This window comes from Abrus precatorius, unplaced genomic scaffold (genome assembly GCF_003935025.1).
Source record: "Abrus precatorius isolate BTA unplaced genomic scaffold, Abrus_2018 Scaffold9, whole genome shotgun sequence".
In the NCBI taxonomy this organism is placed as follows: domain Eukaryota; kingdom Viridiplantae; phylum Streptophyta; class Magnoliopsida; order Fabales; family Fabaceae; genus Abrus; species Abrus precatorius.
The window spans coordinates 23532529-23673085 of NW_020874439.1; the positions used below are offsets into that span (position 1 = coordinate 23532529).

Sequence of the window (140557 nt, forward strand, 5' to 3'; positions counted from 1 at the left end):
ACATTCATTGTATTAAAATGTAAAAGTATAATAAATATATTTTAATAAAATTCTACTATTATTTATTTGTTAAATGAGTTACAAAGTGAAGTTATATTTCTAAAATTTTATAGCTAAACTTCCTTGTTAATGGCATCGTTAATAGTTGAATGTGGGTACACCGACAGTTATTTGTGGAAGAAACATTTCTAATTATATATATTTTTTCTTAGTCAATTTGTTCTCCATTGTGATTTTTTATCTCTTATAACATAAAAGCAAACCAAAAAAAGTACCAGGCAAAATAAATAAAAGAAAGAAAAGCAACTTTATTATTCTTTAGGAACAACATTTTGTATCGAATTCTTTATATCTTTATTGCAAGTTGTAAAATTAAGATTTTGTAAATAGAAGTTAACTCATATGTCATTCTTTAATTTAATAACTTAATGACAAAACTATGAAAAATTAAATGTATTTTCTTTTCTTTTTCCTTTTGAGTACGTGGATAAATATGACAATATTTATAAAAACTTGACAACGAATATCTTAAAGGCTACCCTCTATATAAAAGAATTGAAAGTTCATCCTACTATTACAGAGCCTTGATAGATAATGAAAATAAATAGTGGTGATTTAGCAGCATACGTATAAAATAGTTGCACCATCCATTGAATCAAAATTGCAATTGCCATTACCATTTTCTCTGAAATTGGAATACTGCACTGGCACTTCAGAATCAGAATCACACTCTATTACGGGATCACAGTATTGGCTCAATGCCTCCCCCCTCCCCCAAGAAAAGCCGGGTTCAGTTTTCAAAGAATTTGCTAAAGTTTGGAATTTTTCTCTCTAAAGGTGCTTCTACCTCTGACATTGTTCGCATTTTGAAAGCGAACCCCATCATCCTTAAAAAAAGCTTGGAACATCATGTAGTTCCTTTATACCCATTGATGAATAGATTCTCGCAAACTGATAAGGACAAACATGGCTTGAATAAATCTATGCTTGATTCCCTTTTCTTATGTTATTCTGACCATACTAAATGTCAAATGGATGATTAATTATGGAGTTTTGGTTTATGCATTATTAAATTGCTTCTTAAGTGCCTTAGCTAAGTGTATGTCAAATCCATGTTATTTTCTAAAATAAATTTTGATGAAAGAATAGGTCTGAAGTTAAGTGATTTATATTTGGAAATGTTTATTTCTAAGTTTATGATAAAATTTAATATGATATTCTCAATACAAACTCACTTCTAATCTAAGACTCTCAATTTTCAATTTCAATTTATGGAATTCTAAGCCAACTGATTGACTCAAAAAGTCATCACCAAATTAATATTGTCATTAAGTACAACTCACTTGTTATTAAGTCAGGATAACTCATTTAAATAAATAAAACTTGACTATAAATCTGTAAATCTTACATAAACAACATGTAGTCTTATTATAAATATGATTTTATCTTGTTTTCTAGTAACATAAGAAGAAATGAGATATTCTAAACCTCGAAAAACCTGTTATCCAAACTCAAATGTGATGAAAAATTTATGCTTTCAAGTTTTTACAAGGAGGGGTAGCATGATGAAACGGTTGCATGTAGGGGCATAATTTGACATTGGTATCCAGTCATTTGGTGACGGCTCTTTAACTCAATCGGTTGGGATAGAATTCCATGAAATTGAAATTGAAGTTTGTTTTATAAAAACTATTTTCAAGTTTTGTTTTTGAAGGATTAAAATATTTAAACAAAAAAATTAAAGAAATAGTTTCACTAATCATGCAGGTATTATCTAAATGGAAAGTTAATCTTCTATCACATTAAAAACCGGTTAGTAAATTAATGGCAATATGACAAAATAATTTATTGGCGGAATAGTCATACTTTTGGAGCTAAATAAGAAAATTTTAAAGCTTTGGTGTCGATTTGTAGAACAGTCAAATTTAAACGTGATTATATACTTTTTTTTCCCCACAAATCTTAGTGTTTTATTATTCCAATCAACAATGCCAATCAGGTTGGACAGAAAATCATGTTATTCCCCCATTACCGATGTAGTACTAAACCACGTTTCGGCTTTGACGAAATGCAACGAAAAAGAAAAAATGACTGTTAAAAAAAAAAAAAAAAAAGGCAGTATAATTATAGTGCATATTAATCTTTCAATAGAGAGGAGTGTAATTAAAGAAAATACTGTAGTTTAAGCATTGATTAATGGAGGAAAGCATAATTAATTCTGAAAACGAAATCAAAATATTTCAAAGCTATAAAGTTCTAACCACAAATTTCTAACAAATGAAAATAACAGACACTGGCATCAATCGAAAGTTCAAAATGAGATGGTCAAGAAATTAGTGATAGAAAACTTCACAGCCCACTATCAAATTAACAGGTTAACAAAGATTTAAATCAATTGTTATAAACGGAAAGTTATATATCTGATTTAAGATTTAAATTAGCCGAAGAGAAGTTACTTCACAACTAATACAAGAACCGATTTTCAGATGTCAAATCAGTTAACAAATCTTCGGAAAATGAGAAGACATCAAGCACCTGATGAGAAGACATAAGCCAACAATTAACAATCTTCAGCCTCAGACACAATACGAACAGCTACATGGGTATTAGATTTAGATGTCTGCCTGGTCATAATGAGAACCAAAGGGAATACAGTTATATAGGTTGCACTTGCAGCCATTGCATTTCTTCGAAACCTTAAATACTACAAAAACTATCCCCAGTTATAATTATACTGATCTTGCTAATGCACGTACATGCTACAAAATTATTTCACAAGCACATAATCTTGAACTGAGACCAAATTCTAGAAGAATCAGAAGAACATTATACATGGATGACTACAAGTACAGCTGGATGAGCTCATCACTGACAACAGATGGAGTAAGAACACCTAAATCTGTGAAAAGCAGAGTCAGATATTGAGGAGGAGTATAATCCCGGGCAGAACATTCAACCTCAACCTTGGATGGAATAGGTACACCGAAATCAACTGGGCGCAATGCAGGGGCCAAATCCTTTTGGTCCAGAGGGTAAAGACGCGCAAACTGCAGAGTAGCACACACAAGACATGTAATCGCAGAAGTTCCATTCCTAACTAATATAACACTTGTACAAAAAGATGCATGCATTCTAAAGCAGCAACTGAAGCACTAGATTAATTTCTGAAAGCTGGAAATGTACCTTGTAGCTTTCAGCTGCCACATAAACTGGTTTATTCATACTCTTAGCAACCAAAGCAATTTGGTATGTCCCCATCATGTTGATTATACCACCACTTTCAACAACACCATCTGCTCCCACAAATACCATGTCAACCTCATCCATAGTATATGCCACTGCAGAGTCTATTACAAGTTTCACAGGAACATCAAGCTTGGCCAGCTCATTGGACAACCTTAACCCTGTTCTGTCAGGTCTCCCCTCTGCAAATTAAAGCTATGAAGTTTGAACCACAAACTGCTAACAATGAAAATAACAGACATAGCTTCACTCGAGATTTTAAATGATATGTGATCAAGAAATTTAAGTGAGGTAAATCTTCAAAGCCCACCATCAAATTAACAGGCCAACAGAAACAATAAACAGAATTCCCACTCTCCTGCAAAAAATCTTCATGAGAATGTTATAATATTACATTGAGAAAATAGGTCTATTAAGGTCTGTTTTTTGGCACATAAATTTTAGGAGAGGATAATGCTCCATTCCAAGGCAGGGAAAGCTCCCAGACTCGAAGAACACTTACAGAAGACTTACATTTACATCACTCCGAAGAGACGAGAGGGGGTTCAGAACTTGCGACCTGTCAGATGTGAGACTTTCTCTTGCTTCACTCGATCGACTTCTTAGTATTTTATTAAGGTCTACCAGATTTGAGATAACATTTTCCATTTTCATTGATAATTACAAATTTTTTTATCTTGTTTTCTGATTTTAAATAAAGACATGTACTTATGGCAAAAACAAGATTCTTATTATTTAAACTAATATAAACCTTTGGAAACACGAAACAAAAATAAAAAGTAATGTCATTGAATAACACATTGTGAAAACAATAAACGTTTTCTTAAATGAAGCAGGCTCTTATTGATTCAATTTCAATTTAAATGAAGTAAATCTGAACCTGACCATAAAATGACACATGCGAAAGTTGAAACACGAATCGAAAGAGAGAGAAATAGGAAAACCTGTGCAGAAGACTCGAAAAAGTTTGTTATTTTGTGCAGCGAGTTTGAGAACTTCAAAGACAACTCTGGAGAAACCATGAACCAAAATCGTACAACCATCAAAGATAAAATCCTGACTCAGCATTGCAATAATTTTACGAGCCTGCAACAAAAAAAATAAATCAATTGAGGAACCAACAATGAGAGTGAGTGTACTGAATCAAGTGATTGTCACCTTGTACGAGATTTCCCCAAACTTCTCGGCGCGTTCAATTAAGCGCGACTTCGCTGAATTGAAATCTTCGTATTCCAAAGCGGAAGTCCTCGTCACATATCGCATGAACAAATCGCACCCTGCCGTCAACGAAATCGAGGTTGTATCCCAATTCTGCATGTAGATGTAGTGGTGTTAATTAAAATTCAAAATAATAGGTTAATTTTGATTAAAAATGAGATTAAGAGAAGAGAGAGAGACTTTGAGAGAATCGGAGGCGTTTTTGAGTTGGATTTCGAGTTGCATCATGGTGGTGGCCTTGCTGGAGTGGATGACGGCGGCGAGGGCGCGAATGGCGGCGACGGCCTCGGCCAAATCGGGGTGTTTGCGCCATCTATTGAACTCATCGATGACGGAGAAGGGTTTGTTGTCGTTATGTATGTCATGGTCATCATGATGAGGGTCATGATGATGTGGATGTGGATGGGTGGCAGACTCCGCTTGCGCGAGCCACTCTCTGCTCACTACTCCAAAGTGCGCCAATCTGTTCTCATAGTATGCCGATGTCTTCCGATTCTCCATTCAATGCGTCGTCGTTTTCCTCCTTTCTCTCCTCACCGCATTTTCCTCTCGCCAGTTTGTACCATAGTTATGATAATATTTGTTTACATTTAACTCTTTTAAAATTAAAAAAAAAAAAATAAGAAAATTGAAATACATACAGCATTAATTTAAATTAAAATATCTCACTTCAAATTAAAGGTAAATAAAATCTTCATTTATCATTTCACATATTTATTTTATGTAAGAGGAGTCAAATTAATGCTCCATCATAAACACATGACAACGGTAAAATGCAAAATCAGTGCTGGAAAATACGAGTAATCCAATCACGAGAACAAAATTCAAGTTAAAATTTAATTACCCGTCTTTAAGCCTTGCATTGACAACTTGATTTTTTGATACAAATGATGATACAAAACGGGTCAAAAGAATGTTTAAGATAAATTGGCATTTCAAAAAAGGAAAAAAAATTGTAGAACTACTAGCTTCCATAAAATGCTACGACTTGTGGCAGACCACTGCGGTGCAGGATAAATCACTGTCTATGCTCCACAAATTCAACTCTTCAAGCCATTTCTGAATTGAATCCAGCTCCACCTCAGTTGACCAATACACCAACTTTTTATTTCCAAGAGAAGATCCACTAACATTACCAGAGCCAATTTTCGTGCCAAAAGAAGTCTCATCAACTCTTCTAATCCTCGCACCATTCTGTTCCAACAATTTTGTTACAATATTCACAAAGCTTAAGCTACTACCAAGGGTTGGTGAATCTTTTCCTGCCAAAGATTCTGCCTTGGCTACAACCTTGGACACAAAGTCATCAACCCAGATTTTCTCACTAGAAGATGAGCTTTTAACATAAAAGAGTTCCAAGTTGTTTGCAACAAAGAAGTCATCATTGGGATCTCTGGCCTCAGACAAGAGGTCTGAAGTGAGAAGCATGCTCCCATCCATAACCCAAGTGTTATACTTATTCTCGATACAAATTTTAATTACTTGTGTCTTTGTCAAAATACCCTTGATGGTCTCAATACTTGAACCTTGCGAAGTCAATTTATACAATCCAACGCTACTTATAAATTGGTCTACATCAATTACAGGATGTCCCCTCCTTGCCAGATCAAATAAGAAGTCAGATGGAGGGCCCATGAGTAAGTAATTCCTGATATTTAGCCTCTCAAAGTAGCACAGTATGTTTCTTGCTATAGCATTTGACACCCCGAAGAGATTTACGAAGAAGACACTATCTTGTTTCCAAAGAGAACGAAGAAAAGATCCTAGTTCTTCTAGGTTCCCAACAACCTTTTCAGGATGTACTTCTCTGAAACAAAAATCGAACCATTTTAAACTACTCAAAGGTTGCATTTCCAAAAGGTTGAAGTCCAGAGATCTTTCCTCTAGTAATTTAGAATCAGGTCCAGCAGTTTTCCCGTAGTTCACTCCCGCATCTCTGTGAGAGACACTTAATGCTCTCTCATGCAAAAAATTTGAATAGATATTAAAATAACCACGGGATTGAATAAACTTAATAAACCAAGGTGTCCAAATTCTCTCTCCCATCTTCTTATACCATCCTGTAGTCACCTGGACAAAATTTCAGAACTGAAATTAGGGATGAACTGAACTGCTAAAGGATAAAAGTCAGTTAAATGATAATTGGATGATATTAAAGAACAAGAGAGGTTTTCTTCTTTTAAAGCATTTTATTACCATCCCCTCAAGAAATGGTTTATTCCCTTTTGCTTTGTTTTTGTCGTACCACAACCTAAACTCTTTCCATGGCTTTGGAAAGAGAACTTGACCCCATGTGCCAACCAACTGATACAAGAAAAGTCGTGTCTGATCATCCAACTGTAATTTGTTTCCATGTTTACCTGAAGTCAGAAACCAATTATATCATCAATAAACTGTACGGAAGTAATGAAGAAGCAGATTACAATCACATAATAATACAGGAAAGTCACATAAACTTGTTTAACAAAAAGCTTCCCCAATTCTCTATTTTGTCATATCCATTTTCAAATCACAACACCACAAAAAGAAGGTTCAACTTGGCAGCATTTTGTTGCTCGTTCACACAGCCTAGCGTATCTATATAATGGATTGAACCAAAATCCTGAAAACACAGCAACAAGCTATAACACAGACAACCCCATGTTCCCCATTCCACTAAAACATCATCTTTTCATAATCCCAAGTTCTTATCCTACCAAAAAGAAAAAACTAGCAATTAGCTAAGCACTCATTACACATCCAATAGAATGCTCCCTAATAGAAGCTTCTTTGAAAGCCATTTCTGTTCTATCTCTCTTACAAATAACACAGGCAACGAACATGTAACAACACCACGAAGTAACCAGATTCGTCTAACATCAAAACTTCACCAGCTACCAACAATAAAGCGCCAAAATTTCAAACAAAAATAAATAACTAAAGAGAAAATGGTACCTGGAACAAACCTTGCTCGTTGCAACGAGACTCCATAGATGGATGGGCTATAATTGGAACCATTGTAATAGAAATTCAAAATCAATGTCTTAACGAACTCATAGTAAAGCGACGAAACCTCCAAATCATCCTCCACAATGAACGCAACCTCGTCATCGGAACTTGGCCACCACGCCTCCAACCACTGTGCCTGCAAACCCACGTTGCTGGTTCTGTAATGCACCACTTTTTCGCCGAATTTCCAATCGAACCCATCAACGTACTCCAAAATCCGATGCGATTCACGAAGCTTGTGATCCACGGAGGAGGCGTTGTCGAGGGAAAAATGGTCAATGTGAATATGAAGGTGAACGCGGTCGCCGAGGTAATCGGCGGCGGCGAGGGAACGGAGGCACCGGGAGAGAGAATCGAGGCGGTTAAAGGCGAGGACTTTGATGACGAAAGTGAAGTTGGGGAAAAGGGGGTTTCGGGTTCGAATTGGGGTAGAGAGAGTGAAATTGGGGTTGAATTCGGGGATTGAAGGAGGGAAAGTAGAATGGTGGAGAGTGTAGAAGATGAAAGCGGCGAGGGAGATGAAGATCAGTGGGAGGAATTGCCTTTTGGGTCCCACCATTGGATAGGGTTTTCAGAGTGTAAAGATTTATACATAACACTGCAAATTGGGGTTTTCAGGAGGAGGAGGAGGAAGAAGAGACAGATCTTCCTGCGAACACAGTGACGACGAGCTTGTGAAATCACGTCGAAACGATGTAAGGTATTGCAGTGGAGTAAAGTAAGACACTTTTCATAAATACCAGTGTTGTTTAATTAATCTTGTTTAAAATAAGTATTATCAGAATGACATTTTTATAATTAAAGGTAAAAGTAAAATATATTTTAATCCAAATGACTAGGACATATTGTGTTTTTTTTTTTTAATTAATTACAAAAGTATTGCTTTATTCTTATAGTTTTACGTTGGAAGCAAAAAAATAAAATAAAATGTAAAGTTACGTGTTATTTCAAATTTTTTTGAATAAGTATAAAAATAGTTTAAAGTGAAACTTTAATCTAAATAGAGTGTCTAAGATAAATAAAAATAGAGTTTGAATTGAAGAGTTTACTCTCTCTTTTTTTATTTTTGTATTTTTCTTGTTTCAGTTGTTTACATTTATAGGATATCTATGTATTGGAATATTGAGGTTGAATCCAACCATTTTGAACATTTTATGATAAGTTAGAGGATCATAAAATGTAAATATTAAAGATTAAGATTCAAATCATATCACATCCAATCCAAATATTACACGTGTCCCTCTCCTCTCCTCATAAAATTTGTTACTATCATTAATGTCCTCTCATACTTTATTTTTACAACAAATTCTTACATATATTTTGTAATTTTTTAAAAAAATTAATATTTAGAGGGATAAGAAACTTTATAATATTTAAATAAATTAAATAAGAAAAAAAGACAAACAATCATTTAATAATAGAAATATTTTATGAAAAGCTTATTTTTTTAAAAAAGAGATCAAATTTTAAAAGAATATATAATCTTTTTTAATAATATACGTGTATGTATGTATCTTTAGGTCAAGTGTGTATTTATATATCTGAATTACTAGATTGAACCAGATAGAGCTTGGTCCAATGATATCACTTTATACAAATTTTACCTAAAATGCATTCAATGGACAGTGTTTTTAAGTAAATAATTTAATTAAATATTTATTTTAGAATTTTTTATTATATAAAAAATTATAATATAAAATTGATTGTAGAATTTATTAAAATAAAAAATCATTTTGATAAATTGTATCACAAAATAATTATTAAAATAAATTAAAAAATTATAAAACTCGCAAACTAATTTATAGGTTATCAAAAAAAAAAATTATAATTTTTTTTATCAAACATTCTTTAAAATATCACGAATTCTTTTAAACACTCTTTTAGAACAAAAGATTCATTTATATTCCTTACACAAGAGTATAATTTAATTAATACTTAATTTTTTTAAATATAAATTATTAAAACAAACTTTAACTCTTTTAATAATTTTTTTATAAGCAGAATCAAAATCTAGATCGAACGGCTTGGTCAGTGATAAAACTGCAGTAAAATAGTATCATCACCGCGCAGGACTGAGTTTTTCATTTTAACGTAAAATAATGTATTCTTCATTAAAGATAATACTACACACTTTATTATTATTATTATTATTATTATTATTATTATTATTATTATTAACTAAAATTTATTAAAAATTAAAAAATGCAAATTTAAAAATAAAAATAATAAGATATATGTAATTTTTATAATTTTTTAGTAAATTTTAATAAAAAATATATCACAAAGAATATATTATTAACATTATTCCATTTTCTATAATTTACTGGAAAGGAAGGGAAGCACATATATTTACTCCCTAATTTGTCCTTGATTATGATTATAATACATTAAAATGATGTAATTTGCCTTACTTTTTTTCTCTTTTAATTTTATGCACACATCTCTCTGTTTGTTACAGAATGATTTACTCATTTTATTTTATCTCCTAATTTCAAAAAACTGTATAAATAATAGTGGAATAATACAAATTTATTATTTTTTAAAAAATCTTTAAAAATATATAATAAAATTAAGAAATAATATTTTTTTCAAATAAAAATACTTTTTTTAACTGAATGCTTCTGAGTTGTTGGGTGATGTCGCTGATGGATCCATTCAAAGTTCACTGCTTTTTTTCCTTTCTTTTATTTCAGTAAAATACGTGGTTATATTTGGACAATGCAGTCTTAACCGTGTGGCATCATCCTTGCTAAAATTATTAGCAAAGTAGCATTTTCTGGAATCATTTACAATAATACTTATCAATTGTTTATACCACATAAGTGGTTGTTGTTCTCTTTAATTAATACAGTGTATTGTATTAATTAGTAATTAACTCTTGCAAGTTGCAACCATGGGACCAAAATTTACTTCTGTGGCATCTGGCATGGCAGCTTGGTTTACTTGCAGTGTAATATACTCTAATTTAGATAAACTTTTTATTAAATATTTATAGAAGCTAAAAATGAAGTAAATAAGTTGAAATCAGTTTATGCTTTTTTTTAAAAAAAAATTCATCTAACTTTTCTAAAATTTAAATACATAAATTATTTTTAACTTATAAAAAAATTATTTATTTTTTATATTATTTGTTTTCCCTTACAACATTATTTTATTTATTCAAATTGGGTGTATATATCAGAGAGTACTCTTGCCTTCTGAACTGAATTATAGAATAAGGGAAAACTTCAATAATAATAAGAGGAAGCATAACATAGTATGGAATTGCACTTGGAATTTCAAGATTGGACGTGATTGTTAGACAGAACTCACCACAGACATCTCCAAAGCTTAATCTTGAAACTGAATTTAGCAACAGATTCCATAAAGCTAGAACACTTACCCAAGATGCAATTAATTACTACAGTGCACTATGCTGCTTCCAAAACACTCACATTTTACAGTTGATAAGGTTGTATGCTACAACAAGCCCCATAGTTAGAGAAATATCTATATTTGGCTCCACTACCATTGTAAAAACATCGTCTCCTAAGTCAACTCCACAACGTGACTTCTTTCTCCTTAGCTGCTCATAAAAAAAACACAAAATATGTGTAAAATACAAACACACATATGTATGATCTTTACCAAACTTTGCTAACAAGATGTTAAGAAATCTTACTTCTGCAACCAACCCTCCAAGCTCATCAGATATTTTGCAAGTTGACTTGCATGTGCTGCTTTCTATTTTATGAGTATATGGTTCGTTTTTGTCCAATCCAAGTTCAACTTCATAAGTTGAACCACCTCTAGTGATCCTATAACTTTTAGTAACTCGAAAACATGGTCCTTTGTTGTCATCCCTTTTGGCGGGGTATCTGTGACCCTCCCAAAACTTGGACAACTTATGTTGCTACATGCACATACACAACATTAAAAATCAGTTTAACTTGTGACAATTTTTTTAACTTGTATAGAATTATGACAGTAAACTAAATTGTAATTATAAAAATGAATAATTTTTAATTATATAAAAACTTATAATTGAAAGACATAAAAGAAAAATTTATCCTATAAATATAATATATTATGAATGAAGATTGAGCTATTTTACGTGAAAATATCCAAAACACACATTCAAGGATACGAAAGTTGTTTACCTTTTTCAGTATGGTAAACAAGATATCGCCCTTTTGATCCATTAGATGAACTTGATCTCTGTAGGAGCAGTTGTAGTTATCAACTCGAAATGCAATTTGGCCATTGGAATCAAAGACAGTACATCCTTTTCCGTTGAGTACCAGAGATTTCATCCACAGGGTAAAAGTCTCTTGCTTGGAAGTGAAATTGCAAGTAGGAGAGGAATGCAGTGCTTGGTGGGGATGAACTTTTCCCATGGTTGAAATTGTGTATGACACATATAACAAGTAAAAGAGCTTTTATATACTAATAATATGGGACAATCATAGCCACATGAAAGTATTTAATCAGATTAGTCGTTTAAAAGAAGAAGACCTCTACATTAATTATTATCTTTATACATATGGCAATTAGTGGTTTGAGATGCAGGCAAAACATAGAATAATTAAACTAAACACACATGATATAAAATACAATATCATGTCTACCACCCTTCTGTCCTTCTATAATTTGATTTATTGACTTCTTTAGAATTAAAGCAAAACTCCACAACTGCAACCGTAAGCTGTTTAATATTAATTCCATTAAACCTTATCAATACAGTAGTCACTCTTTGCTTCATGTCATCTCAAACTTTCAATCTATCTTTATATATAATTTTATGAATTTTAAATGAAAGTAATTTTAAGAATCATATTAGATAAATATTAGTTTTCTTCTTCGTTATATCATGTAGCTTTTAATACTTTAAATAATTATTTTTTTTATCAGTAATTAAAATATTTTTTAATTACCTATTAAATTTTAAAATAGTTATAAAATATATATTTTATTTTTATTTAAAATTTTAATTTAATTTAATAATGCATGTTACTAGTTGTTACAAAAAGAAAAACTCAAGTCTTTCCCACTTGGCTTATGATGAAATGCATATCAATTGGGTTGGCTAATATTTCATCCAACAATATATTTATATTACTAGTTGCAGAATACAAAACTTTCATTGTGCACCCCTTTAATTTTTTTAATATTAAAATATCTTTAAATATTTTTAAAATTGTACTTTTAACTAATGCTGTTGTTTTTTCCATTAAAGTCTTGCATTAAATAAGAATCTAGATAAAAAAATAATTAATAAAATATTCATATTTTTAATTTATTGAGGGGCCTTTTAAAAAATAAAACATTTTATATTAAAATGAGATGAACTTGAACAATTTTTTTTTTTTGAAATTTCATAATTAATTTAATTTAAAACTAACATCTCAATTAGTTTACTAGTTATTTTCTATGAAAAGGACAAACAATGGCAAGAGAATATGTCATTGAACTAAAACAAGGGCAATGGCTTTCAACCTAGTCTATATATCTAGGTACTCATTCTGAATGAACATTAAAATTTTGGTATTTGTCGCATAAGCATGAGCTCAAGTGTGTGTTTTTCTTAAACGATGATCTGGATAAATTTTTTTTAATATTTTACCAAGACCTAGCCTACCCTCCACTTTTAAAATAAAATATTTGTCACATATGCTTTTAATATTAAAAAAAATTGATATTACAAAATGTTAAATATTTTTTTTATCAGTTGAAAATCTTATAAACCCATAAAGTATTCAGTGTTTTTTATTTAATAAAGTTAAAAATAATGATAAATTCCAACACAAAATTATATGCAATTGTTATAAAAATATATATTAGTTAATGTTAAACCAAAATTTGTCAGATATAACGAAAACTAAACAAACAGCTGGAGACAATCACTCTCCTATCCATTTGCTGCATTTTATGACATTAACTAATCCTGCATGTTATGTGTTTCCAACTTCTTTGTTCTACCTACTTTTCTTGCTAAATCTACGGAGAAAGTAAAAGATGAAATATTAACGAAACATTTTTATAATTACTTAAAATTTATTAAAAATATAAATATAATAATTGAATCCATATATAGCTCTAGGAGTAAAAATCAACCTTATATTTTCAATCGTTGTAACTTATAATTTAGATTTTGATACATTAACTTAAACATCAAAGCTGAAAGCATTATTAAATCATGATTAATGTGAAATAAATGTATAAAGTAATAGGTTGCTTGTTGCTTAAATTATAGGCTGTATTATGAATCATTTATGTCCAAAGCCTTTTGGATTCAACCACGAAAACACGCGCTTTCGTTTTGTGGATAAAGTTGGCGAATGCGATGTGCATTGTGCTTCTCCTCAACCATTTCCTTTCCTCAATAATAACGATGTTTTTAATATATGTAAAAAGATACACAATAAAAATTTATACAAAATAATTTTTATAAAATATTATATAATATTATAAAATTTAATATATTAATAATATTTTAGAGTTTAATTTTAATACATTTTAATGTAAAAGTTCGTACACTGTCACCTAATTAACATATACCATAAATATTCATTTTATAAAAATTAACAATTTTTTATTGATGTAATAATTCATGATTAGTTGAAAGTGTAATAAAATTTAGACTGTTAGTGTACTCAACTTAAATTATATTTTAATAAAATTTATTATTTTTTAATTTTTATGTCTGTCCAAATCTCTTGTAATTAATTTTCTTTTCTTTTAAATGCAATATACAAAAGTGTAAGATGTATTATCATTCTTATCCCTCCTATTTTTTCTTTCCTTTTCCTTTCAAATGAAGTTGCACTAAAAAGATATATGGATTTTTATATAAAACAAAAAGGACATTCGTGTAATTGCATGTGCCTTCTTAATTATTTTCTGCTTTGACTTTCATTACCTTCGTTTCGTGAACTTTGACGAGTCATGCGGTGGCCTGTTACCTTGACTTTATAAAACACAGAGACACATGAATATAAAATTTTAATTTAAATATTTTTAAGTAACGGCCAATCATAACTAATTTTATACTATTACATTCACAATGTCTCTATTTTCTCTTGAGAAATAAAAAGTGGACGAACATTTTCAAGGGAAATTTATTAAGTTGATAGTTTTGATTTTGTCATGCACAGATGAGGTCTCTTTCTGGGGTCACAGGGAAAAAAATAAAAGGGTAACTAAAACGATGACTGGTTTCTAAAGAAAAAAAATGGAACAAAAAGCGAAATGGAAAAGTCATCACTCAATTGCCATAAACAAATCCGATTTTTCTAAGGATCCTTCCTTTCTCAAATTCGTGTAAACGGATAGAATTCCAGACAGTTGTTACAATTATTATTTTATCATTATTATCATTATTGTATTGTAATATTATTCTTCCCCTGAATTTCAGATATAATTTTGTGGATGACGATGATGTTTAATGGATAAACAAGATCCAAATTTGAAGTCGTAGATGATTCATTCTGCAACGGATCGTTTCTGGGTCCGTGTTGGTTTCCCTTGATATCTCTCTTCTTCGTCGCTCTCTCTCTCTTCCTTGCACGTATGAAGTTTCGGTGTAACAGGGTGTGTTAACTACGTGGGGGCAAATCTGGTTTGCAACGTTTTTTAAAGTTTACCTAAGGAGGATCTGATTGTGATCTTGTGTTGTTTCAAATGGGGGATTTTGATCAGCATTTGATGGAGCTCTATGCTTGAATTTCCTGTTTGATCACAAGGGTTGCTTTGTTTGATTGGTTGAAGAAATATGGTTTTTTGGGGTTGAAGTTTCCGTTCCTGCCCCTCTGGGCAATGGGTCTGTTTTGCAATGGGGAGAAGTGGGGTTAACCTCTTGAGTTGGCATGAAGCATGCTCTTTTCTTGTATGTGATGGTGCAGAAGGTTTTCATCCTGGTATGAGCTTCTTTTTGTCTCCTTTGAATTTGGTGAATTTTTTTTGGCTGTTCATTTAATTTCACTTGGCTTGTTTGAAATATACTTGAAGTTATACTGTAATCTTTGTTAAGTAGTATAGGGTGATTAATGGGAGTTGAATTGGTTGAAAGTTAGGACAAGTAGGTTCCCTGTATGAATTTTAAATTCAAGATTTAATAGGTTCAATAAAGTTGGCAATTGATCTTTTTTTCTAAGTGTGGATTTGTTCATGAAGTTGTTTCCTAGGGTGGATGGAGAACCACAAACCGCCTCGACAAGGTTGGGGATTGTTTGTGGATGTAGAAGAGTTGAATTTCAGATTCTGAGGGCTTGCGCCTGAGTTGTAACTTACGAGTGTAGTAGCTTAGGATCTTTGAGATAGATTATATTTCTGTTGGGGTTCTAGTACTTTGTTTTGGATTAGTTCCCTATTCTGAACATGGTCTGTTAGGAGTGGCAAATGGAAAAGTCATAATGAGCAGGCAAACTAGATTGTTTGTCAATGGATGTCGTGGACAAGACTTTTTCTGATCTTGTCGGCATTATCAAATCATGGATTCCCTGGCGATCTGAGCCAGCAAATGTGTCAAGGGATTTTTGGATGCCCGACCAGAGTTGTAGAGTATGCTACGAGTGTGATTCCCAGTTCACCTTATTTAATCGTAAACACCACTGTCGTCTTTGTGGACGAATTTTCTGTGCCAAGTGTACAACAAATTCAGTTCCTGCCCCATTTAGCAGCCAAAGGAATTCTTGGGATGAGTTGGAAAAGATTCGTGTGTGCAATTATTGTTACAAGCAATGGGAGCAGGGTGTAGTTGCTTTGGATAACAGTGTTCAGATTTCCAATCTGGATCATAGTACTTCGGAATCAACTTCGAGCTTGGCTAGCAGTAAAACTAGTGCCACTGCAATCAGTAGTAACATTACTCTTTGCTCCATGCCTTATTCAGTTGGGTCTTACAAACAAGTGCAACAGGGTTCCGTTCTGAACTTGCATCAATCACCTGTGAAGGGAAAAGACATTGATAGGGAAGGTTTATCAGCACTAGGAGGGAGGAATGATCTTGTAGCAGATCTAGGTGATCCATTACCAAAGCAATATGAATTCTCAATAAACAGGTATTGCACTATTTTTCTTAGTTTCATTGATAGAGAGAACTAATGTTTGATTGCTCATATTGCTATTTCTTTTCTAAGACATTCTTCATCTAGTTTTGTGTTTATACTGTTTTTAACAATCATTTTCTTCATTGTTCTTATGAGTCATGCCAAATTCAAAAGGAGTGTTATAACCATACATTATAACTTATTTTGATTGGAATTAAGCTGAGGAATCTGATAAGTCATAACATAAACATTTTTGTTCAAGTGGTATCAAGAGTCATCAGGAATCTCTGAATCTGAAAATGTGGATGTTATCAACTGCTTGACTTGTAACTTATTTAACTAGGGCTTGCATTCTCTATCAACCAACAATTTTTGCATTTCAACTGTGTCAAGTCCATGAATGCTGTTGCTATATCTTGCTTCAGGAGTGATGATGATGAGGATGAGTATGGTGTATATCAGTCAGATTCTGATATGAGGCATTATCCTCAAGTGAATAGCTACTATGGACAAGCTGAGGTTGATGGGATAAGCAACATTGATGGCTCGCAGAAAGTGCATCCTGATGGAGAAAACATTAATGCAAATCTCTCTTCAAACTACAGTTTTGACACACAGGGTTTAGAAGGAACCCCAGTTATTGCAAAAAATGAAGACGACCCTGATATCTGTGATGAAAATGAAGCACCTTCCTCATTATATGTTTCAGAGGATGTTGACACTGAACCCGTTGATTTTGAAAATAATGGACTTCTCTGGCTCCCTCCTGAACCAGAAGATGAAGAAGATGAACGTGAAGCTATTTTGTATGATGATGATGATGACAATGATGTGAATGCCAGTGGAGAGTGGGGATACCTGCGCAGTTCAAGCAGTTTTGGAAGTGGGGAGTATCGACACAGAGATAGATCAAGTGAGGAGCAGAAAAATGTAATGAAGAATGTAGTTGATGGGCATTTTAGGGCATTGGTAGCTCAGCTGTTACAGGTTGAAAACCTTACTGTTGAAGAAAATGACAAAAATAGTTGGTTGGAGATTGTCACATCCCTGTCATGGGATGCTGCTACTCTATTGAAACCAGATATGAGCAAAAGTGGAGGGATGGACCCTGCTGGTTATGTGAAAGTTAAATGCATAGCATGTGGGAACCGCTTTGAAAGGTAAGTACTATACACACACAAAACATCTATGCACTATCTACCATTGGTTTATGTTCTTGTAAATCACTTGATACAATTTATCAATCTGCATGGCATTTAGGAATGGATTTTAAGACCTCATAAACCTCTCTCTTATGTGCATATATGCACGATGTGGGTCTCTATATAAAAAAGTAACTGTCATAAATTTACTGACCAAAAATACTCTGGAGAAATGGTGTTGTAGTTTTGGATATTTTATGTCTGGTTTCAAAAGAGAGAAAATAGATTATAAAAATAAACTAAAGCAAATAACTGAAAAACCAATAGTTCCAAAGAGTCAGGAATGTTGTTTGAGTATTAGAAGAAAAACATCCAATTGCATTATTTTTATAGTCTGGGATTAGACATGCATGTAACATGATGAGAGAATGGCCTTCAATTATGCAGGGAATATGAGATCAGATAAAAACTGGCATATGAAATCTAAAAAGTACTAAGGCTTCCTTTGGTAAAACGAGCTGAAAGCTATAGCTTCTACCTGTGAAGTTAGTTGAAAATTGTGAAATTGTAACAATCACTTATATAACTGTATAAGTAGGTTATGGATTAAAGTTGTTTGACAACCTAGTTGTATGATTAGCTGATTTGTATTAAATAACTTAAAAAGATTTATAATATTATATTAATATACTATTAAAATTAAATATAAATTATTTATTTATTTACTATCAATCAATTAATTAAATAATTATATAGAAAAATAAAATTATTTATTTGTTAATCTCAATCTTGATATTTTTGGCAAAGTTCTTAGTCTCTCAACATATTAGAAGAAGATAGGAAAATTTTAAAAATTATATAGATATGTATTTATATGAAACATATAGAATGAGATGTATTCTTATTTTAAGAGTACAAAAATAATAATCTTAATCATATAATCATACATAAATTATCAAAATTAAGAGTTAATTATTAGCCACATGAATACTTAAAATTTAATGTATATTTATTTTTTTATGTTGACTATTCAAATAAAATTCAATTAATATTATTTTCTTTCTCATATTAAATAAATATCCTCACTCAGTTATTTCTTATATATATATATATATATATATATATATAAAAGTTTGGGTGAGCCATGGCTCAACCCTATCCATAAAAAGATTTTCCACCGATAGAATTAGGAAAATAGAAATAATAACTTCTACCCTAATAGCTTATTTTATTAATGTTCACAAAACCTGCATCATACTTGTAGGCTTAAAGTGAACTTAATTTTTATTCTCTTGATTTTATGTTGATCACTAGGTCATATCTCCTATTATACCTTGTAACATATTATTAAACTCTATAACGGGTCAAAGATAACATTTTATATGCATACCTTTCGTCTGACTTTTTGGATTCATATTCTTTTTAGTGTGGTGGTTAAAGGAGTTGTTTGCAAGAAAAATGTGGCTCATCGGCGAATGACGTCAAAAGTAGATAAACCTCGCTTGTTAATCCTTGGAGGGGCTCTAGAGTACCAACGTGTTACCAATCTCTTATCTAGTGTCGATACCTTATTGCAGCAGGTTGTACTTGTGTACCATTTTTAAAGTTTTAGTTTGGTACTTGCTTGATTGTTGGTGCCCATACTGGTATCACGAGTTCATGCTTATGTTTCTGTATCCTTTATCTAGGAAATGGACCATCTGAAGATGGCAGTGGCAAAGATAGCTGCACACCAGCCAAACATTTTGTTAGTAGAGAAATCAGTTTCGCGATATGCACAGGAATATCTTCTTGCTAAAGACATTTCTCTTGTTCTCAATGTCAAGAGACCACTTCTGGAGCGCATAGCTCGTTGCACAGGCACTCAAATAGTGCCTTCAATTGATCATCTTTCATCACAAAAGTTGGGTTACTGTGAAACATTTCATGTTGAAAAGTTTGTTGAAGACCTTAACAGTGCTGGTCAAGGTGGGAAAAAAGCAATGAAGACATTGATGTTTTTTGATGGCTGCCCAAAACCATTAGGTTTCACCGTAAGTCTTAGTTATTTTATTTATGAATTTTTATGTAATTTTAATATGATAAGAAAAAATCCTTAAGGCAACTCTAACTTTTAATTTACAGATAATCTGTAACTCTGTATGCACCATGCAACCACATTGATGATTGTCGTCTTGTCCTTCTCCCTAGCTTAAAATTTTAGGATAGTTGACTCCTCACTCCTAACATCGTAATGAAGCCTCGCTGACCAAATGGTCGAGTCTGCCATCTGCACTCTTCCAATTAATTATATTTCAACAATAGTAGTAAGCCTATTTTTTTTCCCATGCTTCAAGGCAAAAGGGTTATTGGGTGTGAGGACATATTAGAGATATTGATTAGGGATTGACTGAAGTTTTTGAAATAGTTCGTCCTTGACATATTTTATTAAAAAAATATCTGACATGTTTAGTGATCATTTAAATGTTATTTTATTGTAATTTAGTTGTTATTTGGAGACTATATGAAGAGTTCATTTATCTGGTTTTTCTAATTCAACAGATTTTACTTAGAGGTGCTGACAAGGATGAACTGAAGAAGGTAAAGCATGTGGTTCAGTATGGAGTTTTTGCAGCTTACCATTTGGCTCTGGAGACATCTTTTCTTGCTGATGAAGGAGTCTCCCTGCCAGAACTTCCATTAAACAGTCTGGCCCTTCCAGATAACCCATCATCCATTCAAAGGTCCATTTCAACAGTTCCTGGTTTCGGTGTTTCTGACAACGAAAAGCCTCAAGGGCATGAACTTGACACCGAAGTACAGAGAACCAAAAGTGTCATGATTTCTGATCTAGCCTCGTCAGCCTTCAGTACAGAACCTGATGTGTCTAATGGTGCTTCTCAATCTATGCCATTTGAATCAAGTCTCAATCTTTCAACTGCCTTTCTCTCCTCCATTGTTGCATCAGGAAATTCAATTCCAGAATCACACCATGATAAGCTTATTTCGTGCACTAGTAGAGACAGAAATGAAATGGAGTCCAAAGACCCTCTAGCAGAAGAAACTTCTGTAGTGGACAACACACTGGGTGTCGGGGATGATCCTACAGTAAATGACCCTGGAACTTTGGAGAAATTATATCAATGCATTTCAGCTGACACTCCTCAAAACGGTCACAGTGAAGTCCCTACAAACCAGTTACATGGGTCAGAATCTTTCTCCCCAAAAGATGGTCAAAACCAACCTGAGATGCTTGGAATCACAATTGAAGAGCAAATTCCCATGAAAGAGGAATTTCCTCCATCACCCTCTGACCATCAAAGCATATTGGTGTCTTTGTCCTCCCGATGCGTATGGAAGGGAACTGTGTGTGAGAGGTCCCATCTTTTTCGAATTAAATACTATGGAAGCTTTGATAAACCATTGGGGCGGTTTCTGCGGGACCATTTATTTGACCAGGTAATTGTCTGTTCTGGTAATAAATATTTCTTGATTATTGGAACTGTGGCTGTAGTTTTAACAAAAAATAAATGTCGTTACTTTTCAGAGTTATCGATGTGATTCTTGTGATATGCCCTCGGAAGCACATGTGCATTGCTATACACATCGACAGGGAACACTCACCATATCTGTCAAGAAGCTACCAGAAATTATCCTACCCGGTGAAAGGGATGGAAAGATTTGGATGTGGCACAGGTGCCTGCGATGTCCAAGAATCAATGGCTTTCCTCCTGCTACACAGAGAATAGTAATGTCTGATGCTGCTTGGGGTTTATCATTCGGGAAATTTTTGGAGCTCAGTTTCTCAAACCATGCTGCAGCCAGCAGGGTGGCAAGCTGTGGCCATTCTTTACACAGAGATTGTCTTCGCTTTTATGGGTAGTTATAGTCTTCCCTATTTTTTGTGTTTGAACCAAACAAGCACTGTTACAATTTTTATAAATGTTTCCCTTTTATAACAAAACTGTCATGTTTGTGGTCTTGATCTCATTATTTATAAAGAACTCCTTGATTTATGATACAAGTGATTGAATTATTTTAAGAAAAAAAGAGCATTATTTTTCTTATTTTTAGTCAACCCGATTATGTAAGAGAAGATTCTTATAAGTTCCTTTTGGAGGACATATAGGTTTGGGGTCTTGTTATGAAAACCATATAAACCTCCTTGTCTTATTATGCTGTTCAAAAGAACATGTTTTTAAAGCAAATATACTTTAGCAGTTTTTTTGTGGGATTCATTAATTCATTGTACTCATGTATGTTTCTCTTGCAGATTTGGGAGAATGGTTGCTTGTTTTCGATATGCATCAATTGATGTTCACTCTGTCTACCTTCCCCCACCCCAACTGATTTTTGATTATGGGAATCAGGATTGGATACAACAAGAATCAGATGAGGTTCAAAATTTGCAGCCTTGGATCTTAAAATTTGTTTGTGTTATTGTGCACCTAATTTTTGGTTGTTACAGGTGGTCAACCGAGCAGAGCTTTTATTCTCTGAGGTTCTCAATGGTCTTAGCCATATTGGAGAGAATAGATCTAGTGCAGTCCAAAGCAATAATGGCCTTAAAACAACTGAATTAAGACGCCAAGTTGCTGAATTGGAGGGGATGTTACAAAAGGAGAAACTAGAATTTGAGGTGGGGTATTCAGTAATTATAACTAAATTTTTAGCTTCTTTCAGTCAAGTTCTGTGTCCTGTAGTGGCCTCGTTTTAGTGATTACTTTTGCTTCTAGTAACTGTTGGAGATATAAATCATTCATGTGTTAGAATATTAGAAAACTTACTGTTTTAGGAGGCTTCTTTTTTATTAGTAGTCTTAATGGGCTGGATGTTTTGTTAATTACTGAATAAATCTGGTATTGAAGCATCATATAAATAGCCTGAAAAGTTTGTGCTTTAAATGTTAAATCATTCTCTCTTCTATTTACTTAGGAAACTCTTCAAAAAATTTTGAACCAAGAAAAGAGAAATGGCCAACCGGGGATTGACATTTTGGAAATTAATCGATTATGGAGGCAGCTACTTTTTCAATCATATATGTGGGATCACCGCCTTATTTATGTATCTAACTTAGTCAATTCCAACAATGAAAGTGATTTAGGCAGTCCAATTTCAGAGGATAAGGACTTGGAGAAACCAATCGATGAAAATCAGATGGGCATGGTCCCTATGGCAGGGAGAGAATTCAATAGTGTAAATTCTGTTAATGATGATCCAAAGCTTTATGAAAGCCCAAACCTTGAAGGAGATGGAGTAGTTGATGCAAAAATTACCCAAGAGGATGCATTGCATCAAGAAATTGACATGGCCAAAAGTAAAAATCATGAAAAAGAAGACAATCATATTCTTTCAAACGCCAAAAGCATTAGTGATCCATCTGACCTTTCAGAGCCTGAAGTGGGCGTCCGCAGAGCTCTCTCTGATGGACCATTTCCTATCATACCTAGTTTGTCTGAAACACTTGATGCTAAATGGACTGGTGAAAACCACTCAGGATTTGGAATTCAAAAGGACAACGCTTCTGTCAATCCTGATATGTTTTTGACAGATGCTTTGACGACCACTGTACATAAAGAAACATTCTATCAAGGGGATCGTGCAGATGATCAAAATGGTGCGAAGAGTTTCTATTATCCTTCTAAAGGTCATGATAACGTGGAAGACTCTTCAAGTTGGTTAGGAATGCCCTTCTTAAACTTCTATCGCCAATTTAACAAGAATCTTTTTGCTAGTACACAGAAGCTTGATACTCTAGTTGACTACAATCCTGTTTATATGTCATCCTTCCGGAACCAGGATCTCCAGGGTGAGGCAAGGTTACTTCTGCCAATTGGTGTCAATGACACTGTAATTCCAGTATATGATGATGAACCCTCAAGTATTATAGCTTATGCCTTAATGTCTCCAGAATATCATCTCCAATTGACTGATGAAGGAGAAAGACCAAAAGAAGGAATTGAGTTGAGTTCATCATATTTTTCTGACTCAGGCACCTTCCATTCATTCTTATCTGTTGACGAAACAGCTTTTGATTCTCAGAAAAGTTTTGGATCAATAGAGGAAATGATACTTTCCATGTCTGGGTCTCGTGCCTCATCAATGCTGGACCCAATGTTATATTCAAAGGCTTTGCATGCCAGAGTTTCCTTTGGAGAAGACGGTCCTCTTGGCAAAGTAAAATATTCAGTTACTTGTTACTATGCCAAGCGTTTTGAAGCCTTAAGAAGGGTCTGTTGTCCTTCCGAGCTTGACTATATAAGGTCTCTGAGTCGCTGTAAGAAATGGGGAGCTCAAGGTGGGAAGAGTAATGTGTTCTTTGCAAAAACCTTGGATGATCGATTTATCATCAAACAAGTTACCAAAACAGAGCTTGAATCATTCTTTAAATTTGGTTCTGAATACTTCAAATACCTTTCTGAATCCATAGGCACAGGAAGTCCAACATGCCTGGCAAAGATTCTTGGCATATACCAGGTACTTGTCTTTTGAGCCTTACCTTTTTTTTCCTTTTTAATTTTGTTCTAAGAGTCTCAAATGTTGAATATGCTAAATTACCATTCTTCATTAGTGAAAATAAAGACCTTCTGAGTCTAGTTGAGAGAAAAATTTACTAGGAATCAAATTCAACTATCAAAGAAGTTTAATCGGTCATTTATCTTTTGAAAGTGTTGCTGACAATTATGTGGTAACACAATACCAAAACAACCATTTTTATTTTGTTAAAGCATCTCATGTGAACATATTTGCCACATCTATATTTAAAAAAGAAGGACCAACAGAAGTGCTATATACAGACTACTGAAAATTGAGATAATATTTAACGTGTTAAATATATGACAACTAAAAGATAAGATGGAAGGACCAATCAGCCTTTTAAGTGTATTCTTAATGGACTTTTTTATATATGAATCTGTATTTTGCTTCACTTGATTGCATTTCATCTTAACCACTTGATTTTTGGATGGCATTCTATTGGAAAGGTTACATCAAAGCATCTTAAAGGAGGGAAAGAATCAAGGATGGATGTTTTGGTTATGGAGAATCTTTTGTTTCGGAGGACTGTGACACGACTGTACGATCTTAAAGGGTCTGCCAGATCTCGGTATAATGCAGACAGTAGCGGGAAAAACAAAGTTCTGCTGGACCAGAACTTGATTGAAGCAATGCCAACATCTCCTATTTTTGTAGGAAACAAAGCAAAGAGATTGCTAGAGCGAGCGGTGTGGAACGATACCGGTTTTCTGGCAGTAAGCCTCAAAACATTCCTTCTCTTTTAACAATCTCCTTTTATTGTCTCTTGCTTGCAAATTGCATATCATCTTATGTTCATCTCACATGGATGTGTTTTTCCTCTTCTGCAGTCAGTTGATGTAATGGACTATTCTTTACTAGTTGGGGTGGATGAAGAGAAGCATGAGTTAGTTATTGGAATCATTGATTTCATGAGGCAATATACTTGGGACAAACATCTTGAAACATGGGTGAAAGCTTCAGGCATCCTTGGAGGACCAAAAAACACATCTCCAACAGTGATATCACCAAAGCAATACAAGAAAAGGTTCAGAAAAGCAATGACCACTTATTTTCTAATGCTTCCAGATCAGTGGTCTCCTCCATCTATGAAACCTAGTAATTCTCAGTCTGATTTAGGTGAAGACAACACACAACCTAGGACTCCCGCTGAATGATTCTTTGATTTTGTGTTTATGTAAAGGTCACTGCAATTTGGGGAATTAACTCCCACCACATAATTTTATATTATTTTTTGCTTTTCCCTCTTAAATGGTATAGGAATTCTTTTGGTTCATTTGTAATTTGGTCTTCTAGACATTATCAATTATTTGTTAGAAGATACCAACAGAGGGGCTGCTAGCAGCCAAGGATGTTTGTCTGGGGTAAAAATATTTGATGGCCTCTGGATGAAATCTTTGTACAAAATCCTATAGTCAATTTATAGCTTGAAGTTATATATATATATATATATACACATATATATATCACTTAAATTTGTTAAACGTGTTATTGAATATCTCAAATTTCATTGCAACTACCATATTATGTTGTTAGTCTGTTGAGGCAGTGACAAGAGGAATAACATTGATTTTAAGTATAAATTAATAGTTTTATCTATGGTTTAATTTTTTATGCATTTGGATTTTTTACCAAGTGATTTTTAGCTTTGGATATCGGTTCCTCTAACTCATTTAAATTTTGGTATGTTAAGTGCTAATATTTGAACAAGTAAATATTATGTAAAACAATTTTTCATAAAAAAAGTATCAATGATTTTGTGGATAAAAATTGTAGGGATTAAACTCATTAATAATTTACTGAAAAAATTAAGTGAAATTATAAAGATTAATATAAAAAGGGAAGTGAAACATAAATTTGATAAAATTATATAAGTCAATTTCTTATTTAAAGCTTGATGATAAAGGAACTAATTAAGACTGAAGCAGATTAGCAGAACAAGTCAAGTAACATCCTCACAAACTGATCCTTTCATTGGAGTTAATTGTGAAAGTGATGTGGTACCAAATTCAAGCTACTATGCATACAACGAGTACAACGACCCGTGACATCACGTTAAAGTCACATCTTGCTAATTGACTATTATACTTTAGGAAAATTAAAATATTTAGTGAGTCATCAAATGTTGATGATTTATTAAAAAAAATTAAGTAAATAGTTAAAAAATTTAATTAAATGAATAATTAACTAAATTTTAAAAAATATTTAAAAATTTATAAATTTTCAGAGAGCCTCACCATGTATGGTCAGTTTTTATATCATTAGTAAATCATCTCGGATCATTTTTTTTAATTCTGCCTTCAACAAATCTAATACAAATAGACTTGACGAATAAAATTAGATAAAACTATTTTTAGGAAATTCCCAAAAAAAGGGGCATTCAAGGAGATGTTCACTTTGCTAATAAGATAGATTCATAAATGGATCAAAGGAATATTCCAAGGTGGGGTACATGATTCAAATGAGAGATTATAAAAATATACAATTTAATTTACAATCAAGAAAGAAAAAAAAAGTGAGATAAGATATTGATAAAATAAAGATAAATAATATAACATCATTCAAATCCTATCATTCTCGTTATCACATAAATTGTCTTCATACGGGTAATTACAAGAAAACTATTACATGTTTCCTAGTCATGAAAAAATTATTTCCCAGTATAGTAAGTTTATTAATCATCTCATCATTCAAAGCAGTTGTTTAAGGTTGTAAGTAACCTAATGCTTAAAATTTTAAAAATTATATTCTTAAAAAATCATCTATCATAAATTCAAATCATTTGGTGATATTTTATTTTTTTTGTAGTATGATAGATGATTTGTTATCAATTTTACTAGAAAAATTATACAATTTAAAACATTGCATATAAATATTGTAGTAGATCATTTAAAAAGTCATATTACTTGTAAAAAGTTAAAAAAAAAAAAAAGAAAAAGAAAATTATTTTTCATATGCTTTGGATCACTCTACTGAAGAGTAATAATTAAAATAGACAAATAATTTAAATTTAGTGATTCAAAAAAAGACGTTTAAGTTTTGATGAACATTCTAACATAGATGAAATTTAATTCTAGAATTAAATGTGTCGAAAGAAATTAAAAATAGTAAACTATATAAAAAAATTATATATTTTTACAATGATATGCATTATTTATAAAATATTATTCATAATACTTGTAATATTGTTATAACTAACTTAAATTTTCAAAAATAAATTTTACTTAAACTCTATTTAAGAGTTTAATTAAATGTATTGTTAATAAAAGAACTTTTATACTGATAATTAATTAAAACATATAATAAATATTGCTTTTAAATTAATTATTATAAAATTTAATTTTTTATTGATATGATAATCTATAATTGAATGACAATATATTTATTTTGCACGATCAATATATTTTAATTATTATTTTTGTTTAAAATTAATTATTTTACAAAGTAAATTAAATATAAACTATCATTTATTGAGAATAAAATGTAAAAACTATTTGATTGTAAAGCTTTGACTGATAATTTTATGGTTCAAAAAGTTAAAGGATTAAAAGAACTGATAAGTTGTTTTAGATTATATATCTCACACATAATTTTGCTTAAAACTTAAAAATTTGTAGATACAGTATTAAAAAATTTAAATAATAGAATTGATAAATTTATAAGATGACATAGTTTAGGTCTCAAAGTTCATGTGTTCACATCAGTGCATGAATTAAACGGTAAATAGACTTATAACATTTTTCTTAGATTTAAGGAATTGTTATATTATTTAATTAGAACCAAAAATACACTGTAAGTCGAATATGATATTTAAAAATCTCTTTTTTTTTGGGCCCACTTTTAAAAAACTCTTAAAAAAGGATATTCAAAATATGATTTTTTTTTGTCAGAAACTGGTTTTAAGAGAGCCATAGCGCTGTCACAGAAAAAGTAGTTCGGCCCACTTCATGGCCCCATTGATTTGTTGACAAAAAAATAAACAGATCCCCCCCCCCCTCCCCCTCCATCATAGACCTCTTGAACACGTCGACCAAGAAACAAAAAATATCATATTTAACAAAAATAAATAAAATTATTTTTTAGACAGAATTATTTTTACAAATATTAATTTTTTAAATAATTAAGAATTACATTTTTCACAATAATTGATTATAGTTATTATTTTTTAGTGATTAATCATTAATATATTATTTAAAAATTAAATAATAGGCAAACATATTTTATAAAATTTTCAAGAAACTTGTTTTTGAAAATATCATTTTTTAAATATGTATTTAACAAATGTGAGTTATGTTCTTGATTTTCATTTTCTTTTATTTATTTATATTTGTTGGGTGTTGTAAAAACACAAGCAAAATAATCTCTACAGCAGAAATTTAAATATATTTTTATTTATATATTTTTGTGACGCTTTAATTTAAATTAAAAAATATTTTATTTTATTTTGTTTAAATTTTTTACTTTTGATTTTTTTTAATGACATGGTCTTGCAAAATGTCATTTCAAATGTGACAATTTCGTAATTAATCATGTTATAATTTAAGAATTACTATGGATTAGAAATAATGAATTTTAAAAATATAGAGATTAGAATAAAATAAAATCTTACAAAAAATAGTATTAAAAAAAAAAGTAGGCCTTGATGAAATTTGAGAATAGACTTTTGCTCCTTGTTTCGTAGCAGGGGCTCTTCTTGAACGTATTTGCCTTCATAGCCTCTCTATAAAAACTGGAAAATCTTCGTAAATAAAAGTATGACATTAAAGTTCAAATAAAAAATGTTGGTTGCATAAAGCCTTAGTCTAAGATTCGAACTCCTAAGTCTAACATCATATGTGTAAAGTTTAATGTTTGTGTCACAGTTCATTACATCTTGACTAATCACTGTTGAGTCCTCACAACCTCTTCTAATTATAAGTAATTTAGTACCATAATGTTTTATTCAGACCACAGGCGATTCTTTTGCTTTGTGAATCAAAATTAATTCCCTTTCCTCTGTTAGATTATATAAAATTCCGATGTGCAACTGTATAAATAGATGAAAAAGGAAAAGCAGTTAAGTAAAGCATAATCACTATTAATGTGTACAAGTTGCATGAAAAATAATGTTTTGCAAGAAACGAAGTCACTGCACATGGCATATTTGATTCACCACTTACGCCTTGTTTTTGTGCTATTATTCTTTTATGATACATACTAGCACTGCATGTAACTGTTAAGAGCACGACCTTTGATAGTGATGAAGGCAAGACTTGTTTGGAATGAGTTAAAGCCATTTGTTGCAATTTAAATCCTCTTGTGGCTGAACACCTTCAACGTCACCTACATGATTGATTTCTTCCCCTTTAACAATCTGAAGCCAACTTTGTTGTTGTAGAAGATTCATGATCTCAACATCCCTGAACCCAACAAATTACCCTTAGTCATATAAGTATAAAAGTACAAATTTGTAGTTAAATATCCTTTTTTTTTTCCTTTTAATGGGTGAGAGAGTTAAGTACAAGGTTGGGTAAGGTTCTCTACCTTGGATGATGGGTTGGTCTTGAAATTCTTTGATAACGAGGCCCTTCATCATACCCTTCACAAATTAGTTCTCCACTCTCATCTTGATAGCAAACTATGCCCTGAGATTCGTCTTCATAATTCTGTTTAGAAGCAAAATACACATCAATTAGCAAAAAGTTTCTTCAGGCATAAACTCATCATGGTCTAATTTCTGTTTATCAGTTAAGCATATCAAAGAAAGCAGATCATAAGATATTGACCTTAATGTTCTTGATGGATGCTGTGATCCTCAGTGCTAGTGGACCAACTGGTACCCTTTTCTGTGGGACAGAGCTGCGTTTGGACATAAACTTTTTGTTTGTATATTTCAGAAATGAACCATATTTCTGAATTGAGATTTGAGCTGAAGAATTACAGTTAACAGCCATCAATTTTTAATTCTTCAAGAACATGTAGAAGGAAGATGATAAGAAGAAGAAAAAGAATGTAACTGTGTTGATGGGTGGGTTTATTAATATATAGTAATCATATAATGATCACATCAGAAGATTAGTTATTAAAAGTAAGCATAGGTTTGGTATGCTTTGGTCACGTAATAATTTCAATTATTGATAATTTATGTCTTGTCACGATGCATTAATTAATATATCAGTAGAGAGTCGTGTCTGCCCAAACTTGCTTTTTGGCCTTGCCTTCTTTTGCCGGTTAACTTGAAATCATGGGATTGGTTAGCCTTCATTGGAAAAAAATTTGTATGATCTTGTAAGGACGTTTTTTAGTTCTTATTTGTAATTTTTGCCTTTATTCTGTAGTTTCTGGATATGATTCTGGTTAATATAATTTCATTATTTATGTTCAATCTTTATAACTTTTAATTATTCAAAGTATTTTAAAAATTCATTTAATAACTACTGAACGAAATTTAAACAACTAAAATCATACATAAATTAAATATAGATACTTAAAGTGCAGTGGCACAGGGATGGATATATATAGTCACCAACTGACATTGATATAGTATATTAACATTTAATGTACGCATTGATAATATATAATTTTTTGTATTGAGAAAATCATTTATTAATAATCGTCAATATTATTGTCTATATTAATAGAGGCTAATATAACATAAAACTGCTAGTGTATGGCATCTTTTTAGTGATTCTATTTTATATTTTTGGAATTTTTGTAAGTATCAGTATCAATCATGTTGTGTCCATTATTCATTTTTATATTTATGCTTGTTAAGTAATCATTTATCAAGAAATAATCAACATGTAAAGCAAACCAATTGTTTTATTGAAATTAGTGTGACTTTATATTTTTATACTTTTATGTCTTTATTGAGTGTCTCGGACACGAAAGGAAACCAAATTTTGTAATCAAATACAGTACCAAAGGATATATGATTGGGCCTCTATTGTCCACTAATAAAGCATTGGAAGAATGGAAGAAAACAAGGCACTTAAAAATATTAGAGTTGTTAGTGATGTGTGAGATAGTGATTGCATATTTTACGTTCAAGAAATAAGGAATCAAGTTTGTGAGAAATTCAGATTCTCTATTCTTAGAAAAGGAAATAGAAAAGATTCCCTCCATGAGTTGAATGCAATTTTTCTTTCTTCACCTTTCATTGAATGTGAAACATTTAACCTTGGTGTTGCTTCCTACAAGTGACAAGTATATTTTCCTTATTTTTTGGAAATGGGCTTTTCCAGAGTTTTCAAATGACAATGTTTAGGTGTTTGTTTGTTTTCCATCCAAATTATCTATTTGCGGCTAGATTTTGTGGTCTGCGCACTGTAGACATTTGTTTGATAATTTTTTTACCCATTGGATGAATAGAATTAATTTTAGGTAGTGTTAGATACAAGAAATCTTCAAACATTCTTGAGAAAGTGATATAGACATAAAAGTGCAGTTTTTCGTATAACCCACTTTAAAAATATTATTCTTAAATATAATGGTTTTTTTAATATTAATTCTTTCGTATAAATTATTTTATAATCAATTCTACCAAAGTTTAGACTAAGAAGATGAATAATACTTTAAATTTACCCCACAAACTTTTAAGGATGTTCTCTATTCCTGTGATGTTTTTTGTAGGTTCATTATGTTGCCACTCATGTATTTGTTCTTTCTGTTTCCCAAATTTCATGCATCAGTGATAATGTTATGCCTTGTAAACGTCCACAAACAGCATTTCCAGATTTTAAATAAAAAATGAAACTTACACTTCAGTATTTTAAAAATCAAATGAAAAATTAAAGCTCAAAGTCAAAGCCATCACTGAGCTGTACCATTTGTTAAGGAAAATGTCACGGCCTTGAATTCCATCAGCTATGGTTTTTCATAGACCCTAACATGACCATATGAACACTGCCATGGCCCAACCTATGTATGTTACTAAAATAGATTAAGGAAATTAATTCCTACCTATGAGCCTATGCCTATGACCGTGACCATGTATACACAGTTACACACTGCATATCATCGGGAACATGCTCTAATATATTTTTTAATATTGATTAAAATTTATTAAAAACTAAAAAAGTATAAAAGAAAAATATTAAATTAGAAGAAAATAAAAGTAAGATACACATAATTTTTGTAAATTTTAATAAATTTTAATCAATAATAGAATTTGAATTAAAGAATGTGTTATTAGTACTGAATCTAATATATTCCTAATTCTCTCTATTGCGTCAGCTAAGTAATATATTAAAAATAAGAACTATAGAGTGATAGAGGAAAAATGTAATTACAAAGTGGAGAAGGAGAATATTAAAATTCAGAACATGGAGAGTCTGAAGTGATATCATCAGCAATGAAAGCAACTTTTGCTGTTTTTGCTTCACATGATAGATGCAGCAATAAAATAACTTTTACAAAACTTGCACTTATTGACTACTTTAAATTAAACTAAATTTGCACCCTGTCATTTAAATACTTTCCTCTTAATTCTATGAGACTGTGACCATAGGATTTGGGAAAAGTCAAATATACATTTTAATTTCACAATGCAAATAATGCTCAAGTGCTATAAATTATTCAAGTTTTTTTAATAATATTCGTTCCATTTAGACAAGTGTTTTATCATAAGCATTATTTAATGTGTGTTTAGAAGACTTAGAATTATGACTATAAGATAAAAATTACAACTAACAAACATAAAATAAGTGTGAATATATAAACATTTAAATGCAAGTACAATCCAAAAGCGTTATTAATTGGTATCAAGGTTAGTGCATTTACCACAAGAAACAAAACTCTAGGATAAAAGTTATCTGCTGCTGGGCATGAAAAGATTGAGGATTTCCAGATAAAAGAGAAGTGAGAAACCAAGAAAGGTAGAAAACAGCTTCATGAAGTAAAAGTGCACTCTGTTAGATGAGTATGCATGTATACGTGCAAACTTGGACGTGAGAGACTTTTACCCCACTAAACATTTGGGGAAAAAGTATTTAAAAAAACAGAGAAAGAAAAAGTACATCTTATTAACCAAAATGTTAAAAAACTAGATTCTTCACAGAACTACTTTATTGGTCAGCTTTTCAAACAAATCCCCAAGGAAGATTACCATTCCCGATTATAAACCGTCTTATGATTAGAGAATGTTAGAATGGAAAATAATTACTCAGAGAAGAAATATATTTTTCAAAGTTAAAGAAGCACTTAACAATATTAGAAACCACATTAAAAAATTTATAAACATAAATTTACATAAAAATTAGAACTAATAATGTTGAAGTATTACAAAACTTAAATCTAAACACACACCTAAGCATCAACATGCCCAGCTAGAAGCAAGTCTTGGGTAAGTTGGAACGGTGATGCTAATAGCCAATGCATGCAACTAAACTATTTAGTTTGACTCAACAATCATTGTATCTAAGTGTAAAATAAAGAACTAATCCTAAACAAGGTCACATCAAGAACTAGTGGCCAAAAAAGCTCAACTCTAGAAGATACTAAGAATATAAATTGGTGACAGCATAACCAACAGTAAAAAAAAAAGTGAGATAATTCCAAGTTTCCAATAGACAAAAATAAAAAAACCTGGTAAGACAGCAAAGAAAAGAAAGGACAAACCTTAGAATTGATGTTGTGGATGTTACAGAGAAGGAGAAATCGGAGAAAGAGAAAGCCATTGAATTTGAAGAAGATGGAATGCAAATGCTGATTGATGAACAACTGGAGTTTGGAGCATTGTGGTTAAGTGCAAATAGATAAATAATTTAGGTATTGTAGAATTTAGACCTTTTAAAAAAGTTAGAATGTGAATAATTGGGTATTTAGAACTGCACTAAATGTGTAGTGGGCATACATCAACTGAATGCTGTAATATGCAAATCACAAGTTTGTATGAAATTTTATGGTCAAATGTGAATTTAATACATAGATTATACCTAATAACGTTAAAATAAACATAACGTTAAATTAAACGTACAAGTAATAATTTGCACAGAAATATATAAGGAATACATGAGTGTAAATTTATACAAGTATGCAAATGAAACTTCTTTTGACATGGGTGAGTCTATTTTGACTTCAAAATAATTATTCTTACTTTTCTTTAAATAATTTTTGTAAATTTTTATTAACTAAATGAAAATTTTAAATAAGAAATATAACAGTGACAATATTCAGTCCTCTTAACATGGTGTGTTGAATTTTTTTGCTATCCATAGGAGGGATTTCTTAATCCGTTTTTTATGGCTACCCAACTGTGGAAAAAATTCTGGCACGTCTCAGGCTGGCCTCAGTGACTTTTCAGAGTCTCAGGTTCTGTTTACAATTTATAACTCTTCTTTAAATTCAATTGGGGTTCTGTCTTCTCCATATCTCTCCCAACAAGGCAAGAGGTAAATGGCGTTCAATCCAAAACCATTAACATTAGCCAAATAACCTTAAGAGTATGTGTTCTATAGCAGATTGATATTTCCATAACATCCATGATATGTGCCATTAAAGTAAATTGTACATATGGCTATTTACGTTTGTAAAACTTACATAAATACATTTTTTAAATCATGCAAAGTTAAAGGGTATGTTTACATTTTTGCCTAGGTATAATTTAACTTTCATATATTTATTGATAATCAAAGAAACAGTCTTTGTTCAAACTGAACCCTGATGATGGCTGGAAAAGTAAATTCTATTCCTAGGCAACCTGATTGTATAACTGTGGGAGGAGGAATCAAATACTATTTTAGAAAGGAGGATATGGATTCCTTAAAACTTTATGGTGAAAAAAGTTAATCATTTTGAGTGAATTTGAACTTTTAAATTTAAATTTACTAGAGAAAATTTTATCATTAATAGACAATAAAAAAATAAACTTTTACACACATAAAAAGAATTGTCTATTAAATTTGAAATTAATAGCTCAAATTTGTCTAAACTCGATAAATTCACCACAACGCCAGAGAATATAAATCCTAAAAAGGATGGTTTAAATCAAGTTTAAAGTAGACTGGTTTGATTTGGCAGCAGCATTACAGAGACATCTCTTCTTTGCTTCTTAGTAAATTTTGCACCTTGTTCATAAGATCAAAATGTGAGCCAAATAACTTTTTTTATAAAATCACAAATACCTTTTCACGAGTGTTAATCTTATTTTAGTTGAAAATATACTACATCTGCATGTTAAGGTCAATTTTTCCAGCATAATCTTTTTTGTATATATAAGATTCAAGACCTTACTTATATATATAAACTAAATAACATTTTATGTCAAATATGAAAATAATCATATTCAATAATATCTGCTAGTTGATAGTTTAAATGCAAGTTAATCACTTCACCTTCTATATTAAACAAAGGCGATGGTCTTGTATACCCTAAAGAAGCTATAACACTAGAAGTGAAAACACATAATCATATGGCATGCTAGCTAGGCAATGAGACAGACAGAGTTTCCCTAGACTGATAGTGCTAGGTACTAGGTATTAACCTACAAAGCTGGAATCCAAAATCACAATGAACACCTACACTAATAAAGTCGAGATTCTTACCTTCATAAAATAAAATAACTACTACTCATAGTAAACTAACAACAAAGCAGGAGGATATTATATTTTTCTAAACACTCTCATCATACTCAATAAAAATATTAAATAAAATAGTTCTCTCCTTAAAAAATGAGAACAAATTAAGAAACTAAAGATTTTATAATTTATCATTTCTCTTTTACTTTTTTCATGGTCATGTATGTTTGTCAAGTCTCAAAACTTCCTCTTCTTTTTTATGATGCACTCTTTTGTCCCCTTTCATTTTTTCAAAAATTATAAATTAATTTTATAATTTTCAATAACAAATATTTCGACAAAAATGTTAATATAATTTAAACTAATTTATACATACACCCTAAATTAGTTCTTTCTAACTTTAAATTAATGAAATATATTAAGAAAAGTTTGTGAGCTGTGACACACTGTGGCATGAAGACATGTGAATCATTTCAGTGATGTACTTAACTTTAGAGTCTGGTGTGGTTCCAACCAAAGTCTACATGCTTTTTCCTAGTTCAGTATTCTGTTCCTCTGCCTCCACGGTCACTTTCTCTTGACCCACAATATTCAGCTTCATATGAAACCAATGCAAAGAACCGAACCACTATAACCAGTCTTTGCCAGAGAAACTCCATTTCTCTCTCATCAGTGACCCCAATAATCTCAAAACCACTGCCATGGACCTCCCTGGCCACAAATTCTTCCAAGCTCCATCTACATTGGTACCACATGGGGTAAAGATCCTACATTTAATTAATGTCTTTAAGCTTAAATTCTTGTGGTTCTGTTTTCATTTCTCACTCATTTTTCTTCTTCCTTTTTTGTGATTCAGGAATCACTCACTGAGAGCAACATGAGCTTGTATGGGAAAAGCAAAGACAACCCTTTTGTAGATGCATTCCCTGACCCACTTTGCAAGTTAAATTTAAAAGAGACTTCTGAGTTTGTGAAGTCATTTCCAATGTCAAATGGTAATGCTGAAAACAGAGAACAGTCTGTTTCACAACAGAGGAGATTAGAGGCTCCTTCAACACCTGGTAGACCCGTTTTTAGCTTTAGTTCTTCTGGTGTTGGAAGAAACCTTCCAAGAAAGAGTTTCCCTTCCAAATGGGATGATGCAGAGAAATGGCTCATGAACAGTTCATGCAATGACTCACCAGCTCATAACAACACTTTGAAAGCCTCAAACATCACAAACAAACAACAATGTGATAACCTTAAGCGACAAATTGAGGATTTCTCGGAGAAATCAAGGGTCACAGAAGAAAGGGTGTCCAAAGCTGTCCAAAACTTTCAGTGGTCTTCATCTTTGGACCACCACCATAACACATTCAGCGCTTTCAATGGGATCACAGACATTGTACTAAAAGGTGGGTTCACAATCTTAACTTCAAAAATTGACCTTTACCCTTGTTTGGTGTTTCCCTTGGCTTCTTTATTTATTTATTTATATTTACTTTCCAATCTACCCTTTTAGTAATCGTTATCAATATCATCTTGTGTCTTTTCCCTTTTGTCTTTATTATTATATTCCAAACTTTTTCCTAACTTTCATGGACTTTATAGGTTGAAGAATGAAGATTCAAAATTTTCATAGGTTACTGTTTCCTTGTATTCTAAGCTGTTGAACGCTGCGTAACTTGTGTTGATACTGTTGCAACTTATAACATAAGCTGATATCATACATAAAAAATGGGAAGAGAACCTAAATTGCTTATCCTATTAGAAAATGAATAATATAAACAGTTCACAATTTTACTCTCATAACAATTTAACAATTTGTTGACATATAGTGAATTGCAATGCAGATAAGTTCACAGACAGCATAGAGCCTATTTTGCCAAATTTGAGATATTCAGAACCAGCTAAAGAAGGGTTCTTGTTTAGAAACCAAGGTGGGGAAGCAATGCAAGATGCTTGCACAGAAGTTGTTGAACACAGAGATGTTGGGACAGAGATGACTCCAATGGGAAGTTCCACAACTTCAAGATGCCACACCCCATTTAAGAGTTCATCACCTGCACGTCATAACACTCCTGCAAGTAGGTCAGGACCATTGGCTTTGGCTAACAACACCAACAGCACTGCTTGCAGTCTCGATGTTATTCAGCTTGAGGAGTGCCATTTTTCTAAGCTTCAACTAGGATCACAGTATGATTTAGTCACTTCAAATTGGAGCTCGAGTGAAGAGGAAGAGAAGGAAATATCAAAAAGTTTGAGGCATAATGCAAGCCAGAAAGCTGATTCAGACTGCATTGCTGCTACATGGGAAGAAGAGGAGAAGACCAAGTGTTGTCTTAGGTAACTAAACCTTAAAGTTTCAGCATATTCTAGTTATTTATGGTCATTTTTCACTTCTTTTTTTAAAAATTTATGTACTATTAATATAATTATAAAAAATATTTTAAACAAAAATTATTTAAATAGAAGTAATAATAAACACTTAAAAATAAAATACACACTCTCATTTGATATGATATGTGTATGGCTAGAAGCCTAGAACTGAACAATGATTTGAGGTGTTGCAGGTATCAAAGAGAAGAAGCAAAAATCCAAGCTTGGGTAAACCTCCAGAGTGCTAAAGCAGAAGCCCGGTCAAGAAAGCTTGAGGTATTTCATTCCAAATCCTTTTTCTAGTGAGTTATGCTTGGTTTGACACGGTAGGAGTCCTACTGATATACTTTTTAATACACTTATTCATTAATTAAAATATATTAAAAATTTAAAAATATTAGGAAGAATAGAAATGAAACTGGGGAGTTTTATGATTTTTACAACATTTTAGTTAACAATTAAAAATGTATTAATAATTAAGAATGTATTAAAAAGAATAAATAAAAAACTCTGTTATTAACATTTCTACATTTCTCTTGTAATACATAATACTTTGAACTTAACTAATTATAAAGTTTCTCAAAAAAAATACACTTTTTAGTATGAAAATATAATGTTAATTATATTTAACAGCTTAAAAACAATATTGTTAAAATTAATTTTATTTGACTTTAAACTATTCAAACAAGTAGTAGTTGACCAGCTAGCTAATCGTAGCTTAACCCATAACCATTCTCTTAAGTTTTTGTACAAGTTATCCTCTAATATAGGGCTGCAATATGCTTAAAAAAAAATTAATTTCCATTTTGTTGGTATTTGGAATTAGGTAGTAGACTACTTGCTGTTAGCATTGAAATTTGAAATATAATAATTTGTATGTACAAGTTATGATGACTGAAACCTTACTCTGTTGCAAGCAATTTGAACAGTTTGTAAGGGTAGATTGCTGTGAAATGCACATGCTATACTGAACAATATCGAAACCCAAGACTAATTTGTAAGACTATGTTGACAATGTATACCACTTTTATACATTAGCTTCTGCTATGAACTTTTGACTACAATTGAATGCCTTGCCGGGCATGTTGTTGCCCTATTTTCTCGAGCCACCCCTAACCCATTGATTCCACTATTATAATACTAGTCATTTTCTTGACCAGTCCATGCTCCTCGTCTCAATCAAATACATCTCTATCTTCATGTTTCACTCTTTCACAAGAAAAAGGTTTAAACCCACAAGTAATAATGGTCATAGGAGAATATTATGTTAAATTATTAGGGAGAACATGTGTGGTGTGAACGTTTTTCATTTAGAAATTCGTGAGAAACTTGTAGTCGAGTCAACTTGAATATTAAATTTTAAGAAATATTAAACAATATATTAAAATCATAAGCTAAAAAATTTAAAGCAACTTTTTTTAATATATATATTAATACATTATTTATATTATTTTTAATGTAATTTTAAATAAAATATACTAGTTAATGATTATAACGATTCTCGTTCTGAATAATACGTTAAGCTATTTAGCTCAGAATGTTGACATATTATGTGAGAATGTGAAAAATGTTTGTGAATAATGATAATGTTAATGTTATTCTTTTTCCTTTACTATTATTATTATTATTCTTTGGTTTGAGTATCACTTTTTTTTCATAGTTTGATTGTGGATAGGAAATCAATCTACTACTCTATCCAAACCATAATAATAACAAATTCCGACAGGCATATTGTCTTTTTCAACTTCTGTACCATTATTTTAATTTAATGTATGTCTACCGATACAACAAAAAATTTATATATAATAATTTTTTTATTAAAACTGCTAGAATTTAATCTTTTATTGTATACTTATGGACATACATTAAAAAATTCTGTTTTAAATTGTTTCTAAGTTTACAAAAGCAGAGAAAACATAAATACGTTAGCTCACTTGGTAAGATACCATGAGAAATAGCTGAATATAAAGATCAGATAAGAACATTGTACGATAGGCTTTTATTTTAATTTATAATTAATGCAGCAAAGTAGATGCATCGTGTTATCTTATTTTGATTGTTCTTAACTTAGACCCTTTTGTAGGAAAAAATTCATATCAGAGAATATGATAAAATAAGTTTATAAAATAGACTTGTCATATCTTATTAGTGAAATAAATGCTAAAAGTTAAATAAGTTTTACCAAACGAGCCCTAGATAGATTACACATTGAAATTTCATAATCATATCATGGAAACTAAGTTTATGGTAGTGAAAATATTGCTTAGGTGAAAATACAAAAGATGAGATCAAACCTGGAAGAGAAGTTGATGAAGAGGATGTCAATAGTTCACAGGAAAGCTGAGGATTGGAGAGCAACAGCAAGACAACAACATTTGGACCAAATCCACAAGGCCACTGAACAAGCTCAAAAGATGATCCATAAACATAACACTCAATTTTCGAGGCCCAGTTCATGCGGTTGTTTCCCTTGCCATAACAAGTAACAATCATCATTAGACATTAAATATAGGGTGTGGTTAGGAATGCATAAAGAGACTTGTTAAGGAATTAAGAATAAAAAAATTAGTATATCAAAGGTTTAAAATGCTTTATATTTTATTTTCTTATTTTTATTTTTGAACTATTAACTAATTCCAAAAAATGTCCATTAGCATTTACTTAAATATATAATAGAGCTACAATGATCACTTAAAACTTGCCTTGCATATTTTCATCCCCCAAATAATAACTTTGTGACATAATTTCCCATTTTAATATTTTTTAAAAATAAAACATTTTCACAATTCTTATAAGCAACAAATTTTTAGTGTCACTTGTACAAAGCTAAGAAGAGATGCAAATGAGTTAAGCTATTAAATTATTGAGTTTAGCTTATTAAATCTTCAGCTAAATTTGTTTACTTTTAAATGAATAAGTATAAGCTTAAAGTTAAGCTTGATTATTTAAATGAGTCATATTTAAATTTGTTAATAATTTATAAGTAGTTTGCATATACATGCATACTTTGATCATTATAATTTTATTTATTATATTTATTTGAGATTTATAAATTTTTTATTGTTATTATTTTTTATTATTTATCTAATTTTAATTTGAGTTATATTTTAAACAAAAATCATAGTTTTTTAAAATACTATTTTCGAAATAAAGTTTTTATCTTTAATGTTAAGCCATTTTCATATAAATGAAATTAATTTTATTATAATTTTACTTTACTTTTTAACATAAAAAAAATTCATTAAATACTAAATAAAAAAAATCATAAACAAGTCAACGAGTGAACTACAAATTTTCAAATTATAAACCAAATCATGCTCAAACTTTAAATTTAACTTATTTAAATAAATTAATTAATGTTAAACATTTTATTTTGACAAAAGAAACTTGAAGTTGTAATACCTTAACTCATTTTTACCAGAACTCATGGAAGTGCAGAATACTGCTGAAACCTGAAAATTACACGGGGAAAGTGACATGGTTTTTGTTGTGTTTTGCGCTTGTTCCGATGCTTGTGTCGTTTTGTGTTTGGACTGGGAACTCGAAAAACACAAAATTGGGTAGTAAACAATAAAGGGTATCATGCTTTATAGATTTCTCAACCACAAGATTGTGTAAACCCAACACAGCGATTCCCTGCCTCTGCCAAACAGAGATGCGTGTAGTAAACTATATCTTGTGTCAATAATGCGACATGGGGTCACATATTCCAACCCTTTAGTTTACTCTGTTTTTTGGTCAGAAAATAACGTAATTACGTCAACTTCGATTAAGGTTGTTAAATGGTTCTTTTGTTTAGGCTCATAAGTTAAATGGTTTGGTATTTAAGTTACCCAATTTATATAAGAACAACTCGTGGATGGAAGAGAAGTAATTTTGTGAGGTACATCATATCATATATGGTTACTTGTAATGTATTTCATTCGTTCTCATACAATTCCATTGTTGAGAGAACTTTTACTTTCTATCTTTCTTCTTTTTTGGCATACTCTTCCTTCTTTCATTTGCCTTTTTCTTGTATCACTTTTTTTTGTCTTACATAATACCAAATGAAGCCTAGAAGTCAGCAATCCAATGGCTTTTTCACTGGCCCTGTGAGATTTTACTATAAGTAAATCAATTACTCTAATATTTTATGAAGGAAATGTTAATCAAAAAATAAATGCAATATTTTTTGGAAAACTTTTTGATAATTAATAGGATTATAAAGAAAATATTATAGAAGATTTTAAAGTAATTCTCAACTGTAGCCTGATAACACGAAGAGGATTATGCTAACATTACTATTAACACCAATCGTAATTTCAATATATGATCAGCTGAAGCATATAAGTATTTATTATATTATTTATTTTCAATATAATAAATACGTTTTAATAAAATTTTATCATTTTTAAATTTCTAAAATTATTTTGAAGGTCGAAGTTAACAAACAGTGATAACACATTTTTCTAATAAATTCATGTAAATCCAACTAAATAACTCAAGTCTATTGAAAAAAGTATGTTGCTAATAAATTGGCAATGGGAATTATTAGGTTTGAAAAGTATTTTTTATTGAATTAAAAAGAAATATCCTTTGCATCTTGCACATTCAAAATGCAACTATAACTTACAACAAATTTATTCATCGAGTAAACAATAAAGGGACTATTTTCTCTAAGCACAAAATCCATCAATGTTAAATATCTATTGGATACCCCCAAATTGAAGGAAACAAAATTGAACTAGGACTCAGTCACGGAACTCATCCATGAATTTTTTATGGAACTCTGTCAAGCGGGTGACAATGGCTGGTATCTTCTCTTCTGGAGGCAAAATGGTGCACCTAAAATGCCATGTTCCAGGAACCTTCCAAGACACAACAATTTAACAATAAAATCAGTTAATCAATAAAAAAAAAGGATGGAAAATGCAACTTAATTGGAATCAATCATCAATTTTGTTGATCAATCAATCACTGCATAAATTTAGGTAAATGCTAACATGTCCTACCGTGATTTCTAACACATGTCTAATGTAATTTTCAAGAACAACCCTTTACTTTTTTATTCCTCAAGAATATTGGTTAACAAGACCAATAAATTTTTGTCATGTTAAATTAAGAGAAAGGTGGTTACAATAAGATCAGTATATAAACTAACCTGTCCAAAACCAGAACCAGGAACAACAACAACTCCTGTGGCATTAAGCAAGCGTTTACAATAGAAGGCATCAGGTGCTGTATTTGCAGCCCCTGCAGCTTGGATAGCTTTTTCGGGCAGGCAAATTCGGGGGAACAGATACATTGCTCCTTCAGCTTTGTTGCATGTTACACCCTCTAAATTGTTGAAAGCATCTTCCAGTGTCTGTTGAGAATAAAGAGCAAAAGAAAGTAAGCAAAAAGTTGGTAAAGGGTTTTAGTTGTGGTGGAAAGGGGTAGCAGAATTTGTAAATTTGAGTAGCTGTGATTAGTTCATAGTGTAGGAGAGTCCCTTCTAAAATGAACCTTAGAAAAGTTTATGGAGCCCCCAAAAAAAGTACACCATCAAATGAAGCTAATCCAATTCAAACTTTCTTTGAGGACAAGGAAGAGTACCTCAGAAATGTTCTAAAATATTATGAAACATTTTTAAACCACTCTTGGTTGTGTTTACTGTCTCAAATTATTTCATATGTTACTAACCTTTGCACGTCTAGCAAGGGACGCCAAAATATTCCCCTTCTCAGCCATGAATGACTCATAGGACTCGTCTCCAACCTGTTGACATCCATCAAATAAAAATAATTATGTTCAATATTTCGTACCAATCTTATCATGGTCAGAATTATGTTCGATGTTCATTTAACTACACAAACTAAAGAATTATATCCCAAAGGGTTAACCTTAGGTGGACTCATGACCAAGCTTGCAAGAATTTGACCAGAGATATTAGAACAAAGGTTCACAGATGCCACTTTATATATTTGTTCCCTCACTTCTGGAGAAAACCCAGTCACCTCCATGTAACCTCCTCGTTTCCCACACTCGCCATGATAGCCTTAGGATAATGAGAAAGGTATCTTCCATCAGTACGGATCAACTCTTACAATAAATGTCTATGCACACTTCTATAATAAATTAATTGTTGTACCAACTTACCTTTGGAGACTGACTGAAAAGATACTAAGGTGATATCTTTGTCACCATATCCCATGGACCGAGATACCTTCTTGAAAGAGTGAAATTTCTTCTCAGGAACATAAACATTTTCTTGATATACCTTCAAAATGAATTCCGTGAATCAGAGAAGTATTATAACAAATAAGCTTCAAACAAAACAGTAGCTTCCGGCATATTTTTTGACATTAAAAAATGTTCAGATCCAATCTAATAGCAGTCATTTCTAAGTTTTGTGAACATCAACACATTTAAAATCAATGTAATTGAATATCTAAGATTTTCAAGAACAATCCAATTACCTCATCGGCTAAAAGAACCAGACCTTCTTGCTTGCAAAATTCTACTATATCCCGCTGATTTTCCTCAGCAAGAACCTGGAAGCATGACAGAAAATCCACACTATTAAATTTAATCAACAAAGCTTCACATTATAAGCAGTAAGCATCCTCCTACATTAAGGATGCAACTTAATTAAGTGTTCATTCAATTTTATCACATGAGAGCCTATGTCAAAAACTTGACCATAAAGCTCACCGAAATAAACTAAAAAGAACTTATTTTGATAAGCTTTACCAAAGCAAGCATCTTGTTGAAATAAAATAAAAGGAGCCTATTGAATTCATATGTCATTTTTGTAAACTCAAATAACCTCCACATATGTACTTCTAAACAACAATAACAGAAGCCTTATCCCACTGTGAATAAGCTCTTCTAAACATCCTCTAAAGTTACACAATTCTTTGCAGCTCACCTGCCCTGTTGGATTGCCAGGATTTATAACAACTAAAGCCCTAACATTGATGCCCTTAGACTTGGCGGCCTCCAATTGCTTCTTTAGTTCTGGTATTTCCAACCCCCAACCAGTAGCTTCATCTAGATAATAAGGTACCTTTAGAAAAAATATATATATCAAAGTTAAGCTGATACTCCAACTCCAACCATTGTAAGTATTGTAAAAGATAGTTCAAATTCAAAGTTTCAAGTGATTGCTAGCCAATCATGCACATAAATATATCAACATATACACCATTTTTCATTATTCCTCTCAAACATAGCCTACAAAATCATCAAAAATGGAGTGCATCTAAACAGTGAGCAAAATTAAATCATGCTTTATGCAATTGTATGAGAAAACATTACCAGGGAGCCACCATGGAGGGCAATTGAGGCTGAGTACAGAGGATACTGAGGGATGGGACACAGAATACCATCACTTTCTGATCTAATGAGTAATTGCATCATGTTATGGACCTGAAAACAGAGAAATTATACTCTTTAAAAATTAAAACATACTAGATTTTAAATGAAATACACTGCCAGCATTTAAAACCAAATAGAAAACATAAAAAGCAAAGCAGAAACATACTGCTGGGCTTGCACCATCTGTCATGAAAATGTCATCAGGATTGGCAGGAAAACCATCACGATCTTGAATTCCAGCAGCTATTGTATCACGCAAGCCCTTGACACCCTGACATGGAAATAAGAAATATTTCATGGCCATGCCGCTATATAGCAAAAGAAATAAACCAAAATTGATAATCCAATCAATACCTGACTATGACTATAGGCACCAGTTGCTCTTCCAGGAATCTGATCCACAATCTGCCAAGCTCGTTCTATTGCATCAGCGCTGCAATATGCCAAAGAGCAACTTAGACCAAATCATCAGTAACAAAAGCAACTTTGAGTTTGTTCCACAGGATAGAATACAGCATTTCAAAACTGGATTAAAAATAACATTGACAAATTTAAATTTAATTTGCATCCTTTCATTTAATATCTTCATCTTAGTTCTGTACTCATAGGCTTTGAGGAAAGTCAACTATATATCACAATCAAATTGAAAATAGTGTTCCTAGACCATCACTAGTTAGTTACACCAGCTACTGTGGGCATACGATTTCAGATCTAAGACATTTGTTCTGTCCATAAAAACATTAAGAAAGTTTTTTGTTTCACTATGATTAGTTATCTAGGTGCTGCAACTTTTTTTTTTTAATCCCAGTACCTGAACAAACCCTGTGTTTCACTTTTGTCCAAAATAGCTGGATGATCACATAATGCAAGAACCTGAAAGAGTGAGATGGTCATAATAAGCATTGCTGAATTTGTATTAGGTTTGTGAGATACACAGCAGAGAATTACAAGAAGTAAACCTCTCGGAAAAAAGTTATTGGAGACTGGCCAAGAGACTGAGGATTTCCAATGTTGCAGTAAAGTATCTATTTTCAGATAAAAGAAAAGTGAGTGAGGGGAAAAACACAAATAAAAAGTAGAATAACAGCTTCATGAAGTGGAAGTGCAGAATGTCACATGTGAAATTGCGAATATGTGTCCAACCTTGGAGGTGGCAGGAAAAATTACAGATAGACTTTAGCCCCCAAAACTTTCATGGGAGGAAAAAGATTTTAAAATAAAAACAAACAAAAGAAAATTGCATCATATATTTATCTCTTGTCGTCTTGAAAGTGAGTTCCTAAGCAAAAATGATTAATATCTATCCCACAGAATTGATTCATTTCATTGGTCAGTTTTTCAAACAAAAATCTCCAGGGAAGATTCCCCATTCCAATTACAAACTTTTTATGATTACAGAGATGTCATGTAGCAGTATGACATTGTGACCATGTGACCGGGAGTTCACAGGTGAGTCGTGGAATCAAACTATTGCAAGTGCAAGGTAAGGGTGTCTACTATAGCCCCACACAGCGGGTCTGTCCACAGACACCACACTTATCAGGAGCTTTACAGCACCTGGGTCAAAATCCCAAAGAGTTCTACCAAGAAGATACGAAGCTAGAAAAGAAAAGTACCTCTTCAAATGAATGAGAGCCTGGATTGGCCTGTAAATCTTTTTGCAAATTCTGCAGCATTAGGACATTGTAAGCTCAGAGTACTATAATAATTACCCATAGAAAATTCTGAAGTGATAATTGTCAAACTTTAAACAATAAATATAACTTCATTTTGAAGCTAAATTCCAATAAAATCCGCACTGTTAATTAGTCATTTAACAGATATTTTGTCGCTGCAAGGTATAAAATGTATGTATCTTGCAATGAACCAATAATAGAATACTGTTTCAATGATTGACCTGATTGTAAAATGTACAGCCGTATCACAGTACCTGGGCAAGTGTAACAATCTCTCCTCTAACTGCATACTCACATTTCAGAACCTAGACAACAAACAACCACAGTTTCAAATAAGCAATTGAAGTGTAAAAATTGCTGACATCGTAACCAACTTGACTGAAAAAAAAAAGGAGAGGAGAGGGGAAAACATTATGACTTACAATCATACTTGATAAATAAAATAAACACTTCTGTCAATAAGAAAAAATAACTTCAATTGTCTAAACCACCCACCCAACTATTAGTTAAACTTTCCTCAATCAGAGGCATAATCTTAACAAAACTCCTATCTCTCGCTACAATTGATTTTACTGATCCCAGGGTGGAACACAAAAAAAGAACCAAACAAAATACTGAATGAAGTATAAAACCAGAGAAATGAGCTATTAGTTCATCATCAATCACCCCTCACAGGACAAAAATCAACGGAGAAAAAGATAAGAGTCAAACCTGAGTCAGATAAAAAAACAATAACAATAATAATTAGCAATCCTTCCGAACCAAAAACAGGATAATTTAATCAAAAGTTGATCCTTCTACAACTAAACACGCCACACATTCACTTTCAAGACACAAACTAAGAAAGAAGAAACGCAGGAACATTGACATCATAGATACCCAGATAAAAAAACAAATCACAAACTTCAAAACTTGCAACTTTAGCTTGCACATAGACAAAAAAACAAAAAATAACAATCCGGGTAGCACCGAAAAGAGAATCGAAGGCGACGCAAACCTTGGGATTGATGTTTTGGACAGTTACAGGGAAAGGGGAATCAGAGGGGGGGGAAGCCATTGAGGAAGAAGCAGTAGAAGAGAAGAAACGAGATGTGGGGAGAGAAGAGATAGAAGGAGGAAGATGATGACGATGATGCTGATAGTGATAGTGATGGCGATGGCGAAGAAGAAGTGAACGGATGAAAACGTGGCTGAATCTGTCTGCAGCGGATTTCCGCATTGTGTGTGGGGCTATAAATAAAGGGAAGGGATTTGATTGTGTGAGATGCGATGTTGGGTGATGCAAAGTCGAAACAAAACACAGAAGAAAGAAGCAACGACCTATGTGTCTTGTTCTTAGCCAACTTTCCACTTTTTCTAACACCCGCCCATTGTATTATGTTTATCAAATTCTTTTTCCCCAATCGATGCATATTTATACCATGTTTTTACTCATTACCCCAACTTACCTTTTTTTTATTATTAATTTTACTTTTATTTTCCATTCCCTCTATTTTTTTGTAAGTTTTTTTTTGCATAAATGAAAATAGTTTTATTGGATAAAATTTTGACGGAAATGTTTTTATTTAATGTTCAAAATAAGTAAAAAATTAGATAATTAATCAATTAAATTCAAACATAAATATTAAATCAGGGTATAGGTGGATAAAAATAAATAAATAATAAAATAACAAAACCTAATAATGAGATAATAGCTTTTAAGGAGAGACATGCTGTAAATAATAATTTTTTTATGAAAACTAATTAATTTATTCATATAAAATAAAAAAAAACTATAAATCGCAAATTTATACTTTATTTGAAAACGTTGTATAGAAATAAAAAAATTATAATTATTAACTTAAAAAACAATTTAATTTTAATACATAATATATTAATAAAAAATATTAATAATTTGTTATCAACATAAAATTCACAATTAAATAATTTTTATATTATTGCTATATATAATTTAAATTATTTTCAAATTAATTATTTATATATATTTTTATATTTCTTAAGACACAAACTTTTTTTTTGTTTATTTATTCATATAAAATTTACAAAAATATTAATTTTTTATATCCTTCCATTAACTTAAAATAGTAATATTTTTAATGTGTATTTATAGCACGTCATAAATTATTAAATTCTTTATATTAAATATTTATAATTATTGTAAAAGTATACATTTAATATTTTTATGATTTTCAGATAATAAATAATTTTTAATAAAATATATTTTAAACTTGTTAACATGTATGGTTAAAACAATTACACTATTTAAATAGTTTTAAAAAATTTATTGTTAAAGAGTAAATAAGTAAATTTAACATTTAATTCTAATAAAATATTTAAATTTGTTGGTCCATCTAATTCTTTTTCTTAACAAAAATAATATTAAATAAATTTATATTTACATATATAAACAATAAGTCTTTGATTACAGCAAAATTTTTCACAAATGATTTTTAAAACTTAACAATTAATATATTTAAAATTATTTTTTAATTAAAATTAAAAAAATAATTAATATTTCTTATAAAAAAACAAATGTTAGTTTTTTGTTTTAATATCTGACGTAAGTAGACTTGTTACGTTTTTTCTTGTTTGCTAATTGCTACTGCTTAGTAAGGAGTAGTTAGTATGTTCTTTTGTTATTTAAGGAGATTCGGACAACTGAAAACACATTAGAGGAATGTTAACAACGTCTAAATACATTTTCTTGATATTAAAATGATTTTTTTCATTGGTTTTATTTTTTTAACTATAAATTTATTAAAAATTGTATAAGTTTTTATAATTTTTAATAAATTTTAATTAATAACTATGGATATATCAAAAACCGTGTTCGGATGATTGCGTCTATTGTTTTTCTTTTAAAAAAGATAAAAAAAAATATAAAAATATTTGGAAAATAAAAATTATTAAAAATAATTTGAAAAATGACTACTTTATCTATTCAAACTTATTATAATATTTATCTTAAAGTTGATTGAATAAGAGACGTGACAATATTTAAAGAAGAGAAAATTCATCAAATAAAATACAAGCCATTGAGCTAGATCTTAAATTTTTGAAACCATGACTAGTTTATATTGTATTTTTTACCATTAGAATTAAATTAAACTAAATACTCAAATCAAAATGTCTTTTGTATTTAAATTTGGATGATTTCATCGAGTGGTTGGTTCGACCCCTAATTGCTTACGCCCCGATGACCTGATGTTATTGAAAATATAATGGGAAACAATCAGGTTTTGTAATTTTGGAATAGCAGAATTTATATAAAAAAAAGTTTGTAATTCTTATTTTTTATTATTTTTAAAAACGACAACCTACTTTTTACACACTTAAAATCTTATGTTTATACATTAATTTCATTTAAATTTTTTTACTTAGCATTAGAGATATCATGTTGATGATTGATAACTCAAATTTATATCATAAGAGTCAAATTTTCTTAGTTGTATGTATGTATTTAAAAAATATATTTTAAAATATTTCATGTTTAAAAAATTAAAAATAATAATTTTCTATATAAATAAATAAATAAAATATATCTAATTTTATTATTGTATTGATATAATAATACATATCTTTTTAAATCAATTAGTCGTATAATTAACTAATCAAATAATTTTAATTTCACAAGCTATATATGCATTTATATCCATCTCGTATTACCAAATAAATCCTAACCCCCCGAATCAAATCGATTCAAGAAATCAAGGCTGGGATCGCCCGAAGATTAACGAGAAGAAATCCCATGTTTGGCGTTTTCTTGTGTTCTTTTATATTCTTTGAATTAGAATGAATAATTTTAAATTCGAAAAAAGCCTTTTAAATAAGCATAAAATTATTTTCTTAACACAAACGCAAACTTAAAATGCTTACCTAGTTAATTTGTACCACCGATTTGAAACCTAGTTAATTTTTTTTTCATTTTAAGATTGTTAGTTGGTGAATAAAATATTTAAAGCCTTGGCGTAAAGAACATGAGATTGTTTGCACAGCATATTCAAATAGTAGCTTCCCCTGGAGTCAATATGCTAATTTTTTTAAAAAAATTTGGCATTTGAAATAATTTTCCAAGCCGTAATAACTAGAAGAATTTTACAAACCATTGAAAAAGAGGTCAAAAAATGCGTGTAGTGTGTAATACAAGTTACAAGGGTGTGATTAAGACAAGAAAAATATTATCAGCAGTTGATGACTCGACGCTATATTTTTCTCTGGCCCATATTAAAATCACAAGGTAGAGTCAAATTCCACAGTAGTATCTGGCAACCACTCAGGCCCTTGGATAAAGGACTGCACTGTGAACTTCCCAGCCTCAATGTCCGTGAGAGTGGGCTTATAACCAGCCCATTTGACCCTCTGAGAAACATCAGCTCCAGGCCCAGTATTCTGGTATTCAGCATAGAAAATGGTATTAGCAGGATCCACATTGGAGACCCAACTCATCCACCCAGATGGTTTCAAGAATGACCCAATATCAGATTGCATGATAACAGTGGTGGAGTAATCTTTCCATGGTCTACCAAGGTATGTGGGAGCTGTGAGATTGTCCTTATCTAAGGGAGTGATGGTTGATTTCTGGATTATAATTCCAGTGTTCTGATTGGGGTCCTTTTTGCCCTGAGCTGTGATGGTGTTAAACTGGTTTGATAGAGGTTGCCTAGGCATTATTTTGCAACTTTGGAACACAACAGCTGCATTGCCAAATATGAAGTCTATGGTGCCTGTAATGTCACACTCACGGTAGAACTGGCGGTTTGAATGGGCATAGAGGGTATCCTGGAAGCCATCAAATGAGCATCTGTAGAACACAGAGCGATCTGAGCCAGATCTCAATGCCACAGCCTGGTGCTTAGATGCACCTGCAGTGTTCACAAATCCTATGTTTTTGGCAATGAATCCCTTGCCTTTAACAGCTGCATAACAATAACATGCTTCCTGTTATTGCATTTCATAGCATCAATGCATTCAAATATTTTGAAGATCTTTTATTGAACTATTATATCACAATTTCAAGCATTAAAACAGGTCAGCATCTAAAACCATGTCCACTGTCTCAAGACTACATCTATGGAAATTAAGGATATTACCAATGTGAAGGAACATGGGAGACCATGCACAATGCAGGCGGAAAAAAAATTCCAATCATTATCTTTGTCAACAAAACAGCATGTGTGTGGTGGGTCATAGTAAGGAAAGAGGGTGTAGGCAATTTTGTGAGTTCACATGATGACATTCAAATCATGTGGCTCGCCAGACATACATGACATTTATTTCCCACCAAAAAGCATATGCCACATGCCATCAAACTTGTTCTTTTCTTATCACAATACAGCAAGTAAGTTGAATGCTATAAATAAACCAACCACTATTATCAAGCAGGGTAAAACATTTTTCAAGAGCTATTCAATTAATAATTAAATTTGTATATAAACCAACTAAATTCTTAAATAAGATCTTATCCAATTATATATAATAATTTTTTAATAAAATTACTAAATTCAATGTAATTAATTGCATTACTACTATTAAATATTACAATTTTCAATTAAAAAAATTGCAATATATATTTTTTCTGCTATGCAATGTTGCCCAGATTAAAAGAATTGTTTTAAAAACTCAAACTCTTCACAGACACATTTCTATAGTACAATCAAATATATGAATTTTTAATAAATCCATGAAACACATTGAAATATCCAATTGCTTTGAAATTACTGAAAAAACACCAATATCATTTATTAACAATCACTCAATTTGTATGTAACAAATTCCAATTTCAAAAAAGATCGCAACTGATAAAAAAAATGCAGTAAGTATCGGTACTAACACTCTTTTCTATTATTAACAAACAAATAAAAAGAGAAAACATATGTAAACGGGTTACCGAAAGTGGCAGTTTCGAAAGTGGGAGTGCCGTCCATGAAGTTCCGCCCACCGTAGACGACGGTTTTGGTCTTTCCGTCACCGTAGATCATCACATTCCACGTATGCTTATCCAAATCGATGTTCTCCTCGTAACGCCCTTCCTTCACGTAAACCACGAATCTCTTCTCGCTCTTCCTCTTCACCAACTTCAGCGCCTCCGCAATCGTCGTGTACTGTCCGGTACCGTCCTTCGCCACCACCGCATCCGGCTTCGTTTCGTTACTCTTCGCCTCCAGCAGCTTCCGCTCCGCTGCGCCCAACCACTCCGGGAACCCTAGCAACCTCCGGTGGTGGATCGGCGCTTCGAACTTCGACAGCAACCCTAGGATCCTCGTCACGATGGCCAAGCTGTTACTCGAGAACTCCGTGGAGTTCTTCATTGCGGTTCCGAGTTCCCGGAGCACGCCGCGAGCGGCGGTGGAGTTAAGCTCTCCGAGAGCGTCCAGGCATGTGTCCTGATCCGTGATGGCGGCGCTGAGCCAGGTCTCGACGTCGTTAGTGTTCGCCGGAGAAATCATCTTCCTGGAGCCAGCGACTCCGAGAGAGGAGATCGAGTCGTTGAGTCGGTCGAGCGAGTCGTCGAGTACGGCGGCGCAAACATCGATTGCTTTCTGGAGGCGCGTGTCGTTGCCGGCATTGGCGCGAAGCTTGGAAGAGAAGGTAGAAAGCTTCGAGAGTTCGTCAATGGCGACGCGTAGCGAGAGCTTGAAGAGAAGCTCCGGGTCGGTGGTGTTGGAGTTTGGGAGGGAGGAGATGGCGGCGAGACACGAGTTAGGGTACTGAGTCACGCTGCAAACCGCTTTGAGAGACGCGGCTGGGGTTAACTCAGTTTGGGGGAGCGAGTCGGAGGATGGTGATGACGAGGTGTTGCGCTTGTGTATCACGATCCCTGCAACCGCGGCGATGATCACCGCTATTAGGACGATGGAGGAGACTACGATTATTATAATGCGCTTACGTGTCTTCTTCTGAAAGGCTCGCTGCTCCACCTCATCTACTTTGCCGTACCCCTTAAATGACTTGATCGTATCCATATTAATATGCCTCTGTTTCGCTCTTTCGAACTTTGAAGTGTTTTATGTTGTGCTCTGCTTTCGTTTTATAGCAATCTTTGGGTCCATTTTATAAGTGACAGGTAATGGGATGGAGAAATTCTTTTCTGAAAAATGAAGTTCTTTTCTGCATTTTTAAAAAATATTGCATCCATAATGTTATTCAACGTGTAACCCTTGAGTTAAGTGGAATATTATCATTTTTTAACTTTAATAAAATCTAAACAAAATCGTATATATTAAATGAATTTAACTCGTTTTAAAGATTTTGTTTAGTTTGAAAGGAAACAATAAAAAGAAAACAAAAAAAGAATTTTAAATTAAAAATTTAAAAGTAAATCTAGTTTATAAAATATACTCGTATCACATTATTACAATTTAATTTAATTTCTACTGTCCGAGTTGGGATCCCTTTTATTCTTTTATGATTAGTCGGGGTTTCTTTTTTGGTTTATCTTTTTCTATTTCCTTTATTGTTAATGCTTTGGGATAAGAATGTGGAGCGTTGTCCTTTCGACGATGCTTCTTTGCTAAGATTCAGAAGAAATCAGCGTCTGAGAACAAATTCATTGTTTTGTATAATAACAAGTCGACATGTTACCATTATGATTGATTGCACAACTATCTGTCATCTTTTAAAACGTTTAGGAGAAAGATACAAGTTTCATTATCTTAACCAACAAAACCCAAACACGTTTTGGACAATCGTTGATTTTGATTTGTAGAATTAAACCAACTGTTGGATTGTGTATTAGCTAGCAATTTTATACACGGTTTGGACATTCGTTAATCTTATGATTCATTTCGTAGAGAATGTGAGCTGTGTTTTATGATCCAAACCATGTGCTTTGAGCTCTGTGAGAGGGACTTCTTATATAAAAGAAAATGCCGCAAGTTTTAGTCAAACTATCAAACCGCTATTAAAAAGATAATTCTTTTTATTTAGTTTTAGTTATAGAAACCTCTAAAGGATGGTGTGCCTTTTTTAATGATCAAAATTATTTTTATTCAAGACGATTCAATTCAAATTAGTTGTTATTATGAGTAATAAAAAAATGTAAGTTAAATTTAATATATTCAATATCACATTAAATTTTTAATAGCTAATTTAATGAGTATCGTGCTCTTAAAATTATTAAAATAAAAGCTCACATTATTTAAAAAATTATTTTGTGAAGATCTACAATTAAAAAAGATCACTACGAGAATTTATTACAGGATGTGGGCTATGTGCCAATGTCAGAATAGCACGCTGCGTGGCGACAATCCGGTAATTGCGCCACATACGTGCCTTTTGTTTCTTTATTTTCTTAAGCCACTTTTCTCTCTCTCTCAAAAATACAGAAAATTAAGAATTATTTTTTTCCTTTTAAGCTAGAAATTGGAAATTTGATATAGAACAAAAAAGAAAGTGAAAATTATGTTTTTTTCTCCACTGATAAGTGAGAAGGAAGGACCGATTTTGAATCAAAGCAAGTCAAACAAAATCACATAAGCTTTGTAGCAAAAGACAAGGATTTATGCCACACCCAAATTGGGCTATGCTAATGTAGGGGCTATTATCTCTGCCGACAATGAAAAAAAAAAACACTGTAGTAGGTTTGGATATGGCCCAACAAACAAAAGCCTTGGGCAACTTCTTATATTATATATTTTTTTTTGCCAATAAACCATTTTTAATTTAATTATATTCTGACAAAAAGAAACTCAATGTTTAATTATATGTTAGTGTACACATAAGAATTTATATTTGACCTTTTTGACTGAAAGATGTTCCTGTTTAGATGGTGATTGTATATAAGTTTTTATTTAGGTTTGCCGTGTGCAAGACATGGCTGACCCTAGAATGTGGTAACTTCTAATGTCCAAATTAAAATTTATAAAGCCAAAACAAAATTTAATTTTCAAGAAGCCAAAACCTTGGCCTACACTTATTATTATTTAACCAGTGGCAATATTACAATAATTATAGCCAAAGATAGAACCATGGGAATGTTCCAAAATCAACCAACACTGGTCAAAGACAAATAATAAAGAAAACTTGGACTCAAAGTGAATATACTTTACAACCCAAGAGAGAAAGGGAACCCAGTAGAGCCCAACCAGTTAGAGCCTGAAATGAACCTTCCAGGAGTATAAGTCTGGGCCTCAGCAGGATCAGTAATGACCTTAAACCCTTTCCAAGAAACCCTCTTTGAAGTTGCAGCACCAGGCCCAGTATTTTGATATTCCCTATAAACCAAAGTATTTAATGCAAAGTTTCCATTCCACTCATGCCACCCAACTGGGTCAATCACATCACTAATACTACTTTGCATGAACACAGTCCTAGAATACTCCTTCCAAGGCCTCCCAAGATAAGTAGAAAAACTCTTCTTCATAGCTTCCAAATCCTTAGTGGCACCAATTCTACACTTTTGAATCACAATGCCAGTGTTTTGGTTAGGATCGACCCTACCTTGTGCTGTGATCATGTTCTTTTGACCTGAATCAGGACGCCTAGCATGAATGTCACAATTTTGGAACACCACAGCTGAATTACCAAAGATAAAATCCACTGTCCCAGCTATAAGGCAATTCACAAAAAATTGACGATTGTTGTGAACATAAAGGGTATCTTGGTATGCTAATATGTCACAGTTGTAGAATGCTGAGAGGTCCCCACCAACGCGTAGAGCCACAGCTTGATGCTTTGAGGGACCCGCTGTGTTTTGAAATGTTATGTCTCGGGCCAAAAATTGTGCACCCACAATGGCTGCAGCCATATCAAGAACAAAAGAAAAACCGCTTTAGCTTGGTTACACGTTTATATTTGGAAACTTGAAAATCGACTACACAAAATTGATCAAGCAAGGACAAAAGTTAAAAAGCAACCATGTTAGTGCATGCTTCCGTGTGATGTTTGCTCACCTTCAAATTAATGTTGCTAGTACTCAATTTGAATTCCTTGAATGGTATACTTGTAATCTATTTTAGAAAAGTAAAACTTAATCATGGCATTTTAATGGATAAATTTGAAGAGTGAAATGTCTATCTAGATATTCGTTTTCTTTTCTAAGGACTTTTTAATCATGGTGGTTAAATGGATTCGAATTAGAGGTACCATAAATAGAACTAGCATGGCTGAAAGGATTTAAAGCAATTGAGTGGTCCAATTGTTAGTGAATGAAAGGCAAATATCCAGTGGGCAACTTGTACAACTACAAGCGTGACATTGAAATTGTCATTACTAGTAGACTTCTCTTGGGTCAAGTTAGGAGGACATGTTTGGATAGGTGCGTCCAATTACAGCTCACAAGGTACTAGCATGCATTGAATGGTTATCAACTAGACTTCACTCGGGACGTTTCTGCTAATAAGTTAAGAACGAATTATACAACTTAAATATCACATTAAATTTAAAATTTCAAGACTAATAGACTGTGAGTCACTAATAAATTATTTAACATTTTTAATCCTATATAATATAAAACTTTTTTACTTACATTTATTACCTCTACATACAAGAAGACAAGTGAGATATGTTACAGCCTATAAGAGTAATTTACGGTATAAGACAATATTAAAAGTTGGATTTTACTTATAATTAAACAACGATACTTTGGTTTCTTAGACGTTTACAAGGACAGAAGATAATGACATGCTAGCGAAACATATGAAGGGAAAGCGAGGGGGGTGCTTAGATTGTCCGAAAAGGGAAAGCAATTATATGTGTGTATTATTATATTGCATAAAAGGCCATGCATGATTTAAGCAAATAGGTCGAAAAAAGCATCAGCGAATGTTCGTGGCTTCAAATTCAGACTTCAAAGTTGAAAAAAAATGCCGATATGAACGGGGGAAACAGGTAACTTGTATAAAATAAAGTTAAATGAAGATTGTCTAGCTGTATTCCAACTCCTTTCTCCTTCAGATAAAACACCCTTGTAAAATGTGTATTCTTTTATGTTAAAAAATAACTTATAAAGAAAAAAATAAGGCACGAAAATCAAATTTAAAACATAGTAAAATTACAACAGAGAATATCAAATTTTACAATGAAATTCTTAGTAAAACCTTCAATGCATGCAATTCAATCGAGATTCATGGGTTTGAAAAAAAAATAAAAAAATTTCGTGATACTTTTAGATGCTTTTTTTCTTAGATGTAACACACTTTATCTTTTAGGAAAAGCAATCAAACTGTTCTCATTGTCGTTGCTTTTTAAAAGCTTAACTATTTTTCATAAATTTTAAATGATTTTATTTTCTCATTTGAAAAGCTAAAAAATAACCGGGGGGCCTTATATATGAAAGGATTTCATGTCTTTTTTGGTCTGGGCAACTATAAGTCAACTACAGGTTTCTTTATAAGAGACTACATGCTTTTCATACGTTTCAAGACTTTTGTTTTTAATCATATAATTTAATTAGTGATTTTTTTTATTGTTAAGACTGTGTTTATTTTTCATTGGATGCAATCTTGTACTAGTTTGGTATGACTACTATGTAAGGTAAAACTTTCCCTTCAAACAAATATTTAGAATATTTATATTTATTAATAGATACAAACATTAATTATTTAGATAATCCTATTAATACAATCTCTACTTAACAAAAACTAAATTATTAATACAATTGTAAAAATTTATACTAGTATTTGATGAATTGATAATATATTAATTTTTATTCAAAAATAAAGACTAATTTAATGTTAAATTATTGATAAATGACATCTTTTTTACATTCATAATATTTTTTATATATATATATATTATAATGTAAAGACTATAGAGAGAAACCTTTGAAAATTTGACGAACCGTACAAAAAGGCCGAGTGAAACTTCGCTTCTACTATATTCTCAAGAGGACAAGAAAACGAAAGGGAAAAAAATATGGGTTCTTAGATTATTTATATTTTAAACTGTGAAATCGTGTTTAAATTTTTTAGCAGATTCATGAACAGGACATACAAAAATTCATTTGACCTTGTAAGCTTACAACCATGGCAGAAAAGCAGGAGTGCAAATGACAAAGAAAAACCAAAAGTGATCCGCAAAATGCAGAACAACCCATGTGCATGCTGACCCATTCTATAGAAAATAGTAGTTTGATGTGAAGAATTGGTTTTATAAATCATAATTTTGATGAAAAATTAGGATTGCACCGTGATCTGACCCGAAATTATATTTTGTTGTCTTACAGCTGGGACCTCAAAATCCCGAAATTATAGGCGTTAATGACATGTTTTTTTATATAATATCAAGCACAAGTCAGCGCTGTTGCTGTTGGTCTAACCATGTTTATTTACCTCAATTCTCAAGCAATTCATTACACTAGAAACCTTTGAATTAGTTGAACCTCACAACTCATAAACCACCCTTAGAGCTAAAATATCAGTCCTGTTGAATTATATGTACTTTTTCCTTAATATAATAATAGCCACTTTTATATTATTAATTTTAAAAAAAAAATAAAAAATTGCCAAATACAAATATATAATTATGAAGGTATCGAAAGTTTACTACAATGAGTGGAGGAGCCTATGACAAATTTGTACTGGTTAAAAAATCCAGAACTTTGGCAAATCAACTTGTCATTGTTAAATAGTGGTTTCAGTAGTTGTCAGAACCCCAGAACTTTAATCCCTGTGCTGTCATTGTTTAAAAAAAATGTTCCAAATCTTGGAAAATCCAATGAACAAGCGTTTTCTGAGTACCCCAAATCCACATCAATTTCTATATATGCCGTATGCCATTATAATATTCACACGACCGTCATAGTGGTATATATGAAAAATACTAATCAACAATTAAAGAAATAAAAATAAAAAATTATCAAAAATATTCTCACTTTTATATATTTTAACATAATTTTAACAATTTATTTATTTTAATTATTTTTTTAACCATTACATTTAAAGCACTGGTCATTAATTAAAACTAATATTTTTCTCTTAAAAAAAGTAATTAACTGACTAGTAGTTTCTATCTCTAACTTACTCTAATATGCATGGCATGCAAAATCAAAATGAAACGAAAACATGATTGAACTAAATGAAACATCAAATTAACGATTAAAGAACTTACCGACAGTGGCAGAGTGAAAAGTAGTGCTACCATCAACAACATTTCTGCTACCAGTGATGATAGTGTTGGTTCTTCCATCACCCAAGAACATGATATTAGTCTTCTTCTTAGGAACCTCAACATTCTCCTTATACACCCCAGCTTTTATCCTTATAACATACCTCTTACTACTCTTCTCCGGAGCCGCCGCCACCGCTTCCCCCACCGTCTTAAAGTTCCCACTACCGTCCGCCGCCACCACCACGTCGGGTTTCACCGTCGGCGCCTGAAGAAGCCTTCTATCGGCGGCGGAAATCCATTCCGGCCACTCGTTATTCTCCAACAACTTCCTATTTACCACCTTCGTTTTCTCTTCGTAGTTTGCTATGTCAGTGTCGGTCATGTTCTTGGTCATGGCCAATGCATTGCTACACATGTGTTCCACGTGAACCTGTCCTTCTTCCAATGCCTTTCTAACTCGCTTATCAGCTTCCTCGTGGGAAAAGCCGTCCAAGCAAGTGACTTGGTTGGTAATGGCGGCGCTAATGAGCGTTTTGAGATCATCAGCGTGTTGGTAGAGAGTTTTTTTGTTAGGGTAAAGTTTGAGATCTTGTTGGGCTTGTTTGAGTTCGTCGAGGGTTTGGTCTATGGTTTCTAAGCAATCATGGAGTGCGGTTTTTTCTCTTTTTGTAAGGTCGTGTTTGGTTAGAAGCTTTTGGACGGTGAAGAAGTTGTGTTCAACGGCTCTTGCGGTTATGTTGAGGGAGAGTTCGATGACGTCACGGTGTGCTGTGACTTTGTGTGTGACGTTTGGTTCGGAGGATATTGCTGAGAAGCAGAGTTCAGGGTAGAGTGTGGTGCTGCACGCGCTTTTGATGATCGCGTGGGTGTTGTGGGAGAGGGAGAGGGTGGAGGAGGAGGAGGAGTTTGAGGTTTTTTTTGTTACTCCGGCGATGATGGCCACCGCCGAGACCACCACGAGGAGGGTGGCGAAGAGGGAGAGGAAGAGTTTTTTCTTGGAGAGGGAAATGCGGTTGCCGGAATTGGAGATTCCGGCGATGGCTTGTTTGAAGGTGGTCATGGCTAAGAGTTGAGACAGAAGAAGAGAGGCGAAAAGTGATGTGTGGAATGAGAGGAGGACAATTACTTATAATGTTGGATTTAGAGTCACTTAATTATTATTTTTTAATTTGGAGAAAGTTAGACAAAAATATTAGCAACCCATTTTTAATAAAACTTTTAACTTTAGCTTTTAGAATTGAATTAGCCACTTATATTTTCATGATTCTTAATAAATTTAATTAATAATTAAAAGTTAATGTATTAAAGTATATATTTATAATATTCCTTTATTGTCAATACATTCTATAAAAAATTTCAAGTTACTACTCACCTGTGAAACTTTGTAAATTTGAAGATAATAAAAAGATTCCTATTCAATGAATATTTATAAAGTATTTACTATTATTTTACTTGAAGAGGAGAGTGGGGTTTGAAATTGCGGTTTAATATTTAATTTTTAATGAAAAGGGTCATAGTTTATGAGATAGAATACAATAGGATATGGACACGCGTGAATAACGTGAGTTAGAAAATTGTGCAACGGTTACTGCTTCTGTGGCAATGGTATTTAGTTAATAGTTATAACACTGTTCGTCTATGAGCTAGCTAGAGAGATAGCAAAATAGAAAAAAGAAAAAATATATAATAAAATAATATGATAAAAAAAATAATATGGAAGATATAAGATAAAATGAGTATGAATATTATTATTGTTGATATTTTATGCCACTCATTTTGCCTCTTTTATTTCTTTTTTCTAATGTGAGTTCCAGTTGTTCTTTATGCAAATATATATATAACGATGCTCATGGCTCAAAATTTCTATTCTAGTGGATAATAGCGTACTTATCAATAATATGAAAATTTAGTCTTTTTCACTTATTATTTCTTATTCAATAGTAGAAAATCAATAATTTATTTAAAATAAAGTGAATTTTACTTTTTTTCCAATATAACATTTTATATAGATAAAACTTAAATTTTGATAAATATATATAGGAAATCGAATTATTTAATAATTCTGTCAAACTTTATTGATATTGATATTAGATACATAGAATCATGGGCCGAAAGAAGTCTTACAGGTTTATATATCATTATTCCTGTTCGAGAGATTATTATTCTTCAGACTAAAAAAAAGAGATTATTCTTCTTTATACCGAAAAAAAAAGAAGATATTATTATTCTTATGCTATGTAATTCTTTATATAATCATTTTCTTTTATATTTCTGCTCATCTGTAAGCTTCAAAGTAACACAAATTGAAATATTTTCATCTTCATCTTTTCACTTTTCTTTGTTAATTGAGAACGAATAATGATTGTCTTTAACAGTAATAATGTTGCTGCTTTTCCTTCTTCTTTTTTTTCGATAGAGCTTTTCATCTTTCGATATTTTATAATCCTCAACCGTGTGTTTGAATAAAATTGCTTACTGTAAATACAAACTACTTAAAATATTTTTCTATGCCTTTTGCTTTAGGATAAGTATCCCATATATATTTTTCAATATCAAATTGCACACAGCAACTGCATTATTATTTTGTAGACATGGTGCCTACGTTATCCAAAATTGACTCAAACAATGTTTATATATATGTGAGTTCAGCATATTTTTAAGGCGTATTAGCAAATTGTAACTGCATAAAACCATGAGAAAAATAACATATTGTATATACGCAAACTCAATCTACATACTCAGTTGAGGATTTTTATTTCTACTTTTCACTTGCCTTTAGCTTTAGATATATGTTATAGATATGCATGTTTACTTTTATATTGGTTATAATTATCAATGTTTTAGATTTTTTTAGTTGCAAATATATTTTGAAATTGATCTATGGCTATAATTATAGATATAAAGGTCTAGGTTGACTCGACATTCATTATTGTCAAGGTTTATTGTTATTTTAAAATTTTGAAAATATGAATATGAAAATGAGTTACACGTATTATAAACATTTTGTGTGAGAGTTAACTTTATTTTAGCAAAATAGATTAATGTAACATATGTTTACTTAAAATTGAAACTGTTTTAACATAAAATGTTATTTTTATTTAAATTAAATATGCATAAAAGCACACAATACAGGAAAAGGCACTAGTTTCGAGCTAAATAAGAAAGTTGTTTTTCGGGAAAAAGAAACAAAAAAAGAGGGGAATTAAACTTATGCTAAGCATTGGTTTACAACATCAAGAGTAAGGGCATGGCCATATATATTTATATATGTACTATGCCTTTATTTTTGTCTTTTAAATTAATGGGAACTGGATGATTCACATGCATGGAGTGAGGTAATAAAAGTATATATGAAAGGAAGCTTACTCATTTTGAATTGTTTGTGCCAAGAGGACCAAACACTATCTTCTATCCTCAAAGATATTTGAACCTTCCACGAGGAAAGCACAGCATGACAATGCATGTAGTCCACCAAATTAAAGTACAAGCTTAGCATCCAAACTTAGCCATTTTATTCAATTAAGCAGCAGCTTTATTACCTCCTTGTAACTTTATATGCTCGTTTTGAAAGCCTACCTTTAGGTTGCACCTGATTATTAATGAGTTAGTTATTAATTATTAATATTTATTGTAGGATTAATTGGGTAATAATACTTTTATTAATAACAATAACGATTAATAAATAACTAGTTAACATATTTATTGCACTATGTAAGTATAAATACAAATTATATTGTAATTTGAAATGTTTACACAATCATGTAAAGTTCAATTATATTTAGACGCGTGATATCAATTAGTTTTGAAATCTTTTAGACATCTTATAGCCTCTAACCTTGAGTAGAAGATAATAATTATCATCGATAAAGATGAAATATTTTGAATTTAAAACATACGAGCAATCGATTCTTCACATATGTTTATCTGCAATTATACTTGCTGTTAAGAATGCTCATGGGTAGAACTTGACACGACTTTCAAGTACACTCATTTGAAATATTCATTTTTTTTATTTGTTATGTTTCGATAATTCTACAGAACTAAGTATTACTTATAGATGACAAATTATTCTCTTCCATTTATATTTAAAGTGTTTATAACAGATGGAAAAATAAAATAAAATCTGATTGATGACAACCCTACCTAAGTTTCTTAAATCATGACAAAAAGTAACATATGCTTTCAAGGAATTAAAGAACACCATAAAGAACGGGGTGGGGTGGGATATATATACACACACACACACCATATAAACCTACTTATGGTAACTTCATATATCTATGTAATAAAAACTTTGTATATATATAGCTAGTATTCAATGGGAGTTTATTATCCCTATTCTCCTCTAACACTGATGATAAAGTTCAGCTTAATAATATTCAGTTGAAAGCTGGTGCAAATGGAAGCTGTTTTGAATACATGTAGGAGTAATTCATGTCTATAGGCTTACCCAAAATGCAAAAGCTATAGCCTCAATGTGATTAATTGTTTCTTACCAAGGAAAAAAAATATGATTAGTTGTGTTATTATGATTAAAAAATCGAACTAGATCTGAAGGGTTCATGTGAAAGTATCTGTTCCGTTTTTTAAAATTCATTGAAAGCAGTTAGTAATCAAAAATTATACATTTAAGATGCTGATCTTGGAGTATAAATGAAGACTTGAAGAATAAAAGATACATATATAGAGGACCACTCTATGTTTATGTCAAGAGTCGGGTCAAATTTAGGAATAATTAACAGCCTAACAACCACATTTAGGTGCAGTAGTAAACTGAATAGTTATATTAATTAATTGATTTTTAATAAGCTTTTCCGCCTAGATTATGCTTTCGATGCTAAAGGGAAGAAATTAAGAAAAAAATCACATGCTAACAAGGAATGGAAAATGGAAATATTTTTCCTTGACATAATTACTGAAATTTGAGTAATTAATATTTATATAAAGAAAAATATTAATAAAGTAATTTTTGTTACAATTCTTTTAACACTTTGAGTGTTATTGAATATAGAGTGAATTTAAATTACAATTTTGTTACTTTTTAATTGATTTCAATTATTAAAAATATGTTTATATAATAAATATTTATATATATAGTTACTTAAAATTAATTTTAAAGACTAATGTTAATAATTTTTTAAATTATTTAATTAATAAACTAATGCAATTTACTTGACAAAAAAATTCTTACCAATATTTATATTTACAAGGTTCAATAATTTTTATATACTTAAAAATTAGCTTAAATTTGGTTTTAATTATATTTTTAAAAGTTTATTTTTTTGGTTTTATATAAAAAAATTGTGTCAAATAACATGATCCAGTTAAAAACTGACGTTGCAACCTTCATGTTTAAGTGAAAAACTGAGAACTGGATTTATAAATAAAGTTGAACTTCAGACCAACCAAACTTTCAAAGTCCAAATTAACATGATCTAACCAGTTCCTTCACTATATGACAAATGCTAATTAAGGATACTGTTTAAGAAATTTATTTATTTTTTAAATATATTATTCATACATTTTTTAAAATAATTTAATGCAGTTCAACATGATTTTTAATAAGGGTTTATTTAAAAATAATTATAAACAACCTATAAAAAATAAATTATGACTCTCATAAATTGTTTCTATCTTATATTATCAACAAGGTTTTTTTAGTACAACTTATCAAAATAAGTTATTTTTATCTTATTCCAATAAATCTCATCGCTAAATTGAAGATATAAATCATTATTAAAAATATTAAATAAGTGTTTAAATATGAAATGCATTTTTTTCACTTTTAATTTCTTAACTAACACCCCTAAAATTTATATAAAACCATAACAGAGGCTAGCTATGATGAACCCACCTTATCACTTACAAAGTTTATGTATTGAAAACTTGAGGTTAATATTGGTGCCTATTGCACACCTATAGATCAAATGAGAATGGTGAAAGATTTTGGCAAAGCATGTAATTCAGGACTTCAGTAAATTTAATTAATTTGCATGTTGTCCCTCCTCTCAAGTCTCAACCTAACCCTCTTTCAATTATTTTTTTTGGAAATGACCTCCTTGGAAGTATATATAACAGGCTTGGAACTATATATTACATAAAACAATTGGTTGAGTTTCGTTAAATAGTATCATTTAGTTACTTAATTGGTAATTAGTTAAATAATTTTAACGGGTTAGGTGATTAGTCAATCAATTTTACTTTCTTTTCTCCCATCACTTTCTCAATTAGTTTTTCAATAACTCTTAGTATGATATGATTATTCATTTATTTAAGTAAATGAGTTTGCTTTCTAGCCTAAAAAAATCTTAAACGTATTCCATAATTAATTTTCTCTTGTATGAATTAAATTTGTACTCGTTTGACTCGAACACTCTTTTTCCAAAATACATGCTGCAATCAATGTCACCAGTCTTAGCTAATTAACGCATTATGCTAATCAATATAAATTGAAAGAATGTACGTAGTTTAATCAAAATACATAAAGCTTGTATCTTTTTTCTAGCGATTCGCCCTGAAATTTATTGGATTTACTCTTTTATATACATAGATATATAGAAAAGACTTTTTTTAATGTAAATCTAAATTTTTTTAATTCAATTCGAGATTTTTATTTTACTTATGTTTAAATTTAAAAGTCAGTGAAGTAATAAATTATAAACTATTATGTAAGATGGTTAATTGGGCACCACTTTTTTAATTTAATATCTTAATTAATAATTAAAAATATGTTAAAGAATTGTATTAGAACAAAGAAAAATTATTATATCTGCATTCTGGCGCATACACACCCACCCCCATGCGTTTCTGAATGAGACTTGTCTTTAACCCTGCCATTGCCATTTTCAAATATTTACCTCCATGATCGAAACCATCGCATTCAACTTTTTTCTATTGTACAACGTGTTTAAATGTTCTTTTTTAATACTTACATGTTGAAGCTTACATATTTTCTACTACGGTTTCAATTGGACAAAAGCTTACATATTTTTAATTTATAAAATCTGACCAATTGCTTTGTTGCTTGCTGTCAAAACTGTAGACTAATAAAAGGCATTTCCCTTTACACAGTAAGAGAGAAAATAAGATGTTAAAGTAAAGTAAGTTCTTCAAATTAGGAACATTAATTAATTTAAATCCTAAAGATTGTTCGATATAAGTTATTTTAATCATTATTGTTATACTTTTAGAGATTAAAATAAATTTAAATTGTTTTATAAACTAAAACAGTAGTTGTTTAATAATTTCACCAAATTTATTTATTTTTCTTTTAAAACTAAAATTACTATTATATGATTCTAACAACTAAATATATAAAAACTAAATTTAATAATAATAAAGTAAATACAAATTTCTAAACTTCAATTGTCATACAGGGAGATGTCTTTTACGAACTTAATTATAAAAGAACTGTGGTTAACAAATTTAATTAATAATTAATGTGTATTCTCAATTGTAGTTTTGTATAGATACAAAAATACAGCTTGGTAAACTACAAATAACATATAATTCATGTTCTTCCAGCTGTGCATGCACAAATGGTTTATACTTTACAGTGATGCAAAATTGATCCATATATACTTTTTATCTGTTTAAATAATATATTATAAAGGTTATTTTATTCGATTTAGATTCCCTGCCTTTCCCAAAAAAAAAAATGAATTGGTGCAGTGGACTATTTTTGTGTAAAGTGAAAAATATGTGTATTAAATGTATACAGAAGTCATTTTTTAATTTTGAAAAAAATGATAAATGACTCGAAATGTATTAAAAAAGATTGCAAAAAATTATGAGAAGAGGAAAAGATAAAGGCCCGAAGCACAGAGCAGCTCTTAGAACTTTGGGTCAAATAAAAAACACTGTTGAAGATTCCAAATGGATGGAGTCTCCTACCCCTTTATAACTTTCACCCTATACCATTAGTCAAAATAATAACAAAATTATTAAAAAATATAATATTTTTAATCAAAATTAAATTTTATTTTAATAATTTATAGGACTTTTAAGTTTTAATACTAATATTTATTACATAAATTATTTAGACTAAAATTTAATGAACTACTGTTTGAAGATGAATTCTTAATGAACTTGACCCAAAATGAGAGATTGATCCAATGTTCTTGTATTGGTCCCATTTGCTAAGGATAGAGTAGATCCTACAATCCATTGATTGTTATACACATTGCCTTAGCTCTAGGGGTGTGCACTCTTTGCCATGTATACTCCTAAACTATAACTCTCATTACTTTAAGAATCAAAGTAATTTTGCAGATACCCACCCCTTTTCACTCATTTGAGGTTAGGACTTAGGAGCATCAAGATTAATTGGAAGACACGTACACACCCTAAAAGGAAAAAAGATTAACCCAGACATCTAAAACTTTCCCATTTTGATTTATCTAATACCTTTGTGCAAGTTATTTTTCCATCCATTCTGAAAAATAAGATACCATCATAAGGTCAATAATAATATTTTTAAACAAACTTAAAATTGCTTCATCAACAAAATATTTAACATAGTAATGTTATGTGCATAATTCTTGTCTATCAATGAATGAATCGGATAAATGATCATGAATGCATGTAACACAAAAAGACAAATGTAAGTGCAAGTGTCTGAATGCATGAGTTAACGTGTATAATTCAAGACATGATGTCAATAACTTTTGTCGTGGCCAATAGTATTTTAACTTATTTAATGGATTAATTTGCATATGAAAAAGTCTCTTTAATATTTACATTTAGAGTATATTTTTAAGATATACTTGTATACGAAGAAAAAAATAATGATATATAAAATTATATGATATTAATTGATTCAATTTAATAAAAATAAATAAATATTTTATTCTTAGATTGAATTAAATTTTTATCTAATTTTAAAAATCAATCTAATTGAAATCAAACTTTTATATATATAATACTTTTTATAAAAATAATTTTTTATACCCACATTTACAATTATGTATTTATAAAACCATAATATTTAACTTATAATTTTACTCATGAAGTTACATCTTGTATATTTTTACGAAACCACCATGCATTGTTGACATGCTAAGGATGACGCCAATATGGGGTATCAGATTGTCTCTTTCACTTAAGGAGATAAATGTATTTACATGAACCTAAATTTGTATTACATTTTAGATCAGTTGGTAAGAACTTCAAATTGGAACAGTTCAAAACCGTGATTTACGCTTTTGACTTGGTCCCATCCTCGTGGGTCTCCTTTTAGTCCCAAAATTGGAAGAAGAGTTTGTAATTTGTGCACTTTTGTGTAAATTGAAGGATTTTATGCATTTGTAAAAGACTTTTGCACTGTTTGTTTCTTATTGGAGACAGAACATAAGTGTACCTTTAATTTCGTGCGGTAATGAAAAGCATATTAAATTGCATTGTATTAGGATAGCAGAGGAACTTTCCCTTTCGCTTTCACATTGCTTTGTTTGGTTCAGTGATGACGCAATTATTCATAAGGTTCTGCTAACATAAACAGTGTTTTAAATAACTTTTTTTTTATTGATTTCGCCATTACCAGGCCTGCGAAATTGTTGGGGAACGCACAGAACTTTTAATTGCAGGTTAAATTATTGCAGAAGGGTCTGCTTTTTACACTGCAAATTGAACCTCCTAAAAACAATGGCACGTTCTTCATTATTATTATTATTATGATTATAAGATTACACAATTTCAAGTTTTTTTTATTCATTCTCATTTGAATATCTTTCTCTTTTCTTTATAAAGCCGTAATGTTTTATTTATGGCCTGGGTTGAACGAATGTATTTTTTTTCTTCGTTATATGTAAACTTCCTTTCAACTTTATTAAATGCCAATTCAATCAATAGCTTACGTTATGCTTTATTTTCTTCCATGCTTACTAGGAATTGCTGTATGTTCATGCCACTTTAATTATCATTATTCATTTTTCCAATCCGACTCATTTACTATTTATAAAAATAGCACGTCATCTCAACTACAACCAATACTAGGCTCTTTTTATGTTTGTTTTTTAAATTACATAAATATGGATTTCTTTTTACAAAATTACAAAAATATAATTTTTTTTAAAAAAAAACACCATTAACAACTTTTGACCACTTTTTGATACTTTTTAAATATTTAACCATTATTTTAAAAATTTGTGACTTTTGATTTTTTTTATTTTTTAATATATATTTTAAAAAATTGTTATCAACTATTTTCAACACTTTATCACTTTATCACTTTTTTTATCTTTTATTTTTTGTATTTACACTAAAAATTACTGTTGATAATTTTTAAACTTCATATTTCTATAATTTTAAAAAATATATCATATTCAATATATATAATTTCTAACTACCATATAAAAAAAATCCCCAATATTTATCCTATAATGAAATAAATTTTAAATATAGTCATAACTGCATGTCATGCAGTCCAAAATGGCAATTCTTCATTTTCCTATGTTATACCCACTTTCCTTCGAAGTAACGATCATATTTTACTGATTTCAAAATATCTTTTGTTGCCGTAAATATGACTTTATAGAGCAACGTCAAATGCGAGCAAATCTACCTCTATTTACTTTAATGACTCAAGAAAATAGTAACCGTAAACTTACTAACTCTGTAAATCAGCTTACTAGAAAGATAAAAAAATAAAAATTATATAAATATTTAAAAGCAAATTCACAAAATTGAAAAAAAAAGAAGAGAATGTTATAAAAAAATATTATAGTATCATTCATAAAAAAAAGTAAAATTAAAATTATATTTTTAAAAATTATCGTGAATTAATCGAACTCACCATTAGCAAGTTCGCCTAACTTGTGTGAGCTGAATAAAAAGTACCCTATAAGATTTGTGAGCTAATTTTTTTTGTTTAACTCAGTAACCCGTGATGAGTTGAATTGAGTCATGAAATATAACTTATTTTAACAGCTATAACTGCGTAGTGAAGATAGACCATGTTCTCTTCCAAATGTCCATAAAAGGTGCAGTTTTTAAGGCTTTTGAGGTCTATGATTCAACATACGACTAATAAGTCGTTCCCTTCCAGATTAATCTACAGCGATAACTGATTAACAGAGAGCAAGTACCGTGATATGTTGCATTCCATAAACAGCAGTGAAATCAATTTATACAATGAGTCCAAGCATTGACTATATTTACCCGGTCTAAGCCTGGTTCCCTTAGCACCAACAATCAACGATATTCCTCCGCAAATATAAAAATACAAATACTTTACTCTCACAAAGGAAAACTTTGGAACTGAAAAATAAACTATGCATAAAATAAAATACAGATCTACATGGTCTTTGTTCCTATTCGTGCCTCCAAATATCAGTACGAAAGAACACTCAGGTTTACTGAAACGGCCATTCAATAGCATCCTATAATGCTGTATAGAACAAATTGTAAGCAGTCTTCTTACACCACCAAATGAATGAATTCAGTTTATGCGTCAGTGCTATGGCGAAGAAACAGGTGAATGTAGTCATCACCAGGAATTCCAAGATCACAAGCCAACTTTTGTTAAGACCATAAGGAACTCAGTTTGGAAGCAAGTTTGGCACTCTTGTAGTCATCCCGAAGTTGAATAAATCTGAGAAATGAAAATTTTCATCACCAATCACGAGCAACAACATTAGGTTTTTTTATTTATAGGGGTGTTTGTGTGTGTTGGGGGAGTGGGGACTGACTAATAACCACCATCACCACCAAGACTTATCCTAACATGTGCGGTAAACTACATGATCAGTCAAGGTCATAAGAATATCATAAAACAAATGTTACATCAAACCATTTAGACCAGGATCATTTTAACAGTTTTTCCCGAACTTTTCCACTCCTCTACCCTTTTTATATTTAACAATCTTCCATTTCATTCACTTATCTTATTAGTCTTTTCAATTAACCAAACTACCTTAAGGGTTCTCTACCCACGAATGGTAGCTTCAGTGGCAAGCAAGCTTGAGTTCAAAGGTTAAGTGTTTGTGTGGAGGGACAATATCCCCAAGCGAGGATTAGCCTCAATCCCAAAAGGTTTACTTTATGAAACTAATGAAGAGTGTAAGGAAAGATCATAAGATCACCCCAAAAAAAACATAAAACAAATAATAAAAAATAATGAAAACTGAAATTGAATGGCACTGCAAAAATATTTTTTCTTACATACATAAGCCATTTATTAGTTAATTTACGAAGATGATCATGATGATGGTGGTTCAGTAATGATAACAACAAACAATAAATAATTGAATTAAATATAAACTATTGCATGAACAGATTCGATGTAATTACCTTTGCGCATCTTTCCGAATGCTAGGTGTACCCTCAAACAAAGTTGAAAGGCTCTCAGGAGCAACAATAAATACATTGGCCATTCTATAGAAAGTGTTCAGAAATTAGTTTTAAAAATTGGGAGGCAGGGGAAGAAATTTGGAAATTTGGCATATGATGTTCAACTTACATGCCCAACAATTCAAATTTTTCATCAACAGAAGGAGCATTGAAACTACGCACAAATTCTCCATACTCAGTAATGTCACGCTTCAGTCGCAATCCCCCACTGCAAAGTGATTCATGAGCATACAACAATCAGCAGGATACTATACAACTAATTAGTGACCAATGCAAAGTTCATAAAAAGTATGGCCAGTATAAAAATTGAAAAAGTTGAAGACAAAAAGACTTGCCTTAAAAAAGCTAAAACACAAAAAAATGTGGATAGAGAAGAGGGTTCATTCAGCCATTATAATACATAACGTAGAAGAACCACTGAGGAAGATCATTTTGTGATTAGCTTATGAACAACTTTTTCCAAGTAAAAGCAGTATATATTACAATAGTATGGCTGCTAGCTAGACAGATCAAGGAAAGCAGAGCCCAAGCCAAATTACCTTGGATTAAAAGTAAACTTCTGCCAATGGTTTAGCAGAACCTTGTGCAAGCGATTCCCCTAAAATGACAAAATTTATCATGTTATCAATGAAATTAGGACAAAGATCATCCCAACCAACACATAATATTTCACCATACCCATCTCAACACCTGGTAAAATAATGAAGATGTACAACTACCATAAACAGATTAATGTAAGAAAGAAAGATAATAGAACATTAGAACTAACATGAATCATCATGATTATTAGTTAGGAGTAGTAGAACTAATGCACAATTAAGTTAACCAAAATGTTTCAAAACTTTTTTTTAGCCAATTTTCGTTGTATATTTTCTTGCAATATCTTTGTGTAGTTGTGTCTTTCTCTTAGCCAACAAATACACAAATATAAGTTCTTGAAGTTTTTTTTTGCTCTCTAGAGAATAGCTCAGTTGATTGTTATGAGCAGAGCCCAGATCATGACGCTGAACAATACAGTTCAAATATATCAAGGCAGACAAAAAAAAATAGTAGCAACCCGAATAACAAGTTAATGGACTGAAGAATTTGAATAATACAAAATAAGTAGATGGTATGACGTATAATGTTGAAGGCAATAACGAGTTTCAGGCAGAATCCAATCAGCGGCATTTGCACCAAATTAGCTACTCAAGACAGATCTGGTTCACATTACATTGGATTATAGTTGGATATTCCTTGGATGTACAAATGAATCATCTTTGTCAGGACCTTCCTCGATCAGTAAAACATTGATTTGTGACAGAACTAGTGCAAACAAGGAATGAAGGAAGGAAACCATCAAAAGAAACCCCATCCCCTTCCCCCATTTAAAAAATGATAAATTCAAAAGGATTCTCCTCCCTAATAAATAATGCCATTTATATACTGCCATCTACAAAAAGCAATTTTCAACCAATGACACTGTTAGGTAACCTCCATTAGTAGTTAGCTATGATGTGTTGGGGAAATATTAGTAGTTAGTTACAATATATTTGTTTGTTAGCCTTAATTAGTTAGTAATTGGGTAGGATTGAGATTGTAGAAGAAATAAGGCACATTGCCTCTATAAATAAGAGGGAGGAAGAGAGAGAGGTCAGCTTGACAATTGTGAGAGTTGCGGCCTTTGGCTTAGGAGGTGCAGTCCTTGGAAGAACTGTTGACTGTAAGTTATTTATTCTGTAAAATTCTTGTATTTCTTAATAAAGATACCAGTTTCTGTCAGACACTTGTTATAAGATCCAAGAAGTCAAGAACCTTATAAGAAAGATCATCCATCTATCTGATTTTGTACAAGCAACCAACTATTTGATTCAACAAGACATCAAACTAATATATTCAAGGATCAGCAATAAAACACCATACCAACTCAGTCAGGAATGCTTGTTTGTTAAGACCTTCTAGAGCAGTAAAGGCAGACTCCAGCACACGAGAAAGATAAGCCACGACTCTGACAAAGAAAACCAAATATCCTTGTTAGGAATACAAAGATGGAGAAAAACAAACTTGATAAGAAATGTAGATATCACTCTAATGCATTATCAGATAATAATACGAAATGAAGTCATTTCCAAGTAAACTACATTACATAAGATTCAAAGTTCAAACTTAGTCCCCCTAAATAAAATTGAGATCTGAACAGTCTATAAACCTTGCTTTTAAAACCAGATTGGCAAGGATGATCAAGAGCTGGTCCCCTGGCCAGTCTGATCCACCCTCTAAAAACAGAAGCTTAAAAATTATAGAAATATGCTAGAGATATATTTTGATTTTTCTGCCATGATTCTATTTATATACCTAACATCTGTTATATTTTTTATGTATTGTCATATATTTATAGGTATTTATTTACACAAGCCTGGTTGGACCTCAGAATCCTTTAACCTCTCCTTTTCTTGGTTCAAAGACTGATCTGGTTTTCAAAACCTTGTTAGATAGAAATATGCATCACATCAAGAATGAAATTATAAAATAAATGCTTGGGAAAGTAAAAACAACTGCTTCACACCCATACAGAGATATAAATTACAAAAATATCTATACTAATACTAGTTTCAAGTCACATCCACCTTGTGCAGGCAGTGGTTGCCCGATGGTCAGGAGCCATTCCATCATCAGGTGATCGATAATCTGTAGCCTTTTGCTCAGCTGAAAGCAGCCGCTCCACCTATCACAGGGTTTAAGGTGGAATATACAGAGAGTAGCCATTAGCAACAGCTTACCCACACTTGCACAGGGTATTTAAAATATGTATGATGGAGTTGAACACTGGCCATCAAAAAAGCATATCATAGGAATATAGACAGAAACTGACCTCAGCCATGACAGTTTCAATGCACTGTTGTAATCCTTTATAAGCAGCAGCCTCTGCACTTGACATGGCGGTGGCCATTTCTTCACAAGAAGCAGCATGTGCACCATCCACAGGGAGCAAAAGCCTAGATATAGAATTTGCAAAGTACTGTACAGAAGTAGTCATTTTGGTTATATGGTTTTATTTATACCTAAAAAAAAAAATTAAAAATCAAGGCTCCTCATTGTACTTGTTGGATAATAGCTACACTGCTTCCAGAACGTTGTACAGCAACCATGAAAGATCTGAAACTGCTTTCACCAGCAGCAGCAGCAGCCTCTGCCTGCATTCAACAAATAAATTTTGAGTGTCTGGTTAATGTGCTCAAATCTGACACTACACTATACTTAAACAAGAGCTTGCAAAAAATAAAAATAAAAATCATGTAATTACAGCAGATGCAGCTGCAGCAGCCACTCTACGGCTAACACTTGTACCCAAAACAAATCTTTCCCTCAAATTAGCTGCTTCAGTCAGGCTGTCTCTAGCCCGTTCAAGCCCATCTGCTATATATTGACTAACCTGCGAAAGACACAGAATGAGCTCCAACACATTAAATGTATCAAATATCTGAATGCTGACAAATTGTGAAATTAACTTACTTGGTCTAGCAGACAAGTAAACACTGCTTTGACATGGGTTGCAAGTGTAGCAGGCTGTAAAGAACAATAGTTTCAAACTTCAATTGTGCATACCAAGTATTAAAAATATCAAGGATCAAAATATCAGCATCTTAGCTACCTAAATATTGGTAAGTGCTAAAGACACAGAGGAAATATAACAGAATGACAAATTATTACAGAAACATTGATAACCTATAATACCAAAAATAATTCACATTTAGTATGAGTATACATAATCAAGGCTATTTAAATTTTCTATACTTGTCCAACTATTAATATAACAATTTCCCCATCCATTTAATTGTCTTTTGACATGAAATGAATTTAAACATATAAATCTACTTGTTTATTTGCTAAACTATTTATTTTTTAAGACAAACAAGGATGGAAGAAAATCCAAACTTGCCAGACACATCATGCTTAATGAACCTCGTATATAGGCAACCGCACTTTTAAGTATTAATCCAATTAAACAAAGCTGACTTGGCAGAAGCTCCCTCCGACACTTACCCAAAGCAACCACTGCACTGCAAAAAATACTTTTGTAGAAACATACCTTCCCAAATTTCAGTTAGAAAAACAAGTAATTAATTACCTGGGAAGCAAAGAGATTGCATCTTGTGATTGCTTCTTCATTCCAACGCACAAACTCTGTCACAACTGTGACAGATATTTGCTGCTGAGAAGAAGCTACTGAAGCTCCTTTTGAGCGTCCAATAGTCCCAGATGATTCAGATATCTGCTGGCTTTCAGCTCGCAATTCTTCCATCTGCATTTTATTAGCTCATATAAAGCCTTTTTTTTTTTTTTGCATTCCAATCCAATCAGTTAGGGGAAAGAATTGAAACAAATGCAAACCTTCACTTTATATAATTGTGTAAGAGATGCCTGTTCGTATTCAGGGTATTCATCCTTGTGACTTGAAAACAGGGATTCTGTTAGACCTGAACAATCAGAGAACTTTCCATTAAGTCACCTAATAACAGTTTTGAATCTTCTAAAACTAGCACAATGCACATGTGACCAGGACAAATTGATGGTTAAATGTTTATGATCATTGGAAGGAAAGCAATGAATAATACAAGAATGAAGCATATCTATCATTGCTGGAAATTTATAAGATGGGTAGCCCAACTTGAAAACTTCCAACATGCAAGACTAGAGAAATTAGAATTTTCCTGGATTGAATAGAATATTTCCATTTAAGCCATATAATAATTAAACTGTTGGGTCTACCATTTAAATTACAACATCAAACAGAAGTTATTGCCAAAGCAAGCAGTTAAGTATGAAATTATGATTCAAAAGCATTATCAATTTTCACCCCCTATTTTATATGACAAAAATAGCAAGGCCCCCACAACAATTGATACATAACTCAATGCATCATATTATATTGTAAGCAGATGACCAACCTTAAGATATCATGAAAATATAATTGGTGTCATGTTTCACCTCAAAACCATTTCTGTGTACTTAAGTATTACCAAAAACCGCACCTAATGAGCAGACAATATTATTCCTTCTAGTACCATTAGAATCTATGTTCCAAACCATTATTTCTTTTAGAGATGAGTTCAGCAGTTTGGAATGAAGAAAATCAGGCATATTTGAAGTTAAGCCATTACCCTCAACATCCAAGTCACCACATCCCACAGCTTGTAGATCTCTTGCAAGTTCTCGGGTCTTTTCATATGCCACTGCCAGCATTCGAAGATACTGAAACCTCAAATCAAATACAAATCACTTAGGCATCATCCTGCTGTCTAAACTGGCACTTGGATGACAATAATGAAGGAAGTAGGTTAATTGTACTCACTAATAGAAGCCCACCTTCCTCCATGGAAGGTAAATTGACAAGAGATGGTTTCACTAACAGTTTGTCAAGAAGGGATGTGATTCGCTGCTCTAAAACTCGCTGCACATAGAATTATGAGAACAATTACATGTTTGGTTTTTCTGAACACATTAAACTATACAATCTGTTCAAAAGCCACAATATTCAGTAAGAAGGAATAAGACTCGCTGCACACTGAATTGAGAACAATTATATGTTTGGTTTTTCTGAACCCACTAAACTATACAATCTGTTCAAAAGCCACAATATTCAGTATGATCATGCTATCAGGTACCTGAACTAAAATTGACATAACTTCACTTGGTGAAGGGAATACAGCCGTGATTGTTGCAGCCTCTTTACGAACAGTATCTGTAGAAAATTACTATTAATAATTGATTCTGTCAAGAAACTATTTATTTTAATAACAGCAGAAATTATACTTCAAACCTGTAATTTCTTTGTATAAGGAGGAAAGCCCACGAGCAACATTACTAGGACTAGCTTGGGCAGCCTGGTCACCAAGAACCAGCCTAGTGTCTGCATTCATTACTTCCACATCAATGAACATTGGACGTGTTGCCACATAATGTTGCATGGCACTTGTACCCCTGTTGAACTGCATTACAAAGAGTAATTTAGTTAATAGATGCTCTAATTTACCAGAAATTTAACATTTGATATATTAGTCGATGCACTCAAACTAGTGAATTTATTCATTTCCATTATATGGAAGTAAGCAACATACACTGCAAGCATAAAGAGCAACATTTGAAAGCAAACTTTCAAATCACTACACTGGAAGCTTGGACTCTATTTAAAGAGTGTATGTCAAATACAATTTAATCAATATGTGGACCTATTAATGTATTAAATCCATTTAGTATTGGCAACTAAATGAAATCTAGCAAACTACGAAGTACAATAACTAATAGGCAGATCAATACATTTTTACCCTCAAATTTCAAAAAGGCAGTTTCATTACTTATTGCTGGAATTCACAAGAAGGAATTAGCTCAAGCAATGAACAAATGATGTAGAGGAATTTGGCAATTGGCACCAGAGATACAAAGGATTAGAAGGGAAATAGCGATGAAACATATGAAAGATATTAGAGAAAGTGATAGAATATGACTAAAAGAATATCCTTAAATGTATTCATAAGAAGTTATGACAGAGAAACCTGGAAACAAGCCCAGATCCAACTATGGGACTTGAGAATTATAAGCGAAAATACAATAATGTAAGTAATAAACTTATAAAAACCCATGAACATGAGAGAAATCATATCGTGTTTTATGATTCTCTTAGGATGATATAAAGTACCATTTCTACTATCAACAACTCAGAATTTTTTTTTTGTTTGATTTTATCAATAAAGGATCTGAATGCCAGTATCAAATTTGGGAAAGGGACAGACGGAGTAAGGGGGGAAAGAAAGAGAAGGATGTAATTATGTACAACAAAACTTCATTACCTGAGACAAAATTTTGGCACATTCTGCCATTGTGGTCAATTCTCTTTTCTGTGATGCTGCATCAAACCGAGAAAGCAATCTGTTCTCCAGTTCTGCAGAAATGGTGACAGAATAATCAGATATTTTTTATTAATTTAACATTCATGATCTGCCACTAAATATTTTGGTCACCCTTACGTAAGAAGGTCAGTTACTTCAAAAGGATCTGTTTGTTCTTATATTTTTAAACGCAAGAGAAAACAAAAAATCCTGATCTTGGACTGTGGTAACAGGACAGGTAGAATTGGGGTACTATTAAATTGTTTGCCCCAAGCCTAGGTAAAGTATTTTGCTGCTACTCTTCTTATTAGAAGAAAAAGGGTAGTAAATAAAATTTTCCATATGATTTTATTCCTCAATATTGATTAAATCTGGCTCACACAGTTTTGAACTAGGATAAGACATGATAAAAGCATATGTCCTTAAAAATTAGAGACTTGCATTCCAAGATACAGAACACACAATGGAAAAATGCAGAACACAAAAAGGCAGGCAGAAAGAACTGTCCCAGGAAAATTTACAAATATGAGCTCTGCATCATTCATTAAAGTCAATTTGTACTCCAAATTCTAGATGGTTGTTCTAAAAAATACGGTAAATGCTGCAAGATCATATAGATGCGCTGCATGATCAATAAGCCTAATTAGATGCCCTATAGCAAGAACCTATTTAATAAGCACAGAAATCTGTCATCATCGTTGATAAAACAAACTCTCTTTTGAAATTCCACCTAGACATAGCTAATCAGCTTTTAAAGGAAGATGACCATTTTATCTGCTCAATAGAAAGCAAATAATCTTACGGATGACAAAATTCTTAGATTGAATAATGTACTTTGTCATTCATTATATCGAGGAAAAAATGCCAATACTGGAACAATTTTAATAGGAAATAACATTGGTTCTCTTAATTATTCTTTTTGGCAGAAATATTAATAAGTTAATGTGTCCAAGTTTTTTTTGTAAAATACTGACCATTGCAGTAGTCCTGTAAATTGGCAACTGCAACTTCTAATCCTCTGCTAGCAGTTGCATTTCCCATAGCTGATGGGACAGGTATTCCATGTCTTCCAATATCTTCTTCAGCAAATGACCCTGAAAATTAACTGAGTTAGCATAGCACTGAGGTAAATTGGTTAAAAGCATTATATAAAAATTCAGAAGGCATCTTAATTCTTACGTAATTTCTGGGCGATTGAAGCAGCCTCTGCAACCCGGCTATCATCAGAAAAAAGAGGTGAAAGCTCCATCAAATCTCCTGGGCTGCTATTGAACTCCATTAAGTACTGCAGAAATTAATCGACATTTGGTAAATTTCCTAACGTGAAAGATGGTAGAAACCAAATGAACTGTTTGATATTTACTTTTATCAGCTCAATTGTTTGACTGGCAGTTTCTCGCTGAGCATCTGCACTCTGACAAAAAATAACAGCATCAGACTTTGAGATCACAATTCATCTATCAAACATAGTTGAAGCTTGGAAGAACTCTCTACCTGGAGATGATCACCAATCTTTGCAGCCGTCTGGCCAACACTTGAAATACGCGAATCCAACCTCGCAAAGCTATCAAACAATCCATCTACACCCTTTTCTAACTGAAAAGGAAATAAAGACAAAAGCACAAAAATTCAACCGATCATTCCAATTCAAACTCTAAGCTCGGAGCTAATCAATGTTTTTTAACCTTAAACAAAACGCTCCCAAATATCACTGGGATGGGCAATCTAATTTTTTTTTAAAAAATTTCATAAGGTTTAAAACACCAAACAGTCGCAAATTTTAGCATAACACAAACAAAATAGATCCCAGACTAACCTCACCAAGTGTCTTTCGATGCTTAGAGTCTTGAACAGAAACATCTTTCTTAAGATTGTAGAGTCTCCCATCAATCTTCCATCCAAAATAACATCAACAACAAAATTAAGACTTCAATCTAAATCCGCAAACTAAATTATCAAAAGATTAAAAAAAATCAAAGAAAAACCTGTTTACGAAGCTCAAGCAGCTCCTTACAGGAATCCTTGAACAGAGACAAGAGCTTCTCAACCTCAGGGAACAAAGGACTGGTAAGCGCCTGCGAGTATTTCGCGGCATCGGACGGCGCTCGCATGTGTCCATTAGGCAGAGAATCCGCACCGTCCGGTTCCGCTTCTTCCAACTTGAACGACGGAAGAAGCTCGTTCACGAGGTTCCCGAACAACGCATCAAACGAGAAATCACCCTAACACAGTATTAACTTCCTTCAATCAGAACCGAAATTTCATTTCCGAAATTGAACGCTGAAATGAACAAACGCACCTTGAAGTCGTCGATGTCGAGAATGAGAGGGAAGGAGGTAGCTGACGACGGCGTTTTGGTGGTCCTATCAGTCCGGACTCCATCTCTGGGCTCTCTCATGACGCAGGAAGTGATGTGAATGTGGTTCGATCTCGCGGAACGAATAAGGAATTAGGAATTGCGATCTTCTTCGGTTGTATCGTTATCGTGCGTTGGAAGGTAAACTGCAACTGTGAAAGTGAAAAGTGAAACGAAAACCCTTGACACGTTGGCGTGGATGGATCGATGACCCAGCAAAGCAAGAAGAAAACACCGAGACAGCGGAAGGAAGGAAACCTGCAACCAATATGGTAACGGGAAAATTATTGTTAATATTATTTTATGTGACTTTTAGTTATTATATATAATAAAATTAATACTACCAAATACGTAAATAAAATTAATAAATATAATTATGTCAAATATTATAAAACAATTACCAGAGTTATGTGATTTGAATAAAATTGTTCCTCTTTTCTTTTTATAAAAAATAAATAATAAATTTAAGATGCATTAATTATTAAATTTTATATATTTTTTATTATCATCATTAAATATATAAATTACTAACTATATCATTCAATATCATAGATATTTTTTAAATAAAATTTATATTTATAAAAAATAAACATATTTAATTTTTTTTTATTTTAGTAATTTAATTTTTTATTTTTTATAAAAAGGATAAGAGAGTATATAATAAAATTGATATGAAGAGATTTCATTTAAAAATTAAAAAATTTATTTTAATAATGTTAACGTCTTAAAAGTTTTACTATTCGATTATCAGCTAAAAGAAATATTTTATACACGCTAAGCGGGTAAGGAAAAGTTGAATATAATAAACAATAAAGATTTTTAATAGTGAATTCGTCAATAGATGAGAATATCAAAGTAAATGATGATGACGAAATAAAAGGAGATGCTTAGATTATTAAAGTCCAAACACTTATCATACGACAAATTGAATGATCGTTGGTTTTGAGAGATCCTTGAATTGGAAAAATGATCAAAAACAGTAATAATAATTAATTTGGATTAAAATTTAACATAAACTACACTAATTATTTAAATTAGTTGATTTAATTTATATTATCAGTCCATCGCACTCCATGAATACATTTATCGATTCGTCAGGGTTGGAAAATTAGATGTGTCATAATGCGGGGTCTGTGGTTTCCCAACATTTCCCCTCACAATGACAAAACGACATGAATGAGATTTCACATTTTCACTTGATGAACACGAGCTGTTGTAGTATGATGTTTATGTGCTCATAATTTTCTGAACACACGTTTTCAATGCATGTAAAATCGTTCAAATTGATGATTAATTAGTTTTTATTAATTTAATTATTAAGACTGGATAATAACAAAGGTAACTCTATCACGAATCAAAATTTGTTGGTTGTTCATATAGTTGGATAACTGTCTAGAACCTGATATGAAATTCACTGTCATTGTTGCTCTTCAATTAAAATATGACTCATGTTACTACTGCTTTGAAACCATCAAAGGTGGTAGTAGTTAGTCGTTGGATACTAACAATAGTTAATGTTGGATACATCATAAATATGTACTGTCAAAATCACTTTACGTAGATATTACACATCCCTTCACAACTTTCTACGATTTTACGTTTATAGAAATTTGCATGTTTATTTCTTTCAACACGATATGGGAACTCCGCAGATGATTTTTAAACTAAATTTTCATAGAAGCTAAAATAATAGTGGCAAGTAGCATCATTGTTGATGAATCAGATGATGAATTTGTTGTTAAATCATTCTTATGCACACCGTTTTCATCAATCATAAATAGAAATTTTTACGAATGAATTGGTTTTTGGTGGTGGACAGGGCGACGATTTCTGTTCTACCCACAAATGGTTGAGATACTCTTATTTAATGTGACGCGTGAAGTGGTTAACTATATCATTATTAAGTGTATTTCTCAAGTTTTATTTTCAATGCAAAGTTACAACAACTTGGTGTAGAAAGTGGATGTTAGGTATATAAATAAAATACGATTTTTATTAGATAAAAATAACAATATCTTAATAATTAAAATATTTATTAATTCTATAAATTAAACACATTATTAATGTGATATTTTTATTATTATCTAACTATCAGTTGATATTTTATTATATAATTTTGATTTTATTAACAATTAATCAAAAAATACGCTGATAATATATCAAGATATTAGGTTCTTAGTTTGATGCATCGATGCAAAGGAAATTCAATGGCAAATTCATAAATTTATTATCGTAATTGTTTTTTTCTTACATGTCTCCATAAATTTAAGTCCGGAATATAGAATTGTATTAAATCTTTTTAAAAATTGACAAGATTGTTTCATGTTGAAAATATGTGTAAACTAAGAAAGAAAAAGGAATTAAAGATAAATTTCACTTTTTTATATAAATAAAAAATTTATTGAATATAATTTTATTTTAGTTGACCCACAAAATTATAATTTAATTATGTAAAATAAATGATATATTTTAGAAAAATATATAAAATTAAAAATAGCTATTAATCATGACAAAAAAAATATACGCACATGATAAATTATTTATTTGTTGAAATATATAAAGTTTTTAACAGATATATTTATACAGACAATAAAATTTTATATATAAAAATTTCATAACTTAATATATTAAAACAATACAATAATATGAAATATTATATTTTCAATAAAATATCTTACTATATATCCTTATATTCACGTTAAAATAATCGATAATATATTCCTCTTATTTTTTTTATATGTATTTTGTTTTCCAAAACAGTAACGACTCTGCCAAAAATGTTACAGTTACTCGATCGAAGGGGGTAGAGATTGAATTACTGGAATACCCCCAGGTGTAGTTGATGTGGGTTAATAATGGAGGGGTAAAACAGTCTACAAGGTAAAAGGAAGGTTCACTTTGATTGAGAAAGTGGTTGTGATGGTGCTGCATAACACTTGGTCCAGCACAGCACAGCACGCACGCCGGGCTCAACAATAATAATCAAAACGCAGCTTTTCATTCTCTCTCTCTCTCTCTCTAAACTCTGCTCGCAACGCCGCCGTTTTGGAACCCTTCCCTTCGACTCTCTGTTTTGGTTTTCAAAAGGGGAAAAATTATTAGAACAACGCGATTTCGCAAACAATTTCACTGCGTTGAATCGAATTGGGACAACAAGGAATCGGATCTCAAGGTCAAATTCTCTGCCTCCTTGTTTCGATGCCGACCGAAGCAAATCATGATAATCCTGTTTTTTGTTTTTTCGTTCTCTAATTTGTGGATTCTTTTTTGTTGCAGATTTCAATTTGTTATGTTTTTTTGTGCTTGGTGTGTCTTTCGTTTTTGTTTATTTTTTAATGGGGTCTGATTACGGTTTCATATTTGATTTGATTGTACTGTGTTTTTTTTTTTTTTTTAATTAATAGCTCATTATCGATTTTATAAATCGTCGTGGAAACAATGGGAGGTGCATTACCCAGAGACTAAATTTAGGGTTGTGTGATCAGGGTTTAAGGGTAGAATTACTTCAATGACAGGCCGTTTATATTGTGAAGTTGAATAAGTGGGGTGGTATTGAAAGGGAAAATTCAAGGGAGAGAAGGAGGATTGTACTTTAGGGTTGCACTTTCGCTGGCAGTGATAAAGAACATAAATTATTTGTTTAGTGAGTAGGGTTTGCACAATAATAATTTGTCAATAGATAGGTTTAATCTGAGAAATAACGAATTTGGTTTGATGCTGTTTGTTGGTTATTGACGCATACAATCCTAGTGGTTTCGTGGAATTTACAGGAGTAATCTACTCATAAGAATAGATTCACAGGAAAATTGGTGGCAGTGCAATTCTAAAATCTAAAAACATTCCAAATAATGGTTTGATCCTAAAAATATATTGATGATTTACAAATGTGTGTGTGTGTGCACAAGCTTGAATTTGTATCTCCATTACTTTTATATTTTGCATCAAACCTACACCTTTTTTTTGTCATTATGGTACTGTTTTTTTGTTGCTTTGTCTACTACTCGACAGAGGTTGCTTGTTGTGACTTTCTTTATTTTCTATTCAATTTATTGATATATGTATTCTTGATCAGTGCTAAGCAGGAAGCAAAATTGCTTTTAAATATAAAGAAACAGAGGATAACGTAAGGCCTTGTTCTTGATACTGTTCTGAATTTGTTGGATGGCGGAAAAATCATGCATCAAGCGCCTTCAAAAGGAATATAGAGCCCTTTGTAAAGTATGTTCAGCTTTTTTTCTTAAATTGTGCTTCTCTATTTATGTTCGCAGTTTCTATGCTTTCCTGTCCTGTTGGTACAGACCATATTGTTATGCTTGTTCTGTTATCTCACTGGTTCTCCTCTCTGTCTGTGTGTATTTGTTCAATTGTCTCAAGTTGGTGATTTGATTTTGTGGCTGGTAGCTTGGTAGGAGTTAGGACATTTAGAGTATGAGACAGGCAACACATTATTGTCTATTTTTTGCATTTTACCTCTTAATACAATTTGTTTGTAGTTTCTGATTAATATTTTCATGTTTGATTGATCCACAAATTATACTTTACAATGTTGGATTGTTTGGGCCTGTATCAATCAATTGACAAGAGATTTCCTTTTTTATTTAATAAAAATATAAATAATTGGTGGTATTTTAGAATATTTCAACTGGACGATGCTTAATTTCAACATTGTATTTGCAGGAACCAGTTTCTCATGTTGTGGCTCGTCCTTCACCAAGTGATATTCTTGAGTGGCGTAAGTTTGTTTCACACTGTTACATGTCATATATTAATTTATGTTGAGCTCTAATGTTCAATAAGAAGAAAAGAATTGTGTTGAACCTTTGTTATGTTATATATATGTTTATCAATGTTGTAGAACCTGTTACCAACTGATCACATGGCAGCAGCCTTACATTTACTTCAAAGCTTACCCTCATTAATACCATTACATTTTCAGCAAGAAAGGAAAATATGATGTCAGCAATTTAATTTTAATTTGTTTTTAAGGAGTGGTTGATACTTAATACTGATCTTGTTATATTTTAATGTCTCAGATTATGTGTTGGAGGGAAGTGAAGGGACGCCTTTTGCAGGTTTAGCAAATTGTGATTATTGCATATTGACATTTTACTTTTTCAGTCCCAATGTGCCATGTTATTTTGAAATGTCCCAATTTAAGTATTGCTATCTCAATTTATATATTATTTATGTTGGTCTCATTTTTAGGTGGATATTACTATGGAAAAATCAAATTTCCTCCTGAATATCCATATAAACCTCCTGGAATCAGGTGATCCTTCTTGCTGCAGTATGCTTGTTCTTTCTAATTTTCATTCATCTGTTCTACTGTAATTTTGATTAAGTTTATACTTTCTATAATGTAGCATGACTACGCCTAATGGACGGTTCATGACACAGAAAAAGATCTGTTTGTCTATGAGTGACTGTAAGTCTTTTATATGTTGTAGCACAAAGCAATTAGTATCATGAATTACCCATATTATTACAAGTTGATATTTCTGTGGGCTTGGCTTCTTTTGCAGTTCATCCAGAAAGTTGGAATCCCATGTGGTCTGTATCAAGGTCAGAATGTTCTAGTTATAAAGTCCTCTCAAGTTCTTTGCACTGTTTTGTTTTTTATTTATCTTTTGATTTTTTATTGTGTTTTTATGTTATTATGCACTAGGAATTGGTATCTGACTAACAGCAGATGTGTGTTATTATTTTATAGCTATATACTGATACTTTCAATTTATGAATGCAGCATACTAACAGGGCTTCTTTCATTCATGGTATGTTGTGATTTCCTCATATTGTAATTAAACTCAAGGTTCTTCCAAATCCTGTGGCTGTTCTGCGCTCTGAAGATATTACTCTTGTATTGCCTTGTTTGAATTTTCTGTGGGGGTGGTAAACTGGTTGGGGTGGAGCGTTGGCGTGAACCTAGCCTACCACTGACCCTCAAGCTGAAGTGACCAATATTACTTAAGTTTCTTGTCTTTGTTGTATATACTATAGCAAAACAAAAATTAATACCATTTTCCAACTTCATGTGGCTGGTAGACTCCTGAGTGTTAGGCGTAGATAGTGCTTGTTGACAGAGTCCATTTAATAGACTCCGATTTGTGTACCCTGTGCAGTCAATGCTTCATCACGTAAGCAGATTTTCCTTGAGGGCTTTTGACAACTGACTGACTTCTCTTTTGCAGATGGACAACAGTCCAACCACTGGCAGTGTAAACACCACCACTGCTGAGAAGCAGCGACTAGCAAAATCTTCCCTTTCATTCAATTGTAAGAAGTAAGTATGTAGCACCAGCTATTCAAGATGGAAGCAAGCAAGGTCTCTATAATTTTTGTTTCACAATTAATTCCTGCTTTGATAATTTTCCATACAGTGCAACATTCAGGAAAATGTTCCCCGAGTACGTGGAGAAGTACAACCAACAGCAGCTTTCTGAGCAAGTTGCTTCAGAGCGGGTCTCATCAGAGATGTCTCATGACAAAAGTTCAAGGCCAGTGTTGGAAAAGAAGTTGGATTCCACAGGAGAAGACATGAGAAGAGTAGATGGGTTGAAGGATGTGAGAAAAAACAGAAAACCATTTCCAACGTGGATGATGTTGTTACTCTTCTCCATCTTTGGGGTTGTTATGGCATTACCCCTACTTCAGCTGTGATGGCAGGCAGCAAAATCTCTATAGGAGGCATCAGGGTTCAACAAGGGTTCTCCTGGAACTGGGTTCTATATGTTCTGCTTAGATTTTGTCAATGTCTAACAGGATTTGTATAGGAAATGATGGACATGGAGGCCACGATAAATCTATGGGCTGATTTTACTCCTTTGTGTCTCTGTTACATGCTTGATACTTGGTGAATGCTAAGAAGTTACATGCTTGATACTTGTGTTCCTCTAAATATGTTTTGAGGTTTGTCTTCTTTGTGGTGTTGGCTGTTAAACACACTGCACTTGCTGGTTGGGTGTGGTCTACATTCTGCTTGTTAGAATGGGTAAATTATATCCGATTAAATCATATAAACGTAATTCGCAGTAAAATTTTGATCCCTTTTAAATGGTGATGTGTGTAAAGAGTGGAAAGTTAAAAAATAGAATATGCCTACTTTATATGAATTTTGTATTCTGCCCGAATTGTGATATTATGGTTTTTGTTATTTCATTTCTGGTTTGGCCATTTCTGTCAAACAATTATACTTTTTTTTTTTTCCAAAAATGAAATTTTAGAATAAATTAAAACCTGGTATAAATCTTTAAAATATTTTTTGGTACAGTGATACTTGACTCTAATGTCCACATACATTACCATGAGATTTACTCCTTGGCGTTCCAAAACCTTTTTTTTTTTATTTTGGTGGTGCCGCATAATTTTTAATTTACGCCCTGAATCTAACTTATATCACTAGTACATGCTAATATTAAAGATTGATAGTAATATGTTTCTTCTTTTTTGTAAAAAACAATCGGCACAAAGCTAAAAAGGCACATTTAGTAAATTGTCCAATAAATATAACTTTAAGGATGACAATTTTTAATTAAATACAGTGTCGATAAGCACAATTACAAAAATGAAATAATTTAACATAAATTTTAATGAAGACTTTTATTATATTTATATATCAAAATTCGTGGTTAATTATTTACCAATCAGTAAATCACTTGCCATTTCAAACGGAGATATCTCTGTATATAATTTTCCATCCCATCTTCTCTATTTTAAATCTGTAATGCTTCTTATTATTACATAAAAAACAATAACAAATGCTATTAATCAAATTAAGCAATAAAAAATAAAAGTATTTAATAAAAATGACTAGTCATGTTAAAAATATGAAACTAATAAAGTTGGATCAAGATGGCAATAATTGATTTGTTTCTTGAGTTCAAATTTTACTCTCTATATAAGAACTTTTTTAATGGATGGTTTAGAAGTGCTCTTTGATTTTAAAACACGTTTTGATTCAATAAATTTTTTAAATTTAACTTACATAAACTTTACTGTACCATATTAGAAACATAGGATTTTTTCTTGTACTATGTTAGAAATATAGAAATTAGTTTAAGCTTGTTATGACTAATGGTTAAAAAAAAATTAATAAAATGTACAATGCTAAAGAGTACGGAAGATTTGTAAAAAATGTTTTATGAATTTAAAATTAACTAATTAAAATAAGAGTTTGTGTGAATAAAAGAATTATTCAAAATTGAGGCTGGGAAAGCATCGTACTCTCCCGAAACATGCGGCACAATTGACGGAAACATCCATCGTCCCCATCAAGCAATCACCGATCCGTGTCAAAAAGTGAGTACCTTTCATTTTATTAATAATATAAAAGCAAAATAATTTGCTTAACAAAATTATTTTTTAAAATTTATAATTCACTTTAAAAATTAAGATTAAAAAAATAATTACTTTAACTTCAGTTTTAAATATTAAAAATAAACAGTTAATAATAATAAAATTTTATTAAAAAAAGTATTTATTGAATTACCAATTACTGTTATAAATATTTTCTTTTATGTAAGGATTAACGTTTAATTTTTATGTAAATTAAAATATAAAATAATATTAAATGTGGAAAATTTGTTTTGATTTAACTAAATAATAACGTTAAGTGTAAATTAGTTAAATAATATTTTTAATATTTTTTTTAAACAATAAATTTTATCAATCAAAATTTTCATTTTAATTTTTTATAAAATAAATTAAGTTTATAAAATTGTATATAATTAAAACATTAAATAATATTCTATCATTCTATTCTATTCTAATAAATGATATATTTTCAAATGTAGATAAATAATTACTAATAAATCATACATTCACAAATATTTTAAAAACATAAAATTTTCTATGTACAGTTTTGATGATAATATTATAAAAAAAAGTAAAAGTTAAATTTATATACACAAAGTCTACTTTTTGTAAGTAAAACAATTTTCATTATTACTCATTCGTACAATTTTATGTAAATAGTGTTATTTTGTTTTTAATACTCAAATGCTTTCATTACGCATTAAGTGTTAGGTGGTGACTGGTGAGGGGAACCTAAAAGAGGGATATCTCCGTAGTTAAGCAAACATGAAATTGACTCCATATCTTTACTTAAAACTTCATAGTGTGATTGGGTGAGTATTTCTTAATTTTGAATTATCTAAGTTTGTAAACAATAATTTTAGATCTTACTTTATATGTTTATAATTTTTTAATAATTAAATAAAACTTTATTAAATATTTTAAAGATAATAAATATATATAGGTTTTTATTTAATACGTACTTTATTAATTAATAAGATCATTATTAAAAAATTATAAGAGAATATAGCAAAACTCGTTTGTAAAATATATTTTAGTTAAAATAAAGTTTGAAGAGACATGATTTATATTTTTTAAAATAACATTAAAAATAAATTTGTAATAAAGTTTTCAACCTTATACAAAAGTTTTTTTTTTTTTACACTTCTAATAAAACCAACTTTTACGAGGAAAAATCAAAATAATTTTGATATGAGATATACAAAGGACATTTTTTTCCCTCACAATAATGGTTACATGCCTGTAACCCATGTTTGCTTGCATTTATCACCAATCCGAGTATACAGGCTTAGGGTAACGATTTTACATGAGTCTTTTTACTAATATTATCACTACTTTTTTTTTTCTTTTTAATTAACACGAGAGTTCATTATTTCCAATTGAATTTCCATTATGAAAATGAAATTCCAGTTTAGTTCCATTATTTTAAATTTGTCTTCTTCACCCTTTGAATTACATTGTTTTATGTTTGTTTATTAGAATTAGTTACATGAATAGAAAGAAAATTTATTTGGTTGAAGATAATGTTTTTTTCCCTTAGAAAGCAAAGGAAAAGTGAACTGGAGTGCTTAAACATGGTCCCAGTTGAGGAAAGAAATGGTTGTCATAATGTTATTCACCCACCTTCTATTGGTTAATTAACTTCCAGTTTGAAAGTTAATATATTAAAATTTATACTATTTTCTTATTGGCATTATTAGCCTAACAATTTTGTCTGGTTCTGAGTCAGGATTTGATGTACTATGTTATATAAGACATCCATTCCTACATTAATGCACCTTATATTTCACTCCAATTCTTCCTTACATTAGAAAATGTGAATGACAAGCCTAAAACTGCAATGCCATTTCAACCACCACACTTTTGTGTTATATCCATAACTGTAACTGTGACATTGATATTTTCATGAGGAGTAGTTGAACTTAGCCTTTTGTGATCCGAGCTAGTAATTTCCCCCATGTGAAGGTTAGAAGCTATTATTTTCCATTTGAAGACTATTTTACAATGAGATACATTTCTTTAATGTAGATGTAGCATCACACCCAAGGAAGATTTTTCTAGCAAACTTGGGATCTTCAATCTTCTGCTTTGCATTCTGTTGCGCTCAAGTTTGTGGTTTTTGTTGACAATGATGAAATCTCCAGCACAACCAACATATGAGGCAAGTCATTATGATGACTATGGATTGGATTTGCAACAAGACTTTTGCCAGGTACTAAGTACATTATTGTTGGTTTTTAAATTTTAACAGAGTTTGTTGCACTTTATGAACTTGTTTGATAAAGTTTGTGTCAAAAGTAAGAGATTATGTTTGATTTTTGGACAAATATGGTCCAATTGATAAAGTAGCTAAAGAGTAAAGACTTTTGCATTTGATGTTTTATTTTCATTTTTGTTTTGATCTTGCAAGTTCTCTCACTGTTTGGTTCTTTTGTGCTAGTTCTTGGAGGAAGCAAAGCAACATGGAAAGGAAGCAAAACTAAAGAGTTCATCAGTGCACCCGGAAGAATATGGAAAAACAGGATCTGAGAAAGAGAAAAGGGGGAAGAAAACATGGAAAAGTTCTCTGATTTCATGGTGGAAAGCTGAAAAGAAAAGCAAGCATAGAGAAGAACCCACCAAAAAGTCTAAATCAAAGGTCTATGGGAAAAGACATGGCCATTTTTCTGGTCCAATATATAACTCATGCAATGGTTCTGATGTGAAACACTGGCTTCCATCTTCTGGTCCTTTGACAAGTTTGTTCAAACCCACAAAGAGAGAGGAGAATGAGATACCCTATATCTCTCTCCACCAACAAAATAGCCCCCGTGTTGTACAGAACTATGGCCCCCTTTATGTGGTCACTTGACTTGTGTGTCACTAGCATAGTTGCAAATTCTGGTGACACAAGCTTCACTTGGAAAGACGAGTGAATTTGAATTAGTTTTTGAGAGGATATTGGTGGCCAATGTAACAGCTCTTTGTGAGATGAACAATTTCATATTTTTGACTTTGAATATTAGACTATGAGTTGAATGGCTTGTCCTTGGATTTGATTGAGGAAAACAAAAATTCAGAACAAGTCATCTTTGTTCCTTGTTCCACCACAGACTTCAGCTATGTGAATGGTAGTTTTTTTTATCTACTTTAAACAATAAATAATAAAAAAAAAACTAAAAATACATTGTCATTTGATTCTCATTCTCATCCCACCCAATTTCCTGTTAAAATTGAAGAAACTGTCTTCCGCAACCGAGCTTTTTCCTATCATTTTGTTTTTTGTTTTGAGTTGTAGTCTAAGTCATTATCTCCTCCCAAACAGTTTCTTTTTCTCAAAGAAGTTATTACATTGTGCTTTAGCATGTTGGTGGAAAAGGGATTTCTTAGCTGCTAAGGTCTTACAACAAGTTCAGATGCCATTAGGTAACAAAGTGAAAGCACAAAATCAGACAATGGCTTTGCAAAAAAACCATGTTTCGGGGAAGAGTAGAATTAAAATGGCAAATATTATTGATGTAAATTTCTAACATAATTTTTAATCAAATTTTTATTTATTATTTTTTAAAGAAGTAGATAATAAGACTCATAAAAAAAAAGAATTCCACTACTGAGTGTGTAAAAATACTAGTTAAGAAAAATTAATAAAAAAACATTAAAAAATTGTAAATTTTGAATCTAATTAGAATATACTTATAATGTTAAAAAAGTTATACCGTCGTCTAATTATAAATTATCACATTATATAAAATATTAATTTTTTATAATAATATCTTTAAAAGTCATACCCGTTGTGATTTTTAACATGATGATTTTTAATTAATTGACAGTGTAAAAAACCTTTTACACTAATAATGTACTGTAATTGAACTTGTAAAAATAACACAATTATACTAATAATGCTTTTTTATAATTTTTCTACTTATAATTCTTTAATTAATGTTGTAAAGATGTTATTGTTCTCCTTAGAAAAATAATATATAGCCTAAAAATGTATTTTTATTTTTTATAATTTACAAAATTTTAATTTTTTAAAAATCAATTTTAATCTCTATTTTTGTGTATTTAATATTTTTAGTCTCTTTTAGCGTGACATGAACAAATAAAAAAATTAACATGTAATTATTTTTACTTAATTATATCAGACTAAAAATATTAAATTTAAAAATTAGAAACTAAAATTAGTTTTTTTTTTAATTGACAATTTTACAAAAATATATCAACGAAAATATATTTAAGTCATGATGATAGAATCTTTTTAAGACCCCAAATGCCACTCCTTTCCCTTAGCTACTAAACTAGAGGTGTGAATGTGTGATGAACTCTCTTCTAAAGCAGCCACCAAAAAGCAAAGTGATGTGTGTGAATTGATGAACTTCTAACTAGCCCACTGAGGGTAACCATGTGATTGGAGAAGTACCTGTCCCACTAGTCATGAGTTTGAACTATGAAGCACCGACTAACTTTGGAGGCTCAACCAGTACCCAAGAAAATGGGCAAAGCCATTGAAAATCAGCTGAAGAGCAGGAACAGGTTAAGGGGGGTAAAAGTAAAAAGCCATTGGCCATGGGATGCGTGAAAAAGTCAGCATGATTGAGAAAATTTTGGATTTGTGCTTCCCACTATCTAGGCAACCCAACCAAACATTTGTCTTAGACATTAGCTTATCTCCCACTTTCATAGTGAAATGCCTAGAGATTTAATAGTGTTTCTTTAAATATAAAGTTTCAAGGTTATTTTTTTATTTTATCGTTTGTCTAAAAAGTATGTGTTAAAAAACTAAACAAATAAATTGAAAAAAAAACCATATTACAATGACCTGTGAGCTAGCATGGAAGAATCACATTGGTAGTTTCCCTAATATATCCTCTTGTCAGTAATTGCATTTTTGAAAGAAAAAAAATATTAGGTAATTCGGAACTATGCAATTTTAATCTCATGTGTGGAAATTTTACAATTATAAAAAAAAATTGTATACATGTTACTACTGAGTGATATCGTATCAGATTTAAGAAAATTTTGTTCATTCTTAGTAGTGATCTCATCTAGAAATAGAAAACTACACTCTCTACATTAGGATTTGTTTATTTTATTCTGCAAACCACAGTTGCACGATTTTTTTATTATTATTAAAACAATACTTTTCAACTTCCAAGGGTCCATTTTTTTTCTCAAAGCAAAAATTTTCTACCTCGAGCGAAACTCTCGATATGGACAGAAACAAACATGCTCATAATTTGAATAACTTGTGACTTCCATTTCGATTTATTTCATCCTTTATCATTCCATTAAATTCACCATTATATATATTTAAATATAGCAGGAAAATTGCAAGTAAAGAACAAAACTAAAAATTCATCTTGTGTAAAAGAAACTGGGTCAATCTACCCTTTCACTACAAAGAAACATGTCATTTACGTAATATAAATACATTGAACGGTTTGCTTGAAGTGCTTCAACTTCAAGCACAGAGAAAAAAAGAAGAAAAAAGAAAATCATTGTGTAACAATACATTATGTGCACAAGTATTAGAAGGGAAGTAGCATAACTCTGACACTTTTAAGAGCTATCATTCAGAAAGAGGAACTCTCCTAAAATAATTAATGAATACCATTAACAAATATCTATCCCTGCGCTTGTTCCACATCCATAGAACTAGGACTACAAGGACTTAACTTTTTGTCCCTGCTTAAAAGCCTCTTAAATGACCTCAATGTGGCTGCCATTGGTGATTTCACCTCATCTTCAGCACACCTATTCCCTGAAGGAGACAAAGGTGAAGAAGTGAACTCACTTGGTATATCAATTACCAACATTCCATTACACCTACTACGATTAACACTCTCATTAGTTGAAGAAGAAGGTGTGGAAGAAGAACAAGGAGGTTGCTGAGAAGTGCCTTCTTCTGCCAAGGAAACACCAACAGAACTAACTTGTGTCTGATTCCCCCAAACCAACACATTTGTAGGAAAATTTGAAGACTCTAAGCCACTAACGGCAGCTGAATTTTCTTGCTCTGATGACTCATTATTATTATTCACCGAGACATTCTCTTCGGCATTTGAACTACCACTTGGCTTAGAAGATTCAGAGGAGGCAACAGGGTTTCTACAAAGAGGGCAAGTAGAATGGGATTGGAACCACATATCAATGCAATCCACATGAAACCCATGGTTACATTTAGGTAAAAGCCTTGCCTTTTCACCTTGAACAATCTCAGCGAGACACACAGCACATTCCAAACCATCTTTGAATTCCTCTGGCTGAAACACCAACACTGGCAAGGACCTAAGAACTGAAGGGTCAAGCCCAGTTTGGTGATTGCCATAGATGACCGGGTCTTGGCCGGGGGCGAAGACAAACCGGCGCCGGCGCGGGCGCCGGTTGCCGGGTTGAGGAGTAATGTTTTGCTCAATACTCCACCAGAACCATTTTGCATAGAGATGAAGCACAAAGACAAACACAACCACCATGAAGAAGAAGATTATAGCCACCACCATGATCTTCCCAGTAATCGCGACTGTGCCAGATTCACCTAATGAGTCGCTTGATCCTGTCGTTGCACCCATGTTGATAACTTTCCCTTATGTTCTCTCTCTCTTGCAGTTTAAATATAAAAATGGAAGCTTTCTGTTTCAGCTGCAAATTTGAACACACCGCAGAATCAGAATCTCACAAAATGGTCAAAACCCAGATGGAAAATCACTCTGAAAATTCTGGGTTTTGCAGGGAAAATGAAAAGGAAAAAAGGGTAGTGGTGGTTTTTGGAATAAAACTTTGAGTGTTGAAATGGGCATATGAGAATTTGAGAGTGAAAAGAGAAGGGGAAGTTGAGTTTGGATTGTGAATTGGGTTTGGAACACAGAGAAAGGAATAAGAAGTTGTATAGCCTCCAGTTGGGTAGACTTGGACTTTAGAACAAAATGAGAGAAGAAGGTGATGACATTGGAGTCAAATAGTCAATGACTCAATGGTCAGAAAAATGGAAGTTTGAAATTTAATTAATTACCACTATTTAGTTCAAAAATGAGAATAAAATACGTAAATTACATTCACACCCTTTAGATTTAACCAATTATGTTAATCTTTAAGAGGGTATGAGTGTAACTTTATAAGAAAGATGGCTTGAAAATTCTAATATCTAACCCTATTTGTCCTTTAATTCAACCGCTCTTAGACAGGTCACAGGATCTTTCCTTGTATGAAACCATTAGCATTACCTTTACTTTACCTATTAGACTTAGAAATGATTGAGATTTTTCCCCCTTCCCCTTTGACCCGTCTATTGAATTAGCCACTAAAGACTCAGATAGAGATAGTTTAACGTAGAAAATGGGGGTGGGAAAAAGGGTTAAAGCTAAGATGTTGCAATTAATATTTTATTTTAATAATTATTTACTTTTATTTTGATAATTAAGATCAGTAGTAATTATTAAAATAAAATGATGAATTTAGTTGATGAATAGTATTAATATTATTTATAATATTAACTTAAATAAGATTTTCACCTTTAAAAAAATTATGCATTTTTTTTATTTTTAATGTTTTTCTTAAACGAATTATCTATGATATGTTCCCTAATTGAATAATTTCTTTGCAATTTTTTGTTCTTGTCCTTTTTAAATAAGGTATTAATTAAAAGCTTGTAATATTTTGAGAGATCAAATAAAAAAATAAACATAAAAGATCATTTTGTTAAAAAAAATACTGTGAAATTTCAAAAGTTAAGAATAGGAAAACAAATAAAAAATATTTTTTTAAAAAGTCAAAAACTTATTCATGCCTATAATATCACCAATAAATCTTATCTGAAACAAAAATCAACCAACTAATCCATCCAGCAAAATAATCATTCATTGGATTACATAGAAGTAGCTTGCTAATTGTGCAGAATATGTTGTGGTTCGCGAGTTGTTGTTATTTTATTCTCTGGAATGCTGTGCTTGTAGAAATTAAGCTACACTTCACCTAATTTATCGACCTTCAAACTTAAAAGCTTTAAAATTGACCATATTTTTGGATAGTATTAACCATATTCATGACCATTAACATCGCAACATTAATTATATGCTCTAATGACAAGTTTAAAATAAAGAAGTCCTTAATGACTTAAAACTCAAAACTACGCATGTATGACTACTGTCGAACATTCACAAAAATTAAGAAAAGATCACTAATTTAATTAAAATATAGAAAAAAGAACAATGTAGATTATATCATCTCACCCCCTCTCTCCCCTTTTCACTAATTTTTACCTCTCCCTTCTTAATTATCCTTCTTTCACGTTTCTATCTTAATCTCTAATTTTTCAATTTGATCCTTCGTCGTTGTTCTCCCCTCACCTTGCATTTACAACCATATGATATATCTCTTTCCTTGTGTGAAAGCTGCCTTGAAGACTAATTTATGATTATTATTTTAATGCAATAATGAAAAACGAGTCATGATCTTCACTGTATAGACTATTTTAGCATGTAATAGAGATTTTGAATCACATTATTTGCTTTTAAAAAAGTCGACCTCCTGTTAAACTAGACAAACTAAAATACTTTACATTAACTGGTTAATCTTGCAATAAGAAGCCAACTTGACTACAAACTTTCAATGATTAACAAATAATAAACTCAAAATACCAAAAAAAAAAAAAAACAGGTAAACTTAATTTGTTGAAATACAATAAACTTAAAGATCAATCCAAATAAATCCAACGTTTAAGAGAGGTACACAAAAAGATGAAAAAAGAGAGAGTAAAGTAACTTAAAAAAAAATAGAAATAACAAAAAAGAAAGACAATATGTATAATAAGTTTCAATCAAGACATTTTCTTTATAGAGTATATAAAAGGATGAAAAATAAGTTAAGTCATTTGTTAATTAATAGTCTTAGACTTAGTCTATCTTAAGCCTAAAAGAAATTTACATATACGTAGACTGATGTAATATAGATATTTATATCATATTATATCATGAATTAAACGGGGAATTAAGATTGTATACCTAGCACTAGAAAGAATCACTTGTCTTTAATCTCTAATAAAAATATGATAACAACAAATAATGTGAGAACAATTTTTTGATTTGACGATTAAAATTCTACACACGTTTAATAAAATTGTTTGATGAAAAATAGTTTTTATAATGACACTAAATGAGAGTGTAGATCATTCAAACTAGAAAGTTCGGTGATAGTTTCGTCATTTAGCAAGTCAAGTGACATGATTAAATTAACTGATTAGTATATTAATCTACAAATATATAAACCAATAAATTCCAACAACGGTAAACAAAGATCATTAGTAGTTTGTAAAATAAACAAATGAAAAGACAAAATTTAGTTAATGAATTGAAGTTAGTGAAAAGGTAAATACGCTATTAATTGAGGAAAACATGCATTCGGATGAGTGTGGAATCAATTGCAAACAATAATGAAGATTTTCTTGATCTTAATTTATTATTACATGCAGTAACGAAAGAATCGGCTACAAAATGAATGATTGGTATTGAATTGTTCTCTCTTTATTATTGACATGTCATTATGCGAAAATAACAATAGACACAAGGATGTGGCAGTGATAAAGAGAAAGATTAATCAAATCAACCAATATTATCATATGCATAATATGCATGGAGTATGGATTATGATTTATCACATTATCATGCCCATAATATTGATTAAAAATCAGCTAAAAAGGTTGATTAAAACAATCAAATCCCGGTTCTTTAGTTCAAATTTTATTTTTGTTATTAATCAGACTTTGGGTAAAACTTTGCCCGAAGTCCCTTGTATTTGTTTTCTCATATATGTTTTGTCATTGCATCTACTAAAGTCTATAATTGGAGGTCAAGAAAAAAAGCATATCATTGTTCTCCCATTGTCAAACTTCTTTAGCTCCTTTTTTGTTCCCATGAATTCTATTGGACAGCTATATTTAGTACGGATATTGATGAAAAATATTTTGTTGGCTTTTTAGATTCCAACCTCTTTTATGTGAGAAGGAAACAGTAAATGTCAGTAATTATATAATTTAATATATTGATAATATTAATGTTATTATTTTGAATGAAAAATGTTGTATATTAACTTTAATTTAAACTTATGATTGATATAAACTGAACATCTAATTTTAACATTTTGTTTGAATAAAAAAATTCTTTAAGTTATGGATGATATATTGCATATCCTGAAAATTCCCACAAATAATGTGGAATATAGCCTTGAGTATGATCTTTAGAGTTTACTGTTAATGGAGTGAGACCTGGGGATGGGTACCATTATACCAGCAATTATAGCCATTTTAAGCGCGTTTTTTGGCCCTGATTTGGTGCTAGGTTGAAACAATAAATAGATTTAAAAATCTATACTTGGACAAAATGATTCATCCTCCTCATTATGACAATCGATTGTATAAATTTAACTTTTTCAATGAGCTGTTAATCTTTTCTGTTTTCATGTTTCTCAATTTTATTTTTTAGAATGAAGCAAAAATTGAATATCTTGTGCATTACTATTGTTCTTTTAAATTTACTTTTTAAAAAAAAAATTGAAACAGATAGTTGAAAAACAATTTGAGCTTGACATTTTTTATAAATAAAAAGATAAGAATAACACATGTTATTATTCCCTACAAAAGGATGTCAAACTAAGAATAGCACATATTATTCTAGGTAAAAAATAAGTATATTAAGTGATTGATTGAATTTTACATAATTACATGTTAATGATTCACAATGGACCAAAATCTCAATGCATTTCCAGTTATTCGTTGTAGTTTAGAATAATAAGAACAAGGCCTGATTCCTTATATAAAAGCCCATACTCATAATGTCCTGCTTGTGAGACCAAAAATATGTCTTGCATGGCAGAGAATTAAAAAATAACTATGGAATGAAAGATTGGACGTGCCAAAGGCCTGAATAAGCGATTGATTTTTTTCACCCTTTCTTGCTTGTGGTCTACGCAGTTCACATGCATTGCATTGCTATATTAAGGCATTCGTGGAAAATATGACAAAATGATCACATATTACAAGATGTGGATTAATAACACTAACCCACCCTGTCTAGAATGATAGGACATTCTGCTCTTTTTATATAAATTATCTACATAGGATAGGCTTATGTGTACACACTCTCAATGTTTTGAAAGATCAAACTAAGTATTGAGGCAATTGAATCAAAATGATTGGAATTGGGAGGAAGTGTTGAAAGATAGGTCTTAGATTAGTTGTAAATAAAGGAGTATATAAACACAATTTTATACTTTATAGTATGATCACACTTCTTTATGAATGCACACAGATTGAAGATAACAAAACCATATCAGAGTATATATTATCAATTATTAATTTATAAACACTTGAACAGTATCACTATTTTTTTTCCTTATTCATTGCATCACTCATCGCATTTAAAACTTTTCTTTCGTCTCTTTCTATCTCTTTATGAGTCTATGAAACATTTTTAAGTGTCGATTTGAATCTTAGTATGCTATATTCTCTTGTATTAGAACCTTCTAAAGTTTCTCTGCTACCATTTCTCTTTCTTGGGGTGAAGAATAAACTTTGTTGACTGGAATGACGCTTTAATCAAATCGCTCCTTAAAGTTGGTTTTGAACTTTGGATGCAATTCTACATCCACAAAATTTTCTAGGAAGATAACAGAGGATGTAGCTTTTGATTCAGATCAATGGCCATGAGCACGAAAACAACTTATTGTGTAGATTTTGGTGAGAAGCAATGATATAAGGATATTCTAAATAGAAAATATATACACTTCATTGAATTATAACAGATAAAATACCCAATTTTACTAATTTTCTAAAGCAGGAATAAGAATTACAAATAACATTTCCCAGAATAAGCTACCCCATAATTTTCAAAGTTCCCAAATCTGATTAAAACCAATTGCTTAGCAAGATAAAAATTGCACTGAACTAAATGTGATTAGGAAGAATTGCACATTTCCCAGGGCTAAACATGCAACAACACAAAATAATAACAATTGACATGAATGGTACTAATCCTGATATACCAATTTGTATATTACATACATAGTTACATACAAGTAAAGGAATAAAGAGAAGTGTCAACGAATCAAGGGAAAACTCTCAGTGGTGCTAGATGGAAGTGTCAAGTAGAAAAGAGTTACCAATAGATCAGACAAACTCTGCACGAGATTAATCATAGATTCTCTCAAGTTTTTCACCTGTTTAAGTTGATTATGAGGAATATGGTCAGTGATTTTGTTCCTACAAAGAGGGCACGTGGGGTGGTTCTTCAACCAAGCACCAATGCAATCAGCATGATATCTGTGTTTGCATACTGGAAGAGACCGAACCTTTTCCCCTTTATAAATTTGGCATAGACACACTGAACAATAATCGCTTTCACCCTCTTCATTATCCTTCACTGTTGCAGCATAACTATAATGATCATAGAGTTTATGCAGCCTTTGAATCATGTAGTTTTGAAATGATTTAGCCACAAAAACAATGGCTGTGAGGAAGGAGAGAATGGTACTCATGTTGCCTCCTCTTGTTGTTGGAGTATAGAGAAATGACAAGAGATGTAGGATTTCAATTGCCCATTTTCTTATATGATATGTCAAGTAATCTTCAGGCCCCAGCTAGTAGTTTGTTTTAAGGAAATAAAATTGAAGAATATTCCAACTTGGTGGTTAGGCTTATGGAGATGCATCATGTGTGGCTACATGTTACCCAATTCATGGAATTTTAGGATAAGTAATTATTATTATCTTTTGCTCTTTATGCAGTGAAATAGAGGTTGAGGGCTTGTTGTGCGCAACAAAAATAAATCCTTGTACATTTAAATGTTGTATTAAAGATGTATTAAAATTATTATTATTATTATTTGTTTTCAAATGACTCTTGTATCTAAGAATATTTAATCTCATGATAGGTTTCTTTATCTTTTTTTCTCTTTTTTCTTTAAACTATATTTATGACATATATGCTTGTTTTAGTAGAACAGAAGATTACTCAAAAGTCAAAGCCCTTACCAACTTCCATTTTGCTTCTGTAATATTGCCATAGTAGAAGAAACAATTATCAAAGCCGTTATGGGTGAGTCAATAGGGAAGACATGTAAATCAGAAGTGATGCCAATTTTGAAACTTCTAAATCTTGGAAATATAAAATGACTTCACATATTATAATTTATTTATTTGTATTATTTCATTTCTTCTAAATCATTTAAACAAAGATCAAAACATTGGGAGAATATGTTAATTCTAGGTAGAGTTTTGATGTAGCCTTGGAGTTGGAGGTAGGTTGAAAGTTTCACAAACCCATTCAAACATTTGACTTTTCTGGGTTACGTAAGGATTCATTCTCGAATTATGTAAGATTGAAATTACATGTTCTCTGTGTCCTTTCTTTTCCTTCAAATTTAAAGTTACATACTAAAAACAATCTACCCTTTTCTTGAATAATCATATTCTTTCCCTTAATTATAATTTTTTTAAGCGTTATTTTTCAGTTAAAGAAACGTAAAAAAGAACGAGATGAGATAATTCTCAATGCACCACAATTAATGAGTTGGAGACTTTCTTTAAGTATAACTTTGCAAGTCTTGGAAAGATTTTAATGCAATGTTTCTTGTTTGAGAAATTTACCAACTATAATAACCTTCTCATTAAGAAGTAAACATTAAAAAAAAGTTAAAGGAAATGAAAAATATTAATTAACATCCAAATCAGGAATCATCGATTTTTGATCCCATGAGAAAAATCATTTCTTTTTACCCTTTCAGATTTATGTTAGTATGCTGATCTCAAAATTAACATATGATTTCTTTTTCTCTCTAACATGAACTAAAAATTAAAAAAGAATGATGAATTAATCTTTATCTTTCTTTCTAGAAGACGCCGTAAAGCATTATAAGATACTCATACAAGTTTTATTAATCTTTTATCTTCCTTGTAGTGAAATGTAATTGACTTGTATCTCATTAATTTCCTCTCTAATTTTCTATGGGATGCCCACACTTTCTATTGGACCAAACAGGATTTGAACGAGTTTCTTCAACATGGATACAACTCCTTGGAACCTCAATTCAAGTTCACGTTGTGTTTTCTATTGAATTCCAAACTTTCTGGGTGGATGAACCATCACCAAGGCACCAAACATATCTAGTTAAATAAATAATATGTCAAATTACTATTAAACATAGTACTATGGTTGACTACAAACAACTGTTCATGGGCATTCACCACCTTTAAATATGGAAAATATTTCTTAAATTTTCCCTTTTTCTTCGATAGATGAGATTTTAGAAAAATTATAGGAATATGAGAAACTTTTAAAATGACATCTTTAGAGCATGTTTGTTTGCATTTTTAATTTTTTTTAAAAACAAATTGATATTTTTATATTTTAAATTTAAAAATATATATTAATTATTTGTTATAATTTTTAGTTGTTCAATTTCTATATCTTTATGTTTGTATCAAAAATACCGTCGATGATTTTTAAGTTTTATATTTATGTAAATTTCTTTTCAAAATCTTTTATTTTAATATATAATATTTTCAAATCTCATTTAAATTAATAATCTCTCTTAAAGTTAACATGTAACCTAAATAATGTTTTAAAATTTGTTATGCTATTAACTTATATAGAAGTAAAATATTTTTTTTCTTTTCACACATTAGTTTTTTTTATAAAGACAAATGTGATAATGTCCAAGAAATAAATTTAATAATATTTTTTAAAAAATGATGCAATATTGTGTTTATTACAAAGTCGTTTTAGTCTTCACGATAGAACATGGCATTTTAAAAAAATACATATGAAAAGTGAGTTACTTTTGTTCTTTGTTGAAGGTTGAACGAGAAACACACTCTTATTTGAAGGTTGGAAATTGGAAGAGAAGTCTGCGCAGCAAAACCGGCTTTATTTTTCATATCTACATACCACATCTCAATATTAATAAAATTATTAAAATATTACATTGTTTTATATTTTGAAATAAAAATAATGTGAATTCAATTTATATATTATTAGATTATTAAATTTTGCAATTTTGTATATGATCAATTAAGTGATAGATTTTTTTAAATTTTAAAAATCAAAATCATATTATTATTGTTGTTTTCTTTTTGTAAATTCAATAAAATTTTATGATCGGACTAATTTTTTTATTTGAAAACACAATTATTCCATCATAACATTAAGTGTTGGTGAATAGCACGTATTTGAAGTTTAGTTTATTAAATTAATTACAAGGAAATAATCATCATATGAAAATTATCACTGCCATTAAAAATCCAGCTCATGGAGACATATTTTTGCTTCACAGAGATAAAATTTGAACACTGAAAATGTATAAACAACCAAATTCTTATTCAATATTTAAAATTATATTTTTTTATACACAGAGACTTAAACTTAATATTTAAGATGAATCGTTTGTCACTCCAACTAATTTAAGTGACTTAAAATTCTCTTTAATAATATATATTTTATTTAATAAAAAAATATTTAAAATTATATTAAATAATATTGTGACGAATATTTCAACTAAGCATTCAACGCCGGTTAAATGTTTAATAGTAAAATTGATTTCATTTGATTTAAAGTAATATATGATAATGCTATAATTATGATAACTGAAAATAATTAAAAGATATAATGATTAAAATATCGTCACGTAGCATGTTCCACTTTGTTAGAATATTAGTTTATACGATGTAATGTCGACCCACATAAAATATAATAATGAGTTTTTATTTATTTATAATAATCTATTCCATTCATCACGGTCACCTGTGGACCCGTCATTAATTAATACGAAAGAGTCACCATTAATATGAAATTGTGTGATTATGATAACATACACAATCTCTTAATATATATCCCGTGATTAAGAAAATATCTAGAAAATACAGTGACTGATTTTCATCAATAAAAAAAATTAGTGACACCCACATGACATATTATAATAGTTATGAATACAACGAGAACGCGTATGCGACTTTTACTAATTTTTTAAGCTTAATTAGTTGTAATTTAAATGGCATTAATAGTGGTGCACTTTCTTTGGTAATTATTTAGTTAAAAAGTATTTTTCAGAATAATTATTTTAGTAATTAGTATTAAATAATTTTAAAAATGGAACGTTAACAATACTTTTTTTAATAAATTTTTTATTATTGGTTAAATTTATTAAAAATAAAAAATATTAATTAAAAATAGAACACATATAATTTTTAATAAATTTTAATTAATAATAAATGATGTATTATAAAAAATTATGTTATTAGCCGTACTCATTTTAAAAAGTTATAACTTTCGTAACATTGATTAATTTTTATGTATACACTTAGACGTTACACATTGAATGACGTGAACGTGTTCGAGAGAGATCTTCGTGTGGCGTTTTTAGGAGAGACAATGAGATGGCATGATCTGCCATCTATTATCCCCTTTTTTCATTTCGCTATATTTACAATTTCGATTTTTTTATTTAAATAATACAAATTTAAAAATTATTTTCAAAAATAAAATTAATTAAAAATTATTTCTTTATGATTTTTTTTTATCACACTAGCTGTATCATACTTTTATGGTTAATATCATTTTTATTATAATTATTTTTTAAAATCATATCACATTTGAGATCGATACTCATTCTAAATTCTATTAACGACACGTGATATATGACAACTTAAGTACCAGATTGAGAAAGACACTATTTTATTATTTAAAAATTATTTAAAATTGTAAATTTTTAAAAATGTTTAAAATTATAAATATAAAAACAATTAAAATTATCTTTAGTAATAATTAATACTAAAATTAAAATAAATATCTTATAATTTATAATAATATTTTTAAAATTTATAATTTTAATAAGTTAGATAATTATAAGCTTAACTATTATTTTTATGCATACTATGTTAATTAAACTTATTTTAAATAATTTTTTTTATCAAAAATTAATACTATAATTAAAATTAAATTTCTATTATTCCTAATTTTATTTTAAATTTTTTAATTTTATAACTCAATTAATTATAAATTTAATTTATAATTTTATAAAAAATATGTCAGTTAAACTTATTCACAACTTATTTTTTTATTAATAATTAATATTATAATTAAAATTAAATTTTTATATTTTTAATTTTGTCTTTTAAAATTTATAATCGTAAATATTTTTAATTTTAAATTTAAATTTAAACATTTTTTAAATTAATATATTTAAATATTTTAAATTTATAATTTTTCTGCACATACCACATGTTATTATCAAGATGAATATTAACATGAAATATGTAATATTTTAAAAAATAATAATAAAAAATAGTATCGTCTATAAAAACTCAATACATCAAGTAACGTGATAAAAAAAAGTCTAAATAAAAAAATAAATTTTCATTAATCTTATTTTTAAAAATATTTTTAAAATTGTATTATTTAAATAAAAAGTCTACAATTTCTCTTGAATTTTTTCAAAGTTATTATTTAATTACATATTTTCAATAATTCCATTAAGTTTCTTAACTCTTTTTTAATCCTTTTATGATGATGTACATAGAGAAAATTTTTAACTTGATAGAAAGTTTTTTAAATAATCAAAGGTTTACCTTTTAAATAAGCTAGTAAACTTAATTTTATATGTAGATTAGTCGATTTAAATATTAAAATAAAATCAATATATTTTAATAGCTTGAAGGTGGCCTTTTCCAAATGAATAGACTTAAAAAAAACTTACACTTAACTTATTTAATAAATAATTTTGTCCTATGCTAAACTTATTTAATAAGATAATGAAATTAGTAAAAAAACTAAATAAATTTTATTTTTTAAAATTTTAAAGAAATTAAATAAAAGAACTACTTAAAAATATATGCATTATATTTACTTATAAAAAATGATTTATTTTTATATCAATTTTTTATTAAAATTTATAAAAAATTTAACCAAACTAAAGGATCACGCTGAGTACAATAAAAATGTTAAACTTACATTTAGGTCGTTGCTATGGTACAATTGAACATTTTTTCTTCATTTCTTGTAGGGTACATTCTAGTCTGGCGCACTCATTTGTGATTGCAAATTGCAATCATTTCTGCATAGCAAAAATGGGTAACCTATTGATAGGTATGTGTTAGCTCCACCAGTCTTACGTGTGTAGCTTAACATGTTATATTAATAGACGTGCAAGATTTCTCATAATATTATATAATAAAGTGAGTTGGAAATAAAGAGATTATTTTTCTTCTCATAAAAATAAATAAATTGAATTCTTTGACTCAACAATGGATGCGTTTGATTATTTGAAATGATGTTGTTTCTTTGAAGCCACGTTAACACTTAGGTAAAGCAGGGACCAGAGCACGTGCACATAATGAATCTTATTGATTGAAGCAAGTTTTTATTTGTTTATGGATGATTGTTAAAATGCCTATGATGTTTTAAGGTTGGATAGAGAGGTACTTAGAATTTTTTCTTTCATTGTAAATCCCTTTTCAAATAATTTGATTCCATTTTAAGCATCTCTGTTAAACAATTCAAACTAAAGGCGATGTATGATTAGTGGGGATAATCATAGTGTGTTAATATTTTCATTATTTAATTGGAGCATGTTTCATTCACTGTTTTACTGGAATCCGAATCCTCTACATTTTTTTACATAGAAAACACATTGGTAGATTAAGTTTAGTTTATTGTGGACCACAGACACTGACACAGTCAATGCTACCCCTTACTAGTGTGTGTAGTTGTGATTTTACCCTTTCGATTTCACTTTATATAAAATTTAACCTTGAGAAACTCTTTCCGTACCGTGATGTCAACGTTTCCTTTCCCCTTTGGGATTATCTTCCAATTCCTCTATGAATGCTTTGAAAGAATTGAGCTTTGGATTGTGCCAAAAAAGGTACTCAAACCCAGATAAGTCCCATGAAGATAACTATCCTAATTTGGCTATAATATATCACACTTCAACAATAGAAAAGCACGACTAGAAAGAAATTCACCGTTTAAATTCCAAGGGCAGGGTAATAAAATTATTGCCTCTTAAATACTATGCCAATATCAATGTGTTTTAGTGACCATGCATCTTAAAACCCAGGATAGTTATAAAGAACATTTGCCATTTTGCCTCTTCTCTTCCCAACAGATTACGTTTAAAAGAAGAACTTCATTAAGAACTTATAGTTTATAAGATCTTTAATTGTCAATTAATATTTGGTTAGAAAGGGACAAGCCAGAGAAAATAAATATTTTATGTGTCATGTATTACTTGATTATCAAGTCACCACTTTTTTAGATAAATATTACAAAAAATTGGTGAAAAATAGCGAACGAGACAAGTTGAATGGTTGAAGACAAAAGAAAATTGCTCATTTGCTCCTGTTTTAATATGAATATTAGACTTGAACTGACCCATTTCTGATAGATTGGAAAAAATGACAACATATATCAAATTAACCCCTTTAAATTTGAATATTACACCCAAACTAACCCGCACTTGATCTAGCAAACTAAGTTAGCATTTTTAGGCCTTTAGTTATCTTGTCAGATAATTGAAAATGAGAGATGACAACTTGATCTGCTCCTGCTTTGCTCTGCAGCTGCTCTCTGATCTTGCTTTGTTCATAAAATAAAACTTATTGTACCTTTTCAATTAAGGAACCATTCTAAAATTGAGTTTTGCTATTGGATTATGTAAATTGACATAGCAATCAAGAAATTGCTCTCTACAGAAACAATCGTTGCATAGGAATGAAAAAGGACTCAACTTATAGAGACAAAGCATAATACATGGCAAAAATAAGGTTGTTGTAGGATAAAAAGTGATTTTTCATGAAAAAAAATAGAACCATAGAAATGTGGAATAACTAGTGAACTTTGTTCTTTTAAACTTCTAGACTTGTAACATTAAATGAGTTTTTTTTTATTTTTTTTTCTCTAGAAAGAGAGAGTTATATAAATTATAAAAGTAAAAAAAAAAATGTATCATAATAACACCTATATTAAGCAACTTTGATGTAGTTGGGCCAATCTAACAGCCACTAGTTGAGACGTCCAATGGGCCCCACAACAGTTGAAGTGGGCCAGTAAACAGTCATTTTCAACGAGCAGGCTCATTTTGCTTCCTCTGTGGGCTTCTCCTCAGCACATCTTTCTCACTGCCACCCACTCACACGCACCACCGACACACACCGATCCAACTTTGGACCGGACGATTCATCGACTCAAAGACTGGCACTGATTCCGCATTCACTCGCTCCCTGACTCAGTCGCCGCTGTGGCAAACAAAGCAATGCAGATGGATTCGTCTTCCGACGAAGAAGACGACCGCCACAACCTCATCGAACAGAACGTCCGAAAGCCTCCGCCGCCGCCCCCCGCCGCGGCATTCCACGTCGAAGATTTCACCTCGCAATGCCGGCGATTCAATTTCAGGCTCCAGAAAAGGTACATTATCGCCATTCTCGCTCTCTTCATCGTTCTCCTCTTCTTCTCCGTCACCGATTTCCACAGCCTCTTCTCCACCTCCTCCCTCAAGCTCGATTATCTTTCCGATCGAATGAAGGAATCCGAATTGCGCGCCATTTACCTCTTGCGCCAACAGCAAATAGGACTATTAACCGCTTGGAATCGCTCGTTCCAATCCAATGCGTCGAATCCGAATCAATTGGAGGATCTGAAATCTGCGTTGTTTAAGCAGATTTCCATTAACAGAGAAATTCAGCAGATTCTGCTGAATCCGCACAAGACAGGGAACTTGGATGAACCTGAATTGGATTTCGGAAACGTTAGCTTGAGTGGTGTAAGTTACGATAGGTGTAGAACGGTGGATCAGAATTTGTCACAGAGAAGAACGATTGAGTGGAACCCTGGAGATGGTAAATTCTTGCTTGCTATATGTGTTTCGGGTCAAATGTCTAACCATTTGATTTGCTTAGAGAAACACATGTTTTTCGCTGCGCTTTTTAATAGGATTTTGGTGATTCCTAGTTCCAAAGTGGATTACCAGTATGATAGAGTTGTGGATATTGATCATATTAACCAATGTTTGGGGAAAAAAGTGGTGGTTTCGTTTGAAGAGTTTTCCAATGCTAAGAAGGGTCATATGCACATTGATAAGTTTCTGTGTTATTTTTCTCAGCCTCAGCCTTGTTTTTTGGACGATGAAAGGTTGAAGAAGTTGAGTTCTTTGGGTTTGTCAATGCGTAAACCTGAGGCTGTTTGGGATGAGGATACTCGGAATCCGAAGAAGAAGACGGTTCAAGATGTGTTGTCTAAGTTTGCATATGATGATGATGTTATGGCAATTGGGGATGTGTTCTATGCTGAAGTGGAACCAGAATGGGTGATGCAACCAGGTGGCCCAATTGCTCACAAATGCAAAACATTGATTGAACCTAATCGCCTTATTTTGCTTACTGCTCAGCGTTTCATTCAGACATTCCTGGGAAGGAACTTCATTGCATTGCATTTTCGAAGACATGGGTTTTTGAAATTCTGGTATACCCTTCTTCCTTTTTGAATATACTGACGATGGTCTTTTAAATTGATGACTTGATTATGATATGTTAACAGCAAACTTTGCCAGCATGAATTGCATGATTTCTGACTAGTAATGAATGCATTTTCATGGCTTATGACTATGCCCTTTTCTTTTTCATGCCTAACATAATCTCCTTGTATCAATGCTGAAAACGAATAATGAGAATCCGTCCTGCAATTTTTTTGCCCTTTTTTCCCTACCATCATATTGCTTCTGATGATTCATTTTCATGTTTACAGTAATGCTAAAAAACCAAGTTGCTTTTACCCCATTCCTCAAGCTGCAGATTGCATCTCGAGGGTGGTTGAAAGGGCCGACACCCCTGTCGTTTATCTTTCTACTGATGCAGCAGAAAGTGAAACTGGTTTGCTTCAGTCACTAGTGGTGCTGAATGGCAGGTCTGTTCCTCTTGTAACCCGCCCAGCTCGTAATTCAGCAGAAAAATGGGATGCTTTGTTATACAGGCATGGTATTGAGGGAGATTCACAGGTGAGTGACTGTGCTGCATTTGATTTTTACATGGTTTTAAACTTAAGTTAGTACTGTGACTGACCTCAATTCACCAATCAAATCTGGTCTATTGTCTTGTTTCAAATAAATAAAACTGTTAGCAAGACTACGCATATCTGTTGATCATGCTTGTTTTTTTGTTTGCAATATGTGTGCTACATCTTAAGATTCTCACATTTTCTTTTCTCCGGTTCTCCCCTTAAGGTTGAGATAATCCAAAGCTCTAAGACCACCTTTGTTTGAAGTGTCATGAATGAAATTTAATTACTCTCATTCTACCATTCAAGCCATCAATATTTTACATTCAGGAAAATGCAAGTTTAAGAACTTTAGGCATGGTATTCAACTTTGTTGGTTTCAGTTGTCCTGCAGTGCTATTTCTTCAGCATGGCTTATACTAAAATATTCTAGTGCGAACTTGTAATTGCATAGTTCTTTCCTCCCTACAATTTGCTCTAATCCATTATGCGGTTGACCACTTACTTTTATTTTCTTTTACTGCTGATGTGCATTACGAATATTTCACGCTGAAGGTGGAAGCTATGTTGGACAAAACCATATGTGCTATGTCTAGCGTGTTCATTGGAGCCCCTGGTTCCACTTTCACCGAAGACATCCTGCGGCTGAGAAAGGACTGGGGGTCGGCATCGTTGTGTGATGAGTACCTTTGCCAAGGTGAGGAACCAAATGTTGTAGCGGAAAATGAATGACAATAAAGAGGGTCTTGTGCCTTGACTCAGGAATAGGTTTGATTGGGCTTTGTCAATGTGAGTAGTGATGTATGATAATAGGATTAGGTGTTTTATTGACAAGTTTTGCTTGTTATACATATTCTTTTATCACAATGATTATGATTTGTATTTGTATTATCTACACATAAATTGAGAATTTGCCCAAAAGCAATTGTGGCATTTCGACATTCCATTTCTACTTTTCTCGTTGTAAACGGAACATATTGTTGGTACCCATGGATTATGTCTTTGGCGCTTTTAACCCGAAAGAGAAAGGAGAACCTCGACGACATGTGTGTACCAGTGTACTTTTTTAATTTCCCTATAGGTTTGATAAACTAATCATCAGATGAAGTTATTATAACCTACACTAATGATTAAAACCTACAATAGTAAGTGGTGTCCTCACATGTTATTTTCTCTCTTTCTTCAATAATTAACATACATTGTAAATAATTATCTCTATTTCACTTGCATTATTTTTTTTTAGCACACGTGCTTCAATAATATTTTTCCTAAAATAAAAGGGCTTTAGTTGTAAGAAATGGATCATGTATGAAAAATGTTAATTTTAGTTTTTAGAGTTGAGTTTTTTTATTTTTCTAAACTTAAGTATTTTATATTGGAGTCAGGTAGGACTACTAAAGAGTTGAGTTAAATACATAAAAATACTAAGTTTTTATTAAAATAATATTTATCATATTTTTATATAAAATTAGCAAAATTCAATGTTGATATCTCTCTCTTTTATCTATGTTTAATTTAAAATGTAAGTAATTAGTCCTCGTCAATGGAATAAGTAAAGGATGAGTGATCTTACAAAGATTCATAGCAAGTGAAAAGATTTATGTCATTATTTCACATGCTTGTCTTTGAATGTAATTACTAAATATTTATTCCTTATAAAATTAATAAATTTTAATTTTGGTCAATTTAATTTCATTAGAGACAGAAATCATATTTAACTATTACAACACGTTTTCCAAAACACAATAGGATTGGAAGGTATCCAAATTTGAGGGTGACTGGTTCCACAAACTGGGTGAATTGCATGGTGCACAGCAGCAGCCTCCAAATTTACCTGTCATTGTAATTTTTTAAGCGGTTTATTGGAATGATTTTTCTTTTATTGAAAATTATAAAAAGAGCCACCTGCCGTAATACCCTTATCCAGTTTCGAATTTATCATTTTGACCGGTTCACCAAGTTTCCATCTATAATCTCATCCGTTGATCTAGCTCAGAAACCCACAAGCCGTATAGGCAACCGCAGGAACCCATCCACGCGCGCTGTTATCTTCCTTCCCATGCTAATACAATCCAAACCCCTTTCTCATTTTCATTTCCACTTCTTCATCACTCACTCTTAATTCCCACATTCCTCTGTGTGGCCCCACTAACCGCGCCGATTCTCAACTTCTTCCTTTTCATTTCCTTTTTCTTCTTTCTCACTTTCATCTCTCTAAACAATATTTTTTCCTTTTCTAACCCAGTACAAAAATCCTTATTCTATTTTCTTTTTCCCTCCCTTTTCTCGAATATACTCACTATCTAGATTCTGATTTCCGTTAAAGATTGTATCTTTACCGTTAAATTTCTCATTTCTAGGGTTTTCGCCCAAAGGGTAATTGCATTTTGATTTTGGGGCATCACCATGAGAGCTAAATTGGTTGTGTTCCCAATACGAGGCAGAAACTGGTGCTTCAGCAGATCCATTGATCACTCACTCTCCGCTTCCGCTGCTTCCTCTCAATCCCCTTCAACCTTGAAAGAGTTATGGACCAACGTTACCATTGATGGTAAACCCCTTAACGCCAAAGCTGAGCTTTTTGTTGACTACATCTCCTTCAAGGTGCCATTCCTTTCTTTTCTTGTTGATTTATCTTTGTGGGTGTGTCCTTTTTAACCTGTTGCTTCATTTGGTTGTTGTGGGTTGTAGATGAATAAAGCCTGGATTGGTTTGGAAAGATCACCGGATGGATCTTTCAAGAAGAAGATTCACGGGTGAGTTTTGCATTACTGTATAATTGTGACCTTGTTTCTCGGGCATTTTCTTGTCTCTTTTCAAATGTGATTTCGGGTTTTTGCAGGTTGGGGTTGTGGCTTTTGTCGCGGGTTAAGCCGTCAGAGATATTTCTGAAATCTATATCGAAGGAAGTCACTAGTGTTGAAGTCATTTACCCATCAAGGTTGGTGGTCGCCTTGCTACTTGGCTTGTGGATGTGTTGTCTGTTTTAAATATTGGTTTTATTTTAATTTGGAAAAAAAATTCCGCTCCCTTTTAGTTGTTTATTTTTGGTTACTATGTTTAACTGATCGTACGTGATATACTTTACTCATTCTATTTTTTGTGTTGTTAAATTCTTTTTCACTTCTCTGATATTTTAAATGGATAATGGAACAATATGAGTTGTGAAATGAAAGATGAGATACACAATAATGTCTGCTTTCCATTGAGGAGGCTTTTGTTGTGGTTCTTCATTTTAAATATTGTAGACAGAACCAGTTTGCTTTTATGTACTTATTTTAAGATTTTGTTAAAGCTGTGTTCTTTTCTATAATTCTGGATTGTGGGATCATGATGTGAATAAAGAAGAAAATTTGGCACTATTGTTTTGCTTCTCCTTTTTTAAGCTTTTTAACAATTACAATATTTTGTGCAGTTTGAATGCTCAACTGGTTCGCCGAAGACTAAGACACATTGCAATGAGGTAATTCTAGCCCCTACCTCCTCCACTGGTGGTGCTGGAACAAATCACTTCCCGCATCTTGTGATTTAATTATAAATGCTGCTCCCCATTTTCATATAAACTGCCATCTATTTACAGGGGAACAATTATACACCGGAAATACTTCTATGGTTCAATTTCGTTAATTCCGCTGACCTCTGCACTTAGCGTACGTATGTGTTCAGTGAATATTAACTATAAAATATTACTGTTTTATTGACCCTTTTTTTTTGTATTTATGCTGAATATGTAGCTCATTGATATCCATATCTTAATTTTACAATGCAGGTCTTACCTTTGCCCAATGTCCCATTCTTTTGGGTTTTATTTCGCACTTATTCTCATTGGAGAGCCCTTCAGGTGCATAGTCTTCCATATTACTTTCAACTTGCAAGCTGCAATCTATTCTTTTCACTTCCTGACATTTGAGTTAATTTGTCTGTCACTATGAAGCCCTGACTCTGACACAAACACTGGACATGGATACCGGGACATGATTGATGTCCAAAATATAAGACACCACTTATATATATATATATTGCTAAGAGTCTAAGACACTTATATATATGAATTTAAATATGATTAACATGAAAAAAATTCTAAATTGAAAATTAAGATTTGTTCATTCATTTTCTTAAGACAATGCTGTTAAGATAGCTTTTGATGTTGGAGGATGAAGGTGATCTAAGTGACGTTGATCTAGGGGATGATGAATGATCATCACATCAAATTATTCATATTTTGACTTCTTGACATTTTTTTGGGGGGAGGGATAGTGCTGAATTTGAACAGTTACAGTTTTTTTTTTGTCATTGTAACTGTTATAATTTGAATCCTTATTCATTTTGCAGTATGTCACTCTGTTAGCTATACTGTGAACTATTATTTGACTCTAAAATGCTAATGTGAATATACATGATCGTGTGTTTCATTATGTTAAATGATCTTAGATTTATATTCTTTAATTATTGATGATGAATTTGAGCTTTTACATGTCATTGTTAGTTGTATATGTTAGTTTTTATATTTGATTATAATGATACAATTTGATTCGTGATACAGAGAAATGGACCTTCCAATTAACATTTTGAATCCTGATTTGATAACCTTGATTTATGTATGCTTCAAATTGAGGAACTGATACTGTATATCATAAGATTCGCAGACGTCATTTGATTTGGCAGTAAATACAGAGTTGCATGGTTCTTGTATAGTTGTCAATTTGTCATAGTGCCATTTGCTTTCTATTATTGTGCACATGTCTCTCAACTGTTTTATATACTTTTACTTAGGGAAGTGAGAAGCTGTTTCAACTAGTCTCAACTAGTGGCAAGACTTCAAACACTTGTACGAGAAAAAAGGAAACTGAGGATAAGGAATCTCAAGATGAAAGGCATAGTCCACATGAACCATATTGGGTAAGTTCAGTATTTCTACACGACCCAATTTGTTGAATCAGCCTCTTGCATATGAAAGGTAGATCCATAATGGGTCCAACCCTTCCTTGGACTCTGCCATGGTAGAAGTTTTATGGCAGAGTTTGAGAGTAATTTTAGATGGAAGGGTTAGTGAGAAAGTGATTTCAAAGCAAGGTTGAGAGTAATTTTACAGATATGCCATTGATTTTATTTGGATTAGTGAATTTATAGTGCTCTACCTCCCTATCATCTAATCCAATTCATAAACAACAGCATGAAATTCATGTAGAATTTGTTAAATTAATATGCATATGTGGGTTTTGTTATATTTAGAATACTTAACTATTCTTTGTTAATTAAACTAATAGGTTAAAGGAATTATTAAATAAAGGTGAAATAGCATTGGAGTGACAATAAGTTACAATAAACACACTTTCCACCCTTTATCTCTCTCTTCTTACTCTTAGGCTCGGAAGTAGTTATAATAGAATCATACTATTTTAAATGCAAGCTTTCGTCGTCTACTTACTAATGTCTTTTTCTTTTTTCAATTAGGTATTTCGGCCATCCAAAGAACTTGAGAATCTTGTTCGTCAAGATGCGCATGATAGTCTTAGTCAGCACGCCATCGCCAACATTTGCAAGATCTATGATTTGAACACCAAAGATGTTGTAAAATACGAGAAGTCTATTTTTTGAATCAGTTTTGTAATGCAACATATTCCATTCATTCGGAGTTTGATAAGAAATATTAAAATTCGGGATATTTTACTCTGGAATACCATTGTGTATTGAGTATTGCAGTAACAATTTTCTCTGTGTAATTTTCAATTGTATGGATTTGTACATATATTTCTATGATCTTGTCTTTTTTACCTAAAATCTTAATATTTGAGAAACATGGATTCACTTCTAATTTATTATTATTATTATTATTATTATTATTATTATTATTATTATTATTAATGTGACTTCTATATTTATTTTTATTGGCGTTCTTGTATTTTTAACTTTTTAAAAAAGGAAATCGACAACAAGATTAAAAATACTAAAATGTAATTTCTAAAGTCTGAAGAGCAAATTAAAATAAAAAAGAAAATTGGAATGCAATTTTTTTAAATCTTTGACCTCAGTAATACTACTAATAAATGATGTAGTTGAATGCAGATCTTGTAATTATTCTTCTCAAATGCAATATTGCTTTTGTTTAATTTAAATATTTTGCACAGCATTTTGAAAATATTAACACTCGTGAATAGAAAGTTCTTATCATAAGTTTGGAATCGTTTTTATGTTCTGAATAAATTGACTATTGAGCTTTTTTTTTCTTTGGCAAAGCAGGAAATTGTTTACAGTAATATTTTCATTCCAGAGGGAAAAAAAATAATCTATGCCATGTGTTTCACTCTCATAAAATTCGACAAAAGAAATGCTTAAAATTATTTTTGATCTGTAAAAATATATAATTTTCTATTGTATTTTTTTATTTTTTATTTTTATATTTGATTATATTTTTTGTCATCCACCAGAATTTAAAAAAAACAATTTTTTTATAATTTTAAAAAATAGAAATAAATGAAATTCAAATGAAGAGTTAATTTAGAGAGTGCAAAATTTTTAAGCAGGAAATGTAAATGCTCTTTTTGAACTCTCATTTATATTTTAAAGTGAAGTAAATATAAGTTTATTATAAATATTTTTTTAAATATAAAGACTTTTAATCTTAAATTAGATTAACACCCCCACTAGTCACAAATAAATAAATAAATAATGATTACCAAGTAATAGAGTTCATATCTTTTATTTATTAATATTAAAAACATAAAACAAAATTATTACTATCTTGCTCAACATTTTTACCAAGTTAACAAGGTCAATAAAATAAAATAAAATGGTTTAATAGATTTCTTTCTCTGGCTGTTCTCAATGTTCTAGTTCTCAGGCTTTGCATAAAAGGTTTTGCTCAAACCACATTGCAACTTCAATTCAATTCAATCCCCCTTTGGAGTTTACCTCTCTCGGGAGAAAGTTTGCAAATTTACGCAGTAATCGGAGAAAGAATCAACAATGGCACCTGAGCACGATGACGATCTCAAAGACGAGAAGAACCCTCGACCCCTCGACGAGGATGACATCGCCCTCCTCAAAACCTACGTAATCCTTTCTTTCTCTCCAAAACCCTAATTTCCCAATTTCCCGCTTTTTGTGTTTTAGGCTTGGCAGATCTTCGTTTATGTTAGAATCGTATGATATTCTACTTGGGTCGTTCAATTTCATGTGTCATCCCAATTGAATCGTTTTCTATTTTTCTTTTCAACTATGCTGCTATTGAGATCGCTTATTGTTTTGGGGAAAATTTACTGTGTTAACCTTCTTTCACTTAATTCTGCTTCTAGGTTGTGGGGTCAGTTAAAGTATGTAACTTTAAACTCTTTATTAATTTTTGAACTCTTGAAAGTTGAAGGTTTGCTTTGTAAAATGTAAGAAATGAAGTTTCTCTTGATCCACTTTCAGATTTTAATATGCTTTTTGGGTGCCAACAGTTGAGGGTGCTGGTGTTGGGGTTTGTGGTAGCTTATATGTGGTAATTGTTCATAAATCATGATGTGGATGCACGAAGTTTTGATCATTTTTGGAGTGATATTGCATTCATGGATATGTGGATTTGTATCTTGCTTGACAAAGAATTAAGTGTACCATATTCATAGATTTAGTTTGGAGTTGATGATGTCCTACTGATGATGTGTATAGATATGTATGGAGTAGTGATGCTGTGGAGTCTCTTTAACCTGTAATATGGATGGCTGAGGGATCGTTGTGGTTCTGAGATATTTTGCTCATATATTGATTATTGACCCAGCTTCTCCTTAAGGTTGCTGGGTAGAATGTCCATGTCTTTGATCAAAGGTTTTTTCATCATTAGTGTATTTATAAACTGGATTTTATAATATATTTTGGTTTATGCAGGGTTTGGGACCCTATTCCACTAGCATAAAAAAGGTGGAGAAGGAAATCAAAGATATGGCAAAGAAAGTGAATGACTTATGTGGTATGTGCAAAAAACATGGTTGTTTTGTCATTTCTATTTTGCTTGGTAGAGCATTGTAATCGTTTGAATTAAGGAAAATTATGTCATCAGTTTTATTTATTTCTTGGTATTGTTGTGTAACTTGTGGCCCTCTACTCTCTTTTTTTCATAGTTCCAAATTGTCCCTTTATTGAGGATATTATCCTTTTCTTTAAATTTATTGTATCTTTTTGATAGGTGATAGCATTTGTTTGTGACCAACTGAGCATAAGTCATTAATCAGGGGGAAAAAAATCAACTGAAGGAAGGGGTTTATAATTGTTATTAACTTATTATGTAGATGTGTTGCATTTATATTGGTTGTCTTAATTTCATAGACTGGATGCTATTAATGCATGCACAACTCCTTAGATGTTAGCTTCCTGTTGTTATCATAGGTATCAAGGAGTCTGATACTGGTTTAGCTGCACCAAGCCAATGGGATCTTGTTTCTGATAAGCAAATGATGCAGGAGGAACAGCCCCTTCAGGTGATTCTTTTGTTTGGTAGAGTTTTTTCTAAATGTTTTTAATATTTGTAGGAATTGCTAAATATGGCTATTGATTGAATAGGTGGCAAGGTGCACAAAGATTATAAATCCAAACTCTGAAGATGCCAAATACGTTATCAATGTGAAGCAGATTGCTAAGGTGCCTAAATTTTTAACAATCTTCTCACCCCTATATATATCAGATAGTTATTTGTTTGGTGATGTCTGATATCACCTGTTGATTAAGACATCACTTGCAGATCAACTGTCTTATGCTGTGTAAAATGCCAAGTTTTTTTTTCTTTGGAAGTTGAATCTTATATACCTTCTGCTTTGATGGTAACAGTTTGTTGTTGGGCTAGGAGACAAGGTTTCCCCCACTGACATAGAGGAAGGGATGCGTGTTGGGTATGTTTCTGATAAGCAACTTTGCTGCTAAAATATTAACTGTAGAAAGAAGTGAAACTTTATTAACAACAAATGTTGTCTGCTAGTGTGTTTAACCATCATTTTATCATTGCAGGGTTGATAGAAACAAATATCAGATTCAGATTCCCTTGCCTCCAAAAATTGATCCAAGTGTTACCATGATGACAGTTGAAGAGAAGCCAGATGTGACATATAATGATGTTGGTGGTTGTAAAGAGCAGATTGAAAAGATGCGTGAAGTAAGTCTTAGAAATTATGTTTGTTTTTACATATAAAAGAAATAATTCATGCAGCACTAAATTTTTTAATTTCCCTGCCAGGTTGTTGAACTTCCCATGCTTCATCCAGAGAAATTTGTCAAGCTTGGGATTGATCCTCCAAAGGGTGTTCTTTGTTATGGTCCACCAGGAACTGGGAAAACACTTTTAGCCAGAGCTGTGGCTAATAGGACTGATGCTTGCTTCATAAGGGTTATTGGAAGTGAGCTAGTTCAGAAATATGTTGGTGAGGGGGCTCGGATGGTTCGTGAACTATTTCAGGTAAAATATCTAGGACCTGTCTTCCAGCTTCATTATTGTTTCCATGATTGGTATTGTTTGACTAGAATTTTCTATCTCTTGTAGATGGCTCGTTCAAAGAAGGCATGCATTGTGTTTTTTGATGAAGTTGATGCAATTGGAGGTGCACGGTTTGATGATGGTGTTGGTGGTGACAATGAGGTTCAGCGTACAATGCTTGAAATTGTTAATCAGCTTGATGGATTTGATGCACGAGGAAACATCAAAGTCTTGATGGCTACTAACAGGTTGGTTGATTTGGCCATTGTATAATTTTTATTTTGCTGCAGATGTTATTTTGAGGGTGTGTCGCAAAGTGTGCACTGCCATTTTTGCTGTAATTATGATACATTGCAAATGCCCTTTTAAATTATTTTTTTCCTTGTAAAAGTTATAATTGCTGAAAGTCTGTCCATCTTGTGAGAAAAAGAAATACAAATTGAGTTTGCATTGCATCTTCCTTTCCAAATGTTTCGTTTCATGCTTCTGTTAGTTTTCAATTTGAAAGTTTTACCTATGCTAAGCTGGGTTTATTATACATGAATTTTTATCCATAATTTCTAGGCCCGACACGCTCGATCCAGCACTACTACGGCCTGGGCGATTGGATCGTAAAGTTGAATTTGGTCTTCCTGACCTAGAGAGCAGAACACAGATATTCAAGATACACACAAGAACCATGAACTGTGAAAGAGACATCCGATTTGAACTTCTTGCTCGGCTTTGTCCGAATTCCACTGGTAAGACCATCTTTCAAAATAGGTAGTTTTTAATCCAGCTTATACTTTTTGACCATCAATCTGTTAAGGATTTCAGTTTTCTGGCCGGTCATTCATTCTCATTTCCTAAAAGCTTTGCTGTTGACTTGTGCTTCATGCTCAAGTACTTGTAGAGATTGGTTTTCTGATAGATACTTTTTGTTCTCTCCAGGAGCTGATATAAGGAGTGTATGCACAGAAGCTGGTATGTTTGCTATCCGTGCCCGCAGGAAGACTGTAACAGAGAAAGACTTCCTTGATGCAGTCAACAAAGTTATCAAAGGATACCAGAAGTTCAGTGCAACTCCCAAGTATATGGTTTACAACTGAGTTTTTCTTTCATCTTTTGTTCACGTGACCATATTGGGAGCAAGTACAATATTTTATTATTTCCTGTGAAAATTGAAGGGCATGTGGTTCTTTCATGAGCAGTTTGTGAAACTCCTGTTTAAATGCAACCTTGTCTGTGGCGAACGTTAATTACATCCAAAATTGAGTAAGAGAGTAAAACATTCTTTTAGCCCTTGAAAAATATACTCAAATCCTCTAGAAACTAATTTTGTTGATTTAGTCTTTCAACGTTTGGATTCTCAATAATTTAATTCTTCCATTTATCTTAACCTAAAATTGTTATTCTATAAAATGTTAACATTATATCATAAAATTTTAGTGAATGCTGGTATTTAAATATTTTAGTTCAACATTTGTTGATAATATTTAATTCATTAACTGATATTCAAATATAGTATTCCAAAGTATAAATCAATCAGATATTTAAATAATTAAAGTGCTGCAAGTGAGAATTTTGAAATTCTGAATTGTTTTTAAAAATATTTGAAAATTTGATTGGTATGAGACATTTTTAAAGAATTAGAAATACTTTTAGTCCCAAGAATGTGAGCTTATCATCACTTATTTAATGTTTTAATACATTTCCCGTATTGTGTTTTTATTTTTCCGTTAAGTAATACGTCTAGTAGCCAGTTTAAGGACGGTATTCATTTTAAAAACAGAGAAGAAAAATAGAAATTGTCAAGCACAAAACAAGTTGTGTCTACATCGGGTGTGCTTTATAATCTCATAAGTAATTTATCATAACTGTAACGAGTTTTTGAAATTAAAATAGCAATACTGATGAAATTTAAATACGTCGTTGACTGGATTAAGGCATAGCTCATGATACGCAGCAGCTGAACCAGGATCAAATTCCCATCACTGAATATCTATCTCTTTTGGAGCATCATTAACATAGACTATATAAGAGTTTTGGTTTGCAAAACAGGAAACTGTTTCAATAGAGTCATGATCCAGTGGTAGCATACATAATTCCTTTTCACTACAAGAATTATGTAAGAGAACCAAAAAATCACTGACTAGCTGATTCATGGCATAAACAGCTCCTTCAGATGCTAAAGGAAGAAATCCGAATAAAATATTTGTAGGATCCGCAATCACTACAAGGAGATTAACTATTTATTTAGACAGAGTCTATTACAAAATATTCCACAGATAAAACCACAAAATATGATGAAAAGTTTATTATTTATTCCTAGTGATTAACAACAAATGGCAAGTGGCAACCATATTAATTTAAACTGAACTTCAATTTTTCAAATGGTTAAATTATTGAAATTTATACCACCAATAAAAGAAATAGCTCAAAAACATACAATTGTCTAGCTTCAATATCCAACGGCGCACTTAATCTAACTCGGAAACTGTCTTTAAGGTTAAAAAGAAATGATGAAAATCTGATGAATATTATTTTCTTTCTATGCAGTTCTATCAACACAAGGCTTTTGTTCCCATTTACATGTCTTGTGTTTCTTGGTTATCACCCCCACGGTTGGATCCTCCTTGATCAGTTCCAAATGTTCGCTTGCTCATGTTAGTTCGCTGCACTAACCGAACCAGCGCTTGAACCACTTCGGACATAGGTGGTCGGAATTCAGGCTCCGGCTGCCCCAAAAGTAAAATTTTAGAATAACATAATAATGCATTAATACATTGAAATGTTCTTTATCCCCAACAGTTGAACTTAGCACTTAGGAATCCAATTGGGAGCTCCCAGATGGGTTGGAGTGAGATAAGTGAGGTACAATTGTTGCGTAACAGTTCGAATAGTGCCCCGAAAAAAGTAATTAAATGCTTATCTACAAAAACAATAATATGAAACATGACTGACATTACCTGAACACAAAGAGCTATAACATCAGCAAATCGAGAAAGAGACTTAACAGGGTATAGTCCTTCCAATGCAGGATCAACCATTTTAGCCAAAGCATCAATATCATGAAGTTGAGGTGTTGCCCACCGAACCAAAGACTGCTCAAACCTTGGCCTTGAGCTGTAGAAGGATCATTTTAACAATGAGAAAATAAAATCGTGAGAATATTATATTGGTGCATAATATTAAAAACTGATAATATACCAATATTTCACCTATCAAATGGTTTTCGTCCACTAAGAAGTTCCAACATGACAACTCCAAAGCTGTAGACATCACTCTTAAGAGTATAATGACCAGACAAGCCAACTTCAGGAGCTTCATATCCAGATCCAGAATTGTTGTTCAATACCTGAACATGAGATATTCGTTAGAACTTATAGTTATTTTAGTATGTAAACTAAATGTCAATGGGCAAAAGGAGAATAGCATTCAGTAAGACAAGTATCAGTATTCTTGTCGCTGATTGGAAAAACACAATATCTATCCAATATTGAGCCTTCCCCTTGTGTCTAAAACATTTTAAGGTTTTGTCATGGTATAAAAGTCCCTATGATCAAGTGGTCTGAAGTTTAATCCTTGCTAATTGCTACCCCCATTCTTCATAATTGAATTTCTTCTTTTATTAAAAGGATGGCAATAAGGTTTAAACTTATGCCCTCAGGCCAATTACCCAAGCTTCTCACTACCAGCCGGCAAAGGTAGGATGGCTTGTGCACGGTCTATGCTTTAAGCGCAAAGTGCTCTTGGTAAGGAGAAGGTTAAAGATATAAAACTTACATTGAATCTTCACCTAATCACCTAATGAATCTTCACCTAATCACCTAATGGTTTCAGCTTTTATTTAGGAGAGACGACTCTTGACAATAGAAAAGGCAACTAGAGCCAATGGTTATTCATACAAAATATTATATGTACAACCATCTGCTTTCTTTCCCTAATTGTTATAACTCAACATAGTTGGCAGCATCAACTAAAGATTAGTGTGTAAAGAAAGAACAATAACTTTGTAACTGAAAAATGAAAATGAGTAGTGAAACCTTACAATATATAGAAAAGTGGCAACAAAAAAGATAAACTAACCTGGCCTAACGAACACATTAATTCATGGCATGTTCCTAAAAAAATAAAATCACCTGGTTTGCATTTGGAATATAGCTTGCCAATCCACTGTCGGACAGATGAGGATTAAGATCTGAATCAAGCAATATGTTGGCTGACTTTATATTCTTATGAACAATTGAAGGTGAACAAACTTCATGTAGGTACCTGGGAAAAAAGCAAGTAGAGTTAGATTGTTGTTTATCAGGGCAAAATTTTAAATCGATGCTTGATGTCCAACCTTATGTTGTCTTATATTAGAAGATCTGTTTCAACTTATATTGTATTGTTAGTAAAAGTCTTTAATTTTTTCCACATAGTAGCAATTTCCAATTTGCTTAAAGTATGAAGACTTTAGAGCTGATAGTGTATAAATTCATACATAAATTTTACAGTCCCAACTAATTTATCCTATTTTTTCATTTTCAAGATTGAAAATTAGATTTGGTAATTGTTAGATATAAAACCATTCATAAGACTTCACATAACATCTTAAGCTTTTCGAATAACTAGTTCTTTTCATGGTATTAGAATGCAGATAAACAAGCAGACAAGAGTTTGACCCTGGCAGATCCTATTTTAATGAATAAAAGTTGAAATTTTTAGTAAAAGGTAGGGTGGCATGTGAATATTGTCCACACTTCAAGCCACAAACTGCTCCTGTGCAAGGACATGTTTATATAAAACCATGCATAAGCCTTCATCTTACAACTTAAGCTTTTAAAGATAGTCAGTTCATGACAATAATAAGCTACACATTTTAATCTCATTGAAAACAAAGACAGTCACAAAGACGTACTTCCAGACAATGCACAATTAAATGAAAAAGAAAAAGCTTAATATCTAATCAATCAAGTCAGACAGGTTATCATGATCTTGAAAGCTAAGCTAAATGTAAGCAACAGGAAGAAAGATAGGAGTCAGGAGATAGAAAGCAGGAGCTAATAGGTAAAATAGAAAATTAGATTCGCTCATGAGATTTAACATGATATAAAATGAGGCAAAACTTACTTTAAAATGCATTATCAAGATCTTCTATTTACATTAATAAACTAACTTACTCTAAAGCTCGTGCAATCCCCAAAGCAATCTTGACACGTGAATTCCATATCAATGGTTTACTATACTCATCAGGTAGGTGAAGGAAGTCATGCAGTGATCCATTTTTATGAAACTCATAGACTAGGAGGTGTTGTCCATGCTCTGAACAATAACCTACAAGTTCTGTCACATTGGGATGATTCAAATGGGATATGTTTGAAACCATTTCTACAAAATCGTCAGACAAATCATTGGGAAGAACAGAAGAATCTATCTTCTTCACAGCAAGAACCTACAACATTTTCACAAGTGAGAAAAGCAAATCAAAATCATTAATAAGAAAATGCATAGATTCAAGACATGCCTACTATAGAAAAGTTTATGGTATTTGTTGGACAGTATTGACTATGGTATGCAGGTGGCATCTACATGTAGCAGGACATCTCAGATATTTTTGGTTTTGTACAGCCATATGGCTTTAAGGATGAATGATCAAGATGTGTATTCACTTGTTTTTGTATCAAAACTGTTCAGATTTTACCCCCTTCTAGTAAAATTACATAATGGCATGGTGTTGTTTTGGATTTAGTATATCTCAATCAGCAATACATATAGAAGTGGATTTACCGCAAAAACAGGTAACAAATACCTTTCCATCATCAAATTGAGCACGGTACACCCGTCCAAAAGTCCCCTCACCAAGAAGTTGATCCACACTAAAGCTTCCAGTAGCAATCTGCAGGTCAGCTATAGAATATGATTTTACATTTTCAGGAGCTTTTACAGTCTTCTTGACTGTAGTGGGCCTACTATTGACTATAGCGGGCTTTTTTGAAAATTCATCCTCGTCAAATGATTTACGACGATCAAAAGGTGGAGGTTTAAGGTTTAGCGAGGCCGCAGATGTATCAAATGACTTCAAGTCAATTACAGACGAAGCTTGCATGGAATTCATTTCTGCATTATAACAGATATTAATATGTCAATTTGAATCAGAACAGACTGAAAGCAGGATAATTGAACAGCTTGAAATTAAACTAAAAGCATTAAGACAGGGCAGTCATTTCCACAGGGAGAAAGAAGATAGGTAGCCCAGTTATTTGCTAATTAGTGATGAAGTTTGGCAAAAACAAATTAAAACAAAAATACTATTAAAGCTTTAAAACTCTCTCTAGTGTAATCACAGTTATGGTGCCAAGCATGATTCTCCCTGAAAAAAGAGTTGAATTAATTGCTACTAGCTTGCCTTGCGGTCAAAGAACATATTGTCTGCCAAAATTATAGTTGAATTGCAAAACTCACTTATCAAACTAAGCATATAAGAGCCAACAGCCAATAGAGAAGGTGGCTTTAGAAGAATGAAGGGTGAACCTAAAGAACATGAAATACATGAACACAATATATACAAGTGAATGGGCACTAGTACAATATGTACACTGGTATATACAAGTCGGTGAGTAAGCCTGCCATTCACCCTATAATAAAAAAATGAAAATGATTTTTCAACAGTATACAAGAATAAAATGCTAACCGTGCACTTCATTTGAAGAAAGAGGAGCCAGGGGCTGATTGTCAAGCTTTTCAATATCTTTAAATGACTTTTTGGATCTTCTTTTCACCAGAAAAAATGCTACTATTGCCCCAACAACCAAGATTGAGATCACAATTCCAGCAACTCCCCCGCCTCCTATACCAGATTTTTTGCTTCCTCCGTCACTTGTGCCAGCATCTGATGGGCTATGTCCACCAGATTTGTGATTTCGGTTTCTTGGTGTTATTGGAGGTGTCCCAGGAGGAGGTGGAGGTGCAGGTCCCGAGTTCCATGCATTACCATCCTTTCTGTTATTAAAATTTGACCATTTTCAAGTTTCATAGAATTTATGATGAAAAACTGAATCTTACAAAAGTTGCTGATACTGGCAATGCTTACTGTAGGTTTATGCTTTTCAATTGTTCTGGTATCCAGCCTGTAAAATGATTGTTTTCCACATTCCTGAAAAATATTTAAGAACATAAATACAACTAAAAGGTACTTCTATTGAAAAATGGTAAAAGGATATTCCACAGCTGTTATATGAAACAGAGACACACAGAATGTCGAGAGGCAAATTAGCAAGGACATCAATGGTGCCTGTAAACTGGTTGTTCTGCAGATACCTACATGAATGTAAACAAGTCAACTCAAAATGTAATCAATACCATGTAAATATTAGCAAAGAAATGAAACAAGAAAACGAAAAACAAAAGGTTAGGCATTTACATGGTGCTTATGCTTGAAAGTGAACTCAAAGTCTGAGGGAGATCACCTGTGAAAGAATTGAACGAGAGATCCCTACAACAAATAATAGATATTATAGCCACCTGGCCCTGAATTGTTACCAAACCAAATTCTAGCATACTTTATAATGAACATGAAACAAGCATGCTTACATTGTTACTCAGGAAAAAAGTGTGGATTTTTAAAACTATCAAAAGCATATGCCATAGAAAATAGTGCAATAGCCAATGTATATGGAGCAATTTTCATAGAAAAATAATGTAAATTTTCTTAAACATGGGATCTGAAATAATTTTGTGAGTTACTTAATACAAAATGCAAATTAATCCACAAAAAAAATCATAAAATAATATTGAAAATGAAAATGCTCAATATTTTATAGTTAAAATAAACTTAATAGACACCTAGGCTACTTTTTATATTGGCTAAGGGAAGGAGGAAATCTCACAACGTTGAGAGGGAAGAAAGCTTTTGAAAGTCGACAGTGAGTCCTTGCTGGAGCTGATTGTGACCAAGATTCCTACATTATCGAGATTAAATTAAAAAATGACTCCAGTTGCTTGTGAAGGAGAATTTTACAATGAGAAGTGTACAAGAAGTCAAGATGATTACACACAGGTCTATAAGCGAAGACATAGTAGAAATAAAATAAGGGATTCCCCCATTAAAGTTATTATTAGCAAGATTTCTGCATCCAAAGAAACAAGAATGTAAGATATTAAAAAAATTATAATATTAGAACAAAGTAATTGATCTCACCTAGTGGAATAAAACTTAGTTGTTGTTGTTGTATAATATCATAACAAAATTAAACAAGAAAAGTATTAACAGATATAGAAACATACAAGTGCTGCAAATTAGGAGGAAGTTGGTATGGTATGGTGGCACCAAGATTGTTGTTACTCAGGTCCCTGCAGATTTTTTTACGAGGTTACAAGAATAATAACCATATAAAACTGGTTAAATGATGAAGGAGACCATTGACATACAGAATTGTTGCAGATGTCAAGGATTGTAGCTGGTAACCCATAGATCCAGTTAGTCCAAGGCCAGGCAACTTTCTGATAAGAAGTGAAACATTACAAAGTAATAAACAGACGTCAGCTCCAAAAGCAATAACAATCAAGTCATATAAAGTGATGGGAAACTGAGACTTCACATCTCTGTGACTCGGTTGCCTGAGCAAGTAATGCCTTTCCAAGACTGTCCACAAGGATCATCGCCATTCCAATTTAGCTGGGGTGGTGAGTTCATACTTTGAAACATATTCTTTAGAGAAGCAGCTGCATCAAACATTCAGAAAAAGATGGTTGGCAAACCTCTAACATGCATAATGGAAATTTGTATGATAAATTTCTATTTTGATAGTGCCCTACTGCTCCACACCCTGTTACATATTTTGAGATATGCAGACTACTCACAAACTTCTGAACATTTTATGATAGCCTTTACAAATATAACACTTCTAAGCATAACTAAACAAATAAATCATTGATCTTCTGAGCCTGAATTCAGAAAAATGTTCACATTGAAGATTGGATGATTGATAATGTGATAACTTCACACCCTCAAACATTTCAAACATTGAGGAAGAAAATAAAAATAAAAAAACTCAATTCATCAAGGATTCTGAAATTGGTGTATTTCAGTATCTAGGGTTGAAATGACAGGTACAAGATTAAATCGTTTGGCTTCATAGGAGTTCTTGAAATATATATTATAATATTACCAACTACTGAGGAACATGAAGAAAGTCTATTACATCACCTAGTCACTTTCCAAATTAGAAAAAAGGTGCAAGGATTTTAAAGTATCGCATGCTTAAATTTATAATAGTTCATCTTTGGAGGGATAGCAGAAAATTTAATATAAGTGTCAACCAAGCAAAATTTGTATATATTCAAAGTGCCACAAAGCAGAGCAAGTTGCTGGTTAAGTAGATATGGATAACAAAACAAGAGTAAATATATGTATAGGATTGCACCAGGCATGAATCATAAGGTGCAAAAATCAGTATAACAAGCTTATTTATTCCAAGCAAGCATTTCACACCTTAAATAGATAGCTAGAGCCTATGAGACTCTACTTATTGATAAATCAGAAATATGATACAGCCCAAGATAGAATCCAGTATACTAGTGCCGTTGTTTCAATCACTTTGTTTGTAACACTTCAAATTCCACATCAGAACTGGTAGGTCAAAATTCGCTATATAAAGCTCAAAAGCCAGAACAAAGTTGACTAGAATGTTGGAATTAAGTGCAAATGCAGCTACCATATTCCCACGTCACTGTTGTTAGTATAAAGAATTCAACATGATGATACAAGAGTGTGCTGAAACCTATTATGGAGGATGAAAAGCAGCTGCAGAATGGTGGGCTTTCAACAGCCGATGATGTCAGTGACACATGGGCCAGTGCTTTACTAAGATTGTCACATTTACTCCTTAGGGGAATAAAAGCAAGACTAAATCGCACTCTTTGTTGATAAATCTTCTTATAGAATTTCAAGGTTTCTTTCTTTTTTAAAATGCATTAACCATCATGATACAAGAAGTACAAATTTGAACATCAAACAGAAAACACAAAAGTATTAAAGACAACAAGTTAATGGAAGCGAATTAAAGTAGAAGATCAATAGTCCCACTAAGCTGTTATAATAAATTTTTGAGAATAGAATTTAGAAATTAGTTCAACTGTACTTCAAGAAGAAAACATAAGAAAATGGAAACTGTATTATCACATCAAAGTTTTGATGTCCAATCCATTGTTGACAATATTATCTATAGTAAAGCAGTGAGAATTGCATCAACCGGTTACATACATAGCACACACAACACACAGTTCAAACGCAACTGAAAACCAAAAAGGAAAAAAAAAACCATATGTTGAAATCATTGGATACAAAGCATAGGTCACCCTATCAATCTGCGTAAACAGTAACATTAAGGGTAATAAAATTAATGTGTGCCGTGCCACTCAACAGATCAGCTGAAAAACTTCATAATGACCCAAAGACCAACAAAAACAAAAACAAAACTTCGGCAGAAATCAAACCAAACTACTAAGGAAATGGAAAAACAGTCAACTGAACATGATTGAAAACCAAACTAAAACACAGAGAACAAGTGAGGAAGATGAGTAACAGAGAAACAGTCTTCACTGACACAACAGTAGCACAATGCAACAGAAAGAAAGAGTGATGAAAAGTGCAAAGTTGAGAGTGAGATCAAAGAACACTCTAACCATCATTTGGATCTGTATCACCATAGATGACCAGAATGCAGGTGCTGATGATGATAAACATCAGCACCAGCCTTGGATCCAACATCATCTTCTTTCTGAATCTATCTTTGCTCCCAAAATTCTTCCTACCCAGAAAGCTAAAAGGATGTGCAATCAAACCCTTTTCACCAATTTTTAATTTTTCTTAATAATATTTTATGGGTTCAAGCTTATATATGTTGCCACCATTGCCGTTGCCGAGTAAAGCTGGCAAGCACGAATTGCAGCTACAATCCAAAGCCACGTAAGTCCTTTATTTACCTTATCACGTTCTGTATATTCTACATTTTGTAAAATTATTGTTATTTCCTTTTATAAGCTTTTTTAAAGGTGCGTTAAGGTAAAAAAGTTAATGAATTTAAAAAAAATATTATATACAATTTAATTTTATGAGTTTGATTTAAAATTATTAAAATATATTTACAGATTCTATATAAATTGTTTTTATAAATTCAAATAAACTTTCGATAAACCGTTCTGAACTCACCCTAAATAAGAAATAAATTTTTGCAAACTTTGAATCTCTGTAATGTTCCACTAGTCATTGTAAAGGACCATATCATTTTTTATTTTTCCCTCGTCAATTGAGTAAGCCAATTTAACCAACTTTTGCAATGAACAATACTCACTAAGTTTTCTTCTTTATTATAATTTAAGTTTAACTTCGTATTTATTTTATACATGACAAATTCTAATTGTTGCTGAATGAAACAATTCACGAGTGATGTGATTTTTTGTGTCTCTTTAATCAAACATTTAGTATATGTATAATTAAGAGACTATTTTTATAAATTTTTAAGTAAAAATTATTGGACTCTTTTTTTTTTTTAGATTAACGTGGCTTATTTGTCATAAAAGTGTACTTTTTTTTTGTTATTAAATAAAATAATAGCTGTTGGTTGAAAACAACCCCCTTAATTAGTAATAAATTTCACAAGAAAATGATTCGCCCTATGTATAACTCTTATTATATGTATTATATTACACTTATCGTGTATCATATAATATATTCATACAGGCATTCTTAATGAGCAAAAACAGGTGCACGAGGCTTTTTATGCATTGCTGGGTCAAAGGTAAAAGAAATTAATTAGTGCCTTCAACAGAAAATAGAAAATGACACATTTAAGAGAAAAAGGAAAATTAGCCTAAATTAGAGGGGAAATGATAATTTCTTAATCGTGACAAACTTGATTAATCTACCTAACTTTATTTGCTTAAATGGTAAAAAAATAAATAAATAAATAAAATAAAATATCTCATTCAAATAAATAAGTATCTTTTTCTTTTCTTTTCTTTTTCTCTTCTCTAAATAAATAAACAAGTCAAACCGAGAATATCAAAAAATTATTTCCTTAGCTAAAATATACTGAAATTTTTAGATACTTCATGTAAGGAAGAAAAATAAAGATTAATTTGATTAATCTTTTATCATGGTAGAATGATCGAGTATGGAAATAATATCACTTAAAATAATGCCTTGATCCTTTTTCGCAATAATAATGAGGGGTTGATTATTTTGACTTTTGAGCATTATAAGAATGATAATAATGGGGACCATGATGTATATAATAAATGGTTTTGGTCGTATTGAACTTGGTTCATGCAATCAACATTAGAGCCTCTAGTTTGTGATTAGGAGGTTGGTTTCAATGTCAAAGTTCAATTTCACAAGATTTTTTTTTTTCTCTTTCTCAAAATCCTCTAATATATTATTTCCTTGTTTATTTTTGGGCTGAAATAAAATAGGATAATACTACTCCATGCTTAAGCAAATTTGTTCTTCTAAAATTTATTTATTTTTCACATGGTTATATATATGAACTCTCTCTGTATGTGTGCAAATGCACATGAATATATGAGATGTATCTAAACAGTGCTGATACTTGAAATTATTGAAAGAAATTAATAACATTTATGATTATTTAAAAATCATACAATTTTTAAAAAATTCTAATTATTTTTAATAAGATCTAATAATTTGTATTTATTTTCTTACTTATTTCAATAATAAGTTTTGTCAAACTTATTTTTACGTAGAAAACTCTTATTAACATAAAATGATTTCCGAATCATATTTAAGACCAGAAAAAAGTTGGTCACATGACAAAATCACGATAAAGTGTTCAAGTCTTCTCCTCCTGCAGAAACAACCATTTTTAACTCTTGATACTTGTAATATTTAATTACAGACCACTATTACCCTCTTCAAAGAAACCACGAATAAGGATGAAGAGAGGGTGTCAACTACTGAGGTAATTGACTTGGAATTAAAAACACAGTATGATTAAATAAAAGTTTTTACCATGATCTTTTAAAAAAACTGGTTTTGTAGTTTTCAGGGAACAGTTAACTCTGAGCAGTTTCCTTTAAGTTAAAGAAATTGAATAAAAAAAACATATGGGCGTCATCTGAAACATACAGCACAGCTATTTACACCAACATCGCAACAGACAGCATATACGATATGATTGCTATATTGCGTTCTATGTTGTTTAATGGTCACTCGAAGCAATCTCTTTCTAGATACCAGTCATTTTTCTTTGATGTTGACCATAAACACTTTCCACAAAGAAAACCAAATCTGCTAAGTATACGTGTTCTGCGTCCATTTCCTACTTTATTAAAAAAGAAACAATTTTATCTTTAAAGTTATCCAATTATCCCTTTTCAAAAAATTATAAGAGTATTATAAAGCAATTGAAAAGTTACAAAACTCAATGTATATTTTCTAATTAATTTTTAAAAAACTATAATGCATTATTAATTTTTTAATATATATATTTTGTTATTGATTGGCTTTTTGACAAGGACAAGGAGAGTTGAAGAAAGAGGCAGAATTTGATGTGTGCCCCAATTTTTCTTTATGTAAGAGAAGGTTTAATTGCAAATAGAAAGAGAAAGTTGGATGTCACAACCCCATAACATGTTGCGTTCAATATCAAACAATCTGTGACAAGCTGCCACGTAGGATACCAACACCCACCGCCCACTCACCTCCTCCCCTTCTCAGATCACTCTTGTGTGTCGGTGGCGTTTTTATGATCATTGACTCGTATTTAATGCAAGTGTTAGGAGTTTATTATGACCACAATACTTAATTATAACAAGAAATCAAAATTAATAAACATAAAATGTGGAAACTTAATAAAACTCCTTATAATGTTATTATATATTAAGATGAAAACATATTTTGCATTCTATCGATATATTTAACTATGTATTTTTATCGCTCGCACACATACACATATATAAATTAAAACACGGGTCATGTTGAATGAAAGTATAAAACGTGAAAATTGTAAATAAATAATTAAGGTTAATTTTACTTAATTTATAGTTAAAATTATTCTTTAGTCATCGCGGGATGTCTTGCTATCTTTAGGACCTTCATTTGTTGGTCGTGTGTCCAACTTCAGTTAGAGAAACTTTGTGACATAAATCATTAAATCGAATCATTAATGTTGTATATATGACCATTGGTCCAAATGTCAAATAGTTGATCGATTTTATGTCGAGTTGTTCATTCAAGGGTTAGAGGCTGATTCTTGAAACGTTGGTTTGAAGTATTTGATCACACAGGTTGATCCATTCAAACACATGCGCGTCCTGTTAATTGTTTTGTCTGTGTATTTTAGTGACATAAAACTGGATTTTTAGGGTGATAGGTGAATGGTTAAGACGCGCTTTCATATAGTTGAAATGTAAGAGTTGTTTCAAGTAAAATTAAACTTGCGTTTAAGTTTAGATCATTACCAGGTCTGTTTGGGAAAAGACGCGTGGCCATATGTTTCACTTAATGTGAACTCAACCCTATCCTCTAAGTGACCCGTTTAAAAATAAATGAATCCGTGGATCATAATATTGGAACCAAGCATTCTAATAGGCTTAGGACCACTTCAATCTACCTTTCAATGTTGTTGTGTCCTTAATTTGCATAGATATTAGATGACAAGGGTTTAGTTAAGTTTAGTCATATCCTTTCATCGTTTTTAATTATAATTATGTGTAACTATATTCTTAACGAGAGTGTGGCGGGATTATGAAATAGTTCATCAAATAATGATAAGAATGTGATTTTAATTTCGATTGTAATTTTGCATATAAACTTAGGTGAAAGATTATTTTAATTAAAGGGTGAAAATTATTGTTATGCAGGATTTTTTGGTGTTTAGACAAGTAAAAAAAATAGCGATCAAGAAGCCACTCTAGCTAGCCCAACTTCAGGCCAAAGAATCAGAATACCCTTTTGTCTGGACAAAAAAAATAAAAAACAAAAGAATACCTTTTCCTTAGTCGCCAATTTGGGTTCTTAATTGGGGGAGATCAGAAAGTTGAACAATTAGCCAAGTTACTATAATTTTGTCCCAGTCACTGTTGAAAATAAAAAACTAAAACTTTGCCAGTGTATATTCATTGATTTTTATGTGTGTCTAAAATTGACTAATGTCCTTTAATTAATATCCTTAAAAATATAAGTTAAACTTGGTTTTAATTTTTTATTTTTTTATTTTAAATTTTACTGCTTATAATTTTTTAAAAATATTATCTATCACTACTTATTAATAGCGTGTCATACGTCTAAATATATCACATTACCTGATATTTTGGAATAATTGCTAGAATGGCATTCCTAAGAACATATTGTATATCATTCATTTTAAAATTTTGAGTACTAAAAGTAATGTAAAATTAAATTTAATCATACTTACATATACTAAAATATATTTATTTCAAGGAGAGGCATAAAAAAATAAATATAATAATTTTTACTATAAAGATACATCTAATATTTAAAATGTTTAAAATTAAGCATTAAAATATAAATATGATTCTTGAGAAGGGAAAAAGGGTAGGTATGAGGTATGGACATATTTTTCTTTTTGTATTGAACAAATTGATAATTTGAATGGAATGCAGTTGTTGACAGCACATGGTGAGATGTTAGAGAGAGAAAGTGAATGAAAGAAATGCCTATGATTACGAATTAACAATGAAACAATATTTAAAAGAAAAAAGAAATGGAAAGAAAAGCCACAACAGATCAGATAATAATGTCGCTCTGTGCAGCCACCACTTGTAATTTAGCCAACTAAGCTCCTCTCAGACAACCCTTTTAAAGCACTCACCTGTTCCTTAAAAAAAACAAAATGTAAGTTCACTTGACAAATTATTTAACCATAATGTTCATTTATTAGTTAAGAATAAGTAAGCGATAACAGTAAAAAAAAAATTAAAAATATATTTATTTTATTTTTATAACTTTAATATAATAAATATGTATTTTTTCAAATTTTAAATTTATTTTTAAACTTGAGATTAACAAAAATTTAAGAAGAATGGTTTTATTATTTAAAAAATATATATTCATATACTAATATATTTTTCTTTTACTAATAGAGATTGATTATTTGGGTTGGACATGTTATCATGTGTCGCACCTGTGTGAGGAATGATGGATGCTGGCTTGGACATGATGTGTGTTGGCCCAAAATGCCCCATTGCCATCTAATGGATGATGACAATGATAGAGAGGGTACATTGGCATCATTGTGCTCGCACCCATAATAGCATTCCTCGGGTACACCTGGTAAAACTGGTGCCCATTCATGTAGGCCCCACCATTGCCGTAGCACAGCTTCTGTCCCCCAAACCAAACCATACCCAAACACATCTATTAGTGCACATTAATTTTGATTTTAATTACTTATTTCTTGTTATGTGTTTAATTTTTAAAAAAAATATACATATTATGTTATTATTAGTTGAGATCACGATAATATGAGACTATACAAAATTTCTTTATTAACAAATTTCACGTTATCAATAAATTAAGAACGAACTGACCAATTCAATTCAACCAAATTAAAACTATATAAACCCTACCTGATTGTAATTGTAATTTATGTCCGTGACAAGTGTGTACCTGAATAAATTAAAAATTTAAAACCAAGGTATGTAAAGTAAACAATAACAATGAGAAAAGTCAAACTTAAAAAAGAAGAAGACAGTTTTAAACGTATTTTTATTTTTAAAATATGTTGAATATTTTTTTAATCTCTATAAAATTATTTTTTTTAATTTCTATTTTTTCAAAAGATATTAATTTTAATTACTTTCATTAATGTAGTTTCATGAAAAGTGGTACATGATATCAAAATTAACATGTAATAATGTTTGAATTAATCGTACCATCATTAATAATAATTAGATGTTGAAATTGATAAATTTTAATAAAATATATATACGAAGGAAAGATTGGTACCCATAGAAGGGATGATGCAACAGGGAAACCGGTGTCCCCACCGGATAATACCGCTGCACGTGATTGGCTGGTGCGCTTGATGCGTTGCTCCTCGCTCCTCCATCGTTTGATCCTTCTGTGAGTAGCATCACAATTTTAGAACCCCATGAAGTTGAATATCACCAAAACGCCATTCACTTTTTCTTTTCCATTTCATTTTATCAAATTAATTAATCATTCCAAGAGCAACAAGTAACTTTGCACATAAACTGAAAATGTAAAGTACAAATATAATAAATAGTTATAACTATGAAATTAATTTTAAGAATATATATTAATTTTAGATATAATAGTTTGTTCACCTTGTGGTTTTGGAGGTGGCGATGAAGCAGTGGAAGGAGACTTTGAGCGACGAGCACCGAGGAAAGCCAAATTGCAATTTGCTCGACGGCCATTGATAATGAGATTTGTTGAGTCCTCGCAAGCCTTCTTCGCAGCCTCAGCCTCCTTGAACGTCACCTTTTAATAAATTACAATTAATCTTAATTGCTTATAATACTAGCTAGCTTCATATACGAATCATGCATCAATTAATTATATTGTTGATTAAAGTTAACAATACATTGTAAAACAACATATAAGTTTTTGTTGATAAATATGTATACTTACAAAGCCATAGCCTTTGGATTTGCCACTAAACTTATCGGAAATGATGACGGCTTCGAGGATCTCACCGTACTTCTCAAAGTGTTCTTTGAGGGCATCCTTAGGAGTCTCCCAAGCTAACCCTCCAATAAAAACTTTGGTAAGAGTTGTGTCTCCAAATTGTCCAACGTTGTTGTTCATCGTCGCCATGATCACTCTCTCGATCAGATCTTGTTTTTGCAGTAAGCTACTTAGTTTGATGAATTTTGTAGTTGAGTGCACCTTACGTTTGATTAGAGAATTTTGAGGAAGGTAAGGAGTTACGTAATTTTATATACAGGGAAATGGAGGGAAAGGGAGTGAGGTGGAATTGGGAAAAAAGGAATAATAATAATAAAATATTGAAAGGAAAATAATCAAAAGATAATAAAAACGAAGGACAGATAGACTATGATGAAGCATTTGGTCGTCATCAACGTGATCACACACGCCAATTCACTCACAACTCTTCTCTCTTCTCTCTTCTCATCATTTAATAATATCAAATTAAATACTAACTTTCATAATAAAAAAAGTAATATTTATATCTTTTAAAAAACACTCTAATTAACTTTTTTTCTCTGTTAATCTACTCTCCAAATATAACAACGTCGTAAATATTAAATCTTTAAATTTACAAATTCATTAACATTACATATAAAGATGAAATTAATGGTGACATGTTATGATCATTATAAATAATCATTAAGTACAATAACCATGCAGATGTAGGACCCTACTACCCTAATTGGAGAGATGCTGAACGTTCCATTATCTCAGATCTGCAGAAATCAACGGCGTCTGTTTGTGAATTATGTGATCAAATTAAGGAAGAATATTTGCTGTCTTAAAAAGATTCCCAAGAATAAAGAAGCTGTGAAACGTGACATAGACCGTGGCCAGCTACTTCATAAGAAACGTGAATCTTCTCTTATCCCTTTGATAATCAGCATCTTTACGGTGTATTATTTTAAAAAGTTTTAAATATTTCTAAATTTATAATTATATCAAAATAATTTTTAATATTTTTTTAAAATTTAATCAATACCTCAAGACACTAATTAATATTTATTATTTATAATTATTTTTAAAGTTGTGCATTTTTACAAATGTCTGTATGCTTCGCTAGCAAACATCGGGGGGGTTAGTGAACGTGCTCCACCTAGACAAGTTCAAGGAGCAATACTATATTCATAATATATTTGTATAATATTTTTACGGTTTATTTCTTAATTTCTCTTTATTATATGATCGATTCTATTATATAATTCTCTTTTTTTAATCACTCACAAATAATAATATTGTTGTAAAAAAACATTTACGAGTAGAACTATCCAAGTTTTTATATTGTATTCAAATATTTGTATTATTATTTAATAAAAATTTTAAAAATCATGAACAAAATAAAAGCATATTGACATTTATAATTATTATTCGGGGGAAAAAGAAAAGTCACAAGGATTGAATAAGAAGTACGATGTCATATATTGAATTTTTTGTCGCTATTATAACTAAAGTTAGTGCAAATAGTTTTTTTTTTTTTTAAATCCAAACACCCCACT

The 140557-nt window shown here is 31.4% G+C and overlaps 19 protein-coding genes across 28 annotated transcripts; 7 read left to right on the plus strand and 12 right to left on the minus strand.

The window, feature by feature from the left end:
• Positions 1 to 2400: 2400 nt before the first annotated feature.
• LOC113849959 (translation initiation factor eIF-2B subunit alpha-like) lies at positions 2401 to 5018 on the minus strand. 3 transcript variants are annotated; one of them, XM_027480240.1, is made up of 5 exons: positions 4642 to 5018; positions 4402 to 4554; positions 4188 to 4329; positions 3184 to 3425; positions 2401 to 3047 (listed from the first exon to the last, which is right to left on the minus strand). In XM_027480240.1, exons 1-5 carry the CDS (start codon positions 4960 to 4962, stop codon positions 2841 to 2843), a joined length of 1065 nt encoding a protein of 354 aa, XP_027336041.1. In that variant the 5' UTR covers positions 4963 to 5018; the 3' UTR covers positions 2401 to 2840. The 3 variants fall into 3 exon arrangements, with proteins under 3 accessions (XP_027336041.1, XP_027336043.1, XP_027336042.1); XM_027480242.1 differs by having other exon boundaries at positions 2605 to 3047; positions 3184 to 3293; XM_027480241.1 differs by having other exon boundaries at positions 2605 to 3047; positions 3184 to 3347.
• A 298-nt stretch (positions 5019 to 5316) lies between these two features.
• Positions 5317 to 8132, minus strand: LOC113849958. Its single transcript, XM_027480239.1, has 3 exons — positions 7396 to 8132; positions 6658 to 6821; positions 5317 to 6531 (listed from the first exon to the last, which is right to left on the minus strand). Exons 1-3 carry the CDS (start codon positions 8006 to 8008, stop codon positions 5443 to 5445), a joined length of 1866 nt encoding a protein of 621 aa, XP_027336040.1. The 5' UTR covers positions 8009 to 8132; the 3' UTR covers positions 5317 to 5442.
• A 2747-nt stretch (positions 8133 to 10879) lies between these two features.
• LOC113849960 (protein LURP-one-related 11-like) lies at positions 10880 to 11825 on the minus strand. Its single transcript, XM_027480243.1, has 3 exons — positions 11589 to 11825; positions 11111 to 11341; positions 10880 to 11014 (listed from the first exon to the last, which is right to left on the minus strand). The coding sequence occupies exons 1-3, from the start codon at positions 11823 to 11825 to the stop codon at positions 10880 to 10882; spliced, it is 603 nt and encodes a 200-aa protein (XP_027336044.1).
• A 3695-nt stretch (positions 11826 to 15520) lies between these two features.
• LOC113849192 (1-phosphatidylinositol-3-phosphate 5-kinase FAB1B) lies at positions 15521 to 25724 on the plus strand. 2 transcript variants are annotated; one of them, XM_027478902.1, is made up of 11 exons: positions 15521 to 16487; positions 16901 to 17635; positions 19044 to 19197; positions 19306 to 19650; positions 20159 to 21055; positions 21144 to 21475; positions 21870 to 21993; positions 22065 to 22235; positions 22532 to 24073; positions 24580 to 24846; positions 24961 to 25724. In XM_027478902.1, the coding sequence occupies exons 1-11, from the start codon at positions 15868 to 15870 to the stop codon at positions 25285 to 25287; spliced, it is 5514 nt and encodes a 1837-aa protein (XP_027334703.1). In that variant the 5' UTR covers positions 15521 to 15867; the 3' UTR covers positions 25288 to 25724. The 2 variants fall into 2 exon arrangements, with proteins under 2 accessions (XP_027334703.1, XP_027334704.1); XM_027478903.1 differs by having other exon boundaries at positions 15521 to 16402; positions 16819 to 17635.
• A 3570-nt stretch (positions 25725 to 29294) lies between these two features.
• Positions 29295 to 30080, minus strand: LOC113851460. The gene is made up of 3 exons (XM_027481947.1): positions 29896 to 30080; positions 29654 to 29775; positions 29295 to 29529 (listed from the first exon to the last, which is right to left on the minus strand). The coding sequence occupies exons 1-3, from the start codon at positions 30061 to 30063 to the stop codon at positions 29397 to 29399; spliced, it is 423 nt and encodes a 140-aa protein (XP_027337748.1). The 5' UTR covers positions 30064 to 30080; the 3' UTR covers positions 29295 to 29396.
• A 6246-nt stretch (positions 30081 to 36326) lies between these two features.
• Positions 36327 to 40469, plus strand: LOC113851059. The gene is made up of 5 exons (XM_027481547.1): positions 36327 to 36383; positions 36482 to 37019; positions 37458 to 37950; positions 38178 to 38259; positions 40251 to 40469. The coding sequence occupies exons 1-5, from the start codon at positions 36327 to 36329 to the stop codon at positions 40467 to 40469; spliced, it is 1389 nt and encodes a 462-aa protein (XP_027337348.1).
• Positions 40470 to 42653: 2184 nt separating this feature from the next.
• Positions 42654 to 48386, minus strand: LOC113848993 (alanine aminotransferase 2, mitochondrial-like). 3 transcript variants are annotated; one of them, XM_027478495.1, is made up of 16 exons: positions 47998 to 48037; positions 47255 to 47305; positions 46941 to 46991; positions 46753 to 46870; positions 46284 to 46349; positions 46136 to 46197; positions 45679 to 45757; positions 45491 to 45595; positions 45265 to 45375; positions 44876 to 45013; positions 44424 to 44498; positions 44104 to 44224; positions 43848 to 44002; positions 43648 to 43722; positions 43127 to 43330; positions 42654 to 42833 (listed from the first exon to the last, which is right to left on the minus strand). In XM_027478495.1, the coding sequence occupies exons 4-16, from the start codon at positions 46753 to 46755 to the stop codon at positions 42717 to 42719; spliced, it is 1311 nt and encodes a 436-aa protein (XP_027334296.1). In that variant the 5' UTR covers positions 46756 to 46870; positions 46941 to 46991; positions 47255 to 47305; positions 47998 to 48037; the 3' UTR covers positions 42654 to 42716. The 3 variants fall into 3 exon arrangements, with proteins under 3 accessions (XP_027334296.1, XP_027334295.1, XP_027334294.1); XM_027478494.1 differs by lacking the exon at positions 46753 to 46870 and having other exon boundaries at positions 47998 to 48386; XM_027478493.1 differs by lacking the exon at positions 46753 to 46870 and having other exon boundaries at positions 45467 to 45595; positions 47998 to 48350.
• Positions 48387 to 51002: 2616 nt separating this feature from the next.
• On the minus strand, positions 51003 to 54023 carry LOC113849173 (pectinesterase 3-like). Its single transcript, XM_027478872.1, has 2 exons — positions 52888 to 54023; positions 51003 to 51916 (listed from the first exon to the last, which is right to left on the minus strand). Exons 1-2 carry the CDS (start codon positions 53960 to 53962, stop codon positions 51231 to 51233), a joined length of 1761 nt encoding a protein of 586 aa, XP_027334673.1. The 5' UTR covers positions 53963 to 54023; the 3' UTR covers positions 51003 to 51230.
• Positions 54024 to 56043: 2020 nt separating this feature from the next.
• Positions 56044 to 61110, minus strand: LOC113849174 (pectinesterase-like). Its single transcript, XM_027478873.1, has 2 exons — positions 60048 to 61110; positions 56044 to 56735 (listed from the first exon to the last, which is right to left on the minus strand). The coding sequence occupies exons 1-2, from the start codon at positions 61105 to 61107 to the stop codon at positions 56044 to 56046; spliced, it is 1752 nt and encodes a 583-aa protein (XP_027334674.1). The 5' UTR covers positions 61108 to 61110.
• A 9949-nt stretch (positions 61111 to 71059) lies between these two features.
• LOC113849634 (exocyst complex component SEC10b) lies at positions 71060 to 81912 on the minus strand. 4 transcript variants are annotated; one of them, XM_027479671.1, is made up of 24 exons: positions 81561 to 81912; positions 81247 to 81483; positions 81078 to 81152; positions 80756 to 80857; positions 80625 to 80675; positions 80441 to 80546; positions 80236 to 80355; positions 79223 to 79314; positions 78196 to 78364; positions 78041 to 78117; positions 77728 to 77826; positions 77537 to 77627; positions 76767 to 76852; positions 76504 to 76677; positions 75888 to 75941; positions 75679 to 75807; positions 75476 to 75568; positions 75247 to 75393; positions 75002 to 75099; positions 74298 to 74382; positions 72935 to 72993; positions 72505 to 72603; positions 72336 to 72419; positions 71060 to 71637 (listed from the first exon to the last, which is right to left on the minus strand). In XM_027479671.1, the coding sequence occupies exons 1-24, from the start codon at positions 81657 to 81659 to the stop codon at positions 71568 to 71570; spliced, it is 2496 nt and encodes an 831-aa protein (XP_027335472.1). In that variant the 5' UTR covers positions 81660 to 81912; the 3' UTR covers positions 71060 to 71567. The 4 variants fall into 4 exon arrangements, with proteins under 4 accessions (XP_027335472.1, XP_027335474.1, XP_027335475.1 ...); XM_027479673.1 differs by having other exon boundaries at positions 71117 to 71637; positions 81310 to 81483; positions 81561 to 81889; XM_027479674.1 differs by having other exon boundaries at positions 71117 to 71637; positions 81276 to 81483; positions 81561 to 81889.
• Positions 81913 to 84546: 2634 nt separating this feature from the next.
• On the plus strand, positions 84547 to 88656 carry LOC113849432 (ubiquitin-conjugating enzyme E2 34-like). The gene is made up of 10 exons (XM_027479340.1): positions 84547 to 84789; positions 85690 to 85835; positions 86295 to 86349; positions 86651 to 86689; positions 86823 to 86886; positions 86981 to 87042; positions 87140 to 87179; positions 87361 to 87388; positions 87806 to 87897; positions 87995 to 88656. The coding sequence occupies exons 2-10, from the start codon at positions 85779 to 85781 to the stop codon at positions 88272 to 88274; spliced, it is 717 nt and encodes a 238-aa protein (XP_027335141.1). The 5' UTR covers positions 84547 to 84789; positions 85690 to 85778; the 3' UTR covers positions 88275 to 88656.
• Positions 88657 to 91981: 3325 nt separating this feature from the next.
• On the plus strand, positions 91982 to 92778 carry LOC113851060. The gene is made up of 2 exons (XM_027481548.1): positions 91982 to 92139; positions 92368 to 92778. The coding sequence occupies exons 1-2, from the start codon at positions 92056 to 92058 to the stop codon at positions 92776 to 92778; spliced, it is 495 nt and encodes a 164-aa protein (XP_027337349.1). The 5' UTR covers positions 91982 to 92055.
• Positions 92779 to 95451: 2673 nt separating this feature from the next.
• On the minus strand, positions 95452 to 96772 carry LOC113850880 (RING-H2 finger protein ATL60-like). Its single transcript, XM_027481404.1, has one exon. It carries the CDS (start codon positions 96473 to 96475, stop codon positions 95531 to 95533), a length of 945 nt encoding a protein of 314 aa, XP_027337205.1. The 5' UTR covers positions 96476 to 96772; the 3' UTR covers positions 95452 to 95530.
• Positions 96773 to 101990: 5218 nt separating this feature from the next.
• Positions 101991 to 102428, minus strand: LOC113851062 (E3 ubiquitin-protein ligase RNF181-like). Its single transcript, XM_027481549.1, has one exon. The coding sequence runs from the start codon at positions 102426 to 102428 to the stop codon at positions 101991 to 101993; it is 438 nt and encodes a 145-aa protein (XP_027337350.1).
• A 7635-nt stretch (positions 102429 to 110063) lies between these two features.
• LOC113850200 (O-fucosyltransferase 36-like) lies at positions 110064 to 112710 on the plus strand. The gene is made up of 3 exons (XM_027480618.1): positions 110064 to 111405; positions 111688 to 111937; positions 112492 to 112710. Exons 1-3 carry the CDS (start codon positions 110198 to 110200, stop codon positions 112666 to 112668), a joined length of 1635 nt encoding a protein of 544 aa, XP_027336419.1. The 5' UTR covers positions 110064 to 110197; the 3' UTR covers positions 112669 to 112710.
• A 1499-nt stretch (positions 112711 to 114209) lies between these two features.
• LOC113851580 (uncharacterized protein C23H3.12c) lies at positions 114210 to 117557 on the plus strand. The gene is made up of 8 exons (XM_027482097.1): positions 114210 to 114540; positions 114628 to 114692; positions 114779 to 114877; positions 115352 to 115399; positions 115517 to 115586; positions 115706 to 115777; positions 116710 to 116835; positions 117391 to 117557. Exons 1-8 carry the CDS (start codon positions 114343 to 114345, stop codon positions 117532 to 117534), a joined length of 822 nt encoding a protein of 273 aa, XP_027337898.1. The 5' UTR covers positions 114210 to 114342; the 3' UTR covers positions 117535 to 117557.
• Positions 117558 to 118753: 1196 nt separating this feature from the next.
• Positions 118754 to 124260, plus strand: LOC113851579 (26S proteasome regulatory subunit 7-like). Its single transcript, XM_027482096.1, has 10 exons — positions 118754 to 118989; positions 119803 to 119884; positions 120301 to 120392; positions 120475 to 120552; positions 120739 to 120800; positions 120916 to 121060; positions 121142 to 121360; positions 121445 to 121626; positions 121943 to 122118; positions 122309 to 124260. The coding sequence occupies exons 1-10, from the start codon at positions 118903 to 118905 to the stop codon at positions 122464 to 122466; spliced, it is 1281 nt and encodes a 426-aa protein (XP_027337897.1). The 5' UTR covers positions 118754 to 118902; the 3' UTR covers positions 122467 to 124260.
• LOC113851578 (protein STRUBBELIG-RECEPTOR FAMILY 6-like) lies at positions 123562 to 132208 on the minus strand. Of its 2 annotated transcripts, XM_027482095.1 has the most exons (17): positions 132029 to 132198; positions 129943 to 130066; positions 129773 to 129844; positions 129629 to 129694; positions 129400 to 129471; positions 129232 to 129303; positions 128766 to 128837; positions 128597 to 128662; positions 128436 to 128498; positions 128037 to 128344; positions 127155 to 127462; positions 126687 to 126797; positions 126526 to 126602; positions 125500 to 125632; positions 124579 to 124715; positions 124327 to 124483; positions 123911 to 124095 (listed from the first exon to the last, which is right to left on the minus strand). In XM_027482095.1, the coding sequence occupies exons 1-17, from the start codon at positions 132114 to 132116 to the stop codon at positions 123946 to 123948; spliced, it is 2076 nt and encodes a 691-aa protein (XP_027337896.1). In that variant the 5' UTR covers positions 132117 to 132198; the 3' UTR covers positions 123911 to 123945. The 2 variants fall into 2 exon arrangements, with proteins under 2 accessions (XP_027337895.1, XP_027337896.1); XM_027482094.1 differs by having other exon boundaries at positions 123562 to 124095; positions 126526 to 126797; positions 132029 to 132208.
• A 5287-nt stretch (positions 132209 to 137495) lies between these two features.
• On the minus strand, positions 137496 to 139157 carry LOC113851063 (probable RNA-binding protein ARP1). Its single transcript, XM_027481550.1, has 5 exons — positions 138981 to 139157; positions 138674 to 138830; positions 138333 to 138447; positions 137954 to 137993; positions 137496 to 137708 (listed from the first exon to the last, which is right to left on the minus strand). The coding sequence occupies exons 1-5, from the start codon at positions 139155 to 139157 to the stop codon at positions 137496 to 137498; spliced, it is 702 nt and encodes a 233-aa protein (XP_027337351.1).
• Positions 139158 to 140557: the final 1400 nt, after the last annotated feature.

Coding starts and splice junctions, on each gene's coding strand:
- LOC113849192 (XM_027478902.1), top strand. CDS start 15,868: ATGGATGTCGTGGACAAGACTTTTTCTGATCTTGTCGGCATTATCAAA. Junction 16,488..16,900: donor TATGAATTCTCAATAAACAG/GTATTGCACTAT, acceptor ATCTTGCTTCAG/GAGTGATGATGATGAGGATG. Junction 21,994..22,064: donor TACAACAAGAATCAGATGAG/GTTCAAAATTTG, acceptor TGGTTGTTACAG/GTGGTCAACCGAGCAGAGCT.
- LOC113851063 (XM_027481550.1), bottom strand. CDS start 139,157: ATGAACAACAACGTTGGACAATTTGGAGACACAACTCTTACCAAAGTT. Junction 137,994..138,332: donor TTGCATCATCCCTTCTATGG/GTACCAATCTTT, acceptor TAATTTATTCAG/GTACACACTTGTCACGGACA. Junction 137,709..137,953: donor TAAATTACAATTACAATCAG/GTAGGGTTTATA, acceptor TTTGGGGGACAG/AAGCTGTGCTACGGCAATGG.
- LOC113849174 (XM_027478873.1), bottom strand. CDS start 61,107: ATGACCACCTTCAAACAAGCCATCGCCGGAATCTCCAATTCCGGCAAC. Junction 56,736..60,047: donor TTTTCACTCTGCCACTGTCG/GTAAGTTCTTTA, acceptor ATATGGCTGCAG/CCATTGTGGGTGCACAATTT.
- LOC113851580 (XM_027482097.1), top strand. CDS start 114,343: ATGAGAGCTAAATTGGTTGTGTTCCCAATACGAGGCAGAAACTGGTGC. Junction 114,541..114,627: donor TTGACTACATCTCCTTCAAG/GTGCCATTCCTT, acceptor TGTGGGTTGTAG/ATGAATAAAGCCTGGATTGG. Junction 115,778..116,709: donor CTCATTGGAGAGCCCTTCAG/GTGCATAGTCTT, acceptor ACTTTTACTTAG/GGAAGTGAGAAGCTGTTTCA.
- LOC113849959 (XM_027480240.1), bottom strand. CDS start 4,962: ATGGAGAATCGGAAGACATCGGCATACTATGAGAACAGATTGGCGCAC. Junction 4,330..4,401: donor TTGGGGAAATCTCGTACAAG/GTGACAATCACT, acceptor TTTTTGTTGCAG/GCTCGTAAAATTATTGCAAT. Junction 3,048..3,183: donor TGGCAGCTGAAAGCTACAAG/GTACATTTCCAG, acceptor GCTACTCTGCAG/TTTGCGCGTCTTTACCCTCT.
- LOC113851059 (XM_027481547.1), top strand. CDS start 36,327: ATGGACCTCCCTGGCCACAAATTCTTCCAAGCTCCATCTACATTGGTA. Junction 36,384..36,481: donor CTACATTGGTACCACATGGG/GTAAAGATCCTA, acceptor TTTGTGATTCAG/GAATCACTCACTGAGAGCAA. Junction 37,020..37,457: donor CACAGACATTGTACTAAAAG/GTGGGTTCACAA, acceptor ATTGCAATGCAG/ATAAGTTCACAGACAGCATA.
- LOC113849960 (XM_027480243.1), bottom strand. CDS start 11,825: ATGGGAAAAGTTCATCCCCACCAAGCACTGCATTCCTCTCCTACTTGC. Junction 11,342..11,588: donor TGTTTACCATACTGAAAAAG/GTAAACAACTTT, acceptor ATGTGCATGTAG/CAACATAAGTTGTCCAAGTT. Junction 11,015..11,110: donor TTGGAGGGTTGGTTGCAGAA/GTAAGATTTCTT, acceptor TTTTATGAGCAG/CTAAGGAGAAAGAAGTCACG.
- LOC113851578 (XM_027482094.1), bottom strand. CDS start 132,116: ATGATGTTGGATCCAAGGCTGGTGCTGATGTTTATCATCATCAGCACC. Junction 128,838..129,231: donor CTTTCTTCCCTCTCAACGTT/GTGAGATTTCCT, acceptor TATTTGTTGTAG/GGATCTCTCGTTCAATTCTT. Junction 124,716..125,499: donor ATATTCCAAATGCAAACCAG/GTGATTTTATTT, acceptor TCTCATGTTCAG/GTATTGAACAACAATTCTGG.
- LOC113851579 (XM_027482096.1), top strand. CDS start 118,903: ATGGCACCTGAGCACGATGACGATCTCAAAGACGAGAAGAACCCTCGA. Junction 118,990..119,802: donor TCGCCCTCCTCAAAACCTAC/GTAATCCTTTCT, acceptor TGGTTTATGCAG/GGTTTGGGACCCTATTCCAC. Junction 120,553..120,738: donor ATGTGAAGCAGATTGCTAAG/GTGCCTAAATTT, acceptor TGATGGTAACAG/TTTGTTGTTGGGCTAGGAGA.
- LOC113849634 (XM_027479671.1), bottom strand. CDS start 81,659: ATGAGAGAGCCCAGAGATGGAGTCCGGACTGATAGGACCACCAAAACG. Junction 78,365..79,222: donor GTGCCAAAATTTTGTCTCAG/GTAATGAAGTTT, acceptor TTTGTAATGCAG/TTCAACAGGGGTACAAGTGC. Junction 75,569..75,678: donor CTGCTGCAGCTGCATCTGCT/GTAATTACATGA, acceptor TGTTGAATGCAG/GCAGAGGCTGCTGCTGCTGC.
- LOC113850200 (XM_027480618.1), top strand. CDS start 110,198: ATGCAGATGGATTCGTCTTCCGACGAAGAAGACGACCGCCACAACCTC. Junction 111,406..111,687: donor CATGGGTTTTTGAAATTCTG/GTATACCCTTCT, acceptor TCATGTTTACAG/TAATGCTAAAAAACCAAGTT. Junction 111,938..112,491: donor GTATTGAGGGAGATTCACAG/GTGAGTGACTGT, acceptor TTCACGCTGAAG/GTGGAAGCTATGTTGGACAA.
- LOC113851062 (XM_027481549.1), bottom strand. CDS start 102,428: ATGAGTACCATTCTCTCCTTCCTCACAGCCATTGTTTTTGTGGCTAAA.
- LOC113849958 (XM_027480239.1), bottom strand. CDS start 8,008: ATGGTGGGACCCAAAAGGCAATTCCTCCCACTGATCTTCATCTCCCTC. Junction 6,822..7,395: donor ACGAGCAAGGTTTGTTCCAG/GTACCATTTTCT, acceptor TTCTGACTTCAG/GTAAACATGGAAACAAATTA. Junction 6,532..6,657: donor AACCATTTCTTGAGGGGATG/GTAATAAAATGC, acceptor AATTTTGTCCAG/GTGACTACAGGATGGTATAA.
- LOC113849173 (XM_027478872.1), bottom strand. CDS start 53,962: ATGGATACGATCAAGTCATTTAAGGGGTACGGCAAAGTAGATGAGGTG. Junction 51,917..52,887: donor TTTCGAAACTGCCACTTTCG/GTAACCCGTTTA, acceptor ATTGTTATGCAG/CTGTTAAAGGCAAGGGATTC.
- LOC113848993 (XM_027478493.1), bottom strand. CDS start 48,219: ATGCGGAAATCCGCTGCAGACAGATTCAGCCACGTTTTCATCCGTTCA. Junction 46,350..46,940: donor GCTCTCATTCATTTGAAGAG/GTACTTTTCTTT, acceptor ATCTGAAAATAG/ATACTTTACTGCAACATTGG. Junction 43,723..43,847: donor TGGTCATGAGTCCACCTAAG/GTTAACCCTTTG, acceptor GGATGTCAACAG/GTTGGAGACGAGTCCTATGA.
- LOC113850880 (XM_027481404.1), bottom strand. CDS start 96,475: ATGGGTGCAACGACAGGATCAAGCGACTCATTAGGTGAATCTGGCACA.
- LOC113851060 (XM_027481548.1), top strand. CDS start 92,056: ATGATGAAATCTCCAGCACAACCAACATATGAGGCAAGTCATTATGAT. Junction 92,140..92,367: donor TGCAACAAGACTTTTGCCAG/GTACTAAGTACA, acceptor CTTTTGTGCTAG/TTCTTGGAGGAAGCAAAGCA.
- LOC113851460 (XM_027481947.1), bottom strand. CDS start 30,063: ATGGCTGTTAACTGTAATTCTTCAGCTCAAATCTCAATTCAGAAATAT. Junction 29,776..29,895: donor CATCCATCAAGAACATTAAG/GTCAATATCTTA, acceptor GCTTCTAAACAG/AATTATGAAGACGAATCTCA. Junction 29,530..29,653: donor AGACCAACCCATCATCCAAG/GTAGAGAACCTT, acceptor TGTTGGGTTCAG/GGATGTTGAGATCATGAATC.
- LOC113849432 (XM_027479340.1), top strand. CDS start 85,779: ATGGCGGAAAAATCATGCATCAAGCGCCTTCAAAAGGAATATAGAGCC. Junction 87,043..87,139: donor CTGTTTGTCTATGAGTGACT/GTAAGTCTTTTA, acceptor CTTCTTTTGCAG/TTCATCCAGAAAGTTGGAAT. Junction 87,389..87,805: donor CAGGGCTTCTTTCATTCATG/GTATGTTGTGAT, acceptor TCTCTTTTGCAG/ATGGACAACAGTCCAACCAC.